This window comes from Convolutriloba macropyga, chromosome 14 (assembly GCF_964194025.1).
Source record: "Convolutriloba macropyga chromosome 14, txConMacr16.3, whole genome shotgun sequence".
Taxonomy (NCBI): Eukaryota; Metazoa; Xenacoelomorpha; order Acoela; family Convolutidae; genus Convolutriloba; species Convolutriloba macropyga.
This window is the reverse complement of record NC_134481.1, coordinates 48,536,384-48,660,377: the sequence shown is the minus strand read 5'-3', so window position 1 is coordinate 48,660,377 and position 123,994 is coordinate 48,536,384. Positions and strand designations below refer to the sequence as shown.

General features: G+C 35.7%; 3 protein-coding genes across 5 annotated transcripts; 2 read left to right on the top strand and 1 right to left on the bottom strand.

Moving 5' to 3' along the window:
- The first annotated feature begins 6,090 nt into the window (after positions 1–6,090).
- LOC142353256 (metallo-beta-lactamase domain-containing protein 1-like) lies at positions 6,091–8,094 on the top strand. Its single transcript, XM_075405489.1, has 2 exons — positions 6,091–7,355; positions 7,530–8,094. Exons 1-2 carry the CDS (start codon positions 7,017–7,019, stop codon positions 7,824–7,826), a joined length of 636 nt encoding a protein of 211 aa, XP_075261604.1. The 5' UTR covers positions 6,091–7,016; the 3' UTR covers positions 7,827–8,094.
- A 291-nt stretch (positions 8,095–8,385) lies between these two features.
- LOC142353255 (annexin A4-like) lies at positions 8,386–19,695 on the top strand. Its single transcript, XM_075405488.1, has 3 exons — positions 8,386–9,819; positions 11,255–11,469; positions 17,764–19,695. Exons 1-3 carry the CDS (start codon positions 8,539–8,541, stop codon positions 17,855–17,857), a joined length of 1,590 nt encoding a protein of 529 aa, XP_075261603.1. The 5' UTR covers positions 8,386–8,538; the 3' UTR covers positions 17,858–19,695.
- Positions 19,696–26,266: 6,571 nt separating this feature from the next.
- On the bottom strand, positions 26,267–109,589 carry LOC142352951 (catechol O-methyltransferase domain-containing protein 1-like). Of its 3 annotated transcripts, XM_075405111.1 has the most exons (6): positions 109,413–109,589; positions 35,625–35,646; positions 33,456–33,614; positions 32,679–32,793; positions 28,977–29,185; positions 26,267–26,996 (listed from the first exon to the last, which is right to left on the bottom strand). In XM_075405111.1, exons 3-6 carry the CDS (start codon positions 33,597–33,599, stop codon positions 26,781–26,783), a joined length of 684 nt encoding a protein of 227 aa, XP_075261226.1. In that variant the 5' UTR covers positions 33,600–33,614; positions 35,625–35,646; positions 109,413–109,589; the 3' UTR covers positions 26,267–26,780. The 3 variants fall into 3 exon arrangements, with proteins under 3 accessions (XP_075261226.1, XP_075261224.1, XP_075261225.1); XM_075405109.1 differs by lacking the exon at positions 35,625–35,646 and having other exon boundaries at positions 109,413–109,588; XM_075405110.1 differs by lacking the exons at positions 35,625–35,646; positions 109,413–109,589 and adding an exon at positions 35,048–35,186.
- Between the last annotated feature and the right edge of the window lie 14,405 nt (positions 109,590–123,994).

Sequence of the window (123,994 nt, the reverse complement as noted above, 5' to 3'; positions counted from 1 at the left end):
ATAGGAATCCAGAATTTTCCTTTCAATGTCGTTCGTGGAGCCACAACATTCAACAAGATGTTGACCCAAATGGGAATGATTCTTTTGATGTTATTATTACCTAGTGGTGACTTGCCGGCTTGTCTGCCGAATATAAATAGGTTCGCATCCAATCAATTTAACTCATATAGCACTGGGGATTTCAGTTTTCTTTCGAAAAATGATTTTAGAGTGAGAAGTATGATGTTAATTTTCGCGCTAGGAACACCACTTGAAAGTCACATAGTTTTCTTCAATTTGCCTGCAAAGTTTTGTGTAAGGCTGGCTCTGTAGCACATGGGATTTCAGTTTTCTTTCGAAAGATGATTTTAGAGTGGGAAGCATGATGTTAATTTTCGCGCTAGGAATACCACTTGAAAAGTCACATAGTTTCTTCAATTTGCCTTCAAAGTGTTGTGTAAGGCTGGCTCTGTATTGTAGAAAAATTGTTGGTTGATAATGGGATCTAGCTTTGCTTTTACGATGCTGTTTTAATGTTGTTTTGAATTGACCTTCAATGCCAACTATGATCTTTTCTAAGTCATGGTTCACTATTAATGAAGATCACTCATCTGGATACTGTTATTTCATCCAGCATGTCTTGTTTTATCAAGTGCCTGATCGAAGCGCAATAAGTTAGATGTTGTATAAAGAACCTTCTGAAGCATCGTTTAAATAACATATTTCTTCTGCTGAAGCGGTGCACAGCTGCAAAGTTTCAAAATTATTACTGTTTCAGTTGGTTTTTGATACCGTTGATAGGTATTTTTTTTTTCGTTGCTCACATTTAAGATGATATCACGAGAAACCAAATCGTCTTCCATGTCCAAATTTTTTAGGGTAAACTGAGAAGACTGAAAAGGGAAGACTGAAAAAAATTGAAAAGAGAAAAGTTTTTTTTGCAATGGATTTGCAAACGTTAGGTACTCGTCCGTGTAACCACAAACTGTGGAGATAATTTCATCCACATATTTTCTGAAAATTTTATTGCACTAACCTGCCCCTCTCCCCTCTGTCTGTTGATTGCGTTAATACATACAAATCCAAACCATATCCTGCAAGTTGACGTGTGACTCACATTCCTCTCCTTTTCCTCGGAAAGTCAATTTTTGATTGCAGTCTGCAACTTTCGTTTTGATCAGATTTAGAGGTCTTTTCAATGAGCTCTTGTTTTTGCAGTGATGCCTCAAAGGATTTCATCTACATGTTTGCTATTATTACAATCAGTGATTCACCCATAGCGATACCAACTTATTGTACCTAACAGATTCCGTTACATTTAAAATGAATTTTTGTTACCGCTAGCCTTAATAAACTTTCCATTGCGGACCTTGGGATCTCAAGAGCTAGGTCGCTCAAACAGCGTTTTCTTAGAGAATTTTTTTGGCTTCTACAACCGGCACGTTGGTGTACAAAATTTTTTACGTCAAGAGATACTATGTGCTCATTATACTCAAGAGAGGGTGACTCTCAAGCTTTTTTTAGCATTTTGCGTGTTGTTCAATGTTTGCTCCCGGTAGTTTCTGGAAAAATGGTACCAGAAATATGTTCAAGTTTTAATAAATGCTACCAGGTATCACAAAAAAGTTTGGCAATGTGTATTTTTTGCTTAGTTCTGTGACCATAAAGCCTCGCTACTTGTGAAACAAATTATCTGGGTCTTTGATAAATTTTTTTACCACTTTTCTCCTGCTTCATCGTTTGTTGCAGGTTGTTGATGGTCTGTTTTTCAATTTAATCTTATTCGACAGTGAAATTGGACAACTGCAAAAAATGCGCTTGTCCCTATCTTTTGGAAAAAAGTTTGTACTTTAGTTGGAGTAATCGTTGGAGTTATTTTGATAAATGTAATGGAAACACCCTTATTCTGAGTTGCAATAGGTTTTGTTCTTCAATCTTTCAATTCTACTATTGGTACAAAAAATGGAGACTTAAACTAATACGACTATGCCAAATAATTAAAAAATTGAAGGTTTTGATGGCAATTTAAATATTCCAAATGAATTTAGTTTTGCTCAATTTTGTATTTATGGGACTCCATCACCAAATAAAAGCTAGCGTTCAAAAGTAACCTGAAGCTTCCAAATTTTGACATATTTAGCCGAACAAGGAAAAACCTTTTCCAAAATCGCTGATCGACAAATTATCTCAACAACTTTTTCCACACAACAGCTAAAAAATGGAAAAATTTACCTAATTCTCTGCAAATACTAAAAGATGTTTCTTGACTATTTTTTCAAATTTTACGGGATTCTTGTTTTGCTTTGAAAAAATTTGGGTTTAGTGATAAACAATTGACAGAGCCCTGTCAATTTTTATAATTTCTAAATGTGAATTGATTTGTTTTAACGCTGTTTGACTAAACATGCAGCTGCTTGTATTTTTTATGCATTTAGTCAAATTAAGACGGCTTTCTTTGGAACTATCATGTAACAGAATGATTTTTGTATTTCAAAAGTTAATATTTTTGGATTAAAACTGAAACTTCACTGTCATCTCTCGCCCCCGGTACTCGTCGCGCTTATTTTGGTTTCATCTTTCTAATAAATATTGCTTCTTTGTCATTAGTTTTTAACCCCGAGACATGCGTCTAAACACCCCTAGAGACACCCCAAGAGATGCATCTAATCATGAATCTAAACCCCAAAACATGCATCTGAAATCTCCCGTAATAAAATGCGCTGTATCACAACATTCAACGGGGTGTTGTCCCACAGGGGAATTTTTCTTTTGATGCTCCAAATCTCTAGTCGTAACATGTTGGCTGGTTTGACCAACATAGGGGGAACTGCATCCATTACATGTAATTTTATATACCACTTGCAATTTCAGATTTTTATCAAACGAATATTTCAGGAGCCAACTCTCGAATTTCTTGTTGTGGAAATGATTTGAATATCACACAATTTTTTCAATCTACTTGCAAAATTTTGAGTTCGAGTGATGTTTCCTCTGTTTTGAATTAAAAACATCAATTTAAGCTCACTTTTTTGAGACGTTCAAATAATTTGAGGTGATGGTCAATTTTGGGGCTTTGCTGTAACCTTTTCCTTCGTGATTGTTTAATCCAACGTCTCATTGACAATACTGGGTGACCACTCAATGAGATATTCATCTACCGTCCAGATCTCCTCATTTTTTCTAAACGGTACATCAAAAGATTGGCAGTCACTGTTTGCATTGAAATCCTACGTAGAGTCCTTTGAATCAATTTTTTCCTATTTTGTAACAGTGCGCACACAGCTACGGAATTTTAAGATTATGCCGGTATGAGTTCATTTTGGTTGCCAATGACAGCTAGTTTTTCTATCATCGTTCACGTTTGTGTTCAGATCTAAGAAAGTCAGGTCTTCACTGCCGCTGGGTGTCTCAAGAGAGAATTGTAAGGTTTTGTGAAGAGAATTTGCACACTCAATGTAATCTAGAGGGTTCCCCTTGCCAGTGCACACTATGTCATCCACATAAACTTTGAATAATTTCCTACGTGCCCTCTGTTGTGGCTTATTTTATACATGAGGAACAGATCCATACAATTTCCTGCTTGTTCATTTAATCCTTGTCAGTGATACCCTGACGTTTTGCATGAATCTAGTTTTTGCATGATTCGCACTCCTCTATTTTTTTTCGGAAAGTAACAGGTCGATTACATTCAATGCACTATCCCTCCCTGTCAAGGATGTTGTTCTCTCTTCCCTCATTTGTTTCCTGCAAGGATTTTTCAGAAAATTTCATCCAAAAATTTTGCCAAGATCAACGCCAGTGAAGCAGCCATTGATAAAACGTCCTATTGAATGTTCCACTTTTTTTACACTTAAATTGAACATTCGTTGCGGCTAGTTTCAAAATTTTCTTCATAGATGACCTCGGAATCTAAGGAAACTCTTCACTGTAGCACAGTTCTTTAAAGTGCACTTTCGATTGCCTCGTCAACCGGTACATTGGTGTACCAGCTTTTAACATCGAGAGATACTACTATCTCACCTTCTTCAAACTTTGTAAAAAGGGAGACAAATACTATTGAGGTTCTTGTAAGTGCTAGCGAGTATTATTAGAACAAGTCGAAGCGGCGTACCGTTTTCATGTTCTTTAGCAAGTCCGTAAAACCAGGACTGGCACTCCTAAGTGTCTGGTAAAACAGTCAGGTTTCACCTATCCTTAGAGAAGGGAGCGAAACTGACGTGATTTGCTACAGGTTAATCAGCTTATTATGCTGCTGTTCGGAATTACTGGAAAAAATTTTCTTTGATGCACTCTACAGCAGGTTCAAAAGCAAACTCCATAATAGCCTACATGGATTTCGCAAAAAAGGTCTGCGACTGTTTAACTCCTAATATTCCTTTTTCAAATATATGAAATTTAGGATCAAAAAACTATACAGCAATTAGCTGTTCTATACATAGAATTCGCGAAAGCCGACGACACTGAGTTTCTCGACATACTTATACAAAACATATCTCACTTTGGAATCGTTGGAAAATTAATCTCCCTCCTCAAATCGTACGTAGTTAATAAGAAACCAAGTGTCCAAATTGGGGAAAACAGCTGTTCATACGCTAATGTCACGAGCGGTGTTCCTCACGGCTCTATGCTATGTCCACTTTTGTTTCTTCTTTTCATCGATGATCTGATTGAATGGCACAATAAAGTATGGATATGCTGACTATTTCAAAACAATTCTAACGGTCCAAAGCTCAATAAATGATGCCACAAAGAAGATTGGTTTCTATTCTGTTTCCCCTCTCCAGTGTTTTTTACGCCCCCCGTTTCAAATTATTTGTTGTTATATAGCACGTTATTATGTAAAAATAGCACGTGCGCCTGGGGGCGTAAAAAGTAAAAGCCCAAAAAGCTGGGTGTGGGGCGAAACAGAATAGATCCGAAGATTGAATCGTACCTGCAAACAAATAGGATGCAACCTAACATCAAGAAATCTAATACACTAAGTTTTAAAGGCGACCTAAGGGCAGCCCTGATGACAAAGACACCAAAATCTTTGGATACACAAAAAGATATGAACTAAAGGTATCCAGTTAACTGACTTGGAACGACACCTGCTCCAGAAGAGCAACAAAAGCAATAAAGGCCTTTACCCATTTAAACGCAGCCTTATGTTTAACTGTCTTTTTCGAATCTGTCCCTCTTTTCGAGAGTTCCAAAATAAAGCATGCCTGACAAACATATGTTTCAAGTACTTCTCAAATTCATTCAACGAACTAAAAAATTGCACATGGAAACTACTTTGCAGATGTGGGAGCCGCAACATATTCAACAAACTAAAACTTCACGAATGATCACTATGTTCAACACTGAACACTATGTTCAAAGAAGTCAAGCGGAACAGGAAGCTACCCAAAGCCTGGAAAATAGCAGCTGTTTCGCCCATCCACATGAAGGGTGAAAGTAAACTTGTCGAAACCTACAGACCAGTGTCGTTGCTTAACATTGAAAGCAAGATATTCGAGAAATGCATCTAAGAAGAACTGTCCGCGGACTTCACCAAGTTTCTTTCCTCGAAACAACAGGGGTTTGTACCACAGAGATCAATGTACACGAACGTGCTGCTATTCTTGAAGAAAATACTCGAAATGCTTGACAAAAACGTGCAGAGTGAAGTTGTCGTATTCTATACTGATTTTGCGAAGGCATTCGATCGTGTACCCCACTACGAACTTCTATTAAAAGCAGGGCAAATTGGCATTGGAGGTTGTCTCCTTGAAGTCTTATATGACTATCACTATGGACGAGAACAATTTGTCCGAGTGGACAACATCAAATCGAAACTTTTACCAGTGACAAGTGGGGTCCCACAGGGATCACTGCTCGGGCCGATCTTATTTTGCATATACATCAACGACCTGCCAGATGCCTCAGTTTTGGCGAACCCTTTATATTCGCGGATGACCTGAAAATACTCCACATTGGAACACCAGCATCCAAGTACAGAGTAAGTTCGACGAACTGGAAGACTGGGCCACCCGAAACAAAATGGGTCTAGATATTGAAAAATGCGCCAAAGTTTTGTTCAAATTTCCAGAAAGCCACTTCTACCTGTGTGGAAGTCTCCTCCAAACCTCAGCTGGTGTAAAGGACTTAGGGGTTCGGATACAATCCGATTTGGCTTGGAAAATCCACTTAGAAGAAAGAATAAAGAAAGCTAATTGAGTCTTCTATTCCCTGAGAAAAAATGTAGCCTTTAAAGTTAATATGCGCATCAAACTGGGACTTTACAAATCGATGATTCTGCCAGTTCTAATGTACGGATCCTCGTGATGTAACTTAAACCGAGGAGATATGCGAAACTTGGAACGGTTTCAACTAAAGGTTGTGTCCTGGATAACAAATAGCAAGACACTGAGTTACATCGAACAACTACGTTTGTCAAATCTACAACTCTTGCCAATGTACTATCAGTTCAATGATCTTCTACTACTATCAAGTCTTCAACAAATTCAACTGACAAATACAAAACAGCCGGTGCTGCCTGGAAACAGATCAATGAGAAGAGGCGATTACTTTGACTTAACGAAAAAACGACTCGAAAAATCTCGCGGCGAATTCTTCTTTCGCACCCAAAGGATAGCCAACAGACTTCATCACAGCATTGACTTCGGAAATCAACACGGCCTAAAACACAGAATTCTAAAGCAAATTTGGAATGATGTCATGATGCGGTACAAACCAGAAAACGTCTGCACGTGGCAGATCTGTTGTGACTCTCAACACTGCAGAGAGACATGGACTATTTTTCTATAACTTTTGATCGGGAGAAATCCCTTCTGTAAAGAAAATCCCCAACAACAACAACAATATAAACGGACTGTAAATGGGAGAAATCCCTTGAACGCTGTTCAGAAGCCTATCCTACTACTACAACTACTTCACTAAACCCGGAGTCTTAAACTAATACTAATAACTCAAAGAGCTTGAAAATGGAATGTTTTTTTTTGCTGATTTATTTATACTTCTGAGTTTGTTTGAGAGAGAAATGGTTTAATATAATGTATGACTTTTTCTACCTACAGGAGGGTTACTGCCATGAGATAGCTGGTGAAACTAATTTTAAAGCTTCTTGCTCTGTTTCGCTTCTTAGGAAAGGTGAGTTCAGTATCCTGATTGACACAGGAAGTCCCTGGGATGTGAAACATATAATGGAAAAACTGCATGACATCCCAAATCAATGTGACATAATTGATATCGTAGTGTGCACGCACGGCCATGTAGATCACATCGGAGGAATCGCGTATTTCCCAAACTCCACAATCGCCGTTGGAGCAGACATGGCTAAGCTAGGAAACATTTATTTGTCAGATTACTCAATAAAAGAAAGAGATTATCAGGTGATTTTGAAAATTTGATGGTCAACGTTTAAGGTCCTTCCCATTATTATCTCAGTTTATCGGTCATAGGGCGTATATAAAACTCCTTGTGCTTAAATCGACCATAACGGGGGGCTGCTGTAATGGGAAAGACTTGGGTTTTATTGGGCAATATGAAAGTAAATTTGGTTTTAGGTATCTGAAGGTGCGTTCATTACTTTTACGCCAGGCCATACAAATGAAGATATATCTCTAATTGCCGACGTTAAAGCAGAATCGGTAAAAAGGGTTCTTCCTTTTCTGGAAACAACTTCCTCGACAGTTAAGGTGGCTTTTGTTGGCGACCTGTTTGAGAAGGAAAATGACAATGACTCATGGCAAGAATTATCTTCAATTCCAGATACCCAGAACTTCCATCGAGAACGTATCAAAAAATTGGTTGAGGTTATTGTTCCGGGACACGGCCCACCTTTTGTTGTGACGAAAACATGAATTGTGTCTTTCCCATAATAGCCCCCCCCCCCCCCCCAGCTTAGTGGGCATGTAACCTATAGCCCCCAATCATGGTAATTATACCATAATGGGGGGCTATAATGGGAAAGACCCCATGAATCCATGAATTGAGTTGAAGTTCTTGTTCTTATGTGACCGAAATTTTAAGATGAGGCGTATGGTCAGTTAGTAAGTGTCCTAAAAGTATTTGGTTTGATCTATTTCGTCTATCTATTAATTTGCTGTATAAAATTATTTTCAGACTTGTTTCTTACTATGACGTATAAAGTGGTTGTGACGCACTTATATGGTATCAACATAAGGTAATTTAATCAGTCTTGATTGCTCAAAACATCGTTTTATGTGATGACTTTTTGATAGTCAATAGTGTAAATATAACTGCTGTGAACTTAGCAGAAAGTTTTACGTCAGAAATTACGTCTGTGCAGAGCTTGCGTAAGCCATTATAGTGTGATTACTGGTATTAGTCAGCATTGCTGCGTAATCGAGTTCTATTGGGGATGTTATACTCATAATGACTATGGTTATTTTACGAGCAGCGTATTGAAATTTCTCTTTGCTGAAGCGTTAGTTGAGAGATCTTGCTTTATTGTAACAGTTTACCTTTGACCTAATTCGCTTTCTGTTTATAATAATCAGCTGTCGATATTTGTTTTGTAGCACAGAATAAACGGACTAAAGTTCTATAAAAATGAACAATTCAGATAAAATGTACGGACAAGGAGGAATAGGATTCAATGCACCGCCGCCCGGTGGATATCCCCCACCCGGGGGTGCGCCAGGCTACCCACCTCAGCCGGGATATCCCCCACAGCCAGGATACCCTCCTCAAGCAGGTTATCCTCCTCAGCAACCTGGATACCCTCCACAGCAACCCGGCTATCCTCCTCAACAATCGGGGTATCCACCCCAGGGAGGCTACCCACCTCAGCCAGGGTACCCGCCCCAACAGCAACCGGGCTATCCCCCTCAGCAACCTGGAGCGTACCCTCCGCCTCAGCAACCAGGTGGCTATCCGCCACCAGCAGGATACCCTCCTGCGGGATATCCCCCTCCCAGTGGTGCTTATCCACCACCAGGACAAGGGGGGTATCCACCACACCAAGGTGGGGCCTATCCGCCAGCCCCAGGAGGTTACCCTCCACAAGGTGGCTATCACCAGCATCCACCTCAAGCGGCAGGTGGATTCCCTCCTCCGCAGCCCGCCCCGTCCAATCCCTACGGAGCTGCGCCCCCAGCTGCGGCGCACTCAAAACCCGAGCCACCCGTGCAGCAAATTGCGTCAATGTCGCTGAACTCGGCACCAACTACTCAGCTGCCCAAGTATACGGGTACCGTCGTACCATTTAGTCCATTCGACAAGGAAAAAGATGCTCAGGGAATGCGTGGCGCCATGAAGGGACTAGGAACAAATGAGAAGGAAATAATTGGTATCTTGTGTAAGCGTACCAATGAGCAGAGACAGCAGATCAAACTGTCTTTCAAGCAATGTTTCGGACGAGATATGATTAAAGATTTGAAATCGGAACTCAGTGGCGACTTCGAGAGGGTAATCCTTGCTATAATGATGCCCAGTGCCGATTACGATGCGGAGTGTCTGCGAAAAGCGATCAAAGGCCTGGGAACAAACGACAATGCTTTGATAGAAATTCTGTGCTCTCGTACAAACGAGGAGCTTGAAGCGGCAAAAGCGTCGTACAAAACGATGTTCAAACGTGATTTGGAATCGGATATCCGAAGCGACACTAGTGGAGATTACGGTCGTTTGATGAATCAAATGCAAAATGCGTGTCGAGACCCCGATAGCACGCCTATTGATCTGGCGAAAGCGAAGGCTGATGCACAGGCAATCTACACTGCAGGTGAGAAGAAACTAGGCACCGATGAGGAGACATTCCGTCGCATCTTCGCGACCAGAAGCTGGCCTCAGTTGAATGCCATGTTCCAGCAGTACCACCAGATGTATCATAAGGTAGGTAATCTGAGGTTTCGTTATTTGCCCGTTCTCTAAGAGAAACGACAAGATGTTCATTTGTTGCGGTTCTATGTTATGGTTCAACGATGCAATTTTAAATTGTTTTCATGATGATTAAATGCTCTCGAACGAAGCGTGAAGCCATCATTGTAGTCGAATGTGCTTGTGCTTTTTTGATTGACCAATTTCATTTTTCGACTGACTAATTACAGAATTTTGCGTGGTCTGAATTGCTTTTTCACAATTATAAGCTGCTAACTCATTTGGCGGCAGGTAACTACTAGCCGCAAATGAAAACCACACTGCATTTGGTTTAATTTCCATATTTTCACGTCGTAGTGGCCTTTATAAGTTCTTATAACATCATTTGAAACCCCTTATTGAACCCATTGCAATAGAACTAAGCCCCCCCCCCCCCACCCTGCGGACAGTCGTTGAGAGCAATTCATACAACTTAAGTTGAAGAAACTTAGGTTCGAAATCTGAAATTTCCAAAGAAAAAGAAAATTTGGTGCATTTCATTTTGTGTGTTTTATCAGCGAGATACAAATTACAGGGTAACTTGATTGGTTACACTAATATTGTTTTATGGTATGTTTGCGCCATTTCTTTTAACTACTGTTTAATTTAACGAATTTTCTCATCGCCCTGTATTGTGTAGTTCTATATTTGCAATTTCAGATACCAACGAGCATCAAGCTGGTTGTTTTAGTTTATTTTAATGTTTAGATATTGATCCCTTTCTTAACATGTAGAACTTGTTTGATTTTTCAGCTCTTCTGGTATAAGGTTCTACATTGATGCTTTCCTCGTGTTGATGGTAGTTTACCCAAAACTTTTTAAAATACATGTTTCCTTTCAATTTAATCCAAGTTGCTCCAAAACACAAATCTGTACTATAGAAATCTTAGATTAAAAACGATTTTACGATGACTCACTCTTTTAATTTCATCTCGCTCAATCGACTTTCTGGTGAGAAAAAAGCGACTTATTCTAAAACAAGCGTTATAATCTATGGAGTCTATTGCAAGAAGGGTTCAATTCACTTTAGGTGAAGAGTTTTTGCTTGTTTTAATTTTTAACCAATTTTAAAATAGCGCTGATAGTTTTGGAGCAATTTTTCTTACATTAATGAGGGATGCTTCTTTTATTAAAGGTTCGAAGTGGTCACACAATTTTCATTGACATTAAAAGTGAACATTAACAAAAAATTGTCGAGAAAGATTGTATATAGTCTTTACCACAGTGTTTATCACAGGGTTATCGTCTATGGAAAATAGTCTATCGTACTATTATCATGTATGTAAAAAAGAAGCGATAGCAAGAACATCTATTAAAAAAATGTATGACGCGTATGGGACCAAATGTGACTCGGTCTGTGGTTTTCAGCTTTCGTCAACCTGGGTGAGGAAAACTGTCAATTTTTTTGTAGGATATTGAGTCGGTTTTGAGTGGAGAACTGTCGGCAAACTTCAAGCGAGCAATGCAGGTGATTGCCCACTGTGCGAGGGACAAGCCGGACTACTTTGCAGTGAGGTTGCATGACTCGATGGCTGGTATGGGTACCGACGAGGATACTTTGACTCGACTGGTTGTGAGCAGGTGTGAAAAGGACATGGTCCAAGTGAAGCAGAGATTCCAACAGAGGTAAGTGACAATTGTTCAAATTCACTTTAGCGGAGGAAGGAGATGTATGTTTAAAGCATTTTTGTTCTGCGGAGGTATCTTTGGAGAGCCAGCCGTGTGTAGATGATGAAAGTTTTATGAAAAAGAAGAAATAGACGAATTAAAGGATTGAGCATAATTATTACTCTTAGGGATTTTTGTTGTTAATTGCTCTCAAACGAAGTTTGTAGCAATTATATTAGTCCTGTCGGTCTTTTTTATGCGATTTTTCGCTTGACCGATTTTTCGTCTGACGTTTTTGACTTTTCGTCCTCAAAAGCGGGACAAACAGGTAGCGCCCAGCGGGCATTAAGTGCTCTTAGAGCCTTTCAACCCTGTTTCAGCTCAGACTGTTTTGGAGACTTATACTTATGGTGTGAAGGGCGGTTCTTTGAGGTTAAAGACACCCCAGCTGTTGACCCCCCACCACTATTGCACCCCCCACCGCGCTGTTGCCCCCCAACCCACTGTTGTGCCCACCCCCTCCCTCCCCCGTCAGCACCCCCCCCCCTCGTGGCTACGTTCGAACAACCGATCGCTATAAACACGCAATTTTGTACTAATTTTCACGATTTTTCATTTTGTCATTTTTTCAGTTTTGTCGGCCCTAGGTGTCAAGGAACCTTGTCTAGGGTTTTAAAATAGGTTACTGCATAGTTTCTAGTCGGAAAAACGGGGTCGGAAAACGTCATTCAGGTTTTGATTTTAAGTTACTAAAAATATTTTCTTTTCGTGGGAGAGCTTTCATTTTTCAAATATGACAGATTTTAGCATTTTTTTTAATAAAACTTGCATTTTTTTCAAGTTTATAAAATTTTTTTTTATTATTTTATAGGTTTCTCCAGCCTCAAGAGCCACTCAAGAGCTTTTTTTTCTAAATGGTTTTCACAATTCATTCATACTTCATTCTAGGCCTAGTTTTTTGTTAGAATCAATTATACACTTCCCGCTAGTGGTTTTTTGTTCTCCCTAGCGGCATTTTGACATTGATTTTGTTTTTTGATCTGATTTTTTTTTTAGAAATTATTTTCCCAATTCACAATTTACTTACTTTTTTACTCTAAGTGGACAGAGTTTTTTTAAGAACCCAGAGTTGGATTGTATCGGCGCTCTGACTTTTTTGTGAGATGTTTTCACACTTTTCACGAGTTTGATCTTTCAAAACGGAATAAAGTTAGGGCCCGATGGCATTAAGTTTTATTAGACGCCTAAAATAAGAGTTGGTTTTAGTAGTTCTTTAAGAGCATAGATTGGTGCAGCTGCTGGGAAGACCCTAATTCAAGGTTAAAAGGTAAACTTATGGTGTGAAGGGCGGTTCTTTGAGGTTAAAGACACCCCAGCTGTTGACCCCCCACCACTATTGCACCCCCCACCGCGCTGTTGCCCCCCAACCCACTGTTGTGCCCACCCCCTCCCTCCCCCGTCAGCACCCCCCCCCCCCCTCGTGGCTACGTTCGAACAACCGATCGCTATAAACACGCAATTTTGTACTAATTTTCACGATTTTTTCAAGCTTTTGTCATTTTTTCAGTTTTGTCGGCCCTAGGTGTCAAGGAACCTTGTCTAGGGTTTTGAAATAGGTTACTGCATAGTTTCTAGTCGGAAAAACGGGGTCGGAAAACGTCATTCAGGTTTTGATTTTAAGTTACTAAAAATATTTTCTTTTCGTGGGAGAGCTTTCATTTTTCAAATATGACAGATTTTAGCATTTTTTTTAAATAAAACTTGCATTTTTTTCAAGTTTATAAAATTTTTTTTTATTATTTTATAGGTTTCTCCAGCCTCAAGAGCCACATAAACTCCTCTAGGGTTTGATTATAGGTTGCTGCATAGCTTCTAGATGTAATGGAATGTTTTTTTCAGGATTTTATCAGCAATTTTTATAAAAGCTTTGCTATATTTTAAAAATCTTTTTGAATTTTTTTTATCATTTTTTCCGGCACCAGGATCCTAGAGAGCTCTTCCAAGGCATGATAAGCTTTTGCTTAATTTCTAGAGTTAATGGAATGGTTATCAATATTTCAATGACTCCAGCTTTAGCAATTTTTTGATAAAATTTAATTTTTTCCAAATATTCGGAAAGTCTTTATCATGTTCCAGGTTTATGAATCTCGATGACCCAGTGAAACTATTTGAAGCTTAAGATAGGGATACTGGATAGTCTCTTGAGACAATGGAATGTTTTTGAATATTTTAATTTCTTGAATTTTAGCAAGAGTTTGTTAAAATTTGCGATTGTTTTCAAATTTGAATATTTTTGTCATTTTCTGAGTTTAGCGATCATTACTGGCCAACGAAGCTTTTCAAGTCTTTCAGATGGATTACCTAACATATTTCTAGAGACAAAAAATAGCTTTGAACATTTTCACTGCAAAATCTGGAAGCTTTTCAAAAATTTTGCAATATTTTGCAAATTTTTAAAATATCAGTTTATTTGATTTCTTTTTTTTTACTAAAAAGGCTAGAAAACTAAGTTTTCGAATCAAATCAAGCTGGCCTCACTAAACCGTGGCTAGCTGCTGATGAATTCAACCGCTCGCTGGTCGTTTGAGAGCGATTCGCCCGACGATAGTTGGTTATCTTAATAGTTGTTTTTTTTGCTGCTGGAGTTTCCTCTTGCATATTTCTAGTGAATTGCTCATAGCAATTATTGTAAGTGTGTTGGTCTTTTTTAATAGCCGCGAAGCGATAGCTGAGGTTATTATTGGTCTTCTCTTGGTTTTTTACAATTCAAGAATTTGAATTGTATTGGGGCGCTGTCTTTTAAGATATGTTCACACATTTTCATGATTTTTGAAGTCAAATTGGAGTAGTGGTTCTGGTCACGCCGAAACAGGAAGTGGAGAGAAAAAGTGAGTGGTTTTGCGGGGTGAAATTTTTCGCTCTAATTTTAAAGTAGAGTGACAAAACGGTGTTTGAACAAAAATTCGCTTTCTCGCTAATGGTATTTTGTTCACATACGGCAATTTCACTTTGGTTTTTTACTAATTTTACAATTTTTTGGATCGCTTTTTTTTCTAAATGGTTTTCACAATTCATTCATACTTCATTCTAGGCCTAGTTTTTTGTTAGAATCAATTATACACTTCCCGCTAGTGGTTTTTTGTTCTCCCTAGCGGCATTTTGACATTGATTTTGTTTTTTGATCTGATTTTTTTTTTAGAAATTATTTTCCCAATTCACAATTTACTTACTTTTTTACTCTAAGTAGACAGAGTTTTTTTAAGAACCCAGAGTTGGATTGTATCGGCGCTCTGACTTTTTTGTGAGATGTTTTCACACTTTTCACGAGTTTGATCTTTCAAAACGGAATAAAGTTAGGGCCCGATGGCATTAAGTTTTATTAGACGCCTAAAATAAGAGTTGGTTTTAGTAGTTCTTTAAGAGCATAGATTGGTGCAGCTGCTGGGAAGACCCTAATTCAAGGTTAAAAGGTAATTTTCAGGAGTTTTCGAGCCCAAAATGGTACAATTTTTCACTTTTTTAGCATTTCTTTGTATTTTTATCTGTCTTGACTTTTGTCAAATCTGATAGTCTTTCGCAAGATCTAATTACTTTTTTGACCGTTCTACGAGCTATATGTGTTTGGTAATGCACACATAAACACGCCAAATGTTACTAATTTTTGTTAGAGTTTCTATCCCCAGTGGCCAGAGCACCTCATAGGGTTTTTCATTATGCTACAATTTTGCATTTTTTTGTTATTATTGATTGCTCTCAAATAAAGTTTGTAGCAGTTATCTTTGTCCTGTGGTCTTTTTTTAATGCGATTTTTTGCTTGACCGATTTTTCGTCTGGCCCATTTGACTTTTCGTCCTCAAAAACGGGATAAACAAGTAGCGCCCAGAGGCCATTAAGTTCTCCAAGTGCCTTTCAGCACGCAAGCAAGTATGCGATTTACAGAAGCTGTTTTCGAGACTTCTACTCATGGTGTTAAGAGCGTTACTCACAGTTTGACTCCCCACACCCCTCCCACCTCAGACCCCCACACTTCAGCCCCCCCCCCCCCCCACCCCCACCCCCCGCAATCACGTTCAGGACGTAAGATGGTCCCGTGAGACCAAAGACCCCCCCACCGTTGCCGCCCATCAATCCCCTTCTCCCGGTGCAATTCCCTCCCCTGCTGCACTCACTTCTCGTCCCTTCAATTAAGCTTAAGCTAGCCGTACAAAACTGTAACTAGCTATTGACGAAGCCAATCGGTCGTTCGAGGACCATTCGACCGACGTTTGTTGGTTATGTTATAATTTTTTTCAAATTTTCTGAAAATTGTTATCCTGTTCCAAGTTATCGATCTTTATGGTCAGATGAAGCTCTTTTATGCTTGCAATTGGATTACTGGGTAGTTTCTGGTGACAATGAAGAAATTTTGTGAGAATACAAATATCACGAATTTGGCGACATTTCATTAAAATGTTCAAATTCAAAATGTTTTGTCTTTTGTGAGTGCATCGATCTTCACCAGCCAATGATTTTTTTGGTCGTGCAGTTGGGTTATTGAACAGATTCCAGAGACAAGAAAATGGTTTTAAACATTTGAATATATCAAAATTTAGATACTTTCTTTAAATTTGGCAATTGTTAGCAGTTGCCATATTTCTGAAGTTTTTTTTAAATCTTTTTAGGCTAATAAAGCTCTTTCAGTGCTTGTGCGTGGGTTAATGGGTATAACTAAAGGGATCAAAATTTGGCCTCGAAAGTAAAAGCTTCAAGAGTTTTTATATGTGTTCAATATTTGTGTTCAATTTGTTTAATAGTTTTAACTTCTAAACTTTTGCGATTGTTTTCTTTTTGATTGACATTGTTCAATTGAATTGCTGATCAGGTACAATAGTTCTAAGTTTTTCATTCAATTCTTTCGATTGTATTTTAGGACTTGTCCTGCTATGTTTTGTTTATTCCCAGTTTTTTTTTGGTGACGCGTGATTTACCTCTCGGAAATCGAAGATAAAAGGTCAAGTGAGTGCGTGTCACTCTACTTGGAGGTCTTTTAAGGTCATCTAGTAGAAAAGGCAATGATTTAAACAGATTCCTAATCAAGATATAACATCTTCGCATTTAATGAAATGACGTTTCTTTTTTCGTCTGTTTCTTTTACTATCGTTTTGAGACTGCGGATCTACGAAGCTGTTGCGGATCTTTTCTTGATTTATGCCAGCTACGTTCGTTTTTGTATGATCATTTGACTTTTCGTCCTGAAAAACGGGATAAACATGTAATGCCCGGAGGGCATCAATTTCTCTTTCTGCTCCTTAGTTTATAGTATGTGGTTCAAGGAAACTGTTTAACAGACATAAATTCCTGGTGTGAAGGGCGGTTCTTGGAGCTTGACCCCCTCCCACTTAATCCCACCACCCGTAAAGACAACTGCTTGGCTATTGTGTGAGAGGAATTCATCCGACGTTAGACGGTTATATTTACAGCGGTGGCTTAAAGTACACCGCAGTGTTATAAAGTTTAGTTAAGCAAACAAATAATGGGACCCTTGAGTGTTTTTCAGTTGTGCAGTTCTTTTCAAACGAATGCGCTGGCTTCAATTTTCACGCAAAATTTCTGCGAGAGCTAAGGCGCTCTGATTCATTAATATCAAAAAATGTATTGTCAAGCGCTCTCAAAGTATTGTCAAAAATGTATTGTCAAGCGCTTCATTTTTTCATTCGATTTTTCGCTTGATTGTTTTTTTGTGTGGATTTGAGTGAGTGTACATTTAACTGAAACTGCACTGCCGTTTTTGACTCCCGCCCTCTTTCCACTTGACTTTTTTTTACTATAATGATTGTGTAACGTGTACGGCGTAACTTCCAGTTTATAACGCAAGAACGTTTAATACATGTTGAAAATTTTCCTGGTATAGGCTTTTCGTCTATTTGTGTTAAACGAATTAATGTGACGTTTGCCAGCAAGTATAAAAAAATTATTCTCATTAAAAAAAAAGTTTGCATCGAAAGATACTTTTTGGGTATTTTTTCAGGCGTTTTTAATTTGCTGATCTCAGATATGTGTTAATTTCAGTAGATATTTTCTAAAAATCTTTCTCGGCATAACATTTTGCTCTCACAAGAAGAGCATCCAAGTTGATTTTACAAAGAATGGGAAATAATTGATTTTTTTCAAAATAATATCGTAAAGATAGGAAACATTATCTATCAAGAGTATTAGTATAATACTTATGGATGCAATTCGATTGACGTCTTTTGGGTGCGTTGGTGAGTACAATAGACCACATTGGTGCGTTTAACGGATACTATTGAGTAACTTCGTTTTGTTTTGTTATAGATACCACAAGAGTCTTGAGAAATGGATTGAAGAAGACGTTGGAGGTGATTACAAACGGGCTCTGATCGCTCTCTGCGGAAGCGTAACACGATAAACTGCTTGACCATAATCGAACCGAACTCCCCCACCTTCTTCACTACCGCTTATAGAACACCAATATCTGTGGACCTTTCCTGTTCGCACTCAAACAATTGACCCAAAACTGTCGGTTATAAACGACTTCTGGATTGCTTGAAATCAGGGAAATTTTCCTTTCTATGTTAAAAACTATCCTTCCAAACCGGTTTTGAAGTGACCATAAATCAGTCATAATAGGTTAAGCTGGAAATACTTTGATTACATTGGATCTATAACCTCCCCCCCCCCCCCCCCCCAATGCCGTTTGTGACCTGTAAAGAAACATATAACAGCTAGTTGGGTCTTCGCTCAATCCTTTTCACGCCTTATTAAATATTCCATTACCTATAAACTTTGCCCAATTTTTCAACGTTGCCCAGAAAAATAGAGGTTGATTTTTGAATAGAACATTTATTAGAAGGGGAAAATACACTATTAAGGTAGATGACTATAGGAGTGTGCTACTGTTTGAGAAGATACTTATGCGTTTTCTGTTTTCTGTGCGAATCTTATGCTTGTACTGTTCTTCTAAAGAATTTTGTAACCCGCCATCAAACTCAACATTGACGGACTGAGAAGGCGCTCAAAGCTTGGACACCCCAGTTCCAATTTAAAACTTGAAGCCATTTGGATAAAAAAACTGCTGAAATTGAGCTCTAGGGCAAAAGCGTTGGAATTCAAATGACCTGCTTAATGCTCAATTGCATGTTTTTGATTTTTCGAACGTTCTTTTCGACATAACGAGACTGACCATAATAGTACGCTTTGTTACATTATCTATTAGTTAGGTCTTAGATAATTTGAGCAATCACGAATAACAGAAGGGGGGTTGTAAAAGCTTCTATGGCTACAGAGGGCCGGGGCAGAATAGATCCGATACTTTTATACCCTAAATTTGAGTTCTAGTGATGGTATGCATAGTTTACCCATTTTTGTGGACAAATTGAATAAATTTGACCTTCTTATAGATCATCCATTTTCAGTTCATTAAGGACTTATATATAGACTAATATATACCATAATGGCTTGGATCGGTTGATAGCATTTCTGAACGCACTGATTGGCGAATGAATAATCAATGTCCAAATGAGGTAGTTGTGTTTAAACATTAATTCAGTCTTTATTGGAATTGTGTCAAATATTTCATATACAATTAATTCATCTTCTTCATTTCTATCCTGTTATTACAAAATGTCTTTCAACACAAATCATTGTTTAGCTTTTATATTGGTTGGTTACATAATACATAGAGCAGATAAAAAATCGTTCTCTAGTTTCAAAAAAAATATTAACGCCCCCCCCCCCTTTTATTTAGATTCTTTCATTTTCACAACTCAAAAATGCTTCCAGGAAGTGCCGCGCTTTCATTATTGATTCTACTTTAATGCTATTGTGTGCATGCTTTTCATGCTAACTAAAGAACAAACATTAACTGTTGCTTATAGCGCTCGTTTGGTACAATGTTGATAAAATTGCATGTTTACATGCTGTTGCATGAATATTGGAATTACATCTCAATTAGATCTTGAACATTGCAATCTTTAAACATCTCGAATGTATTAATGCTGTCGATAGGCTTATTTTACGTAATAGATCGTTTGTTGATTTTGCCTCCAATATAACTGTAAATAGATTGTGCTTTTAGAGTGAAGAATTAAGTGTGTGTGCTTGTGTCTCCCAGCATGACTTAGTTAGTTTGAAATTGTGATCTAACAGTGAAAAAAGAAGTTTGATATCAAATAACATGTACATATGCCTGATAACGCTTTCTGGAAATTATTTAAAATTATGAATTCAATCTACTACAACTGTCAACAGTTTTATGAGAGATTAATCAGAACAAGGTTGTCGACATGTAGAATAAGTGTATTCAGTTTCAGTCTGTATATTGGGCTTAATACCTAAGCTTTGTACCCCTTTTCCCCAACATTAGTTGATTTTACCAAATTTGTGGCTGAGGCCCCTCCTTTCAATGAATATTAACCAACTTTCTTTGTGATAGCGAAAGTTGAATAACTTATCAATAGTATGAATCTTTAACGCGCGATGAGTACTATAACTTATAGAACAATGGGGAACCACAATTTCGTGATTAGACGAGTCTCTGGCCTTTTTGTCATCACCCTTGCTATATAAACAATCGATGGCAGCACGGCATGAACTCATTGTAAAATAACTACGCAAATTTACCCCAGTGTATTTGCAGCCATTAGGTGAAAGTTTTTTTGCTAACTTTTGTTGAAATTAGGCGAAAACCAATTGAAATAATTTGGGACGGTACTTTACAATCCACTTGTCGCTGTAGAGTAGTCACGTGCTCTTCATAACGCCGCGGAGTTATACCCGAATCGTCACGAGCAAATCTGCGCTATGTGTATCTCCATATTTTAACCACGGAATCGAGAAACAAGTTATGTACTGTATTTTTTCTGCGCTATGTATCATAATTCTGCTTGATATAGGTATCTCTTTTTCCCTCTCAGGGTAACTCAATTACGTCGAATGTGTTTATAATCCCAATTTTGCCTAATTTTAGAAGTGGTTTATAGCTTTATTAATTGATAGCAATTAAAAGTGATTGAAAGTGGTTGAAAGCTAAATAATATACCATATAGGTCTCAAGTTTACCACGTTTTTTATTTATTTTGAATTGTTTTTCGGAAAATCGGATTGACATCACAACACCCTCCCAATATTTTTTGCTGAGGGATTTTTTAGAAAAAATGTTGTACTGTCTACGTTGTGATATTATTTTGACACAATAAAATGAAGAATGTGCTTTGAAAACTGGGTGATTTGCAGGCTGTTCTGGTCATTTGCAGAAATAAAAAGTAAAGGGCAATAAAATCCTGAAGTCTAAAATCCTATTTTCAGGTTTCTATTAATTTTTGAAAAATTCCTCCATTCTGCGTCTATGTATAGTTGTCTATGAAATCATTCTGAAAAATAGCTCCTTTCTGTGTCTTTTTTCAGGTGTCGATCAATTGATTTTATGAAAAATCCCTTCATTCTGCTCATTTTTATCATTGTCCGTCACCTTTTTCTGAAAAATCCTTTCAATCAGAAATTTTACAGTTTTCTATTATTTTTTTCTGAAAAATCCCTCCATTCTGCGACTTTTTACAGGTGTCTATCTTTTTTTTCTGAAAAATCTCTCCATTCTGTGTTTTTACAGTTCTTTTTTAGTTAAAATTCCCTCCATTCTGCGACTTCACAGGTGTCTATTATTTTTTTTCTAAAAACTCCTCCCATTCTGCTCTTTACCTTTCTGCGTTTTTCTTATAATTTAACAGGAAAGTCTCAACTTTTCAAAGAGAAATAATCAGAATAAAATAAACAGGCAAGTTTTAACGATGGACCCGGCGTTCCAGGGAATCGTGCGAGAATTGTGTCTGGCTGTTTTTCGGTCTTTCGCTTCTTTTATCTCCAATTTTCGTTCGGAAATTGCCAGATACTCTTTATACAGTTTACATTTACCGGCAACCTTCCGGGAAGGTCTGTCCTGTGAGGTATTTCAGATCTAAGTGGTGGAAAACCCGGAATCTGACTTAGATTTAAGGGAGTTGTTTCATTGGTTCTCTATCTAGTTATACCATTTTAATCCAAATATAACACAAGCGTAAGTAGTTCAAATTTCAGTTGTATTTCTGAAAATTCCCTTCATTTTTCCTGAGTGGTTTTTGAGACGTTGACACTGTTCTGAATACCTTAAAGATCAAAATTTCATCGAACGTGATGAAAAATTATTATAACAAATTTAGAGAGGAAAGATTCAAAGACCTAAAGCACGGGTTTTGATTTATAATTGAATTTATATGCATTTTTTGAGTTTTTGCATTTTAATCTCGCTGATTGATTCCTTTGGGATATTCCCAGCTAATGTCATTTGTATGCGTTGAGTTGTCATTTGGGTCTGTGAAGTTTCCGTACTGGTGGTTTACTGCTGGTTCCCGACCTACAAAACAAACATCTTTTACATAAATTCGTCCGAATTGGTGAGTAGATTGGTAAAGTTACTAAGCCCTATATGGTATATTGTTATAAACCAATTTCTCATGCTCAATTAGTAAATCGGTAAATCACTTTTTTATGCTTAAAAGCGCGCATTAAGTCACACAATTGCAGATTACAGATACATTCAATTCGAAAAATAGATACGTAAACTTAGTGAAATATTACTACAAGACTTGTCACCTCAATTCCAAAATAAAAGTTTCTCGGTTTCGCAAAAACAGTGGAACTCAGCAAAAAGCTACTCAACTTGTGTCCTAATTTTTCTTATTTTCTGGATCTATTGTTTGCGCGTTTTTTTAGTAAGGGGGAAAGTTTGGGGTATACCTCTGCGAGAACGTTAACATTCTGTTCAGATTGTCAACAAAATGTCAGCGAGAATTAAGAGATTTGAGGAGCATTACTTGTGCATGTTCTTAGCGTGACAGTGTTTCTACTTTGTTTGAGGTTGAAAACTTTGTGTCATTTTGGAGAGTAAGTTATTTTTTCTAAAATTCAACTTTTTATGAACATATATAACTAGGAATTTAAAAATTTGCTTCATATTGATTGCTTCAGTACCATATCTTTAGTTTTTATTTTCAATTTTTTAGTGGAGTGTAGTAACTCGGCTTTTTCCAAGTTAAGAATCATTTTGCAGTTCAGAAAATTTCTTAAAATGATTTTAATATTCGTCTTTGGAACAATTGATCAGTTTTTGTTAGGTTCCATTCAGTTATCCTTTGCAAATTGAACTGTTTCCAAAGGCTATTTTTCCTTTTTATGTTATTGATGTGAAATTATGAAAACCAGAGGTCGAAGCTCATAACTGAGGAACAGAGTGGTTTTTTTTCCTTCTCAATTTTAATTATAATTTTAATGCTACCTGATTTTTTAAAAGAAAACTTGACAAAAGTTTTAGCTGACAAGAATTATTCGAGAAATCATATTTCCTAATCCTAATTGTTTTTGAACCTTTTATGTGATATTGAAAAATTTCACTATAACCGGAAGTGAGGCTAACCGTGTTATTGCACACAATTTCGACAACCTTTTGCATTGCCTTTTGCGTAGATTTGGTTTTCCAATAACCGTGCTGGTACTAAACAACACTTATTAGTACTGAGTTCTTTCCCCAAGATTTCATTCCCTGTCTGATCAAGTGGAAACAGGTTACCTGAGCTGAAACCAGCGGCTGCTAAAGCAAATACGCCGCCTGTCCTTTAAAAACAATTTACGACGTTAGTCGGTTTGTTTTACATTGAAGAAATTGTTCGGACCTTCAAAATGAATTTTTGCCGCCATTCTGGTCGATCAGTTTATTTAAAGGAGGAACATTTGAACGAGTCAAACAACTAAGATTATGCAAAGACCTTAAACCAGAGGAAGAATTATTTTTGGCGTTTAAATTTGACGTTTTGTTTGACATTTAATTTGTCATTGAGTTACAAATATTCTTGGCGTTTAATTTTGACATTATAGTTTTGAATTTCCAAATTTCTCAAACTTAAAAATTTTAGGGCAATGCTTGGTGAAGGACCATATTAGCTCACAAAAAGTGATATATTGACAAAATGTTATTTAGAGTGATATATTAGTCAAATGACAGTTTTGCTCCGTTGAAGTTTTGTTCTTTTTGAACAGAAATTGGTAATTTTTTTGACAATTTCCTTATTTTAATCGTTTTTTGAGTTGGTAGCTAAACGAGTGCTGCTGATCCAGTGCTAGACTCGTTAAACAGCTCCTTTTCAACTTTCAAATGGCTTGTTTTAAAAAAATTGTTATTTCAAAACACCTTTTTTCGTTATTTTGAGGCAACATAAGTTTTATTTCAAACTTTAGAGGCCAAAACTTTGATTGCAATTATATTATTATATGATTTCCTTTACTTTTCGAGTGTGATAAATTATAAGGTTGTGATGAAGAACGTTTAGACCAAATGATTTATAGGTTGCGTTAGAACCTGATAATAATGTCAGATTAAAACGCCATAAAAATTTGGGACTAAAAATTGCCCCACCAAGTTCTTGTTGCTAGTAGTTGTTTTTTTTTCAAGCATGCTAATCAATGCCATTTAAGACGTCACGTTTCTCATTCCACGACAAAATGAGCAGTTTTTGGAGTTGTGTTTATGTTGAGCCACTTAAACTCGGTTTATGAGAACACATTTAAATATTTATAGCTGAGATAGTCAAAGTTGAAAACTGATAATCATAAAGTAGAAGTCAATACTATTAACAAGAATTCAAATAAAAAACTTCAGGAAAAGGACTTCATCGAAATGTCAACATTGTTCTGCTAAAGGTTCTGAAAGATATTGCTTTAGACAAAAAATTTGCTGATTTTGCCATCTGAATATTTTTTTTTTAAAAAATTTCAATGCTTTCTGTTAAATTGAGCTGCTTACTGCACGATGACCTGAAAAGAATTGCAAAAAACCGTTAAAAGCAAAAAAACAAATTTGAAATAGTTGACCTTATTTTCTACTTAGTTTCAACTGAATTTCTCCTGAGGGTTCTAGCTAGTTCACTACGCCTTCTAGTCTATAGCTTTGTTTCGTAGCTTATTTTAATCGTTTTGATTGCACTCAATCTAAGTATATTATACTTAGAAACCATTGAAAGCATTTTCATATCTGTGTTAAAAATGAATGGTTTCATTTTTTGAAACAAATGCACTATTATCGGTTAGAAAATAACGCAGAAAGAGATCACTTCAATTAAACTGAAGCTTTTTGTGGTATTAATTGACAGCTCCAACAATAACGCAGCTTTCTCAAAAATCATATTTGCGGAAATTTTTGTACTATTTGTAAGGAAACCTGATAAAAAGGCTCAAAACTTGCGAAATTTCTTAACTAAAAACCTTTTTTTACAAAGAACTCTGTTGATTTTGTTCAGTCAGCTTGTACTTTGAAAAATGTAGAGCTAGATTGTCTCTAAAGAAAAAAAAATAAGAAGCTTGATTTAAATTTTCGGATCTTTTTACGTTTGTGCCCCCCCCCCCCCCCAGCTTAGTGGATGCATATTATTTGCACCCCAGACGCATATGTCATAATTTTACATGGTGATTTACTATGTAATGGCACGTGCTCTGCAACGTACTGGGGGCACAAACGGAAAAGATCCAACCTTTCAACCAAATGTATTTCGAACAAAAACCCAAAATGCATAAAACACAGAGAATTTAATTTCTCTGAGTGCAAGATGCCCCCTTCCATTAGTAACTGGTTTTTAAGCAGAAATTTTTAAATTCACAGCCGTCGGGCTAAGTTTACAGTCGAAAAGATATATCACAAATTAAAGCATATACTTTGAGTAGCTACAATTCAGAGAATCACACTAAATAGTAAATCATTATAAGGTAAAACAGCAGGTGCTCGGGGGGGGGGGGGGGGGTTGCAAAATGCGATGAACCCACTAAGCGCCACAATAAGGGAAGGCGCGTTGTGCATAAATGGAACAGATCCAAAACCTAACAGACTCAGAAGTTGCTACTTAGCCAGAAGTTGACTTGCGTTGACTTTCGTCATTTTAAAACGTATCATGTTCTGACTTAATAACTTGAACCGATTGGCGGTTCTCAATAAACGCCAGAAGTTCTCTGCGACTTCAAGCAGAGTCACGTAACCATTAGTTCCACGACTCTGGTGAATTCACTAAGAAAAAGGATTTTTTCCGTTTGTGACCCCCAAGCTTAGTGGGCGCATATTTGTACCCCCCCCCCCCCCCAGATGCACGTACCATATTTTTACAATGATTTACTATGTAATGGCCCGTGCTCTGTAACTGGAGGGCGCAAAACGTTCTGGGGGGGGGGGGGGGGCACAAACGGAAAAGATCCAAGAAAATCTGGCATTTGTCAAGAACCGCAAATCACCTCAAAATCTAAGCGAAAAGTTTGAAGTGGCTTTACCACAGTCGTATTACCTTGCTTGAAATTGCAAGTTTTGAAATCTGCGACTCCATATAAGAAAATCTGTCATTCTAGAATCTAGCACTTGAGACTTGCATTTTGAAATCTTGCACGTGCTAATATAGCCAAAACTGACTAGCATGTAGCGTATAGCACCCCCTTCCAGTCATCGTAAACAGACAGTAATGGGGGGGGGGGTTATAATTTCATGGGGGGCTATAATGGGAAAGACCACATATTTCAAGCTATAAAGTCAATTTTTAGCCAAAACTGAGTGGTCATGTAGCGTATAGCACCCCCTTCCAGTCATCGTAAACAGACAATAATGGGGGGATGGGTTATAATTTCATGGGGGGCTATAATGGGAAAGACCACATATTTCAAGCTATAAAGTCAATTTATAGACAAAACTGAGTGGTCATGTAGCGTATAGCACCCCTTCCAGTCATCGTAAACAGACAATAATGGGGGGGGGGGGGGGATGGGTTATAATTTCATGGGGGGCTATAATGGGAAAGACCACATATTTCAAGCTATAAAGTCAATTTATAGACAAAACTGAGTGGTCATGTAGCGTATAGCACCCCTTCCAGTCATCGTAAACAGACAATAATGGGGGGGGGGATGGGTTATAATTTCATGGGGGGCTATAATGGGAAAGACCACATATTTCAAGCTATAAAGTCAATTTTTAGCCAAAACTGAGTGGTCATGTAGCGTATAGCACCCCCTTCCAGTCATCGTAAACAGACAATAATGGGGGGGGGGGGATGGGTTATAATTTCATGGGGGGCTATAATGGGAAAGACCACATATTTCAAGCTATAAAGTCAATTTATAGACAAAACTGAGTAGTCATGTAGCGTATAGCACCCCTTCCAGTCATCGTAAACAGACAATAATGGGGGGGGGGGGGTGGGTTATAATTTCATGAGGACTATAATGGGAAAGGCCACATATTTGAAGCTATAAAATCTGTTCCGTTGGCGACTTAATTATTTCTTGACAGCGATGGCCAGCCCGTCTCCAATATCAATAAAATTATTCAACATTCTGTCGTCTGAACTGATGCGTTTGTTGAAATTTGACACATGTGTCGTCAGCTCGTCATGCTTTGATTCGTCTTCTTCGAAGACGAGGTAGTCGAGGAAAATGTTGTCTACTAGCAGAAGGCCTTTGGGTCTCAAGAGTGGAACTAGGTTCTCGTACACCTGAAATTGACTCTCATCTATACATTGGAAAACATTAAGATCAGTTTACCGATACTGAGTTAATTTCTGATTTCCATAGTCAGTTCTGATTCAGTATATTCCGATATGAATAACCAAATCAGTACTGTCTCATGATATATCTCAAGAGTTTTTCGAGTACAAGCCTTGACATAACAAAGCCAGTCTTTGTTTTTTTTCCAAGAATTCAAAATTTAAAAGAAATCCACCATCGATTTGAAATATTGTACATTATTGTACAATATATTGTAGAAAGTTTAGAACTTGAATTTTAACCTGTAAACTTAACCAGGTGGTTATAAGTAATTTATTTGTTCAAAAAAGTATAATCGTTGTTGTGGCTGAGAAAGTAGACGCAGGGAAATTAATTTAAACTCGCTATGATGGCAGTTTCATTTTTTTTCAAACTCATCAGCCAAGTTTAAACATATAAAAATTAATCGATATACTTACTGTTTAATTAGTTATTTATTTCTTAACTCTTAAAATACCTGGTCGAAACTGTTGAAACATAACCGGCTAACTTTGGGCGAATTGCTGTTAAGCTACTGGGGAGTGAGGGGCGTATTGGGCGGAGTGCGGTTCTTGGGCCGACTAATTTTGACAAAATTATGTAAGATAAGTATCAACTAGCGTTGAAAAATTAGAATGTTCACCTCAATTTCCTAATATAATTTTGCGTTAAATGCATTGAATTTTTGTCTATAAATTCATCGCCTTCACTGAAAAAATTATGTAAGGAAAATGCAGTGATTTTGTTTGAATTGTCAACGCAAGTAATCGCTTATCTTAAATAATTTTGCGTTTCTAAAGCGTTGATCTGACATAACTTTGCGTTGAAATTAGCATAGTTCTTACCTAATTTTGGTTTTTCCACGTTGTGATCTCGCATATTTTCAAAACATAGACTTCTGTTGGTAAGACTCGGACAACTGACCTCCTGCATGCTTGTCGCCTTATCTACTACTGTACATATTTTAATTTTCTTAAGCACTATTTTTTTTTAATAAACTGTACTATATCTTCACGCTTTGTAGTTTTTCTAAACGTAGATCTTACGTAATTATGCGTTTCTAAGCGTAGATCCTGATTAATTTTAATTTTCTTAGCGTAGCTCTCGAAACTATTCCGTACCTAATAGTTGCATTTAGAGAAATTGTGGGCAATAAAGACAATTGTTGAGTTTCAGTAAATTAAATCAAGTTTAAAACCTGAGTTTTTAATGCTCCTAACATGAATTTGAGGCTAAATTCAAAGCACAGATCTAAGCTTAGAAAAGCAAAATTAAGAAAGATCAAAGCAAAATTTAACGTTCAACGCCAGTATCAATGGAAATTTATATAATATCCAAGCTTAGAAACGCAAAATTATTTGAGATCAACGCCATGTTCAACGAAAAATTATGTAAGATCTACTCATAGAAACGCAAAACTATGTGAGATCAAGGCTAAATTCAACGCAAAAGTATCTATGATCTGCGCTTAGAAAAGCAAAACTGCGTAAGATCGACGCTAAATTCAACGCAATATTATGTGAGATCTACGCTTAGAAACGCAAAGTTAAGTAAGGTCTACGCTTTTAAAGGGCATTGTTTTTTTCAACGCCTCAAGCGTTGATCTTAGATCAATTCAACGCAGTCTTCTCCAATCTGACATAATCTTGCATTTTTAGCGTTGTCACATATCGGCCCGGGTTGAAGAGGGGTGGAGTTGGAATGAGGGATTTGTGGTGTCTACGCCGCGAAAAATACTTTGTTAACAGCCACGGTGAATTGTACTCTTAGAGACTTATAAAGCTCGAAGGGAGCTGCTCAACGACTTTTTGCATTCAAAATGGAGAGCTAAGGTAATTGTTACAAAATTAGTTTGAGAGCAATTAATTACCGTAACTTAGCCGAATTTCTCTTGTTTTTATCGGTGACACGCCGACACATGAGACAATGAATTTGAACTTTTTACTAACAACTTCGTAGTACTCTTTCGGAACATCCAAGTATGCAATGTCGAATGTACCCTCGTGTTCTTTCAACATCTCTTTCGTAACATCAACTGCCGACCTAAGAATGGAGGTTATCTTATTCGAGATCCCCGCCTTTTCCCAGTACTTTTTCCCAATTGAGACAAACTCTTCGTTCACGTCTATTGTGTACACGTGGCCATCGTCACCACAACCTAAATTGAAACTATCCTGCCCATTTTGAGGCCTCCACTTATCAAAATTGGACCTTCTGGGCCGAAAAAGTGTATGAAAAGAACATAGCGCAATTTCAATTTAATTCGACGCAAATTTTCAATGCTGGACTTTAGTTCGACCCAAACTTGATGCTCGGCTTTAGCTTGAACCAAAATTGTTTAAATTTGACCAAAATAAATGGCAAAAGAGATTTGTCTCTTTCAACCGCAGACTTCAGATTCCAACTGCAAATTATGATCATCAGCAATGGTTAAACCAAATCCGTGTCTTGTAGTACCACATATCAAATGGCTAAGAAACAAATTTTTTTCCACGGAAGAGAGGGAGCAGATGCTGCAATAAAGGGGGGTCCCCTTAATATTACAAACCTAATGAGCCCAAATTTTGTACACTTTGGTAAGACATACAGGATCTTGACACTCGTGGTAGCATTAATGTATATGCCTTAAAGCATCGTAGAATTTTATATGAATCTATCACAATCGAACAAATTGCCACAATCGAACAAATTGCCACATCTGAACATATTTTACGAAGCATCAGAGTGTTATAAAATGTAGTTATTCCTTATTTTTTATTTCAAATTACTCTTCGAGATTTTTGCTTTCGGTTTACTATCTGCCTATCTACCATCCTAATACGTCTCCGGTGAATACAAATAATAAACAAGGAGGCGTTGTAGAGTGCGTTCGCACATAAAGTTCCGACCCGGCTCATCTACATTTTTCACTTAATTGTCTACCAAATGAGGAAGAGATAAAAAAATAACATATCAAACTATCAGTCAACAAACTATTAAATGAATAAACAATCTACCTTACAGGGCCGATGAGTACCATAATATGACTACCAGAAAAGATTTAAGAAAGACACAAGATACAAATTTTTATTACAACCAAAACTCGTTGTCCATTTTTTGAAAACCATTAAAAGCCAAATCAAAATGACATCAAATAAAACTTATGCTAAAGAAGATTAACCTGTACTTTATTAGAAAAAATATGCGACTTTTCCTCAATGCGGATTGGTAACAAGTCGACAAGAAATGAGCAAAAGGGCAAAGTTTAAAAAAAAATTAGAAACTGATTAGAAACATTATGCATCAAATAAAATCATTGAGAGATTCTTCTATAACTCCATAGTGAGCGATTAAGAATTTTCATTATCCGGGATATGTCATACGACTACAAAAAGAAGGCCAAACACAGGCAAAAAGGAAAAAAAAATTTGTATAAAAAAATTGCACAAAAACGATATCCAGGCCAATTAACTATTAAGTTCAAAAAAATTATTGAAAAAATCTCATTGCATTTTTTTTCAAATGACCGGAAGACCGTCCATTATTGAAATGCAGTGAAAAGAAAACAAAAACCTACAAAAACGGGCGAAAATTCAAAAATCACGAATATTTAATGAAAACTGGTTGTATCAAGAACAAAGACTATTTTAGGAAAAAAAACTGTTATAGTGAGCAAATTGTAGTTCACGAATAAGGGATGTGACTTTTCTATAGAGATGCTAAGCTAAAAGTTAAAAGAAATAAGATTGGAAGGTCTCAAAATCCGTTGCCTTTTTAAAATAACAAAAATTTCAAAATTCAAAGCCAACATAAGCTTTCCACTAAAAGAGCAGACAGTTTATAATGCAAACTTTTTGAAAAACTAATTGCAACTGTTATTAGACTAAGTCATAAGACTATAAAGTAGCTTTAAATAAAAGCTGAACTAAAAGGTTTCACAATCAACTATACAAAACCACTGTGTTGAAGCCATTAAATTTATAAAGTATGAACAGGGATAACATAAAATCTTCCTTTGCGTCTCCTTTGATCATCATGAAGTCTTTTTGTAAAGCGCACATTACAAAAAGACCGCAAAAAGAAACACAAAAATTGAAAATTATCTAGATTTCACAAAATTCTTTTGAAACAAATGGTCTAAGCCCTGAAGACATCAGTCAAAACGTTTAAACAAGAGAGTATTTTTTGTTCGGTTCAACAAAACATTAAGGACACCTCTCAATAGTGAGGTTATTTTACGAAACTGATACAACAATGGAAATTCCGACAAAAAACGCAAATCAGAGCAAAAAGTGATAAGTTGAAGAATACTTTTACTCATTTTTTTAGAAATTTAGTTTGAAAGTCAACAAAAACTTTTAGCTATATACCGATATCAGTTATTAAGCTCATTTATGTATCTATAGTTGGCCACTGAGACCTTTAATTACCCAATATTTGGTATAAGACAACAAAAATTAACATCAAATAGAGGGCAAAAATAAGAAAACTCTGCCTAATTCTGCAAGAGAACGGATTCGCAGCGCTTAAAACCATATGTTATGAAATTAATAAATATGATCAGTTAAAAACTTTTTGAAGTTTTTTTCAGTTAGACTTTTAAGTAATGTGACAATTTACCAAAGAAACAAAAACAACAGCAAAAGTGGGCAAAAATGAAAATTTTGTTTGAAAAATTGTAGTACCAAAAGAACGGAAACGTTCTGTTAAAACAATCTGCCACAGAGTTTATTTAATTTCCATTTGAAAGAAGTTTTGACCTGTATTTTCTGAGAATAAGCAAAAATATGACTGAAATAATATAAAAAAGTGACAAGTTTCCTTAAAGCAATACATTCAAGGACACAAGAGACATTAGTTAACAACTGAATGCAAGGTACAGATTCACTTTCTCCTCTTGAGGAGGCCATTTGGATCTTTGAATGATTAGACTTAGTATATCAAATATTGACAAAAATTTAAACATCGATAACTCCCTGTTAAAAACAAAATTCGAAAAAATCTTTTTAGTTCCATATTCTAGGATGTACGTGCTTTTTAATGATACCACTCACAACTCTCTACGATGAATATATTGATCGGCCAAAATTTTCTAAACAAAAAAACCCAGTTGAGTATATAGTTCCTCCCTCCCCACTAAAGTGAGTGTCGGAATAATAATTATATGTAAAAAAGTTAGTCGATTTGAGATTGAATATCATGTTTTGCTTTCTCAGACATCAGTATTAAGTTTTGCTGAGACGCAACTAGAAGAGAATTTCAACTAAAACAATGTATTATAGCTACTCTAGCTACGCTAGCAGCTACACCAAAGTATTTTATCATGGCCTCTACCTGGATCTAAGATTGAAATCAAAACGCGACTATTGCTTATCAAATGGACCATTTGACATCTGAATAGAGACCGTAGTGTAATTATAATTTTTGTGTAAAAAAATTTTTTATTGATTTAATTTTCAGTCGAAGCAAAAATAATTCCTGAATTATTCTATCTGTTCAGACAAATTCCATTCTGAATTTTGTTATGCGTCGGCGGTATTCATAATCGGCACATTTTTTGCTCCGGAAAAATTTCGACATCATTAACAAAGATTTCATTTAATCTAAAACTGTTACGAAGCTATTAATTAATCATTGAGGGCTATGTGGGGGATTGAAATAGTGAAGTTTACCTAGAGCGAAGGAGAAAGCACTGAGGCCAGTCAATGTCCCACAGTCTAGAATCTTCTTCGCATTCATCATGAAAGTCAAGCTCTGATATAACAAAAGTTGGTCAACGCTCGAAGCCTAAAGAAACAACACACATTTGAGTATTACTCAACACACACACAAATCGATCTCCCAGAAGATATATTTGATTTTTTTCATACTAAACAGTAAAAAATCAGGATAAAATTCATTAAAATTCAGGAAGAATTCAGAAACTGAGATTCATGATGTTCCGAAAATTCTCAGAATTTAACTCTGAAATTTACCATGAAATGTCTATTAAGTGCCCTGATCAGAGCTCTGCGCATAGAAAAAACAGAATGAATTTATTATGATTCAGTACTGATTTTTAATGACACTACGGTCCGGGTATACAGCTTCATCTATTTATAAAACCGCTTCAGTACATTCTAAAAAACAAATACAATCCGTTGACACAGAAATTCTGGATCATAACTTTGTTTTTTGAGATGAAAAAAAATTTTTTTAACTCAATGACTATTCTTTTTCATTTACTGGTGTGAAAACAAGTTAACAATTATTTTTTGATATATATGACTGTCTAAGGACTATATTATAATCATTTTTCAGTCAATTTTTGTGACAAACATAAGCCACTTAGATATTCACTAACGTTTGAATCCGTTTGCTTTTGTCCCCTCCTCCTTTTCATCAATGGTGCGTATGAAGGAACTTTTATCCAAAGATCATATTTTTCCAAAAAAAACAGAGACACTTACAAATCTTTCTTTGGGATGTCGAGCTGTGACGTCAATCAACTCAGTTAGAGCGGGAGGTAAAGTATTCAATCGAGGCTGAATGACCATTTTGTTCAGGTACCTGAATCTGTCCGGGTGTGTCTTCGCTTTTTTAGTCGTCTCCATCAGTGATTGAATGTTCTGAGAAATGTCAACATTGAAAGTAAACAAACAAATAAAAGAACTCCATTAATAACTTTATAATTTTTGAGATTAATTGGAGAGGGATAATCTTATCTATCATTCAAACTAGCGCATGTTTTTCGTATGTTTGGCTTCAGGAAGAGGGGTTTTTAATTATAAATTCCATTAGTTCGTTTATCTGGTGGATCTCTTACTTGCAAGCCTATGTATTAACCATTGCACCCACTGGCCTTAAACTCTCTCACTTGGGCATCTCCTATAACCGATTATCTTTTTCGGAGATTGTGTTCTGTGTCCATAATCTTTTAGGGGATGTAAGCATGCGCAGCTACTTTGAAAATGAACCAGTACTGGACTCGAACCAGCATATCTTATTTGAAAGCCTAGTGTGCGAAATAATGCACCAAAACGTTGTCAGATCTGGAGCATCTCTTAAAACCCATTCTCTTGTTCTCTCTTATTCCAAAAGGCCTCATCCTTCTAGCCATGTATACGTTGACCTATTACAGCTTCTTATCAAGCATTTTCTTAGCACTATTAAATTGTTCTCTCTCTACATTCTATCACTGCCCATTCTAGAACTGTTGGGGGTCTAAGCAACCCAGAATGAACGTCAAGTCTTAATCAGAGCTGATTCAGTGAAGTTACAAGCCTTGGATCAGTACTGTATCAGTGCTTCGATCATGTCATTTTTTAGACTTGGCACGTCTTGAATCATGTCCCAATTATTGACAAGTATTGATTCAAGTCTTGATAAAGGCTTGGCTATTCTCGAGCAAGTCTCAGCCAAGAACTGACAAGTCTTGAATCAAGTCTTGAACACAATTTTTAGTGTTGAGTTTCCTTCATTGTTGAACGAAAGAAAAAGCAGCCATCTACGATGGCTTGCCTTCAAAAGTTTTCAAATTGAAAATATAAGTGCAAGAAAATGCCGGCACTTCCACAAATTTGCCTTATAGAAAACGATAAAATTCTGATATCACCTCAATATGCCAAGACTTGACCCAAGACTTGTCAAGTCTTCCTCAAGACTTGACTTAGACTTGGCAGGTCTTGAGAAAGTTTTCACAAGTCTTAAGATTAGAAACAAGACGTGATAACTACTGATTTGTTAAGTTAAGAGGTGTATTTCACTTGAGATGTACTGATCAAGACCTGAAACTCGTTTTGGGAGGCGCAAAAACTTTGTAAGTAATTGATCGGCCCAGGACTTGAATTTTCACATGCAAGCCTTATGTGTTAACAGCTTACAACAACTTGTCTTGAGCCCTCAAACTTGGAGAGCTTCTATAACGCATTGTTATTTCTCATCCGTTCTTGTTCCTCGGGCCTCATCTATCTAGCCTAATATATGTAGAACACGCAGAGCGTCTTGTCGAGCTTATCTCAAATAATTGAGGTGATTCTTCTGTAACTTTCTATCAACTTACCAGAAGAGTGCAGACCAATTTAAACTAATGCAATTTTCGCTGTTGATCAGCTGTTTATTCTCTATGTTCAATGCCTGTAGAACACACATTTTTTGTTTATTGTGAACAAAAAGTTTTTAGTCTTCAATGCTGGTAATAACTCGCTTTTTTCATTCTACTATTTATACTATCAGCTCCTATTTATACGTTATTGGTTGTCATTAGCTATGGCAAATTTTCGCCGACGTTTTCATACAAAAAACTTGCATGTTGACTCAGAACTTTGGAATAACATTAGAAATGAGTAACTGCAAAAAATGTTATGTAAAACGATAAACCACACACCAAAAGACAATTATAATGGTTCAGCATCGTTCGGCCACATTTATCACACTTGTTATTAATGGTCCACCTCTAATTAATTCAAACAAAGCTCTGCAAAATAAAAAAGATCAAAGTTTTCTGTCGTAAAAATTTAATAACGAAAAAAAGTATTAAACCGGCTAAATAGGTCAGATACATTATCTAATCAAAGGCAAATATCTTCAGTTTTTCAGTTTTGAAAGTTTACCACAAAGACAAATTGTGTTGTTCTCACCTCAACAAACGGTAGAAAGGATGTGAAACATTGTTACAAGGTAATCGAAAATAATTAATTGAGAATATCAAGCCTAAAATCGGCTGCTGCCCCAATCAACAAGTGTTTCACTTTAATGGAAACATTTTAAGAATTTATTGTTACCATTGCGCATTTAGTACGCTAAATGCAACAAGTTTAATTTATTAAGCCATATAACGACATACAGCCGTCTATTTTGCAGCATCTTGAATGAATTGCTCACAATTACCGACATTATACCAAAATCTTGTAAGAACGAATGAATTTTGCAAGCTTATGACACTAAAACAGAGGGTAAAGATTTTGAAACGCATTCTTAAATTTTTTTATGTTCACGTGGATGGATGAGCCGTTCCTCTATGGAACGAGTTTTGAACAATTGGAATCTAATAGGGGAGCAGTGCTAGCGGAAAAGTTCTACAAATTGGAAGGCTAACAAAATTGAAAAACTATACCCTTCAAAGCATACCCGTACCGAACTACACGTCTAAATCAGTACTAGGCAAGTCTAAATCCAAAACTTATTTCGTTTTCCAGTACTGGGCAAGTCTCAAAAAAAGTCTTACAAGTCTGACAAGTCTTGGCCAAGACTTGGGTAACACTTGCAAGTTGATTCCCAAGTCAAAACCAACTTTTCAAAAAATTTCGAGTGAAAATTTTGAATTCAAAAAAATTTCGCAACGTACCACGATTTTGGCATTACTTTTTAGGCACTTTCCAGGGGTGCTAAAAAATGATGCCGGGGCATACCAAATTGTTTATTAGGTGTTTATTAGCAACCCGTGATGGTCTATTGAGGGTATTTCAGGTGTTCTGGGACGTTTTGAGCCAATTTTCAGCCGTTTCAGCCCCTAAAATAGCCGAAATCACCAAATTTATGTACTTTTCAGATCAGCCAAATATCGAACTTGAACCGAGGCAAAATTGTCAAAAGGGGTGCTACTGTGATGGTGCCCATGATAGCCCGAGGTCCCGTGGTGCGGCACCCAGTGGACCCTATTATGGTGCAAAGTACAAATCAGCCCGTGCAAAGTACAGATGTCCCTCAATATAAACTTACTCAAGAGCCAATGTTGCCCTCTGTTAGTGCTAGTAAAACTAGTTATAATTAACCAGCTATAACTGTTTATATCACTGTTTATATCACTGTTTATATCACTCTTTATATCACTGTTTATAACACCCGGTTAAAACGTTATAAATAGGGTTATAATTGGAAATGAGTTATAAATTATGTGGTCGAGGGGTCATAGCTCGCTGGTCTTTAATTCGCGAAATACTGGTCCAAATAGGATGTCATATATAGAGTTTTAAAGCTTATTTTACGGGCAATTGAATGAGCTGTTTCCCGTCCCGATCCGATGTATACTTTGGTCAGAATTTTGAATTTCAAGTACCGTACCCCCGAAACGTGAGGTTTGCCTGGTTCTCGTTCTCTAATAACTTTTTTTTGAGTTCAACTAGGAAGCTCATTTTTTAATATGAGTTAGCTTATCATGTGTGCTAATGAACGTTACTACTCCGGTCAAAGTTGATTCCGATCGTATTTCGAATTTTTTGCAGTTGACAACATTTGTAAATCAAATGACGCCCATTATTATGATACTGTGAAAAGAAAACAAAAAGCTACAAAATGGGCAAATATGCAAAAATCACGAAAATTGGTTTTTATGAAAACTGGTTGTTCCAAGAAGAAAGACTATTTCAGGACAATGAAACCGTTATGAAGAGCAAATTCTGTTTCAAAAGATAAATGATGTGAATTGTACATAGAGATACTTAGCTACAATTTAACAGATACAAAATTGGCAGATCTCGAAAATCTATCTCTTTTTTTAAATAAAAACAAAAATTTTCAAAATTCAAAGCCAACAAAAGCTTTCGACTTAAAGAGTAGACAGTTTATCTTGCAGTTAATTGGAAAACTAATGAAGAGCATTCTGGAAACGTTATGAATACTGGAAACGTCATGAAGAGCAAATTGTAATTCAATAGATAAATGATGTCAGTTGTTTATAGAGATGCTTAGCTACAATTTAACAGAAAAAGTTGACAGATCTCTTTTATTAAAAACAAGTATTTTCAGAATTTATAGCCAACAAAAACTTTCAACTAAAAGAGTAGAAAGTTTTTCTTGCAACTACTTGGATAGCTAATAGCGACTGTTATTAAACAGACTAAATCATAAGACTAAAAAATAACATTAAATACAAGCTGAGCTAATAAGTTTCACAAACAACTTTACGAAACCACAGTTTTGAAGCCGTAAAATTAATAAGATAGTAACCGCCAGAATATAACATTTTCATTTGCCTCTCCTTTGATCATCGTAACGTCTTTTTGTAAAACGACTATCACAAAATGACAACAAAAAGAACCAAAAATACTGAAAAGTATCTAAACTTCACAAAATTCATCAGCAACAAATTGTCTAAGCCCTGAAGACATCATTTAAAACCTTTAAACAACAGTAAAATTTTTGTTTGATTCAACAAAACTTTAAAAAGAGCTCTAAAAATGAGGCTATATTGCGAAAATGAAACAACATTGTAAAATGCGAAAAAAGCAAACCACAACAAAAAGGTATAAATTAAAGATTACTATTACTCTTTTTTTTAGAAATTTAATTCGAAAGTCAAAACAACCATTAGCTATTTACCGATATCAGTTATTAAGTTCATTTGTTTATCTATAGTTGGCCACTGAGACCTTTAATTACACAATATTTGGCATATGACAACAAAAAACAACAACAAATATAGGGCAAAATAGAAAAACTCTACCAATTTCTGCAATAGAACGGTGTCAGCCCTTAAAACCGTTTGTTAGGAGAACAAAAAAATATGTTTACTTTCAATTGTTGTAAAGTTTTTTCAGTAAGATTGTTATATAATACGACAATTTACGAAAAAAACAAAAACAACATCAAAAATGGGAAATTATGCACAAAAATCAGAACATTTTGTATAAAAACTCGTAGTACCAAAAGAAAGAAAACGTTCTGTTAAAACAATCGGCCACAAAATTAGTTTATAGTTTATAGGGAGGAAAAGTTGACCTGTACTTACTGAGAATAAGCAAAATGTTGACTAAAATAATATAAAAAAATGAGAAGTTCAAAAAAATCACAGAAATTTCCTTAAAACAAATTCATTCAATAACATAAGACATTAGTTAACAACCGAATGAATAGAAAAGTTTCATTTGCACCTCCTGAGGAAAAAATTTAGATCTTTGAGTGGTTTAACTTAAAAATGAGATTGCCAAAAAGAATAACAATTGAAGGCAAAAGTGAAGAATTCAGTTAAATTTTACTAAAACTCTTCCTCAAAGCCATTGAAACCCTTTGTTCTCTGAAAACAAATCTTATCTACATTTGGCCTCAAATAAACGTAAATTGGAGTTGTCATTAACGGAGCTGTGAAAAAAACATATTGTTAGTAATTAACATAGAAAACAAAAGCAAAATACTTTGAGAAAAGGCAGCATCAAAATAAAAACCAAAAAGTCTCTGATTCTAAGAATTCATGATATTATCGAAACTCTCCCTGATTTTTTCTTGCGCCCAACAAACCGACCAAGTGTTCTAAGTATTTGCGGATTAGACCAATTGTTGATTGGAATTCTTCAAATATTAAAAAAAAAACCACGATGCATTTTGTAGAATTATCGAGTTAAATCTGCAAAAAACGGCAAAGTTTTAATTCCAGAAGACTTTCATACGGCGCCTAATTGCAACTAGCGTTCTATTTGAGATAAGGGATTCTGTGTTAAGATTTGTAGGTCACTAAGTTTGGCAAAATTTAACAAAGTGGACCAAAAAAGCAAATTTTGTGCCATTTTTGATGAAAAAAGTTTGAATTTTGAAAATTTTTATCAAAAATTTTAGCAAAAAAAACTTCAATCAAACAATTCAGCAACGCTCTTCTATCTCTTGCGGTAACAACAACACTCTGCCGTCAAAGATTTTAACTTATTTTGAATTATATTAGCGAAATTGTGCCAAACTTTAGCAAAAATTACCGAAAATGTGAACAGAAACAGTCGAATGTTCACGAAAATTTAAACCTCGATAACTCCCTGTAAAAAACGAAAAACGAAAAAAGTTTTTTGATTCCGTTTTCTACAATGGACGGGCTTTTTAAGGATACCACTCACAATTCTCTACGATTAATGTATCGATCGCCCAAAAGTGACTGAATAAAGAAAACCAATTGAGTATATAGTTCCTCCCTCCCCACTAAAGTGGGGGTCGGAACAATAATGATTGTTGATAATTGATGAGATCGATTGGATCGATTGTGCCTTTCAATAAATCTGAAAAATTTGCCGTAAAGAACTTGTTTTGTTCGTTTTGTTTTTGAGTAACCGTCCCGTGTAAATGTCTTAATCAATCTATCATTTCTTGTCTAAAATCTTATTGATGTTTGCTGATGAGACTAATTGGTTCAAGTGTTCGTTCATTTATTTACTTCAAAACTTTTGATAAGCGCTTTTTTAGCAGAGAAGTCCGATACCTGCCATGCTGGTAAAAGCCAGGCTGTGCTTAATTTTAAAAACGTGATTAAAGGTTAATCTCTCGTAAAAAAAATTCGGAGGGTGAATGTGTTACAAATTTTATATTCCTCGTAGAGTCAATATTTTTCGGTAAAAATTACCCTTAGGGACCAGATAATCTGTTTTTTTTTTAAATTGAAAGATGAACACCAACTGATTAATGTAGATGATTAAAAACGAAAGCATTAAAAACTAACATAAAAGGTTCATTGTAATTGTTTTTGTAAATATATGAACTGTCCCATCTATGCAAAATATTTTTGAATAAAAAATTGACTTGCGTTTGTTATTTCAATTGACTGTCAATGTGGACTCCTCTGTTCCCAACTTCGGAGTTTTCTAACTTTGTTCTCTTTGCTAATGGTTGTTTTTAGAAAAAAAAACAACAAATTATTACAGAAAAAACTAAAAAAATATTACAGAAAAAACTAAAATAAATTATTACAGAAAAAACTAAAATAGCCAGCTTACTTAATGTAAAATTCAGCAAATTAGGAGAATTTTTTGAAAGTAGGAACTATACTTTAGATCTGCCTATGGTTAGGCAAAAAAACACCTTTTCCTTTAGATTTGTTACTAAGTTTGAATGTCTTAAAACGCTTCTTGCTCTTGGAAAATTCAAACCATTGGGTCCTTCTACCATTCCCTCATGGGCATTGCGAGACGCAGCTAGTGAACTAGCTGAGCCTATTTGTTTTCTTTTGAATGAATTTATAAAAACAGAAACATTCCCTGCTGAACTCAAAAGAGCCGACATCACTCCACTTTTTAAAAAAGGAGACCTTGATGATCCTCTAAACTATCGACCAATTTCGTTAACACCAGCATTAGCAAAAGTTTTTGAATCTCTTATTAAACAACAAATCGATGAATATGTTCATAAGAATGCCCTGCTTTCTAAAACACAGTTTGGTTTCAGAAAAAAAAATGTTACAGATGCTCTCGTTTATTTAACTGAAAAAATACGATGCAACAAAAACGAGAAAAAAATTACTGCAGCGGCGTTTTTAGATCTATCAAAAGCTTTTGACTCCATTAATCACAAGCTCATGATTCAAAAGCTTTCCATTCTTTTATTTTCGATACCAGCTCAAAATCTAATTACGAGCTATCTTTCAAACAGAACACAAAGAGTCATAATCAATAATGTTAAAGCAAGTTGGATTGAAGTGGCTCAAGGAGTTCCGCAGGGAACAGTCTTAGGTCCACTCTTGTTCAATCTATATGTTAACGACATTAGCAACTTTTTGTCATGTGAAACAATACAATACGCAGATGACACAGTACTATTGAGCTCTCATGATGAAGTTCTCAAATGCAAAGGCGAGCTTGAGAAGGCCATAGAAAAATGCATACAATTTTTTAAACCACATCACCTCAAGATCAATCCGGATAAAACAGAGTTTATTATTTTTGGTAGCTCTAATCCTCATGACGAAACGACATTAAAAGTGGGAGACAAATTAATAAGTTCGAAAGCGGAAATCAAATATCTCGGTGTTAATATTGACAAAGACCTCAAATATCAAAAACAAGTAAAAATTCTTTTGTCAAAAATGGCCCAGGGCATTAAATGCATATATGCCCTCAGGAACATAATACCCACTGGTTACAAAAAAATTATTTTGAATGCTTTTGTTCTCAGTCATGTTCAATATTCTTCTGTTTTACTTGCAACCATCAATCAAAATCTTATAACGACATTAGAAAAGCAGTTAAATTGGGCCATCAAAGCTTGTTTTCACAGACAGAAATTTGACTCATCCTCAGATCTTAAAATGAACCTTGGTATACTACCTATTTCTTTGCTTTTTGATTACAGGGCTGCCACTTACTGCCATAGTATCATGAATAAAAAGAAGCCTGCCTTCTCAAGCTCAGCTTTGAAATTACCAACCGCAAGTTTTTATATACACGAGCGAACTCAAAAAATTTTTACCCAGACAATTTCAAAATGCAATTTGCATGAAAAAAGTATTATTAAAAGAGGTATTCTACAGCACAATTCTTTCCCAAGAAATTATTTGTCAATGTCATACAGTCATGCAAAGAAGAAATATAAGCTGTTTTTTCTGAATGAATACCACAAGGACCCAAATAAAACCCAACACAGATCAATTACTTGGAAACATTTTAAATTCAATTAAATTTCTTTCTGTTTTACATTAAATTTATGTTACTGTCGTCCCTCCCCTCCAATACAAGTGACTTCTCTATTGGATCGATATTTTAGTTATTATAAATTATTAGTTTCTCTTTTGTAATTATCAATATTTTACACTGCCTATCTCTGTAAATTTTACTACGACTGAAACATTTACAGATATTAGGAGAAATACAGTGTTCCTTTTTTTGGCGCTCTTACTAAGATATTGATATATGTTTTTGTCCATTTTTTCAATCTATTCGTTGAAATGAAAATAACTGAAAAGTTGAAAAACGATATCGCATAATTGTTCTTTTTTGGTATTTTCAGTTGTTCTTTTGATGCTAAAACGAACGAGTCATTTGATCATTTGTGCATTGAACGCGTTGCGTTTTAAAGATACGCAAACGCGCTCACCCTTTAGGTAGAGAAGGAATATCAGACGTCCTAATACTTATTGAGTGACTCTTTTCCCTAGTTAGCTTTCATTAGACACATGTCTTTTTAACACTAATAACGATGTATGCTAGGTTAGTAAACTTCCAAGCAAAGGATTTACCGAGAGTTCAAAGTCATTACCCAGGTTGAGGTCCCAGACGGAAAGTCGATATGTCCAGACCGTCCCAGACGGAAAGTGCCTATGTCCAGACCGTCCCAGACGGAAAGTGCCTATGTCCAGACTTTCGTGCGTTCACCAGACCTTCGTGCGTTCATGTCCAGACCTTCGTGCGTTCACCAGACTTTCGTGCGTTCATGTCCAGACTTTCGTGCGTTCATGTACAGACTTTCGTGCGTTCATGTCCAGACTTTCGTGCGTTCATGTCCAGACTTTCGTGCGTTCGACAGACTTTCGTGCGTTCACCAGACTTTCGTGCGTTCACCAGACTTTCGTGCGTTTATGTCCAGACTTTCGTGCGTTCACCAGACTTTCGTGCGTTCATGTCCAGACTTTCGTGCGTTCGACAGACTTTCGTGCGTTCACCAGACTTTCGTGCGTTCATGTCCAGACTTTCGTGCGTTCACCAGACTTTCGTGCGTTCATGTCCAGACTTTCGTGCGTTCGACAGACTTTCGTGCGTTCACCAGACTTTCGTGCGTTCACCAGACTTTCGTGCGTTCATGTCCAGACTTTCGTGCGTTCACCAGACTTTCGTGCGTTCATGTCCAGACTTTCGTGCGTTCACCAGACTTTCGTGCGTTCACCAGACTTTCGTGCGTTCATGTCCAGACTTTCGTGCGTTCACCAGACTTTCGTGCGTTCATGTCCAGACTTTCGTGCGTTCGACAGACTTTCGTGCGTTCACCAGACTTTCGTGCGTTCACCAGACTTTCGTGCGTTCATGTCCAGACTTTCGTGCGTTCATGTCCAGACTTTCGTGCGTTCGACAGACTTTCGTGCGTTCACCAGACTTTCGTGCGTTCACCAGACTTTCGTGCGTTTATGTCCAGACTTTCGTGCGTTCAACAGACTTTCGTGCGTTCACCAGACTTTCGTGCGTTCACCAGACTTTCGTGCGTTCACCAGACTTTCGTGCGTTCATGTCCAGACTTTCGTGCGTTCACCAGACTTTCGTGCGTTCATGTCCAGACTTTCGTGCGTTCATGTCCAGACTTTCGTGCGTTCGACAGACTTTCGTGCGTTCACCAGACTTTCGTGCGTTCACCAGACTTTCGTGCGTTTATGTCCAGACTTTCGTGCGTTCACCAGACTTTCGTGCGTTCATGTCCAGACTTTTGTGCGTTCATGTCCAGACTTTCGTGCGTTCATCAGACCTTCGTGCGTTCACCAGACTTTTGTGCGTTCACGTCCAGACTTTTGGAACTAGGTAAACACTTGTCCAAATTAGTTCGGTCAGTCCGGATTTTTAATTTTATCACGAATTGTGGCTAAAGTGGAGCATACCCACCAAAAACGAGCATAATTGGTCTAAAAATGACAATTTCGTGTCCAAAACAATGTTCGGTGATCGAAAAAGTTAAGCCTCATCGAGCGCGGATACTTTTTTGGAAGTAATTGAAAATTTGTCCAAAATGGTGCGCTCAGTCCATTTTTTTATTTCATACCCAATTATGGCTAAATTGGAGCCTGCACACCAAAAATGAGCACAACTGGACAAAAATTGACGATTTGGTTAACAAAACAATGTTCGGTGATAGAAAAAGTTCAGAAATTTTTTTGGAAATAGGTAAAAACTTGTCAAAATTACTTCGCTCAGTCCAAATTTTTAATTTCATCACAAATTGTGGCTAAAGTGGAGCTTACCCACCAAAAACTAGCATAATTAGTCTAAATTTGACGTTTTCGTGTCCAAAACAATGTTCGGTGATCGAAAAAGTTAAGCCTCATCGAGCGCGGATACTTTTTTGGAAGTAATTGAAAACTTGTCCAAAATGGTGCGCTCAGTCCATTTTTTTATTTCATCCCCAACTATGGCTGAATTGTAGCCTGTACACCAAAAATGAGCACAATTGGACCAAAATTGACGATTTGGTCACCAAAACAATGTTCGGTGATAGAAAAAGTTCAGATACTTTTTTGGAAATAGGTAAAAACTTGTCAAAATTAGTTCGGTCAGTCCGAATTTTTAATTTTATCATGAATTGTGGCTAAAGTGGAGCATACCCACCAAAAACGAGCATAATTGGTCTAAAATTGACGATTTCGTTTCCAAAACAATGTTCGGTGATCGAAAAAGTTAAGCCTCATCGAGCGCGGATACTTTTTTGAAGTAATTGAAAACTTGTCCAAAATGGTGCGCTCAGTCCTTTTTTCTATCTCCTCCCCAACTATGGCTGAATTGGAGCCTGCACAACAAAAATGAGCACAATTGGACTAAAATTGACGATTTGGTCACGAAAACAATGTTCGGTGATAGAAAAGTTCAGATACTTTTTTGGAAATAGGTAAAAACTTGTCAAAATTAGTTCGGTCAGTCCGAATTTTTAATTTTATCACAAATTGTGGCTAAAGTGGAGCATACCCACCAAAAACGAGCATAATTGGTCTAAAATTGACGATTTCGTGTCCAAAACAATGTTCGGTGATCAAAAAACTTAAGCCTCATCGAGCGCGGATACTTTTTTGGAAGTAAATGAAAACTTGTCCAAAATGCTGCGCTCAGTCTATTTTTTTATTTCATCCCCAACTATGGCTAAATTGGAGCCTGAACACCAAAAATGAGCAGAATTGGACTCAAATTGACGATTTGGTCACCAAAACAATGTTCGGTGATAGAAAAAGTTCAGATACTTTTTTGGAAATAGGTAAAAACTTGTCCAGAAAAGTTCGCTCAGTCCTTTTTTTTATTTCATCCCCAATTATGGCTAAAATGGAGCATACCCACCAATAGTTAGCACAATTGGACTAAAATTGACGATTTGGTGTCCAAAATAATGTTCGGTGATCGAAAAAGTTAAGCCTCATCGAGCGCGGTTACTTTTTTGGAAGTAATTGCAAACTTGTCCAAAAAAGTGCGCTCAGTCTTTTTTTTTATCTCTTCACCAATTATGGCTGAATTGGAGCCTGCACACCAAAAATGAGCACAATTGGACTAAAATTGACGATTTGGTCACCAAAACAATGTTCGGTGACAGAAAAAGTTCAGATACTTTTTTGGAACTAGGTAAAAACTTGTCAAAATCAGTTCGATCAGTCCGAATTTTTAATTTTATCATGAATTGTGGCTAAAGTGGACCATACCCAACAAAAATGAGAATAATTGGTCTAAAATTGACGATTTCGTGTCCAAAACAATGTTCGGTGATCGAAAAAGTTAAGCCTCATCGAGCGCGAATACTTTTTTGGAAGTAATTGAAAACTTGTACAAAATGGTGCGCTAAGTCCATTTTTTTATTTCATCCCCAATTATGGCTAAATTGGAGCCTGCACACCAAAAATGAGCACAAGTGGACTTAAATTGACGATTTGGTCTCCAAAACAATGTTCGGTGATAGAAAAAGTTCAGTGACTTTGTTGGAAATAGGTATAAACTTGTCCAAAATGGTTGCCTCAGTCCATTTTTTTATTTCATCCCAAATTACGGCAAAAATGGAGCATACCCACCAATAATGAGCTTAATTGGACTAAAATTGACGATTTGGTGTCCAAAACAATGTTCGGTGATCGAAAAGTTAAGCCTCATCGAGTGCGGTCAGTTTTTGTGTCCGGGTCAATGTGTTGTTCAAATGAATGCAAATTTGATACGAAGAGTTCCGATTGTGTGTTTAGGGCAAATCAAAAGGAAAAATTAGCCTGCCTGCTTTGAAAAAAACTCTTCGGTGAAAAAATTTGCATTGGGTCTCAAAATGTTATAATTTTTTCACTGTACTAACAGAAAAAACAATAAATTTATTGTTTTTAAGGGACTCCACGATTAAAATCTGTTATGATTTTCAATAAATCAGGCGTGAAAGAAAGGTTGCGCGAAAAGAAAGGGTCTTTAATGTATGTTTCAGGCATGAAAATTGGAGGAAGTTTTTGAAACATTTCAATTTTTTTTAGGTGAATTTTCAAGATTATCAACGTATCTTACCATTACAGAATATTTATCTGGCATATGTATGCTTGTTATACTGCTTAGAAACTCATCTTTCTAGATATGTATACAAAACTATCGTTTTCGAACGAAGTGTTAAAAAAATTGCACGGAATTGGAAGAAAAAAAAAACGCCTTGTTTCGCAATCAGTCCTGCTTTAAAATTGTGTTTGTACTTCGAAACTATGATTTCAAGTACGCATCGTTTAGCTTAATATCGCAGCTTTGTAACTAAACCAATTTTAACCTAAAAATACGAAAAAATTTTGAGAAATTGGTCAAAGAGTACGACGTACTTGAGGTGGAAATTTCGAAAAAATTCGAATTTTCAAAGTTGTTTTTGTTAATAACTTCGAGCATAGATAGAGTTAGAAAGCGTTCTATGGCTTAAAATAAAGCTTAGCTAATTTGCGTTACGTTCATGTATTTTGTTGCAATGTTCAATGTTATCTGTGAACAAAGGTGTTGTTTGTTTGCTATTACTGAAGAATATCGAAAATGAGCTGTTTTCGATCAAGGGGTCAGAATCGTCAAAGTTTAAAAATTGTTTTTCCGAACTTTTTTATGCTCCAGATGATAGCCCTTTTCTTCCTGATTCCAAAACACCTTCAATTTTAAGAATCGGTACAGTCATCTTCGAGATATATAGCTTTGAAACCAGTTTGGGGGGGTTGGGGATTCCCATATAGTAGTTCGATCTGTATTATTCCGATCTGTAATCCTTTTTTTAAACTAACAACAACCATATATAGCTATTTATATTCGGCAGCTCGAGGGCATCCGAAATATGTAATTTGAATGCAAGTTGTATTTCGCCTCTCTACAGGTAAGTTATATGTGTTGGCAATGTGAAATATTCGAATTGACTGCCCCGGGGTCATATGACAGCTGTATGACACCCACTGAGCACGTCATCTGACAGCAGGAGGAGTGCTATGAAGCACTGTCCGGCTAGACCATATAACTAACCTGCAATGAGGTGCTAGCGAAATGAAATGTATGGGAATTCCCTTTTAGTAGTAAGTTACGGTTTCGAATGAAATGAAATGGAACGGACAGCCCCCCCACCGAATGGCAGAATGGTAGCTGCTGCAGACCAGCGTACCTGCTGCAGACCAGCGCTGCTTGAGTGCAGAGGACAGTGCAGACAGCTGCAGCAGAGCGTTATAAGTGTTATAGTGTTGTTATAGTCCATTTTTAACGGGCTTCGAGCACTTTTAGATCTACTGAGATGCATTCGCGCTATTTCGAGGATGATATTCACGGAAGTGGAATTAATGCTAATGAGTTTTTGAGCCCTGGAGGTAACAAGACGGCTATTAGGATAAAGTGTTTGGAGAATTTGAAAGTAAAGAAGGAAGATTTTTTGATGAAATCAAGACGTTGCGTCAATTTCGAACATGCAACTTCATTAAAGTTCTGAAATTTTAAAGCCAAATGCGAACCCAAAAAAGTGTTGAGCACTGTATTGAAGCTGTTCAAAAGCGCAAAGTACGTCAAATTGGGGAAATTGAGGCCCAACCAGAAAAAAGGAATAAAAACCGAATGGGTATACAATGGATGGGTCAATTTTTTTGGCATCGGGGATTGCAACCGTGCTAAAAGACGTATTCAAAAGAAGCCCCATAAGTACGGTCAAATGAAAATTGAAAAAATTGGTTCAATCAGGATCCTGGGTTTTGATGCCAAGAAGAAATACGTTCAAATTCCACGTTTCAGAGTACCCGCCAAGGAGAAAGTTCCGAGACAGTACTTCATTTGGGGCAAGAGATTAAGCCCAAAAAATTATAGTAAATTTGCAGTCGACGAATTTTCCAGCGTGCTTAGTAATGTTGTGCTTGTATATTAGTTCTTGGTGCTTTTGCTTGGTGTAGATTTAGGTTTTAAAGTCCACTTTACCCTTCAAATTTGTATATATTCACCTTTTATGACTACTTAGAGATGATGAATTGAAAAATGATGATTTCAAAAGTGTTTTATTACCATTTATCGGTTTCATTATTCATATAGTATGTACCATGTGGTCTATTGTCGAGGATTCTGCAGGGGAAACCCTAGATTACCAACAGAATTGTTGACAATAGGCTATTTTCTCTATTCTCCAAAAGTCTCCAAAAGATTTTTTTGTTTGCTATTTTTGATAGGGTCATAGAGTTATTCAAATCGAACCAAACCGGGTATGGAGTATCCCACGTGTACCTAGAATCTAAAACAGAAGGAGTTTTTGGTATAGCTTGCCTAAGAAAAAGGTTAGTTTTTCATACGGAAATTTCGACTTATTCGCTTATCCTATTTTCAAAAATATAGAAATTTTATCGGGTCAAGGAGTTGTCCAAATTGAACCAAACTTGGCATGGAGTATCCCATGTGTATCTAGAGCGTAAAGCAAAAAGAATTTTTGGTATAGCTTGCCTAGGAAAAAAGATAGTTTTTCATACGGAAATTTCGACTTATTCGCTTATTCTATTTTCAAAAATATAGAAATTTCATCGGGTCAAGGAGTTGTCCAAATTGAACCAAACTTGGTATGGAGTATCCCATGTGTATTTAGAGTGTAAAGCAAAAAGAATTTTCGGTATAGCTTGCCTAGGAAAAAAGTTAGTTTTTCATACGGAATTTTCGACTTATTCGCTTATTCTATTTTCAAAAATATAGAAATTTCATCGGGTTAAGGAGTCGTCCAAATTGAACCAAGCTTGGTATGGAGTATCTCATGTGTATCTAGAGTGTAAAGCAAAAAGTGTTTTTGGTATAGCTTGCCTAGGAAAAAAGTTAGTTTTTCATACGGAAATTTCGACTTATTCGCTTATTCTATTTTCAAAAATATAGAAATTTCATCGGGTCAAGGAGTTGTCCAAATCAAACCAAACGCGGTATCGAGTATCCCATGGGTAATTAGATTGTAAAACAAAAAGAATTTTTGGTATAGCTTGCCTAGGAAAAAAGTTAGTTTTTCATACGTAAATTTCGACTTATTCGCTTATTCTATTTTCAGAAATATAGAAATTTTATCGGATCGAGGAGTTGTCCAAACTGAACCACATTTGGTATGGAGTATCCCAGGTCTACCTAGAGCGTAAAACAAAAAGAGTTTTTTGTATAGCTTGCCTAGGAAAAAAGTTAGTTTTTCATACGGAAATGTGCAATTATTTCAAATAAATAATTTTAAAAATAGGTCTTTTTCATCGGGTCAAGGAGTTGTCCAAATCAAACCAACCTCGGCATCGAGTATCCCATGGGTAACTAGATTGTAAAACAAAAAGAATTTTTGGTATAGCTTGCCTAGGAAAAAAGTTAGTTTTTCAGACGGAAATTTCGACTTATTCGCTTACTCTATTTTCAAAAAAAAAGAAATTTTATCGGATCAAGGAGTTGTCCAAACTGAACCAATTTTGGTATGGAGTTTTTCAAGTCTAACTAGAGCGTAAAACAAAAAAAAATTGTATAGCTTTGCTAGAAAAAAGTTCATATTTCAATCGGAAATATCGATTTATTCGCTTATTATACGCTTATTTTATTTTCAAAATTATAGAAGTTTTATCGGGCCAAGGAGTTGTCCAAATCGAACCAAACTTGGTATGGAGTATCCCATGTGTACCTAGAGTGTAAAACAAAAAGAATTTTTGGTATAGCTTGCCTAGGAAAAAAGCTGGTTTTTCATACGGAAATTTCGACTTATTCGCTTACTCTATTTTCAAAAATATAGAAACTTTATCGGATCAAGGAGTTGTCCAAATCAAAGCAAACTCGGTATGGAGTATCCCATATACACCTAGAGCGTAAAACAAAAAGAGTTTTTGGTATAGCTTTGCTAGAAAAAAAGTTTAAATTTCAATCGGAAATATCGATTTATTCGCTTATTATACGCTTATTTTATTTTCAAAAATATAGAAGTTTTATCGGGTCAAGGAGTTGTCCAAATCAAACCAAACTCGGTATCGAGTATCCCATGGGTAACTAGATTGTAAAACATAAAGAATTTTCGTTATAGCTTGCCTAGGAAAAAAGTTAGTTTTTCATACGGAAATTTCGACTTATTCGCTTATTCTATTTTCAAAAATATAGAAATTTTATCGGATCAAGGAGTTGTCCAAACTGAACCAAATTTGGTATGGAGTATCCCAGGTCTACCTAGAGCGTAAAACAAAAAGAATTTTTGGTATAGCTTTGCTAGAAAAAAAGTTCATATTTCAATCGGAAATATCGATTTATTCGCTTATTATACGCTTATTTTATTTTCAAAAATATAGAAGTTTTATCGGGTCAAGGAGTTGTCCAAATCGAACCAAACTTGGTATGGAGTATCCCATGTGTACCTAGAGTGTAAAACAAAAAGAATTTTTGGTATAGCTTGCCTAGGAAAAAAGTTAGTTTTTCATACGGAAATTTCGACTTATTCGCTTATTCTATTTTCAAAAATATAGAAATTTTATCGGATCAAGGAGTTGTCCAAACTGAGCCACATTTGGTATGGAGTATCCCAGGTCTACCTAGAACGTAAAACAAAAAGAATTTTTGGTATAGCTTTGCTAGAAAAAAAGTTCATATTTCAATCGGAAATATCGATTTATTCGCTTATTATACGCTTATTTTATTTTCAAAAATATAGAAGTTTTATCGGGTCAAGGAGTTGTCCAAATCGAACCAAACTTGGTATGGAGTATCCCATGTGTACCTAGAGTGTAAAACAAAAAGAATTTTTGGTATAGCTTGCCTAGGAAAAAAGTTAGTTTTTCATACGGAAATTTCGACTTATTCGCTTATTCTATTTTCAAAAATATAGAAATTTTATCGGATCAAGGAGTTGTCCAAACTGAGCCACATTTGATATGGAGTATCCCAGGTCTACCTAGAACGTAAAACAAAAAGAATTTTTGGTATAGCTTTGCTAGAAAAAAAGTTCATATTTCAATCGGAAATATCGATTTATTCGCTTATTATACGCTTATTTTATTTTCAAAAATATAGAAGTTTTATCGGGTCAAGGAGTTGTCCAAATCGAACCAAACTTGGTATGGAGTATCCCATGTGTACCTAGAGTGTAAAACAAAAAGAATTTTTGGTATAGCTTGCCTAGGAAAAAAGTTAGTTTTTCATACGGAAATTTCGACTTAATCGCTTATTCTATTTTCAAAAATATAGAAGTTTTATCGGGTCAAGGAGTTGTCCAAATCGAACCAAACTTGGTATGGAGTATCCCATGTGTACCTAGAGTGTAAAACAAAAAGAATTTTTGGTATAGCTTGCCTAGGAAAAAAGCTGGTTTTTCATACGGAAATTTCGACTTATTCGCTTACTCTATTTTCAAAAATATAGAAACTTTATCGGATCAAGGAGTTGTCCAAATCAAACCAAACTTGGTATGGAGTATCCCATGTATACCTAGAGCCTAAAACAAAAAGAATTTTTGGTATAGCTTGCCTAGGAAAAAAGTTAGTTTTTCATACGGAAATTTCGACTTATTCGCTTACTCTATTTTCAAAAAAAAGAAATTTTATCGGATCAAGGAGTTGTCCAAACTGAACCACATTTGATATGGAGTATCCCAGGTCTACCTAGAGCGTAAAACAAAAAGAATTTTTGGTATAGCTTTGCTAGAAAAAAAGTTCATATTTCAATCGGAAAAATCGATTTATTCGCTTTTTATACGCTTATTCTATTTTCAAAAATATAGAAATTTTATCGGGTCAAGGAGTTGTCCAAAGTGAACCAAACTTGGCATCGAGTATCCCATGGGTAACTAGGTTGTAAAACAAAACGAATTTTTGGCATAGCTTGCCTAGGAAAAAAGTTAGTATTTTATACTGAATTTTGCGATTATTTCGAATATTTAATTTTGAAATATAGTATTTTTCATCGGGTCAAGGAGTTGTTCAAATCGAACCAAATTGATATCCCAGACTATCAGTACTATTTAGGTTGTAATGCAAATGGTCCGCCTTACTTTCCTAGAAAAAAAGTTTGTATTTCAATCGGAAATATCGACTTATTCGCTTATTCTATTTTCAAAAATATAGAAATTTCATCGGGTCAAGGAGTTGTCCAAATTGAACCAAACTTGGCATAGAGTATCCCCTTTGTAGGTAGAGTGTAAAACAAAAAGAATTTTGGTATAGCTTGCCTAGGAAAAAAGTTAGTTTTTCATACGGAAATGTGCAATTATTTCAAATAAATAATTTTAAAAATAGGTCTTTTTCATCGGGTCAAGGAGTTGTTCAAATCAAACCAAACTCGGTATCGAGTATCCCATGGGTAACTAGATTGTAAAACAAAAAGAATTTTTGGTATAGCTTGCCTAGGAAAAAAGTTAGTTTTTCATACGGAAATGTGCAATTATTTCAAATAAATAATTTTAAAAATAGGTCTTTTTCATCGGGTCAAGCAGTTGTCCAAATCAAACCAAATTCGGCATCGAGTATCCCATGGGTAACTAGATTGTAAAACAAAAAGAATTTTTGGTATAGCTTGCCTAGGAAAAAAGTTAGTTCTTCATACGGAAATTTCGACTTATTCGCTTATTATACGCTTATTCTATTTTCAAAAATATAGAAATTTCATCGGGTCAAGGAGTTGTCCAAATTGAAGCAAACTTGTTATGGAGTATCCCATGTATACCTAGAGCGTAAAACAAAAAGAGTTTTTGGTATAGCTTTGCTAGAAAAAAAGTTTAAATTCAATCGGAAATATCGACTTATTCGCTTATTATACGCTTATTCTATTTTCAAAAATATAGAAATTTCATCGGGTCAAGGAGTTGTCCAAATCGAACCAAACTTGGTATGGAGTATCCCATGTGTACCTAGAGTGTAAAACAAAAAGAATTTTTGGTATAGCTTGCCTAGGAAAAAAGTTAGTTTTTCATACAGAAATTTCGACTTATTCGCTTATTCTATTTTCAAAAATATAGAAATTTTATCGGATCAAGGAGTTGTCCAAACTGAGCCACATTTGGTATGGAGTATCCCAGGTCTACCTAGAGGGTAAAACAAAAAGAATTTTTGGCATAGCTTGCCTAGGAAAAAAGTTAGTTTTTCGTACGGAAATTTGCTATTGTTTCAAATAAATAATTTTAAAAGTAGGTCTTTTTGATTAGATCATAGAGTTGTCCAAAGTGAACCAAACTTGGTACCGAGTATCCCATGGGTAACTAGATTGAAAAACAAAAAGAATTTTTGGCATAGCTTGCTAGGAAAAAAGTAGTTTTTTATACTGAATTTTGCGCTTATTTCAAATATTTAATTTTAAAATATAGTATTTTTCATCGGGTCAAGGAGTTGTCCAAACTGAACCAAATTTGGTATGGAGTGTCCCAGGTCTACCTAGAGGGTAAAACAAAAAGAATTTTTGGTATAGCTTTGCTAGAAAAAAAGTTCATATTTCAATCGGAAAAATCGATTTATTCGCTTATTATACGCTTATTCTATTTTCAAAAATATAGAAATTTTATCGGGTCAAGGAGTTGTCCAAAGTGAACCAAACTTGGCATCGAGTATCCCATGGGTAACTAGGTTGTAAAACAAAACGAATTTTTGGCATAGCTTGCCTAGGAAAAAAGTTAGTATTTTATACTGAATTTTGCGATTATTTCGAATATTTAATTTTGAAATATAGTATTTTTCATCGGGTCAAGGAGTTGTTCAAATCGAACCAAATTGATATCCCAGACTACCAGTACTGTTTAGGTTGTAATGCAAACGGTCCGCCTTACTTTCCTAGAAAAAAAGTTTGTATTTCAATCGGAAATATCGACTTATTCGCTTATTCTATTTTCAAAAATATAGAAATTTCATCGGGTCAAGGAGTTGTCCAAATTGAACCAAACTTGGCATAGAGTATCCCCTTTGTAGGTAGAGTGTAAAACAAAAAGAATTTTTGGTATAGCTTGCCTAGGAAAAAAGTTAGTTTTTCATACGGAAATGTGCAATTATTTCAAATAAATAATTTTAAAAATAGGTCTTTTTCATCGGGTCAAGGAGTTGTTCAAATCAAACCAAACTCGGTATCGAGTATCCCATGGGTAACTAGATTGTAAAACAAAAAGAATTTTTGGTATAGCTTGCCTAGGAAAAAAGTTAGTTTTTCATACGGAAATGTGCAATTATTTCAAATAAATAATTTTAAAAATAGGTCTTTTTCATCGGGTCAAGCAGTTGTCCAAATCAAACCAAATTCGGCATCGAGTATCCCATGGGTAACTAGATTGTAAAACAAAAAGAATTTTTGGTATAGCTTGCCTAGGAAAAAAGTTAGTTCTTCATACGGAAATTTCGACTTATTCGCTTATTATACGCTTATTCTATTTTCAAAAATTTAGAAATTTCATCGGGTCAAGGAGTTGTCCAAATTGAAGCAAACTTGGTATGGAGTATCCCATGTATACCTAGAGCGTAAAACAAAAAGAGTTTTTGGTATAGCTTTGCTAGAAAATAAGTTTAAATTCAATCGGAAATATCGACTTATTCGCTTATTATACGCTTATTCTATTTTCAAAAATATAGAAATTTCATCGGGTCAAGGAGTTGTCCAAATTGAAGCAAACTTGGTATGGAGTATCCCATGTGTACCTAGAGTGTAAAGCAAAAAGATTTTTTGGTATAGCTTGCCTAGGAAAAAAGTTAGTATTTTATACTGAATTTAGCGATTATTTCGAATATTTAATTTTGAAATATAGTATTTTTCATCGGGTCAAGGAGTTGTTCAAATCGAACCAAATTGATATCCGAGACTACCAGTACTGTTTAGGTTGTAATGCAAAAAGAATGGTCCGCGTTACTTTCCTAGAAAAAAAGTTCGTATTTCAATCGGAAATATCGACTTATTCGCTTATTCTATTTTCAAAAATATAGAAATTTTATCGGGTCAAGGAGTTGTCCAAATGGAACCACACTTGGTATAGAGTATCCCCTTTGTAGGTAGAGTGTAAAACAAAAAGAACTTTTGGTATAGCTTGCCTGGGAAAAAAGTTAGTTTTTCATACGGAAATGTGCAATTATTTCAAATAAATAATTTTAAAAATAGGTCTTTTTCATCGGGTCAAGGAGTTGTCCAAATCAAACCAAACTCGGTATCGAGTATCCCATGGGCAACTAGATTGTAAAACGAAAAGAATTTTTGGTATAGCTTGCCTAGGAAAAAAGTTAGTTCTTCATACGGAAATTTCGACTTATTCGCTTATTATACGCTTATTCTATTTTCAAAAATATAGAATTTTCATCGGGTCAAGGAGTTGTCCAAATTGAAGCAAACTTGTCATGGAGTATCCCATGTGTACCTAGAGTGTAAAGCAAAAAGAATTTTTGGTATAGATTGCCTAGGAAAAAAGTTCATATTTCAATCGGAAAAATCGATTTATTCGCTTATTATACGCTTATTCTATTTTCAAAAATATAGAAATTTTATCGGGTCAAGGAGTTGTCCAAAGTGAACCAAACTCGGTATCGAGTATCCCATGGGTAACTAGATTGTAAAACAAAAAGAATTTTTGGTATAGCTTGCCTAGGAAAAAAGTTAGTTTTTCATGCGGAAATTTGCTATTATTTCGAATAACTTGAAATTATTGAATTTTAAAAATAGGTCTTTTTCATCGGGTCAAGGAGTTGTCCAAATCAAACCAAACTCGGTATCGAGTATCCCATGGGTAACTAGATTGTAAAACAAAAAGAATTTTTGGTATAGCTTGCCTAGGAAAAAAGTTAGTTTTTCGTACGGAAATTTGCTATTAATTCAAATAAATAATTTTAAAAATAGGTCTTTTTCATCGGGTCAAGGAGTTGTCCAAATCAAACCAAACTCGGTATCGAGTATCCCATGGGCAACTAGATTGTAAAACGAAAAGAATTTTTGGTATAGCTTGCCTAGGAAAAAAGTTAGTTCTTCATACGGAAATTTCGACTTATTCGCTTATTATACGCTTATTCTATTTTCAAAAATATAGAATTTTCATCGGGTCAAGGAGTTGTCCAAATTGAAGCAAACTTGTCATGGAGTATCCCATGTGTACCTAGAGTGTAAAGCAAAAGAATTTTTGGTATAGATTGCCTAGGAAAAAAGTTAGTTCTTCATACGGAAATTTCGACTTATTCGCTTATTATACGCTTATTCTATTTTCAAAAATATAGAAATTTCATCGGGTCAAGGAGTTGTCCAAATTGAAGCAAACTTGGTATGGAGTATCCCATGTATACCTAGAGCGTAAAACAAAAAGAGTTTTTGGTATAGCTTTGCTAGAAAATAAGTTTAAATTCAATCGGAAATATCGACTTATTCGCTTATTATACGCTTATTCTATTTTCAAAAATATAGAAATTTCATCGGGTCAAGGAGTTGTCCAAATTGAAGCAAACTTGGTATGGAGTATCCCATGTGTACCTAGAGTGTAAAGCAAAAAGAATTTTTGGTATAGCTTGCCTAGGAAAAAAGTTAGTATTTTATACTGAATTTAGCGATTATTTCGAATATTTAATTTTGAAATATAGTATTTTTCATCGGGTCAAGGAGTTGTTCAAATCGAACCAAATTGATATCCGAGACTACCAGTACTGTTTAAGTTGTAATGTAAAAAGAATGGTCCACCTTACTTTCCTAGAAAAAAAGTTCGTATTTCAATCGGAAATATCGACTTATTCGCTTATTCTATTTTCAAAAATATAGAAATTTTATCGGGTCAAGGAGTTGTCCAAATTGAACCACACTTGGTATAGAGTATCCCCTTTGTAGGTAGAGTGTAAAACAAAAAGAATTTTTGGTATAGCTTGCCTAGGAAAAAAGTTAGTTTTTCATACGGAAATGTGCAATTATTTCAAATAAATAATTTTAAAAATAGGTCTTTTTCATCGGGTCAAGGAGTTGTCCAAATCAAACCAAACTCGGTATCGAGTATCCCATGGGCAACTAGATTGTAAAAAGAAAGGAATTTTTGGTATAGCTTGCCTAGGAAAAAAGTTAGTTCTTCATACGGAAATTTCGACTTATTCGCTTATTATACGCTTATTCTATTTTCAAAAATATAGAATTTTCATCGGGTCAAGGAGTTGTCCAAATTGAAGCAAACTTGTCATGGAGTATCCCATGTGTACCTAGAGTGTAAAGCAAAAAGAATTTTTGGTATAGATTGCCTGGGAAAAAAGTTAGTTTTTCATACGGAAATTTGCTATTATTTCGAATAACTTGAAATTATTGAATTTTAAAAATAGGTCTTTTTCATCGGGTCAAAGAGTTGTCCAAATCAAACCAAACTCGGTATCGAGTATCCAATGGGTAACTAGATTGTAAAACAAAAAGAATTTTTGGTATAGCTTGCCTAGGAAAAAAGTTAGTTTTTTGTACGGAAATTTGCTATTATTTCAAATAAATAATTTTAAAAATAGGTCTTTTTGATTAGGTCATAGAGTTGTTGAAATAAAACCAAACTTGGAATAGAGTATCTACTTTGTTTGTAACTAGAGTGTAAAGCAAAAAGAGTTTTTGGTATAGCTTGCCTAGGAAAAAAGTTAGTTTTTCATACGGAAATTTGCTATTCGAATAACTTGAAATTATTGAATTTTAAAAATAGGTCTTTTTCATCGGGTCAAGGAGTTGTCCAAATCAAACCAAACTCGGTATCGAGTATCCCTTGGGTAACTAGATTGTAAAACAAAAAGAATTTTTGGTATAGCTTGCCTAGGAAAAAAGTTAGTTTTTCGTACGGAAATTTGCTATTATTTCAAATAAATAATTTTAAAAATAGGTCTTTTTGATTAGGTCATAGAGTTGTTGAAATAAAACCAAACTTGGAATAGAGTATCTACTTTGTAACTAGAGTGTAAAGCAAAAAGAATTTTTGGTATAGCTTGCCTAGGAAAAAAGTTAGTTTTTCATACGGAAATTTGCTATTCGAATAACTTGAAATTATTGAATTTTAAAAATAGGTCTTTTTCATCGGGTCAAGGAGTTGTCCAAATCAAACCAAACTCGGTATCGAGTATCCCTTGGGTAACTAGATTGTAAAACAAAAAGAATTTTTGGTATAGCTCGCCTAGGAAAAAAGTTAGTTTTTCGTACGGAAATTTGCTATTATTTCAAATGAATAATTTTAAAAATAGGTCTTTTTGATTAGGTCATAGAGTTGTTGAAATAAAACCAAACTTGGTATAGAGTATCCCCTTTGTCACTAGAGTGTAAAGCAAAAAGAATTTTTGGTATAGCTTGCCTAGGAAAAAAGTTAGTTTTTCATACGGAAATTTCGACTTATTCGCTTATTCTATTTTCAAAAATATAGAAATTTCATCGGGTCAAGGAGTTGTCCAAATTGAACTAAACTCGGTATCGAGTATACCATTGTAAAGCAAAAAGACTTTTTGGTATAGATTGCCTAGGAAAAAAGTTACTTTTTCATAAGGAAATTTGCTATTATTTCGAATAACTTGAAATTATTGAATTTTAAAAATAGGTCTTTTTCATTGGGTCAAGGAGTTGTCCAAATCAAACCAAACTCGGTATCGAGTATCCCATGGGTAACTAGATTGTAAAACAAAAAGAATTTTTGGTATAGCTTGCCTAGGAAAAAAGTTAGTTTTTCGTACGGAAATTTGCTATTATTTCAAATAAATAATTTTAAAAATAGGTCTTTTTGATTAGGTCATAGAGTTGTTGAAATAAAACCAAACTTGGAATAGAGTATCTACTTTGTAACTAGAGTGTAAAGCAAAAAGAATTTTTGGTATAGCTTGCCTAGGAAAAAAGTTAGTTTTTCATACGGAAATTTGCTATTCGAATAACTTGAAATTATTGAATTTTAAAAATAGGTCTTTTTCATCGGGTCAAGGAGTTGTCCAAATCAAACCAAACTCGGTATCGAGTATCCCTTGGGTAACTAGATTGTAAAACAATAAGAATTTTTGGTATAGCTTGCCTAGGAAAAAAGTTAGTTTTTCGTACGGAAATTTGCTATTATTTCAAATGAATAATTTTAAAAATAGGTCTTTTTGATTAGGTCATAGAGTTGTTGAAATAAAACCAAACTTGGAATAGAGTATCTACTTTGTAACTAGAGTGTAAAGCAAAAAGAATTTTTGGTATAGCTTGCCTAGGAAAAAAGTTAGTTTTTCATACGGAAATTTGCTATTCGAATAACTTGAAATTATTGAATTTTAAAAATAGGTCTTTTTCATCGGGTCAAGGAGTTGTCCAAATCAAACCAAACTCGGTATCGAGTATCCCTTGGGTAACTAGATTGTAAAACAAAAAGAATTTTTGGTATAGCTCGCCTAGGAAAAAAGTTAGTTTTTCGTACGGAAATTTGCTATTATTTCAAATGAATAATTTTAAAAATAGGTCTTTTTGATTAGGTCATAGAGTTGTTGAAATAAAACCAAACTTGGTATAGAGTATCCCCTTTGTCACTAGAGTGTAAAGCAAAAAGAATTTTTGGTATAGCTTGCCTAGGAAAAAAGTTAGTTTTTCATACGGAAATTTCGACTTATTCGCTTATTCTATTTTCAAAAATATAGAAATTTCATCGGGTCAAGGAGTTGTCCAAATTGAACTAAACTCGGTATCGAGTATACCATTGTAAAGCAAAAAGACTTTTTGGTATAGATTGCCTAGGAAAAAAGTTACTTTTTCATAAGGAAATTTGCTATTATTTCGAATAACTTGAAATTATTGAATTTTAAAAATAGGTCTTTTTCATTGGGTCAAGGAGTTGTCCAAATCAAACCAAACTCGGTATCGAGTATCCCATGGGTAACTAGATTGTAAAACAAAAAGAATTTTTGGTATAGCTTGCCTAGGAAAAAAGTTAGTTTTTCGTACGGAAATTTGCTATTATTTCAAATAAATAATTTTAAAAATAGGTCTTTTTGATTAGGTCATAGAGTTGTTGAAATAAAACCAAACTTGGAATAGAGTATCTACTTTGTAACTAGAGTGTAAAGCAAAAAGAATTTTTGGTATAGCTTGCCTAGGAAAAAAGTTAGTTTTTCATACGGAAATTTGCTATTCGAATAACTTGAAATTATTGAATTTTAAAAATAGGTCTTTTTCATCGGGTCAAGGAGTTGTCCAAATCAAACCAAACTCGGTATCGAGTATCCCTTGGGTAACTAGATTGTAAAACAATAAGAATTTTTGGTATAGCTTGCCTAGGAAAAAAGTTAGTTTTTCGTACGGAAATTTGCTATTATTTCAAATAAATAATTTTAAAAATAGGTCTTTTTGATTAGGTCATAGAGTTGTTGAAATAAAACCAAACTTGGAATAGAGTATCTACTTTGTAACTAGAGTGTAAAGCATAAAGAATTTTTGGTATAGCTTGCCTAGGAAAAAAGTTAGTTTTTCATACGGAAATTTGCTATTCGAATAACTTGAAATTATTGAATTTTAAAAATAGGTCTTTTTCATCGGTTCAAGGAGTTGTCCAAATCAAACCAAACTCGGTATCGAGTATCCCTTGGGTAACTAGATTGTAAAACAAAAAGAATTTTTGGGATAGCTTGCCTAGGAAAAAAGTTAGTTTTTCGTACGGAAATTTGCTATTATTTCAAATAAATAATTTTAAAAATAGGTCTTTTTGATTAGGTCATAGAGTTGTTGAAATAAAACCAAACTTGGAATAGAGTATCTAGTTTGTTTGTAACTAGAGTGTAAAGCAAAAAGAATTTTTGGTATAGCTTGCCTAGGAAAAAAGTTAGTTTTTCATACGGAAATTTGCTATTCGAATAACTTGAAATTATTGAATTTTAAAAATAGGTCTTTTTCATCGGGTCAAGGAGTTGTCCAAATCAAACCAAACTCGGTATCGAGTATCCCTTGGGTAACTAGATTGTAAAACAAAAAGAATTTTTGGTATAGCTTGCCTAGGAAAAAAGTTAGTTTTTCGTACGGAAATTTGCTATTATTTCAAATAAATAATTTTAAAAATAGGTCTTTTTGATTAGGTCATAGAGTTGTTGAAATAAAACCAAACTTGGAATAGAGTATCTACTTTGTAACTAGAGTGTAAAGCAAAAAGAATTTTTGGTATAGCTTGCCTAGGAAAAAAGTTAGTTTTTCATACGGAAATTTGCTATTCGAATAACTTGAAATTATTGAATTTTAAAAATAGGTCTTTTTCATCGGGTCAAGGAGTTGTCCAAATCAAACCAAACTCGGTATCGAGTATCCCATGGGTACCTAGATTGTAAAAGAAAAAAAATTTTGGTATAGCTTGCCTAGGAAAAAAGTTAGTTTTTCGTACGGAAATTTGCTATTATTTCAAATAAATAATTTTAAAAATAGGTCTTTTTGATTAGGTCATAGAGTTGTTGAAATAAAACCAAACTTGGTATAGAGTATCCCCTTTGTAACTAGAGTGTAAAGCAAAAAGAATTTTTGGTATAGCTTGCCTAGGAAAAAAGTTAGTTTTTCATACGGAAATTTCGACTTATTCGCTTATTCTATTTTCAAAAATATAGAAATTTCATCGGGTGAAGGAGTTGTCCAAATTGAACCAAACTCGGTATCGAGTATCCCATTGTAAAGCAAAAAGACTTTTTGGTATAGATTGCCTAGGAAAAAAGTTAGTTTTTCATACGGAAATTTGCTATTATTTCGAATAACTTGAAATTATTGAATTTTAAAAATAGGTCTTTTTCATCGGGTCAAGGAGTTGTCCAAATCAAACCAAACTCGGTATCGAGTATCCCATGGGTAACTAGATTGTAAAACAAAAAGAATTTTTGGTATAACTTGCCTCGGAAAAAAGTTAGTTTTTCATACGGAAATTTGCTATTATTTCGAATAACTTGAAATTATTGAATTTTAAAAATAGGTCTTTTTCATCGGGTCAAGGAGTTGTCCAAATTGAAGCAAACTTGTCATGGAGTATCCCATGTGTACCTAGAGTGTAAAGCAAAAAGAATTTTTGGTATAGATTGCCTAGGAAAAAAGTTAGTTTTTCATACGGAAATTTGCTATTATTTCGAATAACTTGAAATTATTGAATTTTAAAAATAGGTCTTTTTCATCGGGTCAAGGAGTTGTCCAAATCAAACCAAACTCGGTATCGAGTATCCCATGGGTAACTAGATTGCAAAACAAAAAGAATTTTTGGTATAGCTTGCCTAGGAAAAAAGTTAGTTTTTCGTACGGAAATTTGCTATTATTTCAAATAAATAATTTTAAAAATAGGTCTTTTTGATTAGGTCATAGAGTTGTTGAAATAAAACCAAACTTGGAATAGAGTATCTACTTTGTAACTAGAGTGTAAAGCAAAAAGAATTTTTGGTATAGCTTGCCTAGGAAAAAAGTTAGTTTTTCATACAGAAATTTGCTATTCGAATAACTTGAAATTATTGAATTTTAAAAATAGGTCTTTTTCATCGGGTCAAGGAGTTGTCCAAATCAAACCAAACTCGGTATCGAGTATCCCTTGGGTAACTAGATTGTATAACAAAAAGAATTTTTGGTATAGCTTGCCTAGGAAAAAAGTTAGTTTTTCGTACGGAAATTTGCTATTATTTCAAATGAATAATTTTAAAAATAGGTCTTTTTGATTAGGTCATAGAGTTGTTGAAATAAAACCAAACTTGGAATAGAGTATCTACTTTGTAACTAGAGTGTAAAGCAAAAAGAATTTTTGGTATAGCTTGCCTAGGAAAAAAGTTAGTTTTTCATACAGAAATTTGCTATTCGAATAACTTGAAATTATTGAATTTTAAAAATAGGTCTTTTTCATCGGGTCAAGGAGTTGTCCAAATCAAACCAAACTCGGTATCGAGTATCCCTTGGGTAACTAGATTGTATAACAAAAAGAATTTTTGGTATAGCTTGCCTAGGAAAAAAGTTAGTTTTTCGTACGGAAATTTGCTATTATTTCAAATGAATAATTTTAAAAATAGGTCTTTTTGATTAGGTCATAGAGTTGTTGAAATAAAACCAAACTTGGTATAGAGTATCCCCTTTGTAACTAGAGTGTAAAGCAAAAAGAATTTTTGTTATAGCTAGCCTAGGAAAAAAGTTAGTTTTTCATACGGAAATTTGCTATTCGAATAAATTGAAATTATTGAATTTTAAAAATAGGTCTTTTTCATCGGGTCAAGGAGTTGTCCAAATCAAACCAAACTCGTAATCGAGTATCCCATGGGTAACTAGATTGTAAAACAAAAAGAATTTTTGGTATAGCTTGCCTAGGAAAAAAGTTAGTTCTTCATACGGAAATTTCGACTTATTCGCTTATTATACGCTTATTCTATTTTCAAAAATATAGAAATTTCATCGGGTCAAGGAGTTGTCCAAATTGAAGCAAACTTGGTATGGAGTATCCCACGTGTACTTAGAGTGTAAAGCAAAAAGAATTTTTGGTATAGCTTGCCTAGGAAAAAATTTAGTTTTTCATACGGAAATTTGCTATTCGAAAAACTTGAAATTATTGAATTTTAAAAATAGGTCTTTTTCATCGGGTCAAGGAGTTGTCCAAATCAAACCAAACTCGGTATCGAGTATCTCATGGGTAACTAGATTGTAAAACAAAAAGAATTTTTGGTATAGCTTGCCTAGCAAAAAAGTTAGTTTTTCGTACGGAAATTTGCTATTATTTCAAATGAATAATTTTAAAAATAGGTCTTTTTGATTAGGTCATAGAGTTGTTGAAATAAAACCAAACTTGGTATAGAGTATCCCCTTTGTAACTAGAGTGTAAAGCAAAAAGAATTTTTGTTATAGCTAGCCTAGGAAAAAAGTTAGTTTTTCATACGGAAATTTGCTATTCGAATAAATTGAAATTATTGAATTTTAAAAATAGGTCTTTTTCATCGGGTCAAGGAGTTGTCCAAATCAAACCAAACTCGTAATCGAGTATCCCATGGGTAACTAGATTGTAAAACAAAAAGAATTTTTGGTATAGCTTGCCTAGGAAAAAAGTTAGTTCTTCATACGGAAATTTCGACTTATTCGCTTATTATACGCTTATTCTATTTTCAAAAATATAGAAATTTCATCGGGTCAAGGAGTTGTCCAAATTGAAGCAAACTTGGTATGGAGTATCCCACGTGTACTTAGAGTGTAAAGCAAAAAGAATTTTTGGTATAGCTTGCCTAGGAAAAAATTTAGTTTTTCATACGGAAATTTGCTATTCGAAAAACTTGAAATTATTGAATTTTAAAAATAGGTCTTTTTCATCGGGTCAAGGAGTTGTCCAAATCAAACCAAACTCGGTATCGAGTATCTCATGGGTAACTAGATTGTAAAACAAAAAGAATTTTTGGTATAGCTTGCCTAGCAAAAAAGTTAGTTCTTCATACGGAAATTTCGACTTATTCGCTTATTATACGCTTATTCTATTTTCAAAAATATAGAAATTTCATCGGGTCAAGGAGTTGTCCAAATTGAAGCAAACTTGGTATGGAGTAACCCATGTGTACCTAGAGTGTAAAGCAAAAAGAATTTTTGGTATAGCTTGCCTAGGGAAAAAGTTAGTTTTTCATACGGAAATTTGCTGTTATTTCGAATAACTTGAAATTATTGAATTTTAAAAATAGGTCTTTTTCATCGGGTCAAAGAGTTGTCCAAATCAAACCAAACTCGGTATCGAGTATCCCATGGGTAACTAGATTGTAAAACAAAAAGAATTTTTGGTATAGCTTGCCTGGGAAAAAAGTTAGTTTTTCATACGGAAATTTGCTATTATTTCAAATAAATAATTTTAAAAATAGGTCTTTTTGATTAGGTCATAGAGTTGTTGAAATAAAACCAAACTTGGCATAGAGTATCCCCTTTGTAACTAGAGTGTAAAGCAAAAAGAATTTTTGGTATAGCTTGCCTAGGAAAAAAAGTTAGTTTTTCATACGGAAATTTGCTATTCGAATTACTTGAAATTATTGAATTTTAAAAATAGGTCTTTTTCATCGGGTCAAGGAGTTGTCCAAATCAAACCAAACTCGGTATCGAGTATCCCATGGTAACTAGATTGTAAAACAAAAAGAATTTTTGGTATAGCTTGCCTAGGAAAAAAGTTAGTTCTTCATACGGAAATTTCGACTTATTCGCTTATTATACGCTTATTCTATTTTCAAAAATATAGAAATTTCATCGGGTCAAGGAGTTGTCCAAATTGAAGCAAACTTGGTATGGAGTGTCCCATGTGTACCTAGAGTGTAAAGCTAAAAGAATTTTTGGTATAGCTTGCCTAGGAAAAAAGTTATTTTTTCATACGGAAATTTGCTGTTATTTCGAATAACTTGAAATTATTGAATTTTAAAAATAGGTCTTTTTGATCGGGTCAAGGAGTTGTCCAAATCAAACCAAACTCGGTATCGAGTATCCCATGGGTAACTAGGTTGTAAAACAAAAAGAATTTTTGGTATAGCTTGCCTAGGAAAAAAGTTTGTTTTTCATACGGAAATTTGCTATTATTTCAAATAAATAATTTTAAAAATGGGTCTTTTTGATTAGGTCATAGAGTTGTTGAAATAAAACCAAACTTGGCACAGAGTATCCCCTTTGCAACTAGAGTGTAAAGCAAAAAAGAATTTTTGGTATAGCTTGCCTAGGAAAAGAGTTAGTTTTTCATACGGAAATTTGCTATTCGAATAACTTGAAATTATTGAATTTTAAAAATAGGTCTTTTTCATCGGGTCAAGGAGTTGTCCAAATCAAACCAAACTCGGTATCGAGTATCCCATGGGTAACTAGATTGTAAAACAAAAAAAATTTTTGGTATAGCTTGCCTAGGGAAAAAGTTAGTTTTTCATACGGAAATTTGCTGTTATTTCGAATAACTTGAAATTATTGAATTTTAAAAATAGGTCTTTTTCATCGGGTCAAAGAGTTGTCCAAATCAAACCAAACTCGGTATCGAGTATCCCATGGGTAACTAGATTGTAAAACAAAAAGAATTTTTGGTATAGCTTGCCTAGGAAAAAAGTTAGTTTTTCATACGGAAATTTGCTATTATTTCAAATAAACAATTTTAAAAATAGGTCTTTTTGATTAGGTCATAGAGTTGTTGAAATAAAACCAAACTTGACATAGAGTATCCCCTTTGTAACTAGAGTGTAAAGCAAAAAGAATTTTTGGTATAGCTTGCCTAGGAAAAAAAGTTATTTTTTCATACGGAAATTTGCTGTTATTTCGAATAACTTGAAATTATTGAATTTTAAAAATAGGTCTTTTTCATCGGGTCAAGGAGTTGTCCAAATCAAACCAAACTCGGTATCGAGTATCCCTTGGGTAACTAGATTGTAAAACAAAAAGAATTTTTGGTATAGCTTGCCTAGGAAAAAAGTTAGTTCTTCATACGGAAATTTCGACTTATTCGCTTATTATACGCTTATTCTATTTTCAAAAATATAGAAATTTCATCGGGTCAAGGAGTTGTCCAAATTGAAGCAAACTTGGTATGGAGTGTCCCATGTGTACCTAGAGTGTAAAGCTAAAAGAATTTTTGGTATAGCTTGCCTAGGAAAAAAGTTATTTTTTCATACGGAAATTTGCTGTTATTTCGAATAACTTGAAATTATTGAATTTTAAAAATAGGTCTTTTTCATCGGGTCAAGGAGTTGTCCAAATCAAACCAAACTCGGTATCGAGTATCCCATGGGTAACTAGATTGTAAAACAAAAAGAATTTTTGGTATAGCTTGCCTAGGAAAAAAGTTAGTTTTTCGTACGGAAATTTGCTATTATTTCAAATAAATAATTTTAAAAATGGGTCTTTTTGATTAGGTCATAGAGTTGTTGAAATAAAACCAAACTTGGCATAGAGTATCCCCTTTGCAACTAGAGTGTAAAGCAAAAAGAATTTTTGGTATAGCTTGCCTAGGAAAAAAGTTAGTTTTTCATACGGAAATTTGCTATTCGAATAACTTGAAATTATTGAATTTTAAAAATAGGTCTTTTTCATCGGGTCAAGGAGTTGTCCAAATCAAACCAAACTCGGTATCGAGTATCCCATGGGTAACTAGATTGTAAAACAAAAAAATTTTTGGTATAGCTTGCCTAGGGAAAAATTTAGTTTTTCATACGGAAATTTGCTGTTATTTCGAATAACTTGAAATTATTGAATTTTAAAAATAGGTCTTTTTCATCGGGTCAAAGAGTTGTCCAAATCAAACCAAACTCGGTATCGAGTATCCCATGGGTAACTAGATTGTAAAACAAAAAGAATTTTTGGTATAGCTTGCCTAGGAAAAAAGTTAGTTTTTCATACGGAAATTTGCTATTATTTCAAATAAACAATTTTAAAAATAGGTCTTTTTGATTAGGTCATAGAGTTGTTGAAATAAAACCAAACTTGGCATAGAGTATCCCCTTTGTAACTAGAGTGTAAAGCAAAAAGAATTTTTGGTATAGCTTGCCTGGGAAAAAAAGTTAGTTTTTCATACGGAAATTTGCTATTCGAATAACTTGAAATTATTGAACTTTAAAAATAGGTCTTTTTCATCGGGTCAAGGAGTTGTCCAAATCAAACCAAACTCGGTATCGAGTATCCCATGGGTAACTAGATTGTAAAACAAAAAGAATTTTTGGTATAGCTTGCCTAGGAAAAAAGTAAGTTCTTCATACGGAAATTTCGACTTATTCGCTTATTATACGCTTATTCTATTTTCAAAAATATAGAAATTTCATCGGGTCAAGGAGTTGTCCAAATTGAAGCAAACTTGGTATGGAGTATCCCATGTGTACCTAGAGTGTAAAGCTGAAAGAATTTTTGGTATAGCTTGCCTAGGAAAAAAGTTATTTTTTCATACGGAAATTTGCTGTTATTTCGAATAACTTGAAATTATTGAATTTTAAAAATAGGTCTTTTTCATCGGGTCAAGGAGTTGTCCAAATCAAACCAAACTCGGTATCGAGTATCCCATGCGTAACTAGGTTGTAAAACAAAAAGAATTTTTGGTATAGCTTGCCTAGGAAAAAAGTTAGTTTTTCATACGGAAATTTGCTATTATTTCAAATAAATAATTTTAAAAATGGGTCTTTTTGATTAGGTCATAGAGTTGTTGAAATAAAACCAAACTTGGCATAGAGTATCCCCTTTGCAACTAGAGTGTAAAGCAAAAAGAATTTTTGGTATAGCTTGCCTAGGAAAAAAGTTAGTTTTTCATACGGAAATTTGCTATTATTTCAAATAAACAATTTTAAAAATAGGTCTTTTTGATTAGGTCATAGAGTTGTTGAAATAAAACCAAACTTGGCATAGAGCATCCCCTTTGTAACTAGAGTGTAAAGCAAAAAGAATTTTTGGTATAGCTTGCCTGGGAAAAAAAGTTAGTTTTTCATACGGAAATTTGCTATTCGAATAACTTGAAATTATTGAATTTTAAAAATAGGTCTTTTTCATCGGGTCAAGGAGTTGTCCAAATCAAACCAAACTCGGTATCGAGTATCCCATGGGTAACTAGATTGTAAAACAAAAAGAATTTTTGGTATAGCTTGCCTAGGAAAAAAGTAAGTTCTTCATACGGAAATTTCGACTTATTCGCTTATTATACGCTTATTCTATTTTCAAAAATATAGAAATTTCATCGGGTCAAGGAGTTGTCCAAATTGAAGCAAACTTGGTATGGAGTATCCCATGTGTACCTAGAGTGTAAAGCTGAAAGAATTTTTGGTATAGCTTGCCTAGGAAAAAAGTTATTTTTTCATACGGAAATTTGCTGTTATTTCGAATAACTTGAAATTATTGAATTTTAAAAATAGGTCTTTTTCATCGGGTCAAGGAGTTGTCCAAATCAAACCAAACTCGGTATCGAGTATCCCATGCGTAACTAGGTTGTAAAACAAAAAGAATTTTTGGTATAGCTTGCCTAGGAAAAAAGTTAGTTTTTCATACGGAAATTTGCTATTATTTCAAATAAATAATTTTAAAAATGGGTCTTTTTGATTAGGTCATAGAGTTGTTGAAATAAAACCAAACTTGGCATAGAGTATCCCCTTTGCAACTAGAGTGTAAAGCAAAAAGAATTTTTGGTATAGCTTGCCTAGGAAAAAAGTTAGTTTTTCATACGGAAATTTGCTATTATTTCAAATAAACAATTTTAAAAATAGGTCTTTTTGATTAGGTCATAGAGTTGTTGAAATAAAACCAAACTTGGCATAGAGCATCCCCTTTGTAACTAGAGTGTAAAGCAAAAAGAATTTTTGGTATAGCTTGCCTGGGAAAAAAAGTTAGTTTTTCATACGGAAATTTGCTATTCGAATAACTTGAAATTATTGAATTTTAAAAATAGGTCTTTTTCATCGGGTCAAGGAGTTGTCCAAATCAAACCAAACTCGGTATCGAGTATCCCATGGGTAACTAGATTGTAAAACAAAAAGAATTTTTGGTATAGCTTGCCTAGGAAAAAAGTAAGTTCTTCATACGGAAATTTCGACTTATTCGCTTATTATACGCTTATTCTATTTTCAAAAATATAGAAATTTCATCGGGTCAAGGAGTTGTCCAAATTGAAGCAAACTTGGTATGGAGTATCCCATGTGTACCTAGAGTGTAAAGCTGAAAGAATTTTTGGTATAGCTTGCCTAGGAAAAAAGTTATTTTTTCATACGGAAATTTGCTGTTATTTCGAATAACTTGAAATTATTGAATTTTAAAAATAGGTCTTTTTCATCGGGTCAAGGAGTTGTCCAAATCAAACCAAACTCGGTATCGAGTATCCCATGCGTAACTAGGTTGTAAAACAAAAAGAATTTTTGGTATAGCTTGCCTAGGAAAAAAGTTAGTTTTTCATACGGAAATTTGCTATTATTTCAAATAAATAATTTTAAAAATGGGTCTTTTTGATTAGGTCATAGAGTTGTTGAAATAAAACCAAACTTGGCGTAGAGTATCCCCTTTGCAACTAGAGTGTAAAGCAAAAAGAATTTTTGGTATAGCTTGCCTAGGAAAAAAGTTAGTTTTTCATACGGAAATTTGCTATTCGAATAACTTGAAATTATTGAATTTTAAAAATAGGTCTTTTTCATCGGGTCAAGGAGTTGTCCAAATCAAACCAAACTCGGTATCGAGTATCCCATGGGTAACTAGATTGTAAAACAAAAAAAATTTTTCGTATAGCTTGCCTAGGAAAAAAGTTAGTTTTTCGTACGGAAATTTGCTATTATTTCAAATAAATAATTTTAAAAATAGGTCTTTTTGATTAGGTCATAGAGTTGTTGAAATAAAACCAAACTTGGTATAGAGTATCCCCTTTGTAACTAGAGTGTAAAGCAAAAAGAATTTTTGGTATGGCTTGCCTAGGAAAAAGTTAGTTTTTCATACGGAAATTTGCTATTCGAATAACTTGAAATTATTGAATTTTAAAAATAGGTCATTTTCATCGGGTCATGGAGTTGTCCAAATCAAACCGAACTCGGTATCGAGTATCCCATGGGTAACTAGATTGTAAAACAAAAAGAATTTTTGGTATAGCTTGCCTAGGAAAAAAGTTAGTTTTTCGTACGGAAATTTGCTATTATTTCAAATAAATAATTTTAAAAATAGGTCTTTTTGATTAGGTCATAGAGTTGTTGAAATAAAACCAAACTTGGCATAGAGTATCCCCTTTGTAACTAGAGTGTAAAGCAAAAAGAATTTTTGGTATAGCTTGCCTAGGAAAAAAGTTAGTTTTTCATACGGAAATTTGCTATTCGAATAACTTGAAATTATTGAATTTTAAAAATAGGTCTTTTTCATCGGGTCAAGGAGTTGTCCAAATCAAACCAAACTCGGTATCGGGTATCCCATGGGTAACTAGATTGTAAAACAAAAAAAATTTTTCGTATAGCTTGCCTAGGAAAAAGTTAGTTTTTCGTACGGAAATTTGCTATTATTTCAAATAAATAATTTTAAAAATGGGTCTTTTTGATTAGGTCATAGAGTTGTTGAAATAAAACCAAACTTGGCATAGAGTATCCCCTTTGCAACTAGAGTGTAAAGCAAAAAGAATTTTTGGTATAGCTTGCCTAGGAAAAAAGTTAGTTTTTCATACGGAAATTTGCTATTCGAATAACTTGAAATTATTGAATTTTAAAAATAGGTCTTTTTCATCGGGTCAAGGAGTTGTCCAAATCAAACCAAACTCGGTATCGAGTATCCCTTGGGTAACTAGATTGTAAAACAAAAAAAATTTTTCGTATAGCTTGCCTAGGAAAAAAGTTAGTTTTTCGTACGGAAATTTGCTATTATTTCAAATAAATAATTTTAAAAATAGGTCTTTTTGATTAGGTCATAGAGTTGTTGAAATAAAACCAAACTTGGTATAGAGTATCCCCTTTGTAACTAGAGTGTAAAGCAAAAAGAATTTTTGGTATAGCTTGCCTAGGAAAAAGTTAGTTTTTCATACGGAAATTTGCTATTCGAATAACTTGAAATTATTGAATTTTAAAAATAGGTCTTTTTCATCGGGTCAAGGAGTTGTCCAAATCAAACCAAACTCGGTATCGAGTATCCCATGGGTAACTAGATTGTAAAACAAAAAGAATTTTTGGTATAGCTTGCCTAGGAAAAAAGTTAGTTTTTCGTACGGAAATTTGCTATTATTTCAAATAAATAATTTTAAAAATAGGTCTTTTTGATTAGGTCATAGAGTTGTTGAAATAAAACCAAACTTGGTATAGAGTATCCCCTTTGTAACTAGAGTGTAAAGCAAAAAGAATTTTTGGTATAGCTTGCCTAGGAAAAAAGTTAGTTTTTCATACGGAAATTTGCTATTCGAATAACTTGAAATTATTGAATTTTAAAAATAGGTCTTTTTCATCGGGTCAAGGAGTTGTCCAAATCAAACCAAACTCGGTATCGAGTATCCCATGGGTAACTAGATTGTAAAACAAAAAAAATTTTTGGTATAGCTTGCCTAGGAAAAAAGTTAGTTTTTCGTACGGAAATTTGCTATTATTTCAAATAAATAATTTTAAAAATAGGTCTTTTTGATTAGGTTATAGAGTTGTTGAAATAAAACCAAACTTGGTATAGAGTATCCCCTTTGTAACTAGAGTGTAAAGCAAAAAGAATTTTTGGTATAGCTTGCCTAGGAAAAAGTTAGTTTTTCATACGGAAATTTGCTATTCGAATAACTTGAAATTATTGAATTTTAAAAATAGGTCATTTTCATCGGGTCAAGGAGTTGTCCAAATCAAACCGAACTCGGTATCGAGTATCCCATGGGTAACTAGATTGTAAAACAAAAAGAATTTTTGGTATAGCTTGCCTAGGAAAAAAGTTAGTTTTTCGTACGGAAATTTGCTATTATTTCAAATAAATAATTTTAAAAATAGGTCTTTTTGATTAGGTCATAGAGTTGTTGAAATAAAACCAAACTTGGTATAGAGTATCCCCTTTGTAACTAGAGTGTAAAGCAAAAAGAATTTTTGGTATAGCTTGCCTAGGAAAAAGTTAGTTTTTCATACGGAAATTTGCTATTCGAATAACTTGAAATTATTGAATTTTAAAAATAGGTCTTTTTCATCGGGTCAAGGAGTTGTCCAAATCAAACCAAACTCGGAATCGAGTATCCCATGGGTAACTAGATTGTAAAACAAAAAAAATTTTTGGTATAGCTTGCCTAGGAAAAAAGTTAGTTTTTCGTACGGAAATTTGCTATTATTTCAAATAAATAATTTTAAAAATAGGTCTTTTTGATTAGGTCATAGAGTTGTTGAAATAAAACCAAACTTGGTATAGAGTATCCCCTTTGTAACTAGAGTGTAAAGCAAAAAGAATTTTTGGTATAGCTTGCCTAGGAAAAAGTTAGTTTTTCATACGGAAATTTGCTATTCGAATAACTTGAAATTATTGAATTTTAAAAATAGGTCTTTTTCATCGGGTCAAGGAGTTGTCCAAATCAAACCAAACTCGGTATCGAGTATCCCATGGGTAACTAGATTGTAAAACAAAAAGAATTTTTGGTATAGCTTGCCTAGGAAAAAAGTTAGTTTTTCGTACGGAAATTTGCTATTATTTCAAATAAATAATTTTAAAAATAGGTCTTTTTGATTAGGTCATAGAGTTGTTGAAATAAAACCAAACTTGGTATAGAGTATCCCCTTTGTAACTAGAGTGTAAAGCAAAAAGAATTTTTGGTATAGCTTGCCTAGGAAAAAAGTTAGTTTTTCATACGGAAATTTGCTATTCGAATAACTTGAAATTATTGAATTTTAAAAATAGGTCTTTTTCATCGGGTCAAGGAGTTGTCCAAATCAAACCAAACTCGGTATCGAGTATCCCATGGGTAACTAGATTGTAAAACAAAAAAAATTTTTGGTATAGCTTGCCTAGGAAAAAAGTTAGTTTTTCGTACGGAAATTTGCTATTATTTCAAATAAATAATTTTAAAAATAGGTCTTTTTGATTAGGTTATAGAGTTGTTGAAATAAAACCAAACTTGGTATAGAGTATCCCCTTTGTAACTAGAGTGTAAAGCAAAAAGAATTTTTGGTATAGCTTGCCTAGGAAAAAGTTAGTTTTTCATACGGAAATTTGCTATTCGAATAACTTGAAATTATTGAATTTTAAAAATAGGTCATTTTCATCGGGTCAAGGAGTTGTCCAAATCAAACCGAACTCGGTATCGAGTATCCCATGGGTAACTAGATTGTAAAACAAAAAGAATTTTTGGTATAGCTTGCCTAGGAAAAAAGTTAGTTTTTCGTACGGAAATTTGCTATTATTTCAAATAAATAATTTTAAAAATAGGTCTTTTTGATTAGGTCATAGAGTTGTTGAAATAAAACCAAACTTGGTATAGAGTATCCCCTTTGTAACTAGAGTGTAAAGCAAAAAGAATTTTTGGTATAGCTTGCCTAGGAAAAAGTTAGTTTTTCATACGGAAATTTGCTATTCGAATAACTTGAAATTATTGAATTTTAAAAATAGGTCTTTTTCATCGGGTCAAGGAGTTGTCCAAATCAAACCAAACTCGGAATCGAGTATCCCATGGGTAACTAGATTGTAAAACAAAAAGAATTTTTGGTATAGCTTGCCTAGGAAAAAAGTTAGTTTTTCATACGGAAATTTCGACTTATTCGCTTATTATACGCTTATTCTATTTTCAAAAATATAGAAATTTCATCGGGTCAAGGAGTTGTCCAAATTGAAGCAAACTTGGTATGCAGTATCCCATGTGTACCTAGAGTGTAAAGCAAAAAGAATTTTTGGTATAGCTTGCCTAGGAAAAAGTTAGTTTTTCATACGGAAATTTGCTATTCGAATAACTTGAAATTATTGAATTTTAAAAATAGGTCTTTTTAATCGGGTCAAGGAGTTGTCCAAATCAAACCAAACTCGGTATCGAGTATCCCATGGGTAACTAGATTATAAAACAAAAAGAATTTTTGGTATAGCTTGCCTAGGAAAAAAGTTAGTTTTTCGTACGGAAAATTGCTATTATTTCAAATAAAAAATTTTTAAAATGGGTCTTTTTGATTAGGTCATAGAGTTGTTGAAATAAAACCAAACTTGGTATAGAGTATCCCCTTTGTAACTAGAGTGTAAAGCAAAAAGAATTTTTGGTATAGCTTTCCTAGGAAAAAAGTTAGTTTTCATACGGAAATTTGCTATTCGAATAACTTGAAATTATTGAATTTTAAAAATAGGTCTTTTTCATCGGGTCAAGGAGTTGTCCAAATCAAACCAAACTCGGTATCGGGTATCCCATGAGTAACTAGATTGTAAAACAAAAAGAATTTTTGGTATAGCTTGCCTAGGAAAAAAGTTAGTTTTTCGTACGGAAATTTGCTATTATTTCAAATAAATAATTTTAAAAATAGGTCTTTTTGATTAGGTCATAGAGTTGTTGAAATAAAACCAAACTTGGTATAGAGTATCCCCTTTGTAACTAGAGTGTAAAGCAAAAAGAATTTTTGGTATAGCTTGCCTAGGAAAAAAGTTAGTTTTTCATACGGAAATTTGCTATTCGAATAACTTGAAGTTATTGAATTTTAAAAATAGGTCTTTTTCATCGGGTCAAGGAGTTGTCCAAATCAAACCGAACTCGGTATCGAGTATCCCATGTGTAACTAGATTGTAAAACAAAAAGAGTTTTTGGTATAGCTTGCCTAGGAAAAAAGTTAGTTTTTCGTACGGAAATTTGCTATTATTTCAAATAAATAATTTTAAAAATAGGTCTTTTTGATTAGGTCATAGAGTTGTTGAAATAAAACCAAACATGGCATAGAGTATCCCCTTTGTAACTAGAGTGTAAAGCAAAAAGAATTTTTGGTATAGCTTGCCTAGGAAAAAAGTTAGTTTTTCATACGGAAATTTGCTATTCGAATAACTTGAAATTATTGAATTTTAAAAATAGGTCTTTTTCATCGGGTCAAGGAGTTGTCCAAATCAAACCAAACTTGGTATCGAGTATCCCATGGGTAACTAGATTGTAAAACAAAAAGAGTTTTTGGTATAGCTTGCCTAGGAAAAAAGTTAGTTTTTCGTACGGAAATTTGCTATTATTTCAAATAAATAATTTTAAAAATAGGTCTTTTTGATTAGGTCATAGAGTTGTTGAAATAAAACCAAACTTGGCATAGAGTATCCCCTTTGTAACTAGAGTGTAAAGCAAAAAGAATTTTTGGTATAGCTTGCCTAGGAAAAAAGTTAGTTTTTCATACGGAAATTTGCTATTCGAATAACTTGAAATTATTGAATTTTAAAAATAGGTCTTTTTCATCGGGTCAAGGAGTTGTCCAAATCAAACCAAACTTGGTATCGAGTATCCCATGGGTAACTAGATTGTAAAACAAAAAGAATTTTTGTTATAGCTTGCCTAGGAAAAAAGTTAGTTTTTCATACGGAAATTTCGACTTATTCGCTTATTATACGCTTATTTTATTTTCAAAAATATAGAAATTTCATCGGGTCAAGGAGTTGTCCAAATTCAAGCAAACTTGGTATGCAGTATCCCATGTGTACCTAGAGTGTAAAGCAAAAAGAATTTTTGGTATAGCTTGCCTAGGAAAAAGTTAGTTTTTCATACGGAAATTTGCTATTCGAATAACTTGAAATTATTGAATTTTAAAAATAGGTCTTTTTAATCGGGTCAAGGAGTTGTCCAAATCAAACCAAACTCGGTATCGAGTATCCCATGGGTAACTAGATTATAAAACAAAAAGAGTTTTTGGTATAGCTTGCCTAGGAAAAAAGTTAGTTTTTCGTACGGAAAATTGCTATTATTTCAAGTAAAAAATTTTTAATAGAGGTCTTTTTGATTAGGTCATAGAGTTGTTGAAATAAAACCAAACTTGGTATAGAGTATCCCCTTTGTAACTAGAGTGTAACGCAAAAAGAATTTTTGGTATAGCTTGCCTAGGAAAAAAGTTAGTTTTCATACGGAAATTTGCTATTCGAATAACTTGAAATTATTGAATTTTAAAAATAGGTCTTTTTCATCGGGTCAAGGAGTTGTCCAAATCAAACCAAACTCGGTATCTGGTATCCCATGGGTAACTAGATTGTAAAACAAAAGGAATTTTTGGTATAGCTTGCCTAGGAAAAAAGTTAGTTTTTCGTACGGAAATTTGCTATTATTTCAAATAAATAATTTTAAAAATAGGTCTTTTTGATTAGGTCATAGAGTTGTTGAAACAAAACCAAACTTGGTTTAGAGTATCCCCTTTGTAACTAGAGTGTAAAGCAAAAAGAATTTTTGCTATAGCTTGCCTAGGAAAAAAGTTAGTTTTTCATACGGAAATTTGCTATTCGAATAACTTGAAATTATTGAATTTTAAAAATAGGTCTTTTTAATCGGGTCAAGGAGTTGTCCAAATCAAACCAAACTCGGTATCGAGTATCCCATGGGTAACTAGATCGTAAAACAAAAAGAATTTTTGGTATAGCTTGCCTAGGAAAAAAGTTAGTTTTTCGTACGGAAATTTGCTATTATTTCAAATAAATAATTTTAAAAATAGGTCTTTTTGATTAGGTCATAGAGTTGTTGAAATGAAACCAAACTTGGCATAGAGTATCCCCTTTGTAACTAGAGTGTAAAACAAAAAGAATTTTTGGTGTAGCTTGCCTAGGAAAAAAAGTTAGTTTTTCATACGGAAATTTGCTATTCGAATAACTTGAAATTATTGAATTTTAAAAATAGGTCTTTTTCATCGGGTCAAGGAGTTGTCCAAATCAAACCACACTCGGTATCGAGTATCCCATGGGTAACTAGATTGTAAAACAAAAAGAATTTTTGGTATAGCTTGCCTACGAAAAAAGTTAGTTTTTCATACGGAAATTTGCTATTCGAGTAACTTGAAATTATTGAATTTTAAAAATAGGTCTTTTTCATCGGGTCAAGGAGTTGTCCAAATCAAACCAAACTCGTTATCGAGTATCCCATGGGTAACTAGATTGTAAAACAAAAAGAATTTTTGGTATAGCTTGCCTAGGAAAAAAGTTAGTTTTTCATACGGAAATTTCGACTTATTCGCTTATTATACGCTTATTCTATTTTCAAAAATATAGAAATTTCATCGGGTCAAGCAGTTGTCAAAATTGAAGCAAACTTGGTATGGAGTATCCCATGTGTACCTAGAGTGTAAAGCGAAAAGAATTTTTGGTATAGCTTGCCTAGGAAAAAGTTACTTTTTCATACGGAAATTTGCTATTATTTCGAATAATTTGAAATTATTGAATTTTAAAAATAGGTCTTTTTCATCGGGTCAAGGAGTTGTCCAAATCAAACCAAACTCGGTATCGAGTATCCCATGGGTAACTAGATCGTAAAACAAAAAGAATTTTTGGTATAGCTTGCCTAGGAAAAAAGTTAGTTTTTCGTACGGAAATTTGATATTATTTCAAATAAATAATTTTAAAAATAGGTCTTTTTGATTAGGTCATAGAGTTGTTGAAATAAAACCAAACTTGGCATAGAGTATCCCCTTTGTAACTAGAGTGTAAAGCAAAAAGAATTTTTGGTATAGCTTGCCTAGGAAAAAAGTTAGTTTTTCATACGGAAATTTGCTATTCGAATAACTTGAAATTATTGAATTTTAAAAATAGGTCTTTTTCATCGGGTCAAGGAGTTGTCCAAATCAAACCAAACTCGGTATCGAGTATCCCATGGGTAACTAGATTGTAAAACAAAATTAATTTTTGGTATAGCTTGCCTAGGAAAAAAGTTAGTTTTTCGTACGGAAATTTGATATTATTTCAAATAAATAATTTTAAAAATAGGTCTTTTGATTAGGTCATAGAGTTGTTGAAATAAAACCAAACTTGGCATAGAGTATCCCCTTTGTAACTAGAGTGTAAAGCAAAAAGAATTTTTGGTATAGCTTGCCTAGGAAAAAAGTTAGTTTTTCATACGGAAATTTGCTATTCGAATAACTTGAAATTATTGAATTTTAAAAATAGGTCTTTTTCATCGGGTCAAGGAGTTGTCCAAATCAAACCAAACTCGGTATCGAGTATCCCATGGGTAACTAGATTGTAAAACAAAATTAATTTTTGGTATAGCTTGCCTAGGAAAAAAGTTAGTTTTTCATACGGAAATTTGCTATTCGAATAACTTGAAATTATTGAATTTTAAAAATAGGTCTTTTTCATCGGGTCAAGGAGTTGTCCAAATCAAACCAAACTCGGTATCGAGTATCCCATGGGTAACTAGATTGTAAAACAAAAAGAATTTTTGGTATAACTTGCCTAGGAAAAAAGTTAGTTTTTCATACGGAAATTTCGACTTATTCGCTTATTATACGCTTATTCTATTTTCAAAAATATAGAAATTTCATCGGGTCAAGGAGTTGTCCAAATTGAAGCAAACTTGGAATGGAGTATCCCATGTGTACCTAGAGTGTAAAGCAAAAAGAATTTTTGGTATAGCTTGCCTAGGAAAAAGTTACTTTTTCATACGGAAATTTGCTATTATTTCGAATAACTTGAAATTATTGAATTTTAAAAATAGGTCTTTTTCATCTGGTCAAGGAGTTGTCCAAATCAAACCAAACTCGGTATCGAGTATCCCATGGGTAACTAGATCGTAAAACAAAAAGAATTTTTGGTATAGCTTGCCTAGGAAAAAAGTTAGTTTTTCGTACGGAAATTTGCTATTATTTCAAGTAAATAATTTTAAAAATAGGTCTTTTTGATTAGGTCATAGAGTTGTTGAAATAAAACCAAACTTGGCATAGAGTATCCCCTTTGTAACTAGAGTGTAAAGCAAAAAGAATTTTTGGTATAGCTTGCCTAGGAAAAAAGTTAGTTTTTCATACGGAAATTTGATATTCGAATAACTTGAAATTATTGAATTTTAAAAATAGGTCTTTTTCATCGGGTCAAGGAGTTGTCCAAATCAAACCAAACTCGGTATCGAGTATCCCATGGTTAACTAGATTGTAAAACAAAAAGAATTTTTGGCATAGCTTGCCTAGGAAAAAAGTTAGTTTTTCATACGGAAATTTCGACTTATTCGCTTATTATACGCTTATTCTATTTTCAAAAATATAGAAATTTCATCGGGTCAAGGAGTTGTCCAAATTGAAGCAAACTTGGTATGGAGTATCCCATGTGTACCTAGAGTGTAAAGCAAAAAGAATTTTTGGTATAGCTTGCCTAGGAAAAAGTTACTTTTTCATACGGAAATTTGCTATTACTTCAAATAAATAATTTTAAAAATAGGTCTTTTTGATTAGGTCATAGAGTTGTTGAAATAAAATCAAACTTGGTATAGAGTATTCCCTTTGTAACTAGAGTGTAAAGCAAAAAGAATTTTTGGTATAGCTTGACTAGGAAAAAAGTTAGTTTTTCATACGGAAATTTGCTATTCGAATAACTTGAAATTATTGAATTCTAAAAATAGGTCTTTTTCATCGGGTCAAGGAGTTGTCCAAATCAAACCAAACTCGGTTTCGAGTATTCCATGATGGTTAACTAGATTGTAAAACAAAAAGAATTTTTGGTATAGCTTGCCTAGGAAAAAAGTTAATATTTCATACGGAAATTTGCGATTATTTCGAATTTTTAAGTTTTAAATATAGTATTTTTCATCGGGTCAAGGAGTTATTCAAATCAAACCAAACTCGATGTGGAGTATCCCCTGAGTAGTTAGAGTTAAGGGTAAAAGAAATTTTCGCTATAGCTTGCGTACAAAAAAATTGGGTTTAGTATGAGGTTCAGCGGAGCTTGGTTTTTTAGTTCTCTTGATGCAGCAAACAAGAATTGTGATAGAAGAATCTGGCAGAGTGTCCTGTAAGAGGCCTCGTTTGAACGTTGATGAAAATTCAGTGCACCAGTCACAGGAAGACCAAATTTGGCTGAAAATAAGACAACTTCAAGTAGAAATTGAGCTATTGAAAAAGAGAGTAAGGGAGCTTGAAAACGCGAAAGCTGAAATGGTTGATCTGACAGCTGACGATAGCTTTCCGACGGTCTCCGTACTTTCAGATGATTTAGTTGACAGCGATATCCCTAACGTTATTTGAGATCACTGTTGAATCTAAAATGCCATGCAATTTAGTTCTTAATAGAGATAAACTCTAAGGTTTTTCTAAATTAGTTTATTTTAATTACACTAGTGTTTGTTTAACCTCAACGGCGTTGGAAAGGCACTAAAATTTTTGTTGTAACAATGTGTCATCAGTTTCACAACGTTTTTTCTGAATTTCAGGTCTTGAAAATGGACAATAAATACTATTGGCTGATTATGAGCGCCGAAAAAGATGATGCCCAAATCATTGATACGGATTCTGAAATGTGGGGTTACTTGAGTCAGTCTGACAAATTCAAAAAAACCGAGGTTAAAGAAGCGCGTTTATTCAAAGGCAATGATTGGCGTACCTATAAAATTTTGAAGCATGGCACCGATGATTATACTGCAGACCTTCGTGAATTGAGAAAACAGCTTAAACTTGACGACCCAGTTTCTCTAAGTGATTCTACCCAAGCAGCTAACGAAGAAAGTGATGATTTGGTTGCCCCTCAGTCCTCAAAAGTCAAGAAGTTAACAATGGTTTTGGTATGTTTCATTTCAAAAGCATATAATAAAAAAAACAATACATTCAATATTTTGTCTTTCTGCATTTTAGTGCTGTGCGAAACATAAAGGTTTTTACCGAAGTTCTCTTAGAAAATGAAAAGCGAATGCATAATCTTGTGACCCTCCTCGAAAGCACCACAAGTCAGTCAATTGAGGACATAAACAACATCAAGCGCAACCTGAATGGGATTGTTAGTTTTCAACAGTTGTTTCGAAGTTTTTCTTATTATGAACGTTATACCGGTTTGTTTTGTAGGTTACGGGTGCTCTCGCTGGCGTTGATGGGTTTCAAGATTTAGGAAACGTTACAGCTGAGGTTGACGAGGAGAATACCTTGGAGGTAGAGGATTTGGAAGAGGCCGCCTTGATGCGTTTAAATGAGAAAAAGCCTGCAGTTCAGTTTGGCATAAACGGCAAAAACCTTTATCATACATACAGTGGTCACAAACCTGCAGAGTATGGCCTGGCATTGAGGAAATGGATATATGGAGATGATGGCCTAGCATAACAGATGATCTTACCCTCAAAAAGTTTGTCAAGTGGGAGAGCTTGTGCTTCGAAACAATCAATGCTTACATTTTTTCCTAAGTTTCTTGCCGGATATCTTTGGTGATTTTTGTCAGTTCTTTTCTATTGATCATTTGTAATTGTTTTTAATTAGGTGCTGTTGAGAGAAAGTTTCCGAGTGCTTCCTTCCCTAATGCGAGAAGAGATGCGCAGAAGGCAGCAAACAAAGCGGGTTTGAATGCAAAACAGAGACTGGAATCCACGGGCAAATACAGCGAAGATGCTAAAGGGAAAAAGAAGCAGTCGTATTTGGCTTTGATGGATGCTAAAAGAAAGAAGGATGCAAATTGAAATTTTAGTGCTCAGTTTTTGTAATGTTTCAAGCATTTTCTTTTCTTAGATGTTATGTAGCTAGATGTCTTTAACTCTGTTATGATTAATTTTAATGAGAGCTCTATTTGTCTAGATTAATTGAATGAATGCGCAGTTGTGAAGTCAAGTTTTTACTGGCCTTTAATTGTCTATTTAATTTTTGAAAATTTTACGAGTTTGGTCTTTTCTTAGAGTTTTCAATTTGAGATTACAAATAACCCGAGATAATACTCCATTGATTCAAATAGCAAAAAAGTACGTTCAAAGAAAGTAAAAGTCCTCTGCTGATGCTCATTGTTCGTTTGATTTTCAAATCTTAACCATGCCTCCAATCAAAAAGACGTCCCGTTCAAAACGAGAAGTTAAAGCGCCAAGTTTTGAAAACAGCCCAGAAGTCCAAGTTCAGCGAAGCATTCGATATCAACATCGAAATACACTGTTTTGTTTTTTCTACCATAAAGCATGCGTTTCGACAACGCTGAATAGTATTGCATGGCCACGTGGATACACCGATGAACAGAAGCTAGCAATGAAACCGGGCCAGTACGAGTTCATACGACATAATCAAGCTACACATAGGATGCTATACTTAGGGTACGGTCTCGCTGATGAAGTTAGGCTACACAAAAAGTTGACAGAAGAGAGAGTTAAAAGAGGACTGCCTCCAACCTACTTGAATTGCGTCATACCAGACAAATCATCAAAAAGGAAGGCAGCAACCAGTGTTACGCAAGCTACCGAAACCATAGTTCCGGAATCGCCTGACTTCTTTTTTTCGCCAGAGGTTCACGTTCAAGACGGAACTGCGGTTGCGAGCAATAAGGAGGCAAAAGCAGTCAGCAGGGAGAAGGTGACAACCCAAGCGCTGCTATTCTAAGAAAAAGCAGTGATGAGTGATAAGCCCAATGAGCAGGTGAATTTTTTGCTGATAGTAGAGTATTTGGATTTTTTCATGTCTTCTAAAATTTGAAGGTCTTTTTGCAGGGTAGATCCCCGGCTGTCTGTAAGGAGTTCATGGAATTCAAGAAAGGGCGCGAAGAACGAATGAAACGAGCAGAAAGGGTTGCGAATGAAATTAAAGTCGGACATGACAAGAAAGAGCGAAAACTGCTTGGAGAGCTAGATCAAACGGTAATTTTGTCTGTCTTGTGTGGTTGATTTTTAATAAAAACTTCAGCACTTTTGTTAATTTAGGCACAGGACGTTGAAAAAACTTCAACTTTTTTTTTAATTTAGGCAAAGGACGTTCAGGAAATCTGTCTACTTCAAAAACACGGCTTCCAGAGCATTGACGAGCATCCAGAATTGATGGTGGCGTATCCTGTACACCGAGTTGACTTTGAGGGCGAAGACTTAATGAAAGCTCACAAAGCCAATGCGCATCCTTCTCAACTGGGTAGATTTTTGAGACGTGTTCTGTTCGGAGAAGATGGTTTAGTGGAGGAAATGATCGACAGTACCCGGTCTGCAAAGCGTTCCGGAGCACCGAGGGATAAAGTCGTGCTTTTTCAAGGTTAACTTGCTTTCGCGTTTTTTCTTTTATAACATAATTTTTAACATATTTTTGTCTCAGTATTTTGGAAAAAGTTATAGTTGTCCAAGTCCTGGTTCTTAGCTCCGAGAAATTAAAAGAAATCTGATTCTTGTTTAGATGTCGTCATGCAGAAATACCCCCTCACGCCACAACTGGCATATCGCAAAGCTAAGGAAGCTGCCAACCAGGCTGTTCGAGAAAGATCCAGTTATTCTAAAAGGACAGAGATTGATGATGAAGCGGAAATTGCTGCAGTTTCAACCCCTACTGCTCAGTAATTTCGGAGATAATTTTAGTAGACCAGTCAATTCTGACCTATTCATTTGTGACTATAGTTTTTAATCTCAGGAAAATTACTTTTAGTTTCTATTATTTTATTGAAAGTTTGCATATGATTTATCAAATTGTCTTCTAATTTTACTTAAATGAGATAGCGGTTGCTTTCATGAGAGGTTTTAATTGTCATTTGATTCTGAACAGTTTTCGATTTTCTTTAGCATTCATCGTTTTAGCATTCATTGGAGATTGAGATTTAGTAGATCAGTAAATTCTGAAGCGTTACATTTGTGATTATAGTTTTTGATCTCAGGATAATTACTTTTAGTTTCTATAATTTTTTTGAAAGTTTGCATATGAGTTATCAAATTGTCTTCTAATTTTACGTAATTGAGATAGCGGTTGCTTTCATGAGAGGTTTTAATTGTCATTTGATTCTGAACAGTTTTCGATTTTCTTCAGGGTTCATCGTCGTGCAGTGATGGCCTTTAGTTTTCGTTTGTTTTCGTGGCTAAATAATGAAATTATCAAGTCTTTCTATATTGCAGCGGTTTTTAAAATCAAATTAGTAGATCTCTCTAATCATGAAAACAAAAACTTTTTCATTTTTCAGATTATGGACCAATGTGAAAAGCTCGCACATGTTGAAGGATTTTTGGCCGAGCAGTTTGGATGAGGTCGGATAATCCTATTCATGCGTTGACAAATTTATTATCAGCAGACAGCTACAGGAAACTTTTGATCTCTGACAAAAGTTTCAAGTAACTGCATCTTGATATGGAAGAAATTTATAAGTCTTCTTTTTCTTTTGGACTGCGAATTGAACCTGACAATTATGGAGGATATGGCCTGTTCAACCGTAGTGGAAAAGTCATTAAGTGTGGAGAAATAAACGTTGCCGTCGGCCTGTTAGCTAAGAAGCCAAAAAATCGAGAAATTGATGACTGGTCTTTGATGGAGGGGGATAAACTGTTAGTTGGAGTGGCAAGATGGGCGAACCATTCATGTGTTGCAAATTGAAACTATCATATGAGTAATGGTTTTCGGGGACGAGTTTGCGTTCGGTTAAGAGCTCTTCGTGAAATTATGGACGGCGAGCAGTTAGTTACTTTCTATAACAGTGATTTTTTTGGAGAAAATAATGCTTTGTGTCTCTGTGAACATGAAGCAAAACGTGGAAAAGAAGAAGAACAGGGCATTGAGAACCAAGATGAACTTTGCGCTAGGCAGCCAAAAGAAAACGAGTGGCAAAACCAGGGATCAAAATTATTGAAAATGATGAACGTAGCTCGTTACTGGTTTTACGATGAAGACTCGAATGTCAGCTTAGAAACAGAGACTAGCTCGCTGCCTCTCACAAATTCAACTGATTCAGATTGGGATTTATCTGACGAAAATTTTGATACTAACAGCAATTTATCTGAATTATCAGTTGCTAGCAGTACAAATTTTGCCGATTTCTTTGGTGAAGACAAAGATTATGAATTTGGATTAGATCTCATCGGCAATTTCCAAATTTCGGGGGACGTTCACGGGACACCAGAAGCTTATGATGAAACAAATGAAATAGTTAGCACGACAGGTGTCACAAAGACAAATTTAATGGCTTCACTTTTGGCTATTGTTTCGCTGCATAACGCCCCTGATGCACTTTTGAGCGATCTGCTGAAGCGAGATCAGCTTATTTTTGGGGGTCAAACAGTTTCGCCTTGGGCTTTCAAGAAACAGTTTGAAGATTTTTGCTCGAAGTATCAGTCCAGCAAACAGACTTCTGAGAACGGTGAGCTAATCTTGTTGAATTTTCGTCCACTACTAATTGACATTCTTAACGATTCACTTCCTGACATATTAAATTACGCTGCAAACAAACCTCAAGAGCAAGATATCTCGATGCCCAAATTTCGTATAGCCGAGAACCGAATCAACGTCAGATTAATTGTCAATACTGATGGAGCAACTGTCAGCAAGACACCCGTAGCTTCCGCTTGGCCTCTGTTCTTTGCGGTTGCTGACCTTCCTCCAAAAAAGCGACAACTTTTCAAAAATATTGTCCTCGGAGCGTTGTTTGTGGGAACTGGTTATCCGGATTTCGATGTGGTATTCGAGCATGTGCGCAACCAGCTGACAGTCACAGAGAAAATTCATTTTAATGGAACTGATATAGCTGTCTCTTTTGAACCTATCTTGTTAATTGCGGATCTGATTGCAAAGTCAAAAGTGCTAAAGATGAAGCAATGTAATGGCTACTACGGTTGCTCCTCATGCACTCAGAGAGGCTGCGACATTGGACGAGTTCATATATATCCTCATGAAGAAGAGTTTGAGATGCGATCGTTTAGTTCCCACATGCTCAATATCCAGGAGCTTGAACGAGGAAGAATTCAGGAGTTAAGAGCTCGGCTTGGTCGGGATTCAGATTGCGAAATAAAAACTCAAGGGGTAAACGGCCGTAGCAAAGTTTTCAACGTTATATCAAATTTGCCTCTATCATCTCCAGTTGACCCCATGCATCAACTTTTTCTAGGAGTTGCAAAAGATATACTCCTCTATCACTATGAGACAATGAGATCCAAACATAAAGATGAAATCAATTCTTTCATCGGAACGCTTGATTTACCGGAGGATTTCAGGAACATGATCAGAAAACTGCATGCTCTCCCCAATTTCAAGGCAAAGGAAGTCAAGTTTTTGTTATTATATTTAGCTCCAATAATTTTTCCTCCGTATTTGATCGGCGAAAACAGAAAGAGCGATGAAGTTGACCTGAAAAAATTAGTTTTTTTCGATCCGCGAACTTTTTGAGTCTTCCCGCAATGCGGACTTTTGTGATCAGCTTCTCTGTGATTTTTGTGTGAGTATGGCTGAGAAGACGAACAAAATGGATAAGATCAATTTTCATCTCCTGCGGCATCTCGGATGGCAGACGAAAAGTATCGGACCTCTGCATACTGCCTCTGCTGCAATGTTCGAATCCGCCAATAGGCTTCTAATTGCTCCGCTCACCGGAACTGTAAACCAGTGCCAGCTAATGGTTTGGCGTTTTGTTAGAGCAAAAATGTTAATAAAAATGAAAATCAAGGAGGACTGTTTAACCCCAATGCTGGGAGATTTCCTCGAAAAAAGGAAGTTCGACGAAACGTACGGCTTCGCAGAAAATTGAGACACCAGAACTTTTCGGAAGCGACGGCCGCAATTAAAACTCTTTTGTCGTTTTTCGGGCGAGTTCTTTTTCTCCTCGGCTGCGTACGGACGAGGATCTGTCGCAGATAAGTATGTTGGTGTTAATTTGGAAGATGAACTTATAGCCGGAGAAATTCTTTTTTTTTCGAAGGAGAAATTAGAGGTCTAGTTCTCAGAATGTTCAAAATTGTGAAGACGCTGAAGTTAGTGAAAAATGAAAATCGACAGGTGTTGCCGTTCGGTTTTATCGTGGAAGATACAGAAGAAAAAATCGAAATTCCCTTGGCTGCCATCAAATTTAAAATTCTTTATTTCAAGTTTCGAGAAACCTATTTGATTACAATGTTAAATCATTATGAACACAACTAGTGAATTTATAGATTTGTAAACTAGTAAAATTGCTTCTGTGTTAGCTCTAGACTTTCGTTTCTCATTCTTTGTTCAGCTCATTTGAAAGTTATTTCTTTCAAAGTTTTGTCCTTGTTATAGACGTTTTGCACTTACAAGTTGAATTTATATTGCGAATTTTAAAAATAGTTCTTTTTCATCGGGACAAGGAGTTGTCCAAATCCAACCAAATTTTGTATAGAGTGTCCCCTTCGTAGGTAGAGTGTAAAAGAAAAAAAGTTTTGTATAGCTTGCCTAGGAAAAAAGTAAGTATTTCATACGGAAATTTCGACTTATTCGCTTATTCTATTTTCAAAAATATAGAAATTTTATCGGGTCAAGGAGTTGTCCAAATCGAAGCAAACTCGGTATGGAGTATCCCATGTATACCTAGAGTGTAAAACAAAAAGAGTTTTCGGTATAGCTTTGCTCGAAAAAAAGTTCGTATTTCAATCGGAAATATCGATTTATTCGCTTATTATACGCTTATTCTATTTTCAAAAATATAGAAGTTTTATCGGGTCAAGGAGTTGTCCAAATCGAACCAAACTTGATATGGACTATCCCATGTGTACCTAGAGCGTAAAACAGAAGAAATTTTTGGTATAGCTTGCCTAGAAAAAAGTTCGTATTTCGATCGGAAATATCGACTTATTCGCTTATTCAATTTTCAAAAATATAGAAATTTCTTCGTGTCAAGGAGATGTCCAAATTAAACCAAACTTGGTATGGAGTATTCCATGTGTACCTAGAGTGTAATGCAAAAAGAATTTTCGGTATAGCTTGCCTAGGAAAAAAGTTAGTTTTTCATACGGAAATTTCGACTTATTCGCTTATTCTATTTTCAAAAATATAGAAATTTTATCGGATCAAGGAGTTTTCCAAATCGAACTAAACTCGGTATGGAGTTTTCCATGTATACCTAGAGCGTAAAACAAAAAGAGTTTTTGGTATAGCTTGTCTAGAAAAAAAGTTCATATTTCAATTGGAAATATCGATTTATTCGCTTATTATACGCTTATTCTATTTTCAAAAATATAGAAGTTTTATCGGATCAGGGAGTTGTCCAAATCGAACCAAACTCGGTATGGAGTATTCCATGTATACCTAGAGCGTAAAACAAAAAGACTTTTTGGTATAGCTTGCCTAGGAAAAAAGTTAGTATTTCATACGGAAATTTGCTATTATTTTGAAATTATTGAATTTTAAAAATAGGTCTTTTTCAACGGGTCAAGGAGTTGTCCAAATCAAACCAAACTCGGTGTCAAGTATCCCATGGGTAACTTGATTGTAAGACGAAAAGAATTTTTGGTATAGCTTGCCTAGGAAAAAAATTAGTATTTTAAACTAAAATTTGCGATTATTTCGAATATTTAATTTTGAAATATAGTATTTTTCATCGGGTCAAGGAGTTGTTCAAATCGAACCAAATTGATATCCCAGACTACCAGTACTGTTTAGGTTGTAATGCAAAAATAATGGTCCGCCTTACTATCCTAGAAAAGAAGTTCGTATATCAATCGGAAATATCGACTTATTCGCTTATTCTATTTTCAAAAATATAGAAATTTTATCGGATCAAGGAGTTGTCCAAATCGAACCAAACTTGGCATAGAGTATCCCCTTTGTAGGTAGATTGTAAAACAAAAAAATGTTTGGTATAGCTTGCCTAGGAAAAAGGTTAGTTTTTCGTACGGAAATTGGCTATTATTTCGAATAAATAATTTTAAAAATATGTCTTTTTGATTAGGTCATAGAGTTGTCCAACAGAACCAAATTTGGTATGGAGTATCCCAGTTCTACCTAGAGCGTAAAACAAAAAGACTTTTTGGTATAGCTTTGCTCGAAAAAAAGTTCATATTTCAATCGGAAATATCGATTTATTCGCTTATTATACGCTTATTTTATTTTCAAAAATATAGAAGTTTTATCGGGTCAAGGAGTTGTCCAAATCAAAGCAAACTCGGTATGGACTATCCCATGTGTACCTAAAGCGTAAAACAGATGAATTTTTTGGTATAGCTTGCCTAGGATAAAAGTTAGTATTTCATACCGAAATTTGCGAATTTCGCAAATAACGAATTTCAAAAATAGGTCTTTTTCATCGGGTCAAGGAGTTGTTCAAAGTGAACCAAACTTGGTATCGAGTATCCCCTTTGTAGGTAGATTGTTAAACAAAAAGAATTTTTGGCATAGCTTGCCTAGGCAAAAAGTTAGTATTTCATACCGAAATTTGCGAATTTCGCAAATAACGAATTTCAAAAATAGGTCTTTTTCATCGGGTCAAGGAGTTGTTCAAAGTGAACCAAACTTGGAAAAGAGTATCCCCTTTGTACCTAGATTGTAAAACAAAAAGAATTTTTGGTATAGCTGGCCTAGGAAAAAGGTTAGTTTTTCATACGGAAATTTCGACTTATTCGCTTATTCTATTTTCAAAAATATAGAAATTTTATCGGGTCAAGGAGTTGTCCAAATCGAAGCAAACTCGGTATGGACTATCCCATGTGTACCTAGAGCGTAAAACTGAAGAATTTTTTGGTATAGCTTGCCTGGGAAAAAAGTTAGTATTTCATACCGAAATTTGCGAATTTCGCAAATAACGAATTTCAAAAATAGGTCTTTTTCATCGGGTCAAGGAGTTGTTCAAAGTGAACCAAACTTGGTATCGAGTATCTCCTTTGTAGGTAGATTGTTAAACAAAAAGAATTTTTGGTATAGCTTGCCTAGGAAAACAGTTAGTTTTTCGTACGGAAATTGGCTATTATTTCGAATAAATAATTTTAAAAATAGGTCTTTTTGATTAGGTCATAGAGTTGTCCAACTGAACCAAATTTGGTATGGAGTATCCCAGGTCTACCTAGAGCGTAAAACAAGAAGAATTTTTGGTATAGCTTTGCTAGAAAAAAGTTCATATTTCAATCGGAAATATCGATTTATTCGCTTATTATACGCTTATTTTATTTTCAAAAATATAGAAGTTTTATCGGGTCAAGGAGTTGTCCAAATCGAAGCAAACTCGGTATGGACTATCCCATGTGTACCTAGAGCGTAAAACAGAAGAATTTTTGGTATAGCTTTCCTAGGAAAAAAGTTAGTATTTCACACCGAAATTTGCGAATTTCGCAAAAAACGAATTTCAAAAATAGGTCTTTTTCATCGGGTCAAGGAGTTGTTCAAAGTGAACCAAGCTTGGTATCGAGTATCCCCTTTGTAGGTAGATTGTTAAACAAAAAGAATTTTTGGCATAGCTTGCCTAGGAAAAAAGTTAGTTTTTCGTACGGAAATTTGCTATTATTTCAAATAAATAATTTTAAAAATAGGTCTTTTTGATTAGGTCATAGAAATGTCCAAACTGAACCAAAGTTGGTATGGAGTATCCCAGGTCTACCTAGAACGTAAAACAAGAAGAATTTTTGGTATAGCTTTGCTAGAAAAAAGTTCATATTTCAATCGTAAATATCGATTTATTCGCTTATTATACGCTTATTTTATTTTCAAAAATATAGAAGTTTTATCGGATCAAGGAGTTGTCCAAATCAAACCAAACTTGGCATAGAGTATCCCCTTTGTAGGTAGATTGTAAAACAAAAAAAAATTTTGGTATACCTTGCCTAGGAAAAAAGTTAGCTTTTCGTACGGAAATTTGATATTATTTCAACTAAATAATTTTAAAAATAGGTCTTTTTGATTAGGTCATAGAGTTGTCCAAACTAAACCAAATTTGGTATGGAGTATCCCAGTTCTACCTAGAGTGTAATGCAAAAAGAATTGTCGGTATAGCTTGCCTAGGAAAAAAGTTAGTTTTTCATACGGGAATTTCGACTTATTCGCTTATTCTATTTTCAAAAACATAGAAATTTTATCGGATCAAGGAGTTGTCGAAATCAAACTAAACTCGGTATGGAGTTTTCCATGTATACCTAGAGCGCAAAACAAAAAGAGTTTTATGGTATAGCTTGTCTAGAAAAAAAGTTCATATTTCAATCGGAAATATCGATTTATTCGCTTGTTGTACGCTTATTTTATTTTCAAAAATATAGAAGTTTTATCGGGTCAAGAAGTTGTCCAAATCGAAGCAAACTCGGTATGGACTATCCCATGTGTACCCAGAGCGTAAAACAGAAGAATTTTTTGGTATAGCTTGCCTAGGAATAAAGTTAGTATTTCATACCGAAATTTGCGAATTTCGCAAATAACGAATTTCAAAAATAGGTCTTTTTCATCGGGTCAAGGAGTTGTTCAAAATGAACCAAACTTGGCATCGAGTATCCCCTTTGTAGGTAGTTTGTAAAACATAAAGAATTTTTGGCATAGCTTGCCTAGGAAAAAAGTTTGTTTTTCGTACGGAAGTTTGCTATTATTTCAAATAAATAATTTTAAAAATAGGTCTTTTTGATTAGGTCATAGAGTTGTCCAAACTGAACCAAATTTGGTATGGAGTATCCCAGTTCTAACTAGAGCGTAAAACAAAAAGACTTTTTGGTATAGCTTTGCTCGAAAAAAAGTTCATATTTCAATCGGAAATATCGATTTATTCGCTTATTATACGCTTATTTTATTTTCAAAAATATAGAAGTTTTATCGGGTCAAGGAGTTGTCCAAATCGAAGCAAACTCGGTATGGACTATCCCATGTGTACCTAGAGCGTAAAACAGAAGAATTTTTTGGTATAGCTTTGCTAGAAAAAAGTTCATATTTCAATCGTAAATATCGATTTATTCGCTTATTATACGCTTATTTTATTTTCAAAAATATAGAACTTTTATTGGATCAAGGAGTTGTCCAAATCGAACCAAACTTGGTATCGAGTATCCCCTTTGTAGGTAGATTGTAAAACAAAAAGACTTTTTGGCATAGCTTGCCTAGGAAAAAAGTTAGTTTTTCGTACGGAAATTTGCTATTATTTCAAATAAATAATTTTAAAAATAGGTCTTTTTGATTAGGTCATAGAGTTGTCCAAACTGAACCGAATTTGGTATGGAGTATCCCAGGTCTACCTAGAGCGTAAAACAAGAAGAATTTTTGGTATAGTTTCTCTAGAAAAAAGTTCATATTTCAATCGGAAATATCGATTTATTCGCTTATTATACGCTTATATTATTTTCAAAAATATAGAAGTTTTATCGGGTCAAGGAGTTGTCCAAATCGAAGCAAACTCGGTATGGACTCTCCCATGTGTACCTAGAGCGTAAAACAGAAGAATTTTTTGGTATAGCTTGCCTAGGAAAAAAGTTAGTATTTCATACCGAAATTTGCGAATTTCGCAAATAACGAATTTCAAAAATAGGTCTTTTTCATCGGGTCAAGGAGTTGTCCAAATCGAACCAAACTTGGCATAGAGTATCCCTTTTGTAAGTAGATTGTAAAACAAAAAAATTGTTGGTATAGCTTGCCTAGGAAAACAGTTAGTTTTTCGTACGGAAATTGGCTATTATTTCGAATAAATAATTTTAAAAATAGGTCTTTTTGATTAGGTCATAGAGTTGTCCAACTGAACCAAATTTGGTAAGGAGTATCCCAGTTCTACCTAGAGCGTAAAACAAAAAGACTTTTTGGTATAGCTTTGCTAGAAAAAAAGTTCATATTTCAATCGGAAATATCGATTTATTCGCTTATTATACGCTTATTTTATTTTCAAAAATATCGAAGTTTTATCGGGTCAAGGAGTTGTCCAAATCGAAGCAAACTCGGTATGGACTATCCCATGTGTACCTAGAGCGTAAAACAGAAGAATTTTTTGGTATAGCTTGCCTAGGAAAAAAGTTAGTATTTCACACCGAAATTTGCGAATTTCGCAAAAAACGAATTTCAGAAATAGGTCTTTTTCATCGGGTCAAGGAGTTGTTCAAAGTAAACCAAACTTGGTATCGAGTATCCCCTTTGTAGGTAGATTGTTAAACAAAAAGAATTTTTGGCATAGCTTGCCTAGGAAAAAAGTTAGTTTTTCGTACGGAAATTTGCTATTATTTCAAATAAATAATTTTAAAAATAGGTCTTTTTGATTAGGTCATAGAAATGTCCAAACTGAACCAAATTTGGTATGGAGTATCCCAGGTCTACCTAGAACGTAAAACAAGAAGAGTTTTTGGTATAGCTTTGCTAGAAAAAAGTTCATATTTCAATCGGAAATATCGATTTATTCGCTTATTATACGCTTATTTTATTTTCAAAAATATAGAAGTTTTATCGGATCAAGGAGTTGTCCAAATCAAACCAAACTTGGAATAGAGTATCCCCTTTGTAGGTAGATTGTAAAACAAAAAAAATTTTTGGTATAGCTTGCCTAGGAAAAAAGTTAGCTTTTCGTACGGAAATTTGCTATTATTTCAACTAAATAATTTTAAAAATAGGTCTTTTTGATTAGGTCATAGAGTTGTCCAAACTGAACCAAATTTGGTATGGAGTATCCCAGGTCTACCTAGAGCGTAAAACAAGAAGAATTTTTGGTATAACTTTGCTAGAAAAAAGTTCATATTTCAATCGGTAATATCGATTTATTCGCTTATTATACGCTTATTTTATTTTCAAAAATATAGAAGTTTTATCGGGTCAAGGAGTTGTCCAAATCGAAGCAAACTCGGTATGGACTATCCCATGTGTACCTAGAGCGTAAAACAGAAGAATTTTTTGGTATAGCTTGCCTAGGAAAAAAGTTAGTATTTCACACCGAAATTTGCGAATTTCGCAAAAAACGAATTTCAGAAATAGGTCTTTTTCATCGGGTCAAGGAGTTGTTCAAAGTAAACCAAACTTGGTATCGAGTATCCCCTTTGTAGGTAGATTGTTAAACAAAAAGAATTTTTGGCATAGCTTGCCTAGGAAAAAAGTTAGTTTTTCGTACGGAAATTTGCTATTATTTCAAATAAATAATTTTAAAAATAGGTCTTTTTGATTAGGTCATAGAAATGTCCAAACTGAACCAAATTTGGTATGGAGTATCCCAGGTCTACCTAGAACGTAAAACAAGAAGAGTTTTTGGTATAGCTTTGCTAGAAAAAAGTTCATATTTCAATCGGAAATATCGATTTATTCGCTTATTATACGCTTATTTTATTTTCAAAAATATAGAAGTTTTATCGGATCAAGGAGTTGTCCAAATCAAACCAAACTTGGAATAGAGTATCCCCTTTGTAGGTAGATTGTAAAACAAAAAAAATTTTTGGTATAGCTTGCCTAGGAAAAAAGTTAGCTTTTCGTACGGAAATTTGCTATTATTTCAACTAAATAATTTTAAAAATAGGTCTTTTTGATTAGGTCATAGAGTTGTCCAAACTGAACCAAATTTGGTATGGAGTATCCCAGGTCTACCTAGAGCGTAAAACAAGAAGAATTTTTGGTATAACTTTGCTAGAAAAAAGTTCATATTTCAATCGGTAATATCGATTTATTCGCTTATTATACGCTTATTTTATTTTCAAAAATATAGAAGTTTTATCGGGTCAAGGAGTTGTCCAAATCGAACCAAACTTGGTATGGAGTATCCCATGTGTACCTAGATTGAAAAACAAAAAGAATTGTGGTATAGCTGGCCTAGGAAAAAGGTTAGTTTTTCATACGGAAATTTCGACTTATTCGCTTATTCTATTTTCAAAAATATAGAAATTTTATCGAATCAAGGAGTTGTCCAAATCGAAGCAAACTCGGTATGGAGTATCCAATGTATACCTAAAGCGTAAAACAAAAAGAGTTTTTGGTATAGCTTTGCTAGAAAAAAAGTTCGTATTTCAATCGGAAATATCGATTTATTCGCTTATTATACGCTTATTTTATTTTCAAAAATATAGAACTTTTATTGGATCAAGGAGTTGTCCAAATCGAACCAAACTTGGTATCGAGTATCCCCTTTGTAGGTAGATTGTAAAACAAAAAGACTTTTTGGCATAGCTTGCCTAGGAAAAAAGTTAGTTTTTCGTACGGAAATTTGCTATTATTTCAAATAAATAATTTTAAAAATAGGTCTTTTGATTAGGTCATAGAGTTGTCCAAACTGAACCAAATTTGTTATGGAGTATCCCAGGTCTACCTAGAGCGTAAAACAAGAAGAATTTTTGGTATAACTTTGCTAGAAAAAAGTTCATATTTCAATCGGTAATATCGATTTATTCGCTTATTATACGCTTATTTTATTTTCAAAAATATAGAAGTTTTATCGGGTCAAGGAGTTGTCCAAATCGAACCAAACTTGGTATGGAGTATCCCATGTGTACCTAGATTGTAAAACAAAAAGAATTGTGGTATAGCTGGCCTAGGAAAAAGGTTAGTTTTTCATACGGAAATTTCGACTTATTCGCTTATTCTATTTTCAAAAATATAGAAATTTTATCGAATCAAGGAGTTGTCCAAATCGAAGCAAACTCGGTATGGAGTATCCAATGTATACCTAGAGCGTAAAACAAAAAGAGTTTTTGGTATAGCTTTGCTAGAAAAAAAGTTCGCATTTCAATCGGAAATATCGATTTATTCGCTTATTATACGCTTATTTTATTTTCAAAAATATAGAACTTTTATTGGATCAAGGAGTTGTCCAAATCGAACCAAACTTGGTATCGAGTATCCCCTTTGTAGGTAGATTGTAAAACAAAAAGACTTTTTGGCATAGCTTGCCTAGGAAAAAAGTTAGTTTTTCGTACGGAAATTTGCTATTATTTCAAATAAATAATTTTAAAAATAGGTCTTTTGATTAGGTCATAGAGTTGTCCAAACTGAACCAAATTTGTTATGGAGTATCCCAGGTCTACCTAGAGCGTAAAACAAGAAGAATTTTTGGTATAACTTTGCTAGAAAAAAGTTCATATTTCAATCGGTAATATCGATTTATTCGCTTATTATACGCTTATTTTATTTTCAAAAATATAGAAGTTTTATCGGGTCAAGGAGTTGTCCAAATCGAACCAAACTTGGTATGGAGTATCCCATGTGTACCTAGATTGTAAAACAAAAAGAATTGTGGTATAGCTGGCCTAGGAAAAAGGTTAGTTTTTCATACGGAAATTTCGACTTATTCGCTTATTCTATTTTCAAAAATATAGAAATTTTATCGAATCAAGGAGTTGTCCAAATCGAAGCAAACTCGGTATGGAGTATCCAATGTATACCTAGAGCGTAAAACAAAAAGAGTTTTTGGTATAGCTTTGCTAGAAAAAAAGTTCGTATTTCAATCGGAAATATCGATTTATTCGCTTATTATACGCTTATTTTATTTTCAAAAATATAGAACTTTTATTGGATCAAGGAGTTGTCCAAATCGAACCAAACTTGGTATCGAGTATCCCCTTTGTAGGTAGATTGTAAAACAAAAAGACTTTTTGGCATAGCTTGCCTAGGAAAAAAGTTAGTTTTTCGTACGGAAATTTGCTATTATTTCAAATAAATAATTTTAAAAATAGGTCTTTTGATTAGGTCATAGAGTTGTCCAAACTGAACCAAATTTGTTATGGAGTATCCCAGGTCTATCTAGAGCGTAAAACAAGAAAAATTTTTGGTATAGCTTTGCTAGAAAAAAAGTTCTTATTTCAATTGGAAATATCGACTTATTTGCTTATTATACGCTTATTCTATTTTCAAAAGTATAGAAATTTTATCGGGTCAAGGAGTTGTCCAAATCGAAGCAAACTCGGTATGGAGTATCCCATGTATACCTAGAGCGTAAAACAAAAAGAGTTTTTGGTATAGCTCTGCTAGCAAAAAAGTTCGTATTTCAATCGGAAATATCGACTTATTCGCTTATACGCTTATTATTCTATTTTCAAAATTATAGAAATTTTATCGGGTCAAGGAGTTGTCCAAACCGAACCAAACTCGGTAAGGACTATCCCATGTGTACCTAGAGCGTAAAACAGAAGTAGTTTTTGGTATAGCGTGCCTAGGAAAAAAGTTAGTATTTCGTACGGAAATTTGCTATTATTTCAAATAAATAATTTTAAAAATAGGTCTTTTTGATTAGGTCACAGAGTTGTCCAAACTGAACCAAATTTGGTATGGAGTATCCCAGGTCTAACTAGAGCGTAAAACAAGAAGAATCTTTGGTATAGCTTTGCTAGAAAAGAAGTTCGTATTTCAATCGGAAATATAGACTTATTCGCTTACGCTTATTCTATTTTCAAAAATATAGAAATTTCATCGGGTCAAGGAGTTGTCCAAATTGAACCAATTTTGGTATAGGGTATCCCCCTTGTAGGTAGAGTGTAAAACAAAAAGAATTTTTGGTGTAGCTTACCTAGGAAAAAAGTTAGTTTTTCATACGGAAATTTCGACCTTTTCGCTTAGGCTTATTCTATTTTCAAAAATAAAGAAATTTCATCGGGTCAAGGAGTTGTCCAAATTGAACCAAACTTGGTTTTGGGTATCTCTTTTGTAGGTAGAGTGTAAAACAAAAAGAATTTTTGCGATAGCTTGTCTAGAAAAAAAGTTCGTATTTCGATCGGAAATATCGACTTATTCGCTTATTCTATTTTCAAAAAAAATAGAAATTTCATCGAGTCAAGGAGTTGTCCAAATTGAACCAAACTTGGTATGGAGTATCCCATGTGTATCTAGAGTGTAAAGCAAAAAGAATTTTCGGTATAGCTTGCCTAGGAAAAAAGTTAGTTTTTCATACGGAAATTTCGACTTATTCGCTTATTCTATTTTCAAAAATATAGAAATTTTATCGGATCAAGGAGTTGTCCAAATTGAACCAAACTTGGTATGGAGTATCCCATGTGTATCTAGAGTGTAAAGCAAAAAGAATTTTTGGTATAGCTTGCCTAGGAAAATGATAGTTTTTCATACGGAAATTTCGACTTATTCGCTTATTATACGCTTATTCTATTTTCAAAAATATAGAAATTTCATCGGGTCAAGGAGTTGTCCAAATTGAACCAAACTTGGTATGGAGTATCCCATGTGTATCTAGAGTTTAAAGCAAAAAGAATTTTCGGTATGGCTTGCCTAGGAAAAAAGTTAGTTTTTCATACGGAAATTTCGACTTATTCGCTTATTCTATTTTCAAAAATATAGAAAGTTTATCGGATCAAGGAGTTGTCCAAATTGAACCCAACTTGGTATGGAGTATGCCATGTGTATCTAGAGTGTAAAGCGAAAAGAGTTTTCGGTATAGCTTGCCTAGGAAAAAAGTTAGATTTTCATACGGAAATTTCGACTTATTCGCTTATTCTATTTTCAAAAATATAGAAATTTTATCGGATCAAGGAGTTGTCCAAACTGAACTAAACTTGGTATGGAGTATCCCATGTGTATAAGCAAAAAGAATTTTTGGTATAGCTTGCCTAAGAAAAAAGTTAATTTTTCATACGAAATTTCGACTTATTCGCTTATTCTATTTTCAAAAATATAGAAATTTTATCGGATCAAGGAGTTGTCCAAATTGATTCAAACTTGGTATGGAGCATCCCATGTGTATCTAGAGTGTAAAGCAAAAAGAATTTTTGGTATAGCTTTGCTAGAAAAAAAGTTCGTATTTCAATCGGAAATATCGATTTATTCGCTTATTATACGCTTATTTTATTTTCAAAAATATAGAAATTTTATCGGATCAAGGAGTTGTCCAAACTGAACTAAACTTGGTATGGAGTATCCCATGTGTATAAGCAAAAAGAATTTTTGGTATAGCTTGCCTAAGAAAAAAGTTAATTTTTCATACGAAATTTCGACTTATTCGCTTATTCTATTTTCAAAAATATAGAAGTTTTATCGGATCAAGGAGTTGTCCAAATCGAAGCAAACTCGGCATGGAGTATCCAATGTATACCTAGAGCGTAAAACAAAAAGAGTTTTTGGTCTAGCTTTGCTAGAAAAAAAGTTCGTATTTCAATCGGAAATATCGATTTATTCGCTTATTATACGCTTATTTTATTTTCAAAAATATAGAACTTTTATTGGATCAAGGTGTTGTCCAAATCGAACCAAACTTGGTATCGAGTATCCCCTTTGTAGGTAGATTGTAAAACAAAAAGACTTTTTGGCATAGCTTGCCTAGGAAAAAAGTTAGTTTTTCGTACGGAAATTTGCTATTATTTCAAATAAATAATTTTAAAAATAGGTCTTTTTGATTAGGTCATAGAGTTGTCCAAACTGAACCAAATTTGGTATGGAGTATCCCAAGTCTATCTAGAGCGTAAAACAAGAAGAATTTTTGGTATAGCTTTGCTAGAAAAAAAGTTCGTATTTCAATTGGAAATATCGACTTATTTGCTTATTATACGCTTATTCTATTTTAAAAGTATAGAAATTTTATCGGGTCAAGGAGTTGTCCAAATCGAAACAAACTCGGTATGGAGTATCCCATGTATACCTAGAGCGTAAAACAAAAAGTGTTTTTGGTATAGCGTGCCTAGGAAAAAAGTTAGTATTTCGTAAGGAAATTTTCTATTATTTCAAATAAATAATTTTAAAAATAGGTCTTTTTGATTAGGTCACAGAGTTGTCCAAACTGAACCAAATTTGGTATGGAGTATCCCAGGTCTAACTAGAGCGTAAAACAAGAAGAATCTTTGGTGTAGCTTGCCTAGGAAAAAAGTTAGTTTTTCATACGGAAATTTCGACCTTTTCGCTTAGGCTTATTCTATTTTCAAAAATAAAGAAATTTCATCGGGTCTAGGAGTTGCCCAAATTGAACCAAACTTGGTAGGGCGTATCCCATGTGTATCTAGAGTGTAAAGCAAAAAGAATTTTCGGTATAGCTTGCCTCGGAAAAAAGTTAGTTTTTCATACGGAAATTTCGACTTATTCGCTTATTCTATTTTCAAAAATATAGAAATTTTATCGGATCAAGGAGTTGTCCAAATTGAACCAAACTTGGTATGGAGTATCCCATGTGTATCTAGAGTGTAAAGCAAAAAGAATTTTCGGTATAGCTTGCCTAGGAAAAAGTTAGTTTTTCATACGGAAATTTCGACTTATTCGCTTATTATACGCTTATTCTATTTTCAAAAATATAGAAATTTCATCGGGTCAAGGAGTTGTCCAAATTGAACCAAACTTGGAATGGAGTATCCCATGTGTATCTAGAGTGTAAAGCAAAAAGAATTTTCGGTATGGCTTGCCTAGGAAAAAAGTTAGTTTTTCATACGGAAATTTCGACTTATTCGCTAATTCTATTTTCAAAAATATAGAAAGTTTATCGGATCAAGGAGTTGTCCAAATTGAACCAAACTTGGTATGGAGTATCCCATTTGTATCTAGAGTGTAAAGCGAAAAGAGTTTTCGGTATAGCTTGCCTAGGAAAAAAGTTAGTTTTTCGTACGGAAAATTGCTATTATTTCAAGTAAAAAATTTTTAATAGAGGTCTTTTTGATTAGGTCATAGAGTTGTTGAAATAAAACCAAACTTGGCATAGAGTATCCCCTTTGTAACTAGAGTGTAACGCAAAAAGAATTTTTGGTATAGCTTGCCTAGGAAAAAAGTTAGTTTTCATACGGAAATTTGCTATTCGAATAACTTGAAATTATTGAATTTTAAAAATAGGTCTTTTTCATCGGGTCAAGGAGTAGTCCAAATCAAACCAAACTCGGTATCGGGTATCCCATGGGTAACTAGATTGTAAAACAAAAGGAATTTTTGGTATAGCTGGTCTAGAAAAAAAGTTAGTTTTGCGAGAGTTAAAAATGGGTGGGACGCCTTTCGGGCGTCAAGATTTTTCGGTGCTCTCCCTCCCCCCTCCCCTCTTTCTCTCGCCCCTGTTTTCGTCTCTCGCTCGTGTCTCGCGTTCTCTCGCTATCGTCTCGCGTTCTCTCGCTCGTCTCGCGTTCTCTCGCTCGTCTCTCGCGTTGTCTCGCGTTCTCTCGCTCGTCTCTCGCGTTGTCTCGCTCGTCTCTCGCTTCGGTCTTTTGGTTTGAGTCTATGATGTGTGTTTATGATGTATGATATATGTTTATGTTGATTTCAGCTTTCTTGAATGAGTGTCAAAAAAAATCTTAATTATCAAAAAAAGTCTTATTAGAGGTTCATTTTATTCTTAATATTGATAGTTAGACACCTTGAATTTTGCTCACCATAGCAAAAAAAGGCATGTCTCCTATTAGTAGAAAGATGTTCATGTACCTCACGTATAAAAAGACTTTATATGTGGATTTCTGGACTGATGGAACCCTCTGGCGTCTTCATCTTCAATGGGCATCTACAAGCATAAAAGGTTAGTTTTTTGTCTGATCATGAACGCACGAATAGTCTGGTGAACGCACGAAAGTCTGATCATGAACGCACGAAAGTCTGGACATGAACGCGCTTAAAACTGATGAACGCACAAAAAAATTGTGCGTTCATCAGACCTTTAGTGCGTTCATGTCCAGACCTTCGTGCGTTCATGATCAGACTTTCGTGCGTTCACCAGACTATTCGTGCGTTCATGATCAGACTTTCGTGCGTTCACCTGACTATTCGTGCGTTCATGATCAGACTTTCGTGCGTTCATGATCAGAATTTGGTGCGCTTTGCCTTGTTTCCAGACCATGTAAATTTGAACGCACGACACCCCCGTCGTGCGTTCATCTGGGTCTGGACATATCGACTTTACGTCTGGGACCTCAACCTGGGTACAATTCAAAGAATTTGAATTGTATTAGGGCGCTGTCTTTTTTTAAGATCTGTTCACTCATCCCATGTGTATCTAGAGTGTAAAGCAAAAAGAATTTTTGGTATAGCTTGCCTAGGAAAAAAGTTGGTTTTTCATACGGAAATTTCGACTTATTCGCTAATTCTTTTTCCAAAAATTTAGAAGTTTTATCGGATCAAGGAGTTGTCCAATTTGAACCAAACTTGGTATGGAGTATCCCATGTGTACTCAGAGTGTAAAACAAAAAGAATTTTTGGTATAGCTTGCCTAGGAAAAAAGTTAGTTTTTCATACGGAAATTTCGACTCATTCGCTTATTCTATTTTCAAAAATATAGAAATTTTATCGGATCAAGGAGTTGTCCAAATTGAACCAAACTTGGTATGGAGTATCCCATGTGTATCTAGAGTGTAAAGCAAAAAGAATTTTCGGTATAGCTTGCCTAAGAAAAAAGTTAGTTTTTCATACGGAAATTTCGACTTTTTCGCTTATTCTATTTTCAAAAATATAGAAGTTTTATCGGATCAAGGAGTTGTCCAAATCGAAGCAAACTCGGTATGGAGTATCCCATGTATACCTAGAGTGTAAAACAAAAAGAGTTTTCGGTATAGCTTTGCTCGAAAAAAAGTTCGTATTTCAATCGGAAATATCGATTTATTCGCTTATTATACGCTTATTCTATTTTCAAAAATATAGAAGTTTTATCGGGTCAAGGAGTTGTCCAAATCAAACCAAACTTGGCATAGAGTATCCCCTTTGTAGGTAGATTGTAAAACAAAAAAAAAATTTTGGTATAGCTTGCCTAGGAAAAAAGTTGGTTTTTCATACGGAAATTTCGACTTATTCGCTAATTCTTTTTCCAAAAATTTAGAAGTTTTATCGGATCAAGGAGTTGTCCAATTTGAACCAAACTTGGTATGGAGTATCCCATGTGTACTCAGAGTGTAAAACAAAAAGAATTTTTGGTATAGCTTGCCTAGGAAAAAAGTTAGTTTTTCATACGGAAATTTCGACTCATTCGCTTATTCTATTTTCAAAAATATAGAAATTTTATCGGATCAAGGAGTTGTCCAAATTGAACCAAACTTGGTATGGAGTATCCCATGTGTATCTAGAGTGTAAAGCAAAAAGAATTTTCGGTATAGCTTGCCTAAGAAAAAAGTTAGTTTTTCATACGGAAATTTCGACTTTTTCGCTTATTCTATTTTCAAAAATATAGAAGTTTTATCGGATCAAGGAGTTGTCCAAATCGAAGCAAACTCGGTATGGAGTATCCCATGTATACCTAGAGTGTAAAACAAAAAGAGTTTTCGGTATAGCTTTGCTCGAAAAAAAGTTCGTATTTCAATCGGAAATATCGATTTATTCGCTTATTATACGCTTATTCTATTTTCAAAAATATAGAAGTTTTATCGGGTCAAGGAGTTGTCCAAATCAAACCAAACTTGGCATAGAGTATCCCCTTTGTAGGTAGATTGTAAAACAAAAAAAAAATTTTGGTATAGCTTGCCTAGGAAAAAAGTTGGTTTTTCATACGGAAATTTCGACTTATTCGCTAATTCTTTTTCCAAAAATATAGAAGTTTTATCGGATCAAGGAGTTGTCCAATTTGAACCAAACTTGGTATGGAGTATCCCATGTGTACTCAGAGTGTAAAACAAAAAGAATTTTTGGTATAGCTTGCCTAGGAAAAAAGTTAGTTTTTCATACGGAAATTTCGACTCATTCGCTTATTCTATTTTCAAAAATATAGAAATTTTATCGGATCAAGGAGTTGTCCAAATTGAACCAAACTTGGTATGGAGTATCCCATGTGTATCTAGAGTGTAAAGCAAAAAGAATTTTCGGTATAGCTTGCCTAAGAAAAAAGTTAGTTTTTCATACGGAAATTTCGACTTTTTCGCTTATTCTATTTTCAAAAATATAGAAGTTTTATCGGATCAAGGAGTTGTCCAAATCGAAGCAAACTCGGTATGGAGTATCCCATGTATACCTAGAGTGTAAAACAAAAAGAGTTTTCGGTATAGCTTTGCTCGAAAAAAAGTTCGTATTTCAATCGGAAATATCGATTTATTCGCTTATTATACGCTTATTCTATTTTCAAAAATATAGAAGTTTTATCGGGTCAAGGAGTTGTCCAAATCAAACCAAACTTGGCATAGAGTATCCCCTTTGTAGGTAGATTGTAAAACAAAAAAAAAATTTTGGTATAGCTTGCCTAGGAAAAAAGTTGGTTTTTCATACGGAAATTTCGACTTATTCGCTAATTCTTTTTCCAAAAATATAGAAGTTTTATCGGATCAAGGAGTTGTCCAATTTGAACCAAACTTGATATGGAGTATCCCATGTGTATCTAGAGTGTAAAACTAAAAGAATTTTTGGTATAGCTGGTCTAGAAAAAAAGTTAGTTTTGCGAACGGTTTTTTTGAAAAAAAAATCAAAAATATAGAGTTAAAAATGGGTGGGACGCCTTTCGGGCGTCAAGATTTTTCGGTGCTCTCCCTCCCCCCTCCCCTCTTTCTCTCGCCCCTGTTTTCGTCTCTCGCTCGTGTCTCGCGTTCTCTCGCTATCGTCTCGCGTTCTCTCGCTCGTCTCGCGTTCTCTCGCTCGTCTCTCGCGTTGTCTCGCGTTCTCTCGCTCGTCTCTCGCGTTGTCTCGCTCGTCTCTCGCTTCGGTCTTTTGGTTTGAGTCTATGATGTGTGTTTATGATGTATGATATATGTTTATGTTGATTTCAGCTTTCTTGAATGATTGTCAAAAAAAATCTTAATTATAAAAAAAAGTCTTATTAGTGGTTCATTTTATTCTTAATACTGATAGTTAGAAACCTTGAATTTTGCTCACCATAGCAAAAAAAGGCATGTCTCCTTTTAGTAGAAAGATGTTCATGTACCTCACGTAAAAAAGACTTTATATGTGGATTTCTGGACGGATGGAACCCTCTGGCGTCTTCATCTTCAATGGGCATCTACAAGCATAAAAGGTTAGTTTTTTGTCTGATCATGAACGCACGAATAGTCTGGTGAACGCACGAAAGTCTGATCATGAACGCACGAAAGTCTGGACATGAACGCGCTTAAGTCTGATGAACGCACAAAACAATTGTGCGTTCATCAGACCTTTAGTGCGTTCATGTCCAGACTTTCGTCCGTTCATGATCAGACTTTCGTGCGTTCACCAGACTATTTGTGCGTTCATGATCAGATTTTCGTGCGTTCACCAGACTATTTGTGCGTTCATGATCAGACTTTCGTGCGTTCACCAGACTATTCGTCCGTTCATGATCAGACTTTCGTGCGTTCACCAGACTATTCGTGCGTTCATGATCAGACTTTCGTGCGTTTTTCCTTGTTTCCAGACCATGTAAATTTGAACGCACGACACCCCCGTCGTGCGTTCATCTGGGTCTGGACATATCGACTTTCCGTCTGGGACCTCAAACTGGGTACAATTCAAAGAATTTGAATTTTATTAGGGCGCTGTCTTTTTTTAAGATCTGTTCACTCATTTTCATGATTTTCGAAGTCAAATTGGAGTAGTGATTTTGGTCACGCCGAAACAGGAAATGGAGCGCAAACGCAAAAGCGATTGGTTTTGAGGCGTGAAATTTTTTCGATCTTATTTTAAAGTGGAGTGAGGAAACGGTGTTTGAACAAAAGTTCGCTTTCTCGCTAGTGGCTTTTGTTCACATGCTGCAATTTCACTTTATTTCTATACAGTTTTTTCGATTTTTTGAATCGGATTTTTTTCTAACTGGTTTTCCCAATCCATTCATAGTTCATTCTAGTCCTAGTTTTTGTTTTAACCAAATTTTCATTTCTCGCTAGTGGTTTTTTGTTCACATGCGGCATTTTGACACTGATTTTCTGTTTTTTTTTCAATTTTTTGATCTGATTTTTTAGAAATGGTTTTCCCAATTCACTAATAGTCCGTTCTAGGTCTAGTTTTTTTAGTCAATGAAAATTCTTTGAATTGTACGTCAGGACTTGTCCTGCTATGTTTTTTATTAGTTTAGTTTAGTTATATCGATTATTGACTGGTATTTGAAATAAATAGTTTTGGAGACATCTCAAAACTGCTGCCGTAACACTTTGTTATTAATGGTTTTCTTTCTGAATAACTGTGCCATGTACATTTTGTCACCAATAGTTGAACTTTTTTTTTCTAAAATCTAGTGTTGTGCTGAGCAAACTATATTTGTTCAAATGTCCGTTAATTTAATTCCTTAAAAGATTTTTAAAAGACATTGCCAAAAGGGCTCTTTTGATATGGGACCCTAGCCCATAGGGTCCTCAACATCACCGTTTTCCAAAAAGAATAAACATGAAAATTATGAAACTTTCAAGAAAATATTGTAATCTAATATAGTACTATAAAAGTTTTTGGAAGAAAACTACGTCAACAGGGCCAGAATATTTTATTTCCGAAGATTGTTTGATTTAGGGACCACAGGTTTTGTCTACCTAACTATTCTGCCCAATTGTATCGTTACATTCACCGTACATCGATGGAGCGGAAACAAAAGCAAGCTGTTTTGAGCACAAAATGAAAACGAAGATAATTCTTCTCTGGAAGGAGCAGAATACCTTCCCAGCAGAGCAAAACGATGATAACTAACAAGCTTACTGTTATTCGTCAAAAAAGTTCTTGTCGTGCAAGTAGGCTTTATTCTGTTCGAAAACAGTTTATCGTTCCTGGCTACTTGTTCAATATTTTATAAAATTTATTGGACATTCAGAATACATCTCCTAAGCATTGTTTTTTTATAGCGCATTAATCTTGCAGCAAATAATTAAATTAAACACACCAACACTATTTAGTTTTTGTCAACAAGCCATCTTTTCTAAGAAACAGGATGCTAACTGTTTGTTTGGACAGCCCTTAATGTTAAGACGCAATTTTTGTTTTTAAGGATGATACAATTCAATGCTCCAGTAAATTTTCTTTGAATCCTCAAAGGTTTTCATAGGTATGATGCTATTTGACCCCCTTGACCATACATGTGCAAAATTTTCCAGCTTCGAAAGACTGATAACAGACTTCGATTTTCCTGTTTTTTAAATAAGGAACATCGGAAAAGGACGGTAGATTTCCACCAAAACACTCTATGAACTTCATTTTGCCATACACATTTCTATACTTTTGTAAGTAGATTTTTTAAAATTTAATTTAATTTTGTGAGCAATGCAGATAGTTTTAACGTACGCGTCTCCCGTTGGTTAAGAAATTTTAGTTTCTGTAAGACTAAAAGTTTTTTTTCTGATTATCCTTTTGCATGGAGAACTTTTGAAGACATTGCCTCTAAAGCATACAAGAAAAAATGTTATTATCATCAATTTGATAAAATTATTTCTAAAACAATGAAACGCTTTCATTGATTTTTGAAAAAAATTGCTTCTGTCAAATTAAAGATAAGCTTATTGAAATAACTAATCGTTGCAATAGTTGAACAACATATATGTAACGCGCGCTGTTCAAAACAGCTAAAATTAAACTTCATAGTACAAAAATTATCGTAGAAAGGTAAACGTTAAAAGGTGAGTGATATTAATGGGATTTTTTATCGCATTTTTTGCAAAAAATTGTCAACAAGAGTTAGAAAGAAGGAACATCTACGGCAATAATTAATTTCGGATAAAAATCAATGTTTTTGAATTGTTTCCTATGATTGAACGGATATGTGTTTGAAGACAACAATCATTTTTAAACTTACAAAATTTCTCAGCAGAAGAAATCCTATCAAATCATCATTGGTGTCTAACTAAATTTTCTAACAATGGAAAAATTCCTGCATTTTTTTATGTACTTTCCGAGCCGAGAGTCTTCACAAGATATATTTAACCCTAATGACTGAAATTTAGTACGTTGTAAATGCGTATTCCGAATTATTCAAAAGTTCTTCGGCAACAACCACATTATGGCACCTATAAATAGAAATAGCTCTAGGAAGGTATCTTGATTTTTTGAGAAACCAATACCCAATGATTACCCACAATCGAAGAAGCAGAATGGAGAAAAAACTTTATAAATTTTATTCTAAACGCTTATTTAGCGGCAATATCTGACTCTTAACCAAAAGCAGTTTGTTAGAGTGTGTTCAAATTTTATTTAATTTTTCATATCTTGTAAAAAAACAAGTGATAAATTTGAAGGATTTTGACAAACAGAGGCAGCAATGTTCCATGGAGAGAACTTTCAAATCCTCCTCATTCACTTATCCACTTTTTGTACGTTTTTAATGTCTGTTTTTTGTTTGACTTCATACCATACATCTTATTTCTAGAAAAGTTTTTGTTTATTCACAATTACTGGCACCATAAAGGATACGATTGCATTGTTTTTAATTGTTTCTCAGTGCATCAGGGAAAAAATTTGGAGATCACGAAGAACTATATTTTTTATGCATTCGAATAGAAAATGAACGATAAATTAACTGTGAAAATTTTAATTTTGGTTTGATACTTTAATATTGATTTTTCTTGCTGGTTAAGAGTTTAATATTATGTTGCATCTGTTTTTTTAAAGAACTTTAAAACTTTTAACCAGCTAGAATATTCAATTTTAAAGTTGTTATTGCATAGTATAGGTTTTAAGAATAAAAGTTGTCTTTCTGTTGGGGTTTTTGGAGCTTAATCAAAATTTGTCATGTGCAAATATTAGCACAATTTATTTTATTTTAATCGCAGTGAAAAATTTTATGTGAGTGAAGACACTATGCCCTTACTGTGAAATACAGCAGTAAAATCTCTTAGAAAATTGTATTATTATACTGCAATTATCAAACGGAGTCTAGTGATAAAAAAGCTTGCGCATATCGACTTACCACAGTTTTCACAACTTTCACGACACTATTAGCTGAGTGAAAAAGAGCGATCGGAAATCCAAACGAATTGTAAACGTCGAAATATTGTTGATAAGAACAAATTGACGCTTAAACAGTTCTAACATGCGGCTTGATTTGAATCAAGCATTTTATTTAAAATTCATCAGTATAATCAAACATAATAATTGATAAGAAGGTTATTACCCATTTTGAGTCAAAGCCGTGTTTACCAGTGTAATCACAGCAAGGTCGTTGTTTCAACTAATGAATTAAATAGCATGAGGTCACAGATACAGATAGAACTAATTCTAGATAGAGTCATTTCAGGATATGGACTTTGAGGTGTATATATATATATATATATATATATATATATATATATATATATATATATATATTACATATATATGAATGTATATATATATATATATATATATATATATATATATATATATATATATATATTACATATATATGAATGTATATATATATATATATATATATATATATATATATATATATATATATATAGTGGATTTTACCACTTGAAAACAACTTTTCATAATATTTAACCTCACATCTGGGCGGCTTCCAAAAATTATTAACAAAACACGAATTTGTTATATAACACTAAGCTAATTTGTCCATGCTTCAGCAACGCGTGGAACTTGATATGAAGTTACCCCAACCAAACAATTTTTGAAGAACAATCACAACCAAGTCGAAGCCTCTAATATCTCTATTATAACTTGACAAAACACGTCGGGCAATTGAAGTGCATTTTAATTTTTTTTCAGCAAATTTTGTTGACTGTTTCTGACTGAATTTAATTGAAATCTGCTTCATCAACCGTTTTTTTTTCTCGTAGAGACAACTGGAAGGGGCACTTGAGTACTTAACAACGTTAAGCAGATTTTAAAGTACCACTTATAAGTTTTAAAGTTGGAACTTTCTCAATGTTTAAAAATGATCCAAGTAACCAATCATGTTAACCGTTTTTTGCTTTAAAAAACAGAAAGTGTAGTAAGAAAACTATTTCAAATCTTCATCTGATTCCATCTTTGCATATTTTTATTCATTTTTCCCTGTTGATGGAAAAAACTCTGCTCATATCGTTAGAAAACTACCTACCAGGAGCGTATGGAGAAAAAGAGGGAATCCACGAGATGTCTTTAAATTAAGTATGCCATTCTTCATATTGACCATTGATTTTAGCTCCTGCTTCGGATTGCATTGGCATATCTTTGAATGAGTTATCTTTAGAAACAAAATAAAATCTACACTTGGCATTTATAGGCCCTGTTTTGAACTCCCTGCTTTTTTTCACGTCGAAATCACACTTTGGGGTGGTTAGGAGAAGAAAAATTATCGAGTTGATGTTGTGCAAACTCGTCAAAACGAGTTGTGTTCGAATGTTTCAGCCAAACACCAGAAACCACTCCTTTCTCTCGGATCTTTGCAGCGCATAATTCAATGACTAGTTCGCTTGTGGAGATTTTCTCCAGTTTTGATAAAAAAGAACCCAAGCTCTAAAAGAACCTTCATATCACCTAGCTCAGTTTAAACACAATCATGAAATTTTTCTGTTTATACCACCCAGTTCGTTATGCTTCCGCCAGTTAGGGAGCACGTGTCTACACACAGGAAGTCATTATGTAGAAATGGCACGTGCGTCAGGGGTTTCAAATAATATATTAATGAATTGGTTGGATATGAATTTAATAATGAAAATGATCAATGTGAAGCAAGAATTCATTAACTTACAATTTATCGGTTTCCCACTAGGATAAAAAATTTCAAAGTTTAAATTGTTTCTTGAAACTGAAACTTAACTTTTTTTCTTTTTTTTGCAACAAGTAAATTAATGTTTATAACCATACGGTTAAATATACCTGAAAAAAAAATATTTCAAATCATTCAAACAAAATAATGATTTAAAAAAATTCTCAAATTCTCTCAAATTCCATGTTTTTTTTAAAAAGTGCACACTAGTCTGACCAGAGGCCAAGTCAAGCGAATTTTGTTTTTCAAGGTTTTTTTGTTTTTTTTAATGATATTTGTTGTCTCTTGTAAGAGTCAACAATAAAGCAGCATTCTGATAAAAACTCCATCTGAAAATTTGATGGGTCTGATCAGAACCAAGGGGTCCAGCTGATAGCAACTGCCGGTCCCCTCAATACAAGATTTTGAATCAACGTAGATCAACCTTTAAAGAGAACCCACTCTCATAGTTCTTCATTACATCAAAGTATCAAGTATAGGTGCTATGATCAGTATATTGCTATCAACTGCGAATAAAATTAATCGACAAATTAATCAGTTCAAGAAAGTTTTCATTAAAAGCACAAAAACCAGAACTTCTGTCGGATTAAGTTTCAACAGTTAAATTTGAATGTTGGTCCTTTGACAGATGTGACTGCTTTGCTCCTTCTCTCTTCTTCATAAGTCTCTACCATACAGAATTTGTAAAATAGTTTACACTTTTTTATACTATAATTCACTTATCTTTTCTTAAACATTATAAAAGGGTACCCCTCAGCGCCCTTTGAGTCCAGTTCTCCACTTTGGGCGTGGTAGTGGAAATGTCCAAACCTTTTCAGCTGCGAACGGCTTTCTCAAAAGCCCACTTCACATTGAAGCCGTAGTTAGCTTTCACATCATTAGGAAGCCAGTGTTGCGCTTTTGCAGACAGAAAGCAAAAATCATGCTCGAAAGAAAAAGGATTCGCTTTTAAATTATGTATTCGAAAATGATACCATGTTTTATAAAGAATCAGCGCGCAATTGACGTCAAGTTGAAGCATAATCCACAAATTGATGATAAGTGCAAAACAAAAACCAAAACTCTTAATGATAAAAAGAAAATTAAACGGCAAAAATGAAGGATTATTTTGCAACTAATCATGATTTGGATACTAATTTGTACTGAACCACGAACCGTTAACCAGTTTATTGTAGACAGATAATGTAGATAGAAAGTTCAAACTGTATTATTTGACCAGTTTAATTGTTTTATTTGGTTATATATTTAAACTACCCCAGTCAAAAAATAATGGATAATTTATAAAAATTTACTATATAAATTAGTTTATAATTATTTGCAAAAATGATGCATCATTTTTATAAATATTTATAACTTTTTTTGCAATTTTTGCATTATTTTATAATTTATTTATAAATCTTTGTATTATTTTATAAATTATTTTTAAATACTTGGATTAGTTTATAAATTATTTGTAAACTTTTGGATTAGTTTATAAAAAATTTATAAAATTTTGGATTAATTTATAAATTCGAACAAAAATTTTTGTCCCGCAAAAAAAAAACAATCTGCGCTAAACTCAGCTCCAAAAAAATACTGATTGCAAGAAAACTAAAATTTAAAAATGAAAGGAAGAATTTAAAATAAAATTGAAATGAAAACCAAGAATCAAAAGCACACAATTTCGGGTATCAAGTAACAAGCACACCTAGGCAAAAAACCTAGATTTTTTTGAAAAAAATGCAGAAAAAAGTGCTCCAAATTTAAATATCCCGCCGAGTCAAGATTTCTCTCGTTAAACGAAAAAACGAAAACAAGCTAAGTAGAAATGCCCACCCTATTGAGATTGGAGCTCTTTTTTGCATTTTTATTTGAATTATTAAACATTGAAATAGAGAACAAACATATCAACTTTGATAACTATATTCTACTGAAACTCGTAATCTGTAGAATTAAAGAACTTGGGGGATTACTATACTTCGTTAAATCTACAGATATAAAACTTTATATTTGCCGCAACGTGTTCTTTGTTAATTAATAAATTATTGGTTATATTAGGTTGCCAAAAATAGCCGAAAGTCGGCAAAAGTTGCCGACAGTCGGCGAAAATAGACGACAGTTGTCGAAAGTTGAAAAAGTCGGCAAAAGTTGGCGAACGTCGGCGAGGTTGCCGAATATAGCCGAAAGTAGGAAAAAGTTGCCGACAGTCGGCGAAAATAGCCGACAGTTGCCGAAAGTTGAAAAAGTCGGCAAAAGTTGGCGAACGTTGGCGAGGTTGCCGAAAAAAGACGAAAGTCGGCAAAGTTGCCGACAGTCGGCGAAAATAGCCGACAGTTGCCGAAAGTTGAAAAAGTTGGCAAGAGTTGGCGAACGTCGGCGAAAATAGACGACAGTTGTCGAAAGTTGAAAAAGTCGTCAAAAGTTGGCGAACGTCGGAGAGGTTGCCGAAAATAGTCGAAAGTCGGCAAAGTTGCCGACAGTCGGCGAAAATAGCCGACAGTTGCCGAAAGTTGAAAAAGTCGGCAAAAGTTGGCGAACGTCGGCGAAAATAGACGACAATTGTCGAAAGTTGAAAAAGTCGGCAAAAGTTGGCGAACGTCGGCGAGGTTGCCAAATATAGCGGAAAGTAGGAAAAAGTTGCCGACAGTCGGCGAAAATAGCCGACAGTTGCCGAATGTTGAAAAAGTTGGCAAGAGTTGGCGAACGTCGGCGAAAATAGACGACAGTTGTCGAAAGTTGAAAAAGTTGGCAAAAGTTGGCGAACGTCGGAGAGGTTGCCGAAAATAGCCGAAAGTCGGCAAAGTTGCCGACAGTCGGCGAAAATAGCCGACAGTTGTCGAAAGTTGAAAAAGTCGGCAAAAGTTGGCGAACGTCGGCGAGGTTGCCGAAAATAGCCGAAAGTTGGCAAAGTTGCCGACAGTCGGCGAAAATAGCCGACAGTTGCCGAAAGTTGAAAAAGTCGGCAAAAGTTGGCGAACGTCGGAGAGGTTGCCGAAAATAGCCGAAAGTCGGCAAAGTTGCCGACAGTCGGCAAAAATAGCCGACAGTTGCCGAAAGTTGAAAAAGTTGGCAAGAGTTGGCGAACGTCGGCGAAGATAGACGACAGTTGTCGAAAGTTGAAAACGATGGCAAAAGTTGGCGAACGTCGGAGAGGTTGCCGAAAATAGCCGAAAGTCGGCAAAGTTGCCGACAGTCGGCGAAAATAGCCGACAGTTGCCGAAAGTTGAAAAAGTCGGCAAAAGTTGGCGAACGTCGGCGAGGTTGCCAAAAATAGACGAAAGTCGGCAAAGATGCCGACAGTCGGCGAAAATAGCCGACAGTTGCCGAAAGTTGAAAAAGTTGGCAAGAGTTGGCGAACGTCGGCGAAAATAGACGACAGTTGTCGAAAATTGAAAAAGTTGGCAAAAGTTGGCGAACGTCGGCGAGGTTGCCGAAAATAGCCGAAAGTCGGCAAAGTTGCCGACAGTCGGCGAAAATAGCCGACAGTTGCCGAAAGCTGAAAAAGTCGGCAAAAGTTGGCGAACGTCGGCGAAAATAGACGACAGTTGTCGAAAGTTGAAAAAGTCGGCAAAAGTTGGCGAACGTCGGCGAGGTTGCCGAATATAGCCGAAAGTAGGAAAAAGTTGCCGACAGTCGGCGAAAATAGCCGACAGTTGCCGAAAGTTGAAAAAGTTGGCAAGAGTTGGCGAACGTCGGCGAAAATAGACGACAGTTGTCGAAAGTTGAAAAAGTTGGCAAAAGTTGGCGAACGTCGGAGAGGTTGCCGAAAATAGCCGAAAGTCGGCAAAGTTGCCGACAGTCGGCGAAAATAGCCGACAGTTGCCGAAAGTTGAAAAAGTCGGCAAAAGTTGGCGAACGTCGGCGAGGTTGCCGAAAATAGCCGAAAGTCGGCAAAGTTGTCGACAGTCGGCGAAAATAGCCGACAGTTGCCGAAAGTTGAAAAAGTTGGCAAGAGTTGGCGAACGTCGGCGAAAATAGACGACAGTTGTCGAAAGTTGAAAAAGTCGGCAAAAGCTGGCGAACGTCGGCGAGGTTGCCGAAAATAGCCCAAAGTCGGCAAAGTTGCCGACAGTCGGCGAAAATAGCCGACAGTTGCCGAAAGTTGAAAAAGTTGGCAAGAGTTGGCGAACGTCGGCGAAAATAGACGACAGTTGTCGAAAGTTGAAAAAGTCGGCAAAAGTTGGCGAACGTCGGCGAGGTTGCCGAATATAGCCGAAAGTAGGAAAAAGTTGCCGACAGTCGGCGAAAATAGCCGACAGTTGCCGAAAGTTGAAAAAGTTGGCAAGAGTTGGCGAACGTCGGCGAAAATAGACGACAGTTGTCGAAAGTTGAAAAAGTTGGCAAAAGTTGGCGAACGTCGGAGAGGTTGCCGAAAATAGCCGAAAGTCGGCAAAGTTGCCGACAGTCGGCGAAAATAGCCGACAGTTGCCGAAAGTTGAAAAAGTCGGCAAAAGTTGGCGAACGTCGGCGAGGTTGCCGAAAATAGCCGAAAGTCGGCAAAGTTGTCGACAGTCGGCGAAAATAGACGACAGTTGCCGAAAGTTGAAAAAGTTGGCAAGAGTTGGCGAACGTCGGCGAAAATAGACGACAGTTGTCGAAAGTTGAAAAAGTCGGCAAAAGCTGGCGAACGTCGGCGAGGTTGCCGAAAATAGCCGAAAGTCGGCAAAGTTGCCGACAGTCGGCGAAAATAGCCGACAGTTGCCGAAAGTTGAAAAAGTTGGCAAGAGTTGGCGAACGTCGGCGAAAATAGCCGACAGTTGCCGAAAGTTGAAAAAGTTGGCAAGAGTTGGCGAACGTCGGCGAAAATAGACGACAGTTGTCGAAAGTTGAAAAAGTCGGCAAAAGCTGGCGAACGTCGGCGAGGTTGCCGAAAATAGCCGAAAGTCGGCAAAGTTGCCGACAGTCGGCGAAAATAGCCGACAGTTGCCGAAAGTTGAAAAAGTTGGCAAGAGTTGGCGAACGTCGGCGAAAATAGACGACAGTTGTCGAAAGCTGAAAAAGTCGGCAAAAGTTGGCGAACGTCGGCGAAAATAGACGACAGTTGTCGAAAGTTGAAAAAGTCGGCAAAAGTTGGCGAACGTCGGCGAGGTTGCCGAATATAGCCGAAAGTAGGAAAAAGTTGCCGACAGTCGGCGAAAATAGCCGACAGTTGCCGAAAGTTGAAAAAGTTGGCAAGAGTTGGCGAACGTCGGCGAAAATAGACGACAGTTGTCGAAAGTTGAAAAAGTTGGCAAAAGTTGGCGAACGTCGGAGAGGTTGCCGAAAATAGCCGAAAGTCGGCAAAGTTGCCGACAGTCGGCGAAAATAGCCGACAGTTGCCGAAAGTTGAAAAAGTCGGCAAAAGTTGGCGAACGTCGGCGAGGTTGCCGAAAATAGCCGAAAGTCGGCAAAGTTGTCGACAGTCGGCGAAAATAGCCGACAGTTGCCGAAAGTTGAAAAAGTTGGCAAGAGTTGGCGAACGTCGGCGAAAATAGACGACAGTTGTCGAAAGTTGAAAAAGTCGGCAAAAGCTGGCGAACGTCGGCGAGGTTGCCGAAAATAGCCGAAAGTCGGCAAAGTTGCCGACAGTCGGCGAAAATAGCCGACAGTTGCCGAAAGTTGAAAAAGTCGGCAAAAGTTGGCGAACGTCGGAGAGGATGCCGAAAATAGCCGAAAGTCGGCAAAGTTGCCGACAGTCGGCGAAAATAGCCGACAGTTGCCGAAAGTTGAAAAAGTCGGCAAAAGTTGGCGAACGTCGGCGAGGTTGCCGAAAATAGACGAAAGTCGGCAAAGTTGCCGACAGTCGGCGAAAATAGCCGACAGTTGCCGAAAGTTGAAAAAGTTGGCAAGAGTTGGCGAACGTCGGCGAAGATAGCCGACAGTTGCCGAAAGTTGAAAAAGTCGGCAAAAGTTGGCGAACGTCGGCGAGGTTGCCGAAAATAGCCGAAAGTCGGCAAAGATGCCGACAGTCGGCGAAAATAGCCGACAGTTGCCGAAAGTTGAAAAAGTTGGCAAGAGTTGGCGAACGTCGGCGAAGATAGACGACAGTTGTCGAAAGTTGAAAAAGTTGGCAAAAGTTGGCGAACGTCGGCGAGGTTGCCGAATATAGCCGAAAGTAGGAAAAAGTTGCCGACAGTCGGCGAAAATAGCTGACAGTTGCCGAAAGTTGAAAAAGTTGGCAAGAGTTGGCGAACGTCGGCGAAAATAGACGACAGTTGTCGAAAGTTGAAAAAGTTGGCAAAAGTTGGCGAACGTCGGCGAGGTTGCCGAAAATAGCCGAAAGTCGGCAAAGTTGCCGACAGTCGGCGAAAATAGTCGACAGTTGCCGAAAGTTGAAAAAGTCGGCAAAAGTTGGCGAACGTCGGCGAAAATAGACGACAGTTGTCGAAAGTTGAAAAAGTCAGCAAAAGTTGGCGAACGTCGGCGAGGTTGCCGAATATAGCCGAAAGTAGGAAAAAGTTGCCGACAGTCGGCGAAAATAGCCGACAGTTGCCGAAAGTTGAAAAAGTCGGCAAAATTTGGCGAACGTCGGCGAGGTTGCCGAAAATAGCCGAAAGTCGGCAAAGTTGCCGACAGTCGGCGAAAATAGCCGACAGTTGCCGAAAGTTGAAAAAGTCGGCAAAAGTTGGCGAACGTCGGCGAGGTTGCCGAAAATAGACAAAAGTCGGCAAAGTTGCCGACAGTCGGCGAAAATAGCCGACAGTTGCCGAAAGTTGAAAAAGTTGGCAAGAGTTGGCGAACGTCGGCGAAGATAGCCGACAGTTGCCGAAAGTTGAAAAAGTCGGCAAAAGTTGGCGAACGTCGGCGAGGTTGCCGAAAATAGCCGAAAGTCGGCAAAGATGCCGACAGTCGGCGAAAATAGCCGACAGTTGCCGAAAGTTGAAAAAGTTGGCAAGAGTTGGCGAACGTCGGCGAAGATAGACGACAGTTGTCGAAAGTTGAAAAAGTTGGCAAAAGTTGGCGAACGTCGGCGAGGTTGCCGAATATAGCCGAAAGTAGGAAAAAGTTGCCGACAGTCGGCGAAAATAGCTGACAGTTGCCGAAAGTTGAAAAAGTTGGCAAGAGTTGGCGAACGTCGGCGAAAATAGACGACAGTTGTCGAAAGTTGAAAAAGTTGGCAAAAGTTGGCGAACGTCGGCGAGGTTGCCGAAAATAGCCGAAAGTCGGCAAAGTTGCCGACAGATGGCGAAAATAGTCGACAGTTGCCGAAAGTTGAAAAAGTCGGCAAAAGTTGGCGAACGTCGGCGAAAATAGACGACAGTTGTCGAAAGTTGAAAAAGTCGGCAAAAGTTGGCGAACGTCGGCGAGGTTGCCGAATATAGCCGAAAGTAGGAAAAAGTTGCCGACAGTCGGCGAAAATAGCCGACAGTTGCCGAAAGTTGAAAAAGTCGGCAAAATTTGGCGAACGTCGGCGAGGTTGCCGAAAATAGCCGAAAGTCGGCAAAGTTGTCGACAGTCGGCGAAAATAGCCGACAGTTGCCGAAAGTTGAAAAAGTTGGCAAGAGTTGGCGAACGTCGGCGAAAATAGACGACAGTTGTCGAAAGCTGAAAAAGTCGGCAAAAGTTGGCGAACGTCGGCGAGGTTGCCGAAAATAGCCGAAAGTCGGCAAAGTTGCCGACAGTCGGCGAAAATAGCCGACAGTTGCCGAAAGTTGAAAAAGTCGGCAAAAGTTGGCGAACGTCGGAGAGGTTGCCGAAAATAGCCGAAAGTCGGCAAAGTTGCCGACAGTCGGCGAAAATAGCCGACAGTTGCCGAAAGTTGAAAAAGTCGGCAAAAGTTGGCGAACGTCGGCGAGGTTGCCGAAAATAGACGAAAGTCGGCAAAGTTGCCGACAGTCGGCGAAAATAGCTGACAGTTGCCGAAAGTTGAAAAAGTTGGCAAGAGTTGGCGAACGTCGGCGAAGATAGACGACAGTTGTCGAAAGTTGAAAAAGTTGGCAAAAGTTGGCGAACGTCGGAGAGGTTGCCGAAAATAGCCGAAAGTCAGCAAAGTTGCCGACAGTCGGCGAAAATAGCCGACAGTTGCCGAAAGTTGAAAAAGTCCGCAAAAGTTGGCGAACGTCGGCGAGGTTGCCGAAAATAGCCGAAAGTCGGCAAAGTTGTCGACAGTCGGCGAAAATAGCCGACAGTTGCCGAAAGTTGAAAAAGTTGGCAAGAGTTGGCGAACGTCGGCGAAAATAGACGACAGTTGTCGAAAGTTGAAAAAGTCGGCAAAAGTTGGCGAACGTCGGCGAAAATAGCCGACAGTTGCCGAAAGTTGAAAAAGTCGGCAAAAGTTGGCGAACGTCGGCGAGGTTGCCGAAAATAGCCGAAAGTCGGCAAAGTTGCCGACAGTCGGCGAAAATAGCCCACAGTTGCCGAAAGTTGAAAAAGTCGGCAAAAGTTGGCGAACGTCGGCGAGGTTGCCGAAAATAGACAAAAGTCGGCAAAGTTGCCGACAGTCGGCGAAAATAGCCGACAGTTGCCGAAAGTTGAAAAAGTTGGCAAGAGTTGGCGAACGTCGGCGAAGATAGACGACAGTTGTCGAAAGTTGAAAAAGTTGGCAAAAGTTGGCGAACGTCGGAGAGGTTGCGAAAATAGCCGAAAGTCGGCAAAGTTGCCGACAGTCGGCGAAAATAGCCGACAGTTGCCGAAAGTTGAAAAAGTCGGCAAAAGTTGGCGAACGTCGGCGAGGTTGCCGAAAATAGACGAAAGTCGGCAAAGTTGCCGACAGTCGGCGAAAATAGCCGACAGTTGCCGAAAGTTGAAAAAGTCGGCAAAAGTTGGCGAACGTCGGAGAGGTGGCCGAAAATAGCCGAAAGTCGGCAAAGTTGCCGGCAGTCGGCGAAAATAGCCGACAGTTGCCGAAAGTTGAAAAAGTCGGCAAAAGTTGGCGAACGTCGGCGAGGTTGCCGAAAATAGACGAAAGTCGGCAAAGTTGCCGACAGTCGGCAAAAATAGCCGACAGTTGCCGAAAGTTGAAAAAGTTGGCAAGAGTTGGCGAACGTCGGCGAAGATAGACGACAGTTGTCGAAAGTTGAAAAAGATGGCAAAAGTTGGCGAACGTCGGAGAGGTTGCCGAAAATAGCCGAAAGTCGGCAAAGTTGCCGACAGTCGGCGAAAATAGCCGACAGTTGCCGAAAGTTGAAAAAGTCGGCAAAAGTTGGCGAACGTCGGCGAGGTTGCCGAAAATAGCCGAAAGTCGGCAAAGTTGCCGACAGTCGGCGAAAATAGCCGACAGTTGCCGAAAGTTGAAAAAGTTGGCAAGAGTTGGCGAACGTCGGCGAAAATAGACGACAGTTGTCGAAAGTTGAAAAAGTCGGCAAAAGTTGGCGAACGTCGGCGAAAATAGCCGACAGTTGCCGAAAGTTGAAAAAGTCGGCAAAAGTTGGCGAACGTCGGCGAGGTTGCCGAAAATAGCCGAAAGTCGGCAAAGTTGCCGACAGTCGGCGAAAATAGCCGACAGTTGCCGAAAGTTGAAAAAGTCGGCAAAAGTTGGCGAACGTCGGCGAGGTTGCCGAAAATAGCCGAAAGTCGGCAAAGTTGTCGACAGTCGGCGAAAATAGCCGACTGTTGCCGAAAGTTGAAAAAGTTGGCAAGAGTTGGCGAACGTCGGCGAGGTTGCCGAATATAGCCGAAAGTAGGAAAAAGTTGCCGACAGTCGGCGAAAATAGCCGACAGTTGCCGAAAGTTGAAAAAGTCAGCAAAAGTTGGCGAACGTCGGCGAGGTTGCCGAAAATAGCCGAAAGTCGGCAAAGTTGCCGACAGTCGGCGAAAATAGCCGACAGTTGCCCAAAGTTGAAAAAGTTGGCAAGAGTTGGCGAACGTCGGCGAAAATAGACGACAGTTGTCGAAAGTTGAAAAAGTCGGCAATAGTTGGCGAACGTCGGCGAAAATAGCCGACAGTTGCCGAAAGTTGAAAAAGTCGGCAAAAGTTGGCGAACGTCGGCGAGGTTGCCGAAAATAGCCGAAAGTCGGCAAAGTTGCCGACAGTCGGCGAAAATAGCCGACAGTTGCCGAAAGTTGAAAAAGTCGGCAAAAGTTGGCGAACGTCGGCGAGGTTGCCGAAAATAGACGAAAGTCGGCAAAGTTGCAGACAGTCGGCGAAAATAGCCGACAGTTGCCGAAAGTTGAAAAAGTTGGCAAGAGTTGGCGAACGTCGGCGAGGTTGCCGAAAATAGCCGAAAGTAGGAAAAAGTTGCCGACAGTCGGCGAAAATAGCCGACAGTTGCCGAAAGTTGAAAAAGTCAGCAAAAGTTGGCGAACGTCGGCGAGGTTGCCGAAAATAGCCGAAAGTCGGCAAAGTTGCCGACAGTCGGCGAAAATAGCCGACAGTTGCCGAAAGTTGAAAAAGTCGGCAAAAGTTGGCGAACGTCGGCGAGGTTGCCGAAAATAGCCGAAAGTCGGCAAAGTTGTCGACAGTCGGCGAAAATAGCCGACTGTTGCCGAAAGTTGAAAAAGTTGGCAAGAGTTGGCGAACGTCGGCGAGGTTGCCGAATATAGCCGAAAGTAGGAAAAAGTTGCCGACAGTCGGCGAAAATAGCCGACAGTTGCCGAAAGTTGAAAAAGTCAGCAAAAGTTGGCGAACGTCGGCGAGGTTGCCGAAAATAGCCGAAAGTCGGCAAAGTTGCCGACAGTCGGCGAAAATAGCCGACAGTTGCCCAAAGTTGAAAAAGTTGGCAAGAGTTGGCGAACGTCGGCGAAAATAGACGACAGTTGTCGAAAGTTGAAAAAGTCGGCAATAGTTGGCGAACGTCGGCGAAAATAGCCGACAGTTGCCGAAAGTTGAAAAAGTCGGCAAAAGTTGGCGAACGTCGGCGAGGTTGCCGAAAATAGCCGAAAGTCGGCAAAGTTGCCGACAGTCGGCGAAAATAGCCGACAGTTGCCGAAAGTTGAAAAAGTCGGCAAAAGTTGGCGAACGTCGGCGAGGTTGCCGAAAATAGACTAAAGTCGGCAAAGTTGCAGACAGTCGGCGAAAATAGCCGACAGTTGCCGAAAGTTGAAAAAGTTGGCAAGAGTTGGCGAACGTCGGCGAAGATAGACGACAGTTGTCGAAAGTTGAAAAAGTTGGCAAAAGTTGGCGAACGTCGGAGAGGTTGCGAAAATAGCCGAAAGTCGGCAAAGTTGCCGACAGTCGGCGAAAATAGCCGACAGTTGCCGAAAGTTGAAAAGGTCGGCAAAAGTTGGCGAACGTCGGCGAGGTTGCCGAAAATAGACGAAAGTCGGCAAAGTTGCCGACAGTCGGCGAAAATAGCCGACAGTTGCCGAAAGTTGAAAAAGTCGGCAAAAGTTGGCGAACGTCGGAGAGGTGGCCGAAAATAGCCGAAAGTCGGCAAAGTTGCCGACAGTCGGCGAAAATAGCCGACAGTTGCCGAAAGTTGAAAAAGTCGGCAAAAGTTGGCGAACGTCGGCGAGGTTGCCGAAAATAGACGAAAGTCGGCAAAGTTGCCGACAGTCGGCGAAAATAGCCGACAGTTGCCGAAAGTTGAAAAAGTTGGCAAGAGTTGGCGAACGTCGGAGAGGTGGCCGAAAATAGCCGAAAGTCGGCAAAGTTGCCGACAGTCGGCGAAAATAGCCGACAGTTGCCGAAAGTTGAAAAAGTCGGCAAAAGTTGGCGAACGTCGGCGAGGTTGCCGAAAATAGACGAAAGTCGGCAAAGTTGCCGACAGTCGGCGAAAATAGCCGACAGTTGCCGAAAGTTGAAAAAGTTGGCAAGAGTTGGCGAACGTCGGCGAAGATAGACGACAGTTGTCGAAAGTTGAAAAATTTGGCAAAAGTTGGCGAACGTCGGAGAGGTTGCCGAAAATAGCCGAAAGTCGGCAAAGTTGCCGACAGTCGGCGAAAATAGCCGACAGTTGCCGAAAGTTGAAAAAGTCGGCAAAAGTTGGCGAACGTCGGCGAGGTTGCCGAAAATAGCCGAAAGTCGGCAAAGTTGCCGACAGTCGGCGAAAATAGCCGACAGTTGCCGAAAGTTGAAAAAGTCGGCAAAAGTTGGCGAACGTCGGAGAGGTTGCCGAAAATAGCCGAAAGTCGGCAAAGTTGCCGACAGTCGGCGAAAATAGCCGACAGTTGCCGAAAGTTGAAAAAGTCGGCAAAAGTTGGCGAACGTCGGCGAGGTTGCCGAAATTAGACGAAAGTCGGCAAAGTTGCCGACAGTCGGCGAAAATAGCCGACAGTTGCCGAAAGTTGAAAAAGTTGGCAAGAGTTGGCGAACGTCGGCGAAGATAGACGACAGTTGTCGAAAGTTGAAAAAGTTGGCAAAAGTTGGCGAACGTCGGAGAGGTTGCCGAAAATAGCCGAAAGTCGGCAAAGTTGCCGACAGTCGGCGAAAATAGCCGACAGTTGCCGAAAGTTGAAAAAGTCGGCAAAAATTGGCGAACGTCGGCGAGGTTGCCGAAAATAGCCGAAAGTCGGCAAAGTTGTCGACAGTCGGCGAAAATAGCCGACAGTTGCCGAAAGTTGAAAAAGTTGGCAAGAGTTGGCGAACGTCGGCGAAAATAGACGACAGTTGTCGAAAGTTGAAAAAGTCGGCAAAAGTTGGCGAACGTCGGCGAAAATAGCCGACAGTTGCCGAAAGTTGAAAAAGTCGGCAAAAGTTGGCGAACGTCGGCGAGGTTGCCAAAAATAGCCGAAAGTCGGCAAAGTTGCCGACAGTCGGCGAAAATAGCCGACAGTTGCCGAAAGTTGAAAAAGTCGGCAAAAGTTGGCGAACGTCGGCGAGGTTGCCGAAAATAGACGAAAGTCGGCAAAGTTGCCGACAGTCGGCGAAAATAGCCGACAGTTGCCGAAAGTTGAAAAAGTTGGCAAGAGTTGGCGAACGTCGGCAAAGATAGACGACAGTTGTCGAAAGTTGAAAAAGTTGG

Excerpts from the sequence above, each read along its gene's own strand:
- LOC142353256 (XM_075405489.1), top strand. The coding sequence starts at position 7,017 with ATGTATGACTTTTTCTACCTACAGGAGGGTTACTGCCATGAGATAGCT. Across the intron at positions 7,356-7,529 it reads TAAAAGAAAGAGATTATCAG|GTATCTGAAGGTGCGTTCAT; the intron begins GTGATTTTGAAA and ends ATTTGGTTTTAG.
- LOC142353255 (XM_075405488.1), top strand. The coding sequence starts at position 8,539 with ATGAACAATTCAGATAAAATGTACGGACAAGGAGGAATAGGATTCAAT. Across the intron at positions 9,820-11,254 it reads ACCACCAGATGTATCATAAG|GATATTGAGTCGGTTTTGAG; the intron begins GTAGGTAATCTG and ends ATTTTTTTGTAG. Across the intron at positions 11,470-17,763 it reads AAGCAGAGATTCCAACAGAG|ATACCACAAGAGTCTTGAGA; the intron begins GTAAGTGACAAT and ends GTTTTGTTATAG.
- LOC142352951 (XM_075405111.1), bottom strand. The coding sequence starts at position 33,599 with ATGGAGACGACTAAAAAAGCGAAGACACACCCGGACAGATTCAGGTAC. Across the intron at positions 29,186-32,678 it reads TGCTTTCTCCTTCGCTCTAG|GTTGTGGTGACGATGGCCAC; the intron begins GTAAACTTCACT and ends GTTTCAATTTAG. Across the intron at positions 26,997-28,976 it reads CGAAAGAGTACTACGAAGTT|GTGTACGAGAACCTAGTTCC; the intron begins GTTAGTAAAAAG and ends AGTCAATTTCAG.